The 139,991-nt window shown below is 52.6% G+C and overlaps 3 protein-coding genes, 1 long non-coding RNA gene and 1 pseudogene across 18 annotated transcripts; 2 read left to right on the forward strand and 3 right to left on the reverse strand.

Annotated features, from left to right (window-relative positions):
• Window positions 1-8,169: 8,169 nt before the first annotated feature.
• On the reverse strand, window positions 8,170-9,365 carry LOC118679370 (prothymosin alpha-like). The gene has a single exon (XM_036356031.1). It carries the CDS (start codon window positions 9,182-9,184, stop codon window positions 8,852-8,854), a length of 333 nt encoding a protein of 110 aa, XP_036211924.1. The 5' UTR covers window positions 9,185-9,365; the 3' UTR covers window positions 8,170-8,851.
• Window positions 9,366-23,554: 14,189 nt separating this feature from the next.
• LOC118679312 lies at window positions 23,555-33,267 on the reverse strand (annotated as a pseudogene).
• A 7,150-nt stretch (window positions 33,268-40,417) lies between these two features.
• LOC118679338 lies at window positions 40,418-53,887 on the reverse strand. Its single transcript, XR_004975210.1, has 3 exons — window positions 53,833-53,887; window positions 53,187-53,337; window positions 40,418-40,847 (listed from the first exon to the last, which is right to left on the reverse strand). It is a non-coding gene; the product is annotated as an uncharacterized LOC118679338 (long non-coding RNA).
• Window positions 41,721-51,713, forward strand: OPN4 (opsin 4). Its single transcript, XM_036355964.1, has 10 exons — window positions 41,721-41,843; window positions 42,918-43,063; window positions 44,298-44,431; window positions 44,750-44,950; window positions 45,537-45,708; window positions 46,103-46,267; window positions 46,888-46,995; window positions 47,820-48,000; window positions 49,289-49,432; window positions 51,142-51,713. The coding sequence occupies exons 1-10, from the start codon at window positions 41,721-41,723 to the stop codon at window positions 51,178-51,180; spliced, it is 1,413 nt and encodes a 470-aa protein (XP_036211857.1). The 3' UTR covers window positions 51,181-51,713.
• Window positions 53,888-53,929: 42 nt separating the features above from the next.
• On the forward strand, window positions 53,930-110,027 carry LDB3 (LIM domain binding 3). 15 transcript variants are annotated; one of them, XM_036355952.1, is made up of 16 exons: window positions 53,955-54,079; window positions 54,169-54,284; window positions 62,635-62,786; window positions 63,218-63,293; window positions 68,346-68,368; window positions 69,342-69,545; window positions 71,615-71,629; window positions 74,078-74,247; window positions 74,698-74,734; window positions 85,714-85,896; window positions 88,887-89,029; window positions 95,034-95,499; window positions 96,641-96,821; window positions 97,302-97,422; window positions 104,448-104,563; window positions 109,158-110,024. In XM_036355952.1, the coding sequence occupies exons 2-16, from the start codon at window positions 54,192-54,194 to the stop codon at window positions 109,245-109,247; spliced, it is 2,070 nt and encodes a 689-aa protein (XP_036211845.1). In that variant the 5' UTR covers window positions 53,955-54,079; window positions 54,169-54,191; the 3' UTR covers window positions 109,248-110,024. The 15 variants fall into 15 exon arrangements, with proteins under 15 accessions (XP_036211842.1, XP_036211841.1, XP_036211843.1 ...); XM_036355949.1 differs by lacking the exons at window positions 68,346-68,368; window positions 69,342-69,545; window positions 71,615-71,629 and adding exons at window positions 64,464-64,570; window positions 64,679-64,872 and having other exon boundaries at window positions 53,930-54,079; window positions 109,158-110,026; XM_036355961.1 differs by lacking the exon at window positions 69,342-69,545 and having other exon boundaries at window positions 109,158-110,026.
• The last annotated feature ends 29,964 nt before the right edge of the window (window positions 110,028-139,991 follow it).

A 139,991-nucleotide genomic window follows, 5' to 3' on the forward strand; every position in this document is an offset into this window, starting at 1 on the left:
TGAAAATACTTTCTGCATATTTTCAAGGACTTTGCATGGCAGTCCATCTGGGTGAAGTTAGCTGCCATATTGTTAGGACATTCAGAAAACCTAAGAAGGTGCCCCAGCGAGGAGCAGGGTCTCCAGCCAAAAGCCACAGGAAGTGAGGCCTTCCAGCAACCACCTGAGTGACCTTGGAAATGGTCCCTTTCCATGTGAACCTTCAGATGACTGCAGCCTGCGCTTATATTTTCGCTAAAATCTCATAAGAGACTCTAAGCCAGGACTCATGTTGAGATTCTTTTCCTTTGCGCCTCTGATCAAGTCAGCACACACCTTCTCCAGGGACTTGAGGTTGCGGCTGGTTAGTGTGATTCGAATGTGGTGAATCACCACCTCTGGCTCCATGGGTATCTCCCCAGTACCTTTAACAGCCATGATCTGTGAGAGAGGGGGTCGACCAGATGGCCGGGTCTCTGGCAGGGGCAGGCAACTTCCTGATGAACAGTGGCAACCACTTGCGCTGCAGCAACCACATCTTCCTCAAAGAGCTATGCTTAACTTTTTGAATTGCCAAACTGTTTTCTACAATGGTTGTACCATTCTGTATTTCCACCCAGCAATGAAGAAGAAGAAGAAGAAGAAGAAGAAGGAGGAGGAGGAGGAGGAGGAGGAGGAGGAGGAGGAGGAGGAGGAGGAGGAGAAGAAGAAGAAATAAAAAATCTCTATATATAAAAGCCTAAGCAACCGAACGACCAGTCGACTGGTCGCTATGATGCACACTGACCACCAGGGGGCAGACGCTCAATGCAGGAGCTGCCCCCAGTGGTCAGTGTGCTCCCATAGCCAACTTCACCCAGATGGAGTGACCCAAAAGAGAAAGAGCCCAAGGTGGAAGGCACACTGGTTTATAACCTCCTCTCAGAAGTGACATACCATTAGTTCTGCATATTCCTTCGCCATATTGTGCTAACTCTGGCACAATGAAGGAGATGTCATGAGGGTGTGAACATCAGGCCCAGAAATCATAGGGGCCATTTCAGAGGCTGACTGCCATGTAAAGTTCCAATTCTTCCACATCTTTGCCAACATTTTTAAAAATCTTTATTGTTGAGAGTATTGTAGATGTTTCCCCTTTTACCCCCATTGTCCCCCTCCACCCGGTTCCCAATCCACCCCAGGCCTTTACCCTCCTACTGTCTGTGTTCATAGGTAAGATCTTTGGTTAATCTCTTCCCACCCCTCCCCCGAGCCCCTTCCCTCTCAGATTCATCCGTCTGCTCCATGCCTCCACGTCTCTTATTCTATTTTATTCACCTGTTTATTTTGGTGATTAGATTTCTTGTTTGTTTACTTTGACTTTGAGATTCAATTGTTGATATGTATGTAGTTATTGCCATTTTATTGTTCATACTAAAGGCCCAGTGCATGAATGCATGCACGGGTGGGGTTCCTTGGCCTGGCCAGTGATCAGGGCTGATCGGGGCCATCTCACCCAGTCCTGATTGGGGCCATTGGGGCCAGCTGTGGGGAGGGACCACAGGAGGTTGGCCAGTGGTGGGAAGTTGGCTATGGGAGCACACTGACCACCGGGGGCAGCTCCTGCATTGAGCGTCTGCCCCCTGGTGGTCAGTGTGCATCATAGCGACCAGTCGACTGGTCGGTCGGTCACTTAGGCTTTTATATAGAGAGATTTTTTATTTCTTCTTCTTCTTCTTCTTCTTCTTCTTCTTCTTCTTCTTCTTCTTCTTCAATAATACTCTTCAACATTTCATGTAATACTGGTTTGGTGGTGATGAAGTCCTTTAGTTTCTTCTTGTCTATGAAATTCTTTATTATTATTATTTTTTTAATCTTTTTTTTTTCTGTTCATCAGATTATTTATTCACTTGATTCTTAGATTCACTTGTTGATAGATGCATATTTGTTGTTCATAATTTGTATCTTTACCTTTTTCTTCCTCTTCCTCTTCTTAAAGGATACCTTTCAGCATTTCATATAATCCTGGTTTGGTGGTGATGAACTCCTTTAGCTTTTCCTTATCTGTGAAGCTCTTTATCTGACCTTCAATTCTGAATGATAGCTTTGCTGGATAAAGTAATCTTGGTTGTAGGTTCTTGGTATTCATCACTTTGAATATTTCTTGCCACTCCCTTCTGGCCTGCAAAGTTTCTGTTGAGAAATCAGCTGACAGTCGTATGGGTATTCCCTTGTAGGTAACTGAGTTTCTTTCTCTTGCTGTTTTTAAGATTCTCTCTTTATCTTTTGCTCTTGGCATTTTAATTATGATGTGTCTTGGTGTGGACCTCTTTGGATTCCTTTTGTTTGGGGTTCTCCGCGCTTCTTGGACCTGTAAGTCCATTTCTTTCACCAGGTGGGGGAAGTTTTCTGTCATCATTTCTTCAAATAGGTTTTCAATATCTTGCTCTCTCTCATCTTCTGGCACCCCTATAATTCTGATGTTGGTACGCTTGAAGCTGTCCCAGAGGCTCCTTACACTATCCTCGCATTTTTGGATTCTTTTTTCATTTTGCTTTTCCGGTTGGGTGTTTTTTGCTTCCTCGCATTTCAAATCATTGACTTGATTCTTGCGCTCCTCTGGTCTGCTGTCGGGAGTCTGTATAATATTCGTTATTTCAGTCCGTGTATGCTTAGTTTCTAGTTGGTTCCCCAATATAAGATCGAGGGTCTTATTAGTTTTCTTGTAGATCTCATTAAGTTTATCGGCGGCTTCTAAACAGTTCTTGAGAGACCTTAAAAGTGTGGTTCTGAACTCTATATCTTCCATTGACAATTTTGTCCTGTTTCTTTGTCTCCGCATTTTGTTATGCTTCCTTGGTGCACCCCCTAGTGGTCTTTGTTCGCAGTCTTATAGTTAAATCTTGATTGTTGTAGTTAATTCCAGGGAGGGTTTGACCTCCAGGCCAAGTGGCTATGAGAATCAGCTGTGTCAGCAGTGAGAGAACTTCTGTCCTCTAGGGAGGTGCTAATCTGGTGTTTGCCTGAGGCTATCCGGCAAATGCCTGTGTGCAGGGCTTGGGCGGGGCGGGTCGCACAGGATCAACAGGGTGGGCCGGAGAGAGCAGTTATGGCGGCTCTCAGTCCTGTCCCCAGGGGCTCTGCCTCTCTGAGTCCCAGCACCCGCTGCAAAGCTCAGAGAGAAAGCTGCACTCACTCTGACCGAAGCCAGACAGTCCCGCTTCTCCCGTTTGAGTCTGGGTCCCTAAAGACTCGCCCGGATCTGGAGCTCAGAGTCTGCGACTCCCTCCCGATTGAAAACGCCAACCGCGCCCTCCGCCACCAGCCTGCTCCGCGCACTCCGCACCTCAGAATCTGACTTCAGCACTGTGCCTCCTCTGAGTGTCCGTATGCGTTTCTCTTTCCTCCTAGTTGTAGGACTTCCACTCAGCCAGCGTTCCTGTGGTTCTGGGTGATGTCCCTTCCGTTTTTTGGTTTCACTTTTGAAGTAGTTGTTCAGAGCAGCAAACTCCGGCGTTAACCTATGCCGCCATCTTGGTTCTCTGATCTCTAATCTTTAATTTCTTTATTGGTTAAGGTATTACAAGTGTGTCCTCATCCCCTCCCCCCCATTAACCCCCAACCTCCCCGTCCCCACTCATGCTCTTATCCCCCTGCTGTTCATGTCCATTGGTTTGGCTTATATGCACACATACAAGTCCTTTGATTGATCTCTTCCCCTTACCCCCACCCTCCCCTACTTTCCCTCTGGGGATTGATAGCCTGATCACTGTTTCTCTGTCTTTGGATCTGTCCCTGTTCATCAGTCTATGTTGTTCTCTATATTCCACAAATGAGTGAGATCATTTGGTATTTATCTTTCTCTGACTAGCTTATTTCATTAGCATAATGCTCTCCAGTTCCATCCATGCTGTTGCAAATGGCAAGAGTTCCTTCTTTTTTTACCGCAGCATAGTATTCCATTGTGTAGATGTACCATAGCTTTTTAATCCACTCATCTGCTGATGGGCACTTAGGCTGTTTCCAAATCTTAGCTATGGTGAATTGTGCTGCTATGAACACAGGGGTGTATATATCCTTTCTGATTGGTGTTTCTGGTTTCTTGGGATATATTCCTAGAAGTGGGATCACTGGGTCAAATGGGACTTCCATTTTTAGTTTTGTTTTTTTAATATATTTTATTGATTTTTTACAGAGAGGAAGGCAGAGGACAGAGAGTTAGAAACATCGATGAGAAAGAAACATCGACCAGCTGCCTCCTGCACACCCCCCACTGGGGATGTGCCCGCAACCAAGGTACATGCCCTTGACCAGAATTGAACCTGGGACCCTTGAGTCCGCAGGCCGAAGCTCTATCCACTGAGCCAAACGGGTTAGGGCCATTTTTAGTTTTTTGAGGAAACTCCATACTGTTCTCCACAGTGGCTGCACCAGTCTGCATTCCCACCAGCAGTGCAGAAGGGTTCCTTTTTCTCCACAACCTCTCCAACACTTGTTGTTTGTTGATTTGTTGATGATAGCCATTCTGACAGGTGTGAGATGATACTGCATTATCGTTTTGATTTGCATTAGTGACTTTGAGCATGTTTTCATGTCTTTCGGCCTTCTGTATGTCCTCTTTCGAAAAGTGTCTATCTAGGCCCATTGCCCATTTTTTGATTGGATTGTTTATCTTCCTATTGTTAAGTTGCATGAGTTCTCTGTAAATGTTGGAGATTAAACCCTTATCGGTGATATCATTGGCAAATATGTTCTCCCATGCAGTGTGCCTTCTTGTTGCTTTGTTGATGGTTTCCTTTGCTGTGCAAAAGCTTTTTATTTTGATGTAGTCCCATTTGTTTATTTTCTCTTTAGTTTCCATTGCCCTAGGAGCAGTATCAGAGAAGAAATTCCTTCGGCATATGTTTGCGATTTTGCTGCCTATCGATCCCTCTAGTATTTTTATGGTTTCCCGTCTTACATTTAAGTCTTTTATCCATTTTGAGTTTATTTTTGTGTATGGTGTGAGTTGGTGGTCTAGTTTCATCTTTTTGCATGTATCTGTCCAATTTTCCCAACACCATTTATTGAAGAGACTGTGTTGACTTCATTGTATGCTCTTGCCTCCTTTGTCGAATATTAATTGGGCATAGTGATTTGGGTCGATTTCTGGGTTCTCTATTCTATTCCATTGATCTATATGTCTGTTCTTGTGCCAGTACCAAGCTGTTTTAAGAACAGTGGTTTTGTAGTACAGCTTGATATTTGGAATTGAGATCCCACCTACTTTGTTCTTTCTCAGGATTGCTGCAGCTATTCGAGGTCTTTTTTTATTACAGATGAATTTTTGGAGAGTTCGTTCTAGATCTGTGAGATATGCCGTTGGTAATTTGATGGGGATTGCATTGAATCTATAGATTGCTTTGGGTAGTATGGACATTTTGATGATGTTGATTCTACCAATCCATGAGCACGGTAGGTTCTTCCATCTGTTTATGTCTTCCTCTATCTCTTTTTTCAGTGTCCTGTAGTTTTTCGCATATAAGTCTTTTACCTCCTTAGTTAAGTTTATTCCTAGGTATCTTAATTTTCTTGGTGCAATGGTAAATGGGATTGCTTTTTTAGCCTCACTTTCTGTAAGTTCACTATTGGTGTAAAGAAATACCATAGATTTCTTGGCATTAATTTTGTATCCTGCTATATTTATTAAGTCTAATAATTTTTTTGCTGGAGTCTTTAGGGTTCTCTATGTACAGTATCATGTCATCTGCAAATAAGGACAGTTTTACTTCTTCTTTTCCAATTTGGATGCCTTTTATTTCTTCTTCTTGTCTGATCGCAATGGCTAGTACTTCCAATACTATGTTGAACAGGAGTGGTGAGAGGGGGCATCCCTGTCTTGTTCCTGTTCTTAGGGGAAATGGTTTTAGTTTTTGCCCATTGATTATGATGTTGGCTGTGGGATTGTCATATACGGTTTTTATTATGTTGAGGTATGATCCTTCTATTCCTACCTTGCTGAGAGTTTTTATCAAGAAAGGGTGTTGGATTTTGTCAAATGCTTTTCCTGCATCAATTGATATGACTATGTGGTTTTTATCTTTCAATTTGTTTATGTGATGTATTATGTTTATTGATTTTCAGATATTGTACCATCCTTGCATCCCTGGGATAAAACCTACTTGGTCATGGTGTATAATCTTTCTGATGTACTTCTGGATCCAATTTGCTAGGATTTTGTTGAGGATTTTGGCATCTATGTTCATGAGGGATATTGGCCTGTAATTCTCTTTCATTGTGTTGTCTTTATCTGGTTTTGGTATGAGGGTGATGTTGGCTTCATAGAATGAGCTGGGAAGTGTTCCTTCCTCTTGAATTTTTGGAATAGTCTGAGGAGGATAGGTTTTAGTTCTTCCTTGAATGTTTGGTAAAATTCCCCTGTGAAGCCGTCTGGCCCCAGGCTTTTGTTTGCTGGAAGCTTTTTGATTACTGCTTCAATTTCTTTCATAGTTATTGGCCTATTGAGATTTTTGGATTCCTCCTGATTAAGTTTTGGAAGGTTGTATTTTTCTAGGAATATGTCCATTTCCTCCAGGCTGTCCAGTTTGTTGGAATAGAGTTGTTCATAGTATTTTTTAACAATCCTTTGTATTTCTGTGGGGTCTGTTGTTATTTCTCCTCTTTCACTTCTGATTTTGTTTATTTGGGTCCTCTCTCTTTGTTTCTTGGTGAGCCTGGCTAGAGGTTCATCAATCTTGTTTATCCTTTCAAAGAACCAGCTCTTGGTTTTGTTGATCTTTTGTATTGTGTTTTTGGTCTCTATGTCGTTTATCTCCGCTCTGATTTTTATTATCTCCTTCCTTCTGCTTACACTGGGCTTTTCTTGTTGCTCTCTTTCTAGCTCTTTGAGTTGTAGGGTTAGGTAATTTTTTTAAAAAAATATATTTTATTGATTTTTTACAGAGAGGAAGGGAGAGAGAGAGAGAGTCAGAAACATCCATGAGAGAGAAACATCGATCAGCCGCCTCCTGCACATCTCCTACTGGGGATATGCCCGCAACCCAGGTACATGCCCTTGACCAGAATTGAACCTGGGACCTTTCAGTCCGCAGGCTGACGCTCTATCCACTGAGCCAAACCTGTTTCGGCAGGGTTAGGTAATTTATTATCATTGTTTCTTGTTTTTTGCAGTAGGCTTGTAAAGCTATGAACTTCCCTCTCAAGACTGCTTTTGCTGCATCCCATAGGTTTTGGATTGTTGTGTTTTCATTGTCGTTTGTTGCCATGATGTTTTTTATTTCTTCTTTGATCTCTCTGGTAAACCAGTCATTGTTTAATAGCATGCTATTTAGTCTCCAGGTGTTTGATTTTTTTGGATTGTTTTTATTTTTATTTTTTTAAATATATATTTTATTGATTTTTTACAGAGAGGAAGGGAGAGAGACAGAGAGTTAGAAACATCGATGAGAGAGAAACATCAATCAGCTGCCTCCTGCACATCTCCCACTGGGGATGTGCCCACAACCCAGGGACATGCCCCTGACAGGAATTGAACCTGGGACCCTTCAGTCCACAGTCTGATGCTCTATCCACTGAGCCAAACCAGCTTTGGCGGATTGTTTTTATTGTAGTTGATTTCCAGTTTTATGCCATTGTGATCTGAGAAGATGCTTGATATGATTTCTATCTTCTTGAATCTGAAGAGACTTTGTGACACAATATATGGTCTATCTTTGAAAATGACCCATGTGCACTTGAGAAGAATGTATATTCTGTGGCATTGGGGTGAAATGTTCTGAAGATGTCAATTAATTCCATCTGATCTAGTGAGTCATTTAGGATTGATGTTTCTTTGCTGATTTTTTGTTTAGAGGATTTGTCCAATGGTGATAGTGGGGTGTTAAAGTCCCCTACTATGATTGTATTGCTGTCAATCTCTCCCTTGATCTCCTCCAGAATTTTTCGTATGTATTTGGGTGCTCCTATATTGGGTGCGTATATGTTTACCAGAGTTATTTATTCTTGTTGGATTGCTCCCTTTAGTATTATGAAGTGGCCTGCCTTATCTCTTTTTATGTCCTTCACTTGGAGATCTAATTTGTCAGATATAAGTATTGCTACCCCAGCTTTTTTTTTGTTTCCATTCGCCTGAAAAACCTTTGTCCATCCCTTCACCATCAGTCTGTGTGCGTCTTTTTTTGTTTTGTTTTGTTTTTTTGTTAGAACAACTCAGCAAAATAAAATTCCTGTTTATTGTGGACAACATTGTTTCACACATACATCGAACAGGCCAAAAAAAATAAACAGCAATTTCATAGACAAAAAAAGGGAAAAAAAGAAACCTTTTTATCTTTGGCCTTTTTAACCATCTCATACAAACCAACTACTTATAGTACAGCTAAGTACATACACAAAAAGTTACTGGAATGCTCGGAATAAGATTTTTTGTTGTTGTTGTTTTTGCTTTTTTTACAAGGTTTTTTTTCTCCTTTGAGATTATAATGAACATGGTCACACCACAAGTAAAGTCAGAAGTAGGACAGAGAATGCTCCGAAGGCTGGTTTGGTCATCCCAAGATCATTAAAAATGGCTGACCCCTAACAATATGTACAAAAATATAAAATGTAAATAAAAAATACAAACAAATTTTCCTTTTTAAAGTATTTTTAAGAAAAAAAGCAGAGCAGGGCCTTGGAAGTTTTGGTTCTTTTTTCCTCCCCTGTTGCAAATTCACGTTGTGGTTTTGGTTGGGTGGTGGAGAGTGCGTGTCATCTGCAGGTGGCGCTGCCTGAGGTGGGTGGGTAGGCAGGTAGGTGGGAGTCTCTACTCGAAGGTGACCACGTTTAGATTCTGAGACGGGAAGTGGAGGGTGAATAGGTCACGGAGGCCTTTAACTTTTCCTTTATTTGCTGTCTAGTCATCCTCATTGGTCTTCTGCTTCTTGGTGTCAACATCATCATCCTCATCATCTTCAGCTGCCCGTTTGCCTGTAGCTGCCTCAGCCTCCTCATCTTCATCTCCATCCTCTTCCTCACCATCATCTTCCTTTTCCTCCTCCTCCTCCTCCCCTCCTTCTTCCTCTTCTTCATCTACCTCATTGTCAGCCTCCTGCTCCCCATTTTCCTCATTAGCGTTCCCATTCGCAGGTGCATCTCTTCCATTCTCTGCCTCTTCCACAACTTCCTTCTTCTCCTTTAAGTCCTTGGTGGTGATCTCGGAGCTGGTGTCCACGGCCGTGTCTGACATGGTGGGGCACGCCGGTGATCCTATGCAGCGGATTTTTTTTTAAAAAGCGAGAGTTGGAGGACTCTGGCGAAGAAGCTGCCGGAGTCCGCGGTGGTGGAGGAGGCGCGCGGCTGAGGTGGTTGCAGCGAGCGGAGAGGGAGCCACAGGAACAATGCAAAGATGGCTTTTCAGAGCAGCCAGTGGGGCCTTTTTTTTTTTTTTTTTTTTTTGAGGTAGGTTTCCTGTAGACAGCAGATATATGGGTCATGTTTTCTTATCCACTCAGTTACCCTATGTCTTTTGATTGGGGCATTTAGTCCATTTACATTTAAAGTTATTATTGATCGATACTTGTTTGTCGCCATTTTTATTCTTTACCCCTGTGTTCCTTCTTTGTTTCCTAGTTTTTCTTTTTACAGCAGACCCTTTAGCATTTCTTGCATTGCTGGTTTGGTGCTAATAAACTCCCATAGTCCTTTGTTGTCTGTGAAGCTCCTGATTTCACCCTCAATTTTGATTGATAGCCTTGCTGGGTACAGTATCCTTGGATTCAGACCCTTCCTTTGCATGACTTTGTATATTTCATTCTATTCCCTTCTTGCCTGATGTGTTTCTGTTGAGAAATCAGTCACTAGTTTGATGGGGGATCCTTTGTAGATAACTTTCTGTCTCTCTCTGGCTGCTTTTAAGATTCTTGCTTTGTCGTTGGTGTTTGCCAGTTTAATTATTATGTGCCTTGGTGTCAGTCTTTTCGGGTTCATTTTGTTTGGGACTCTGTGAGCTTCTTGGATTTGTGTGAGTTTTTTCTTTCCTATATCAGGGAAGTTTTCTGTCATTATTTTTTCAAACAGGTTTTCTATTCCTTGCTCAGTTTCCTCTCCTTCTGGCACCCCTATTATGCAGATGTTGTTTCATTTTGTGTTGTCCCAGAGTTCTCTTAGGCTCTCCTCCTGCTTTTTAATTTTTTTTTTTCTAGAAGCTGTTCTGCTTGGGTATTTTTTCCTACCTTGTCTTCTAGCTCACTGATGCAGTCCTCTGCTTCTTCTAGTCTACTGTTGATGCTTTCTATTGAGTTCTTTATAGCAGTGATGTCATTTTTCATTTCTTCTTGGTTCTTCTTCATTTCCTCTTGGTTCTTACACATGTTGTTGAATTTGTCTTCCATTCTTTTCATTCACCTTATGGCCATTTCTCTGAATTCTTTCTCTGACAGGTTGCTTGCCTCCATTGCCTCCATTTCGTTTACTTCCTTTTCTGGTGATGCCTGTTTTTCTTTCATATGCGGGCTGTTTCTTTGTCTCCCCATGATCTCTCTTCTCCAGGTGTTTGGTTATGTAGTTCTCTCTCTGCTGTGTTGATTTAAAGGCACAAAATACAACACAACAAGGCACAATGCACAAGGCACTGAACACAAATGTATTCAAGATACTAATAACCCCAAATAAAGGTGACCACCAGAGCAAAGAGAATTAGGGGATAAGGAAGAAAGAAGAGAAAAAGAAAAAACAGAAAAAGAAAAATAAAGGAGTGCAAAAATGAAATTGGGAAAAGGAAAAAAAGTAAGAGAGAAAAGAAAGGGAAGGAAATAGAAGAGGGGAAGAAACTATTTATACGGGGAGAAAACTCCAATAGAAGAGCCACTAATCCCAACAAATCCTAGCAACAGATCCCTGGAGATGGATGCAATCTACAAACAACAGCTAATATCAAGCGAGGTGAGGGAAAACAGAAGCAAAAAAATAACCAGAAAAAAACCCAACAGACAAATAAAAAGAAAAAGCAAAACAATCTCACAATCAAGCATAAAAAACCCCAATATACTCAACAATCAAGCAAACAACAGCAAAACGACAGAGAGAAAAAAAAATTTGGATAATGAAAAAAGATAAGAGAGAGGTGTATATGGATTTAGAGCAGGGGATTGGAAATTAGATATATAAGTAGGGTGAAATTTTAACGGGGTAAAAAGAAGGAATAGGGAAAATCTAAAGCAGGAATAGAGTAAGAGAAATAGGACAACAAAAGGGGAAAAGTGAGGGAGAGAGTTTTGGGATAAAGGTAAAGTTGAGGTAGAGAAAAATGATGCTAAAAGAAAGATGAAAATAGAATGTAGAACACTAATCCCAAAATAAAATAAAGAGAAAATAAAATGACACTTTTAAAAAAGGTAAAATGGTAGTAGTAATAATACTGGTTAAAAATAAAAATGTAGTAATTAAAAAGGTAAAATCAGGTGATGAAAAAAGAAAAAAATTAGTTTCTTAATTAAAAGGTGAAAAAAAAATGTGCAGTAGTGAAGGTCCTTCACTTCTTCTACTCTTCTGTCTGGCACGCCTTAGTCCTGTCAGGTATTCAGGAGAGTGTTGAAGTTCCCTGTGATACACTGTTCCTCCGCGTTGTAAACCACAGTCCTGATTTTAAAGCAGGCTGTATTTGTTTCGCAGACTGCCTTTATTTGTGTTTACAGAAGAGACAGTTTGTGGTTCAGCCCCTGGGTGGCAGTGTTTCTGGATTGACCTCCAAGGCTATAAGTCCTCTCTAGCCAGTAGACTGATTTGGGAGAGTCAACTGCCTAGAGCTGGTTCTGTGATCATCATTCCCTGCTCTGTTTCCCAGGTTCTGCAAAAACAACTTTTCGCTGTAGTCTCTGTGTGTGACCCCAATTGGGCAATCCTATGTATTGGGTTTAATAATCAAACTCAAAGATTTAAGGGGGAGAGGGGAAAAAAAGAGTTTGAGAAGGTGCGCGAATTCGCAACCCTGCACAGTCCAGCTCTGTGCGCAGTCTCTTCCGCACGTCCTCTCTCCCCTGGCACTAAGCAGCCGGCACACTGGCAAAATCTGAGGCTGCCTTTTTACACCCAGTCCAGCTATGGGCTTATTTTTAGAGTTCCCTTCTGCCAGCAGCCCTGCGGGACCCCTTCCACACTCGCGGATCACGCTGGCCCCACTGGCCCACGGACTTTGTGGGGCACAAACTACCCCCGCGCGCGTTTCTCTCTCCAACCTGAATTGCAAACCGCACCTTTATGTAGGTGAAATCTGACCTTTCCATGAGGAGGAGCAGGGCTCCTCTGAGTCCACATATTTGCGCTGCTTGAGATCCGGTGTTTCTGGGTTAGTAGCTAATCCCTGGATGCCATGGTTGCAGAATTTCTGGATCTATGAAATTCTTTATCTGACCTTTAATTCTAAATGAGAGCTTTGCTGTGTAGAGTAATGTTGGTTGTAGGTCCTTGCTATTTATTACTTTGAATATTTCTTGCCACTCCCTTCTGGTCTTTAAAGTTTCTGTTGAGAAATCAGCTGACAGTCGTATGGGTGCTCCCTTATAGATAACTAACTGCTTTTCTCATGCTGCTTTTAATATTCTCTGTCCTTAGCCCTTGGCATTTTAATTATGATGTGTCTTGGTGTGAGCCTCTTTGGATTCCTCTTGTTTGGGACGCTCTGCGCTTCCTAGACATGTAAGTCTATTTCTTTCACCAGGTAGGGAAATTTTTCTGTCATTATTTCTTTTTTCTTTCTTTCTTTTTTTAGTTAATCCTCACCCAAAGATAATTTTTAGAAAGAGTAGAGGGAAGGAGAGAGACAGAAAGAGTGAAATATTGATGTGAGAGAGACAAATCAATTTATTGCCTCCTGCACATGCCCCTACCAGGGCCAGGGATTGAGCCTGCAACCAAGGTATATGCCCTTTACTGGAATTGAACCAGGACCTTTCCCTCAGAGGGCCAACACTCTATCCACTGAGCCAAACTGGCTAGGGCTGTCATTATTTCTTCAAATAGGTTTTCAATATCTTGCTCTCTCCCATCCCCTCTGGCACCCCCATGATGTGAATGTTGGTACACTTAAAGTTGTCCCAGAGGCTCCTTACACTATCTTCATATTTCTGGATTCTTTTTCCTTTTTTGCTCTTCTATTTGGGTGTTTTTTATTTCCTCATATTCCACATCACTGATTTGATTCTCAGAATAGAATCCTCTACTGTATTGTTGAATCCCTGTGAATTATTCTTTATTTTAGTTAGTGTATGCTTTCTTTCTGACTGGTCCTTTTCCATGTCTTTGACTTTCTCATGAAGATCCTTGAGTAACTTTATAAAAATGGTTTGGGACTCCATCCAAAAGTTTACTTGCTTCCTTTTCTTTCATATGTGACATGCTTCCTTGTCTCCGCATTTTGCTGCTTCCCTGTGTTTGTTTCTACATATTAGTTAGAGCTGCTATGTCTCCTGGAATTGGTAGAGTGGCCTTGTGTAGTAGGTGTCCTTAGGGCTCAGAGTCGGGCAGTCAGGCTGCAACCCAGCGAGCCCTCAGGTTGCTGCGCCTGCGGCCCGGCCCGCTGTGCTGTCACAACCCTGGCCATGAAAATGCAGGAGGCCACTGTGTTGTAAATCTTTCCCTCCACGTCCCACGTGGTTCAGGGTTCAGGATCTGGAGGAGGAGCAGCAGAGAAATGAAAGAGAAAAGACATGAGATAATTTGGGAATATTGGGGGGCCAGGCGGGTAAGTCCAACTCAAAAGGAAAGACTTCCACTGGTGCTCAGGCCTTACCAACCTTTTATAGTCAGAGGTAAACAAGGTAGTGGTTACCATAGTTACACAGTTCTTGTGAGTTTCACTTGTTTTGACCATAATTACACTTCCTGCCCTTCCCTCAGCCCATTAGCTTCCCAGGTAAGATCTGGGGAGTGTTATAAGGTCAAGCCTAATTGTGCTAAGAGGACTGAGCCCTCTAAGCTGGACTTGTTTGTGACTTTGCCAGCAGGTCAGTCTGAGGCTCAACCCTATATCAGTTCCCCACACCACTGTTCCTCTTGGAGACTGGTGCCCCTACCCCAGCCCCGACGTCAGTGTGAGGTTCTGTGCTCCCGGTGAGTGAAGGAGAGACAAGTTCACCTCCTGCGATGCCCGGGAGCCTTCTGCCTTCCATCCCTGTACTGTGATCCTCCCATCAGCCAAGCTTGTCTGCAAGCCAATTGATGCAAAGCACAGGGAGCAAGAGCAGGGGAGTAGGTGGGGCGCGGTCTGGATGGCGAAAGGAAGTGACCTCGCACTAATGGTGGCTGAAATAAGCAAATAACTATTGTACACTATTTAATGCATGTTACTTCTAAAGAGTGAGGATCATATACTAGTACATTGAACAAGTTGCTTTTTCACTTATATTTTACAAAATGATTTAATGTGCTCATGGATCTTCAGGATCAGGTTCCAAGAATCTTGAAACCTGAAAAGAACTTAAAGGTAGATGCCCTCATGGAGGATCCGTTTTGCAGAGCGTTTGGAGGAGGTCTCTGCAGTCTGTGGCCCCTCCTAGCCAGGCCCCTGGTTCTGTCCCTGTGTTCTGACCCTCACACCAGGCCGCCTAGGCCTCCCAGAGCTCTCTTCCACAGACGTGCCAGACCCGAAGTGCCCACGGCCCAGCTCCGTGGAGAAGCCTAGCAATGGCCTGTCTCCCACTTCCCTCTAGGCAGGCCTTTGTGGGGTGGCAGGGAAAAGAAATATATTTTTATTGATTTCAGAGAGGAGAGGGTGAGAGAGATCAATGATGAGAGAGAATCATTGATCGGCTGCCTCCTGCATGCCCCACACGGGATCAAGCCTGCAACCCAGGCATGTGCCCTGACTGGGAATCGAACCGTGATCTCCTGGTTCATAGATCAAAGCTCAACCACTGAGCCACACCGGTTGGGCTCTAAGCAAACTTCATTAAAAAGGAAAGCTGGTAAGGCAGACTAGAAACCAACCACATGGAATAGAGGTGAAATGTCTGAATGTATCATGTGAAAAATATAAACAAAGGTTTTTTTAAACAGGGTATTTAGACTTAAGTATTATGCAGTGATAAAATCAGTCAAAATTTTGTAGAAATCCTTCAATATTATTATAGTATAATACTGTAGTCCACTCTTACAGGTTTAACTAAAACTGCTTTCAAAATTTCAAAACACCATAATGCCTGTTCCAAACCCAGCCAGTGGGAATTAGAGAGGGAACCGTTTCCAAGTACCTTATCTTGCAGGGGGTAAAATTAGACACCGACACTCAGAGCATATGGATGATAGTAAACATCTGCACGGCTTCTGTCTGACAGGCACTTTGAACACATCATTCTGTCTGATTGCAGGGACGCCCACAGACACTGGTATGTTTCCGTCCCCACTAAATTCCTGGCGGGGAGGCCTTCACTTGTTCAAGGTCACAAAGCTAAAAAGTAGCAGAACTAGTGCTGGACTCTGAATCTTCTGATGCTCATCCCTCCTCCTTCCCTTACAAGACAAATCATTCTCTGACAACCAAATGGTTAGAAACACTACACGCCGGGATGCCAAAGAAGGAGCTAAGGGTCAACCAGGTCAAACCTTAAGATGCTGCGAATAGGATGGATTGGAACCCAGTCAAAAAGTGGGGAAGAGATGATCCAGGGCACAGCACCACAGAAAACCGGTGTTCAAGTAGAAAATATTCGTGGTTTTCAATGTAGAGGCTGTAGATTAAAAGAATGATTTTGTTGTTATCCTTCCTATATAATAAAGAGGTAATATTCAAATTAACCCTCACGCCCTCACAAGATGGCTACCTATGACCAGGCCGGCAGGGGGTTTAGTGAGGGACGCCCAAACAACTGAACAGCAGGCTGTGTGGGGCCACCAGGCCAGCAGGGGGGGGGCAGTTAGGGTGACCAGGCAGGCAGGCAGGTGAGCGATTAGGAGCCAGCAGTCCAGGATTGTGAGAGGGATGTCCGGAAACTGGCAGTCGGACATCCTCTGCGGGGTCCTGGATTGGAGAGGGTACAGGCTGGGCTGAGGGGATTCCCCGAATTTTGTGCACTGGGCCTCTAGTTTTACTATAAATGTGTTTGAGAATTTTACTTAATAAACAGGCACTCAGAAAACCAATCTCTCTGGGTACCCCCAGTCCAACGTTATTTTCCTATGTCATGACGTTTACTTCACAAAAAGCTGAATTAGAGAATCGTAATTCAGCACCCATGGCTGTTTAGAGTAAGGGAAGGGAAGACCTCCAATGGGTGGGAGGTGGGATCAGTAGTCAGTGTTTCCTGCCTAGCAGGACACACTGGGGAGGGCAGGATAAAGGCAGTGCCATCAGGGATGGGCCTGCTCCGCCTCCACAGGTGGTGACTGGGGCCTGGAGCGCACAGCGCAGAGGGCAGATAGACCCAGGACAGGGGACTCAAGAGAGTGGTTACAGTTTATCTCAAAGGTGTGTTAACTTAGACGCACAGAAATGGATAGGGCTTAATTAAGGCAAAGATAAGCCTTTTACTAAAATGTTATAAGTCTGTGAGCTGAGAATGGCTTTAACATTCTTTAATTGTTGAAAAAAACAAAAAGAATAATCTTATGACACATGAAAATTATAAGAAATTTAAGTTTCAGTGTTCATAAAGTTTTATTGGAACACAGAGACACCCATTGGTTTACATGTTGTCTGTGACTGCTTTTGTACCACAGTGACAGAGCTGAGTAGTTGCTCAGGAAACCATAAAGCCTAAAACAGTTTCCAGCCGGCTTCTTACAGAACAAGTGGGCTGTAGTTCACCTGCCTCCTGGTGCAGAGTGACCTAGGCGGGCTAGAGCCGCTGGAGCCAGGCAAGGCCTCTCTCGGGCGGTATGGTGCTCTTGCCACATCCTTGCTTTTAGTGCAGCCGTGTGGGCAGTTCCTTCCAAGTCACCAGAATCCCATGTATATGCTGAGGTTTCTCTCTGCTTTTCTACCTCAGAGCTTCCAGTCAGTGGAGAGTCCTCTGGTGAGTTGGTTCTACCAGCTCATGACCTCACACTTTGGTAGCCTGCAACCAAGGTACATGCCCTTGACCCAAATCGAACCTGGGACCCTTTGGTCTGCGGGCCAACACTATCCACTGAGCCAAACCAGCTAGTGCACAGACAACCAATATTGAGAGCTATCATTTTCAAAGACTCTTTCAGAGAAGAGGGAATAATAATATAGTCCTTAAAAGTCAATTTTATGAACCAATGTTACCCCAATAAAATTCATTTAAAAAGTTTTAAAAGTCTCATATAATGAGATATTACTGTAAATTATCTGAGTTTAAAAATTAAAGTTTTACAAATATTTTATTTTAAAGAAATGTGACATGACACATTTCCTTTAATCTATCAAATCTTTTTTTCTAACCTAAGTAGCACTTTTAGATTCTTTGTCTGTAACCTAATCTGTCTTACTTTATTTATTTATTTTTAAATATGTTTTTATTGATTTGAGAGAGGAAGGGGGAGGGAGAAAGAAAAAGAAACATTGATGTGAGAAACATAGATTGGCTGCCTCCTCCTGCATGACTCCTACTGGGGATTGAGCCCACAACCCAGGCATGTACTCTGACAGGGAATTGAACCAGTGACCTCTTTGTGTATGGGAGGGCACTCAACCAACTGAGCCACTTCGGCCAGGGTTGTTTTATTATTTATTTACTAGAGGCCCGATGCACAAAATTTGTGCAAGGGTCTCGGCCCCCACCACCGCAGCCATGGCCACCTCTGCCTCGGGCCCCACCACTGTGGCTTCGTCTGGGAGTATGGATGGCCTATCTAATTAGCATATTACATTTTTGTTATTATAGATTTATTTAAATCCTCTTTTCTTTTCTTTTCTTTTCTTTTCTTTTTTTTTTGTCAATCGTCACCTGAGAATATTTTTTCCATTGATTTTTAGACAGAGTGGAAGAGAGGGGAAGAAACAGAGAGAAAAGTATCCAGGTGAGAGAGAGACATCGATTGGTTGCTTCCCACACTCACCCCCACCAGAGAGCCAGGGATCGAGTCTGCAACCAAGGTACATGCCCTTGACCAGAATTGAACCTGGGACCCTTCAGTCCATGGGCCGATGCTCTAGCAGCTAGGGCTGTTTTATTTTTAATATGGAGGAAGTCATACTTAAAAGTAGAAAGAATAATATAATCGTCCCCCAAGTACACATCACTCAGCTTGACCAATGATAACTTTGGCCAGTCTAGTTTCCTCTTTATTCTCCCCTCCAACACACACTCTGTCTCCTCCCCAACCCCTACTGCTGGGTTATTTTAAAGTAAATTCTAAACACTATGTATTTGTTAGAAAAGGACTCTTTTAACATAAACTCCATACCATTATTTTATTTTATTATTTTTTAAAATATATTTTATTGAGTTTTTTTTACAGAGAGGAAGGGAGAGGGATAAAGAGTTAGAAACATCGATGAGAGAGAAACATCAATCAGCTGCCTCCTGCTCACCCCCTACTGGGGATGTGCCCGCAACCAAGGTACATGCTCTTGACCAGAATCGAACCCGGGACCCCTCAGTTCGCAGGCCAACACTCTATCCACTGAGCCAAACCGGTCAGGGCATTTTATTATTTTTTTAAATTAGCCTCGGATAAACCTCATTGACTACAAAACTACACTCTGCAAAACTACCATGATCTCATTTAAAAAATAAACAATTGTTTCCCCTCCCCCCACGGTTTTGAATCTTTATTTTTGCAAGTATTACAAAGTTTCCCCCCGCCACCCCCCATTGACTTCCAGCCCACCCCGTCCAATGCCCCAGGCCCTCACCACCCCACTGTCTGTGTCCATGGACCATGCATATATGCATACAAGTTCTTTGGTTGATTACCTCCCACCCACCCACCCTCCCTTGCCTTCCCTGAGATTCCACATTCTGATCCATTCTTCCATGTCTCTGGATCCACTCTGTTCATCAGTTTATTTTGTTCATTAGATTCCATATATGAGTGAGATCATATGATACTTGTCTTTTTCTGACTGACTTATTTCACTTAGCACAGCCGTGGGCAAACTACGGCCTGCGGGCCGGATCCAGCCCGTTTGAAATGAATAAAACTAAAAAAAAAAAAAAGACCGTACCCTTTTATGTAATGATGTTTACTTTGAATTTATATTAGTTCACACAAACACTCCATCCATGCTTTTGTTCCGGCCCTCCGGTCCAGTTTAAGAACCCACTGTGGCCCTCGAGTCAAAAAGTTTGCCCACCCCTGACTTAGCATGATATTCTCCAGGTCCCTCCATGCTGTCTCAAAGGGTAAGAGATTCTTCTTTTTTACTGCTGCATAGTATTCCATGGCACAAATGTACGATACATTTTTAATCCACTCATCTACTTGATGGGTACGTGGGCTGTTTCCAGATCTTAGCTATTGTAAATTGTGCTGCTATGAACATAGGGGTGCATACATTGTTTCTGATTGGTGTTTCGGGTTTCTTAGGATATATTCCTAGAAGTGGGATCACTGGGTCAAATGGCAGTTCCATACTTAATTTTTAAAAACATTTTTATTGATTTCAGAGAGGAAGGGAGAGGGAGAGAGAGAGAAACATCAATGATGATAGTGAATCATCGAATGGCTGCCTCTTGCACACCCCCTGCTGAGGATTGAGCCCTCAACCTGGGCATGTGCCCTTGACTGGAATTGAACCCGAATGCTTCAGACCTCAGGCTGACGTTCTATCCACTGAGCCAAACCGGCCAGGGCCATATTTAATTTTTTGAGGAAATTCCATACTGTTTTCCATAATGGCTGCACCAGTCTGCATTCCCACCAGCAGTGCACTAGGGTTCCCTTTTATCCACATTTTCACCAGCACTTGTCTTTTGTTGATTTGTTGATGGCAGCCATTCTGACAGATGTGAAGTGGTACCTCATTGTCGTTTTAATTTGCATCTCTCGGATGATCAGGGACTTTGAGCATTTTTCATATGCCTCTTGGCCATTTGTATGTCCACTTTGGAGAAGTGTCTATTTAGGTCCTTTGGTCATTTTTAAATTGAATTGTTTGTTTTCCTTTTGTTAAGTTGTATGAGTTCCTTATATATTTTCAATATTAACCCTTTAACAGATGTATCATTGATAAATATGTTCTCCCAAACAGTGGGTTCTTTTATCATTTTGTTGATGGTTTCCTTTGCTGTGCAGAAGCTTTTTTTTTTTTTTTTTTTATGTAATTCCATTTGTTTATGTTCTCCTTAGTTTCCTTTGCCCTAGGAGATGTATCCATAAACACATTACTACAAGAGATGTCTGAGATTTTGCTGCCTATGGTTTCTTCTAGGATTTTTATGGTTTCACACTTACATTTAGGTCCATTTTGAGTTTATTTTTGTGTATGGTGTCAGTTGGTGGTCTAGTTTCTTTCTTTCTTTTTTTTTTTTTGCATGTATATGTTCTATTTTCCCAACACCATTTATTAAAGAGACTGTCTTGACTCCATTGTATTCTCTTGCCTCCTTTGTCAAATATTAATAGAGCATAATGGCTTGGGTCATTTTCCGGGATCTCTGTTCTGTTCCATTGATCTATACGTCTGTTCTTTTTTTTTTTAAATAAATCTTTATTGTTCAGATTATTACAGTTGTTCCGCCTCTTCCCCCCATAGCTCCCCTCCACCCAGTTCCCACCCCACCCTCTGCCCTTACCCCCCCACTGTCCTTATCCATAGGTGTACGATTTTTGTTGCTGCGTCAAAGGTCATACACATGGAAATTGTAGCTATTTCCATCCGCGACGTGTCCCTGTGTTCAGAAAGTTCTCTCACCACTTGTTCACGCTCTACTCAGAAAGGGTACGGAGCCACGTAATGGCTTTTTAAAATAATGTGTCCTCTTATGTTTAAAATGAGGATTTCACTACCAAAAGTGAGGAGAAAGCAACACTACAGCTGCTCTCGCCCCTCTCGCCCTTTGGGTGATAGTTGTGTGTGGGGCTGTGCGCTGGTTCTCTATATGTCTGTTCTTGTGCTAGTACTAAGCTGTTTTGATTATGGTGGCTTTGTAGTATAACTTGATATCTGGTATTGTGATTCCTCCAACTTTGTTCTTCTTTCTCAAGATTGCTGCAGCTATTCCGTGTCTTTTTTGGTTCCATATAAATTTTGGAGTATTTGTTCTAGATCTGTGAAATATGCGTTTGGTATTTTAATAGGGATTGCATTGAATCTGTAGATTACCTTGGATAATATGGACATTTTAATGATGTTAATTCTACCAATACACAAACACGGTATATTCTTCCCCTTGTTTATATCTTCCTCTATCTCTTTTATATCTTCCTCTATCTCCTGTAGTTTTCTGAGTACAAGTCTTTTACTTCCTTTGTTAAGTTTATTCCTAAGGATCATAATTTTTTGTTGTTGCAATGGTAAATGGGATTGTTTGTTTAGTTTCTTTTTCTGAGAATTCATTATTGCTGTATAAAAAAGCCATCGATTTTGGGATGTTAATTTTGTATTCTGCTGCATTGCCAAATTCATTTATTAAATCTAGTAGTTTTTTGGTGGAGTCTTTAGGATTTTCTACGTACAATATCATGTCATCTGCAAATAATGAGAGTTTTACTTCCTCCTTTCCAGTTGATGCCTTTTATTTCTTCGTGTCTGGTCGCTCTGGCTAGGACTTCCAGTGCTATGTTGAATAAGAGTGGTGAAAGTGGACATCCCTGTCTTGTTCCTGTTCTTAGGGGAAATGGTTTTAGTTTTTGCTTATGATGTTGGCTGTAGGTTTGTCATATATGACCTTTATCATGTTGAGATATGCTCCCTCTGCTCCCATTTTGCTGAGAGTTTTTATAAAAAATGGGTGTTGGATTTTATCGAATGCTTTTTCTGCATCAATTGATATGATCATGTGATTTTTGTCTTTAAATTTGTTCATGTAGTATCACATTTATTGATTTGTGAATATTGTACCAGCCTTGCATCCCTGGAATAAATCCCACTCCATGCTGTATGATCTTTTCAATGTATTGCTAGGTCTGATTTGCTAGTATTTTGTTGAGGATTTTAGCATCTATGTTCATCAGGGATATTGGCCTGTAATTCTCTTTGTTTGTAGTGTCTTTATCTGGTTTTGAAATGAGGATAATGCTGGCCTCATAAAAAGTTTGGAAGTGTTCCTTCCTTTTGGACTTTTTGGAATAGCTTGAGGAGTATAGGTGTTAGTTCTTCTTTGGATGTTTGGTAAAACTCCCCTGTGAAGCCGTCTGAACCTGGGCTTTTGTTTGCTGGGATTTTTTTTTTTTAATTGTTTCTATTTCAACAGTTGTTGTTGGCCTATTCAGGTTTTCTGATTCTTTTTGATTCAGTTTTGGGAGACTGTTTTTTTCTAGAAATTTGTCCATTTCATCCGCATTGTCCATCTTGTTGGCATATAGTAGTTCATAGTTATTTTCTTACAATCCTTTATATTTCTGTGTTGACAGTGGTTGCTTCTCCACTTTTGTTTTTTATTTTATTTATTTAGGCCCTCTCTCTTTGTTTCTCGATGAGTCTGGTTAATGGTTCATCAATCTTGTTTATCCTTTCAAAGAACAATCTTTTTTAAAAAACACAAAACACCTAATCTCCAGTCAGGGATCAAATTTCCTTGATTGCCTCCAAATGTTGGTTTGAGTCACAGGTTGCATTCTGTTGACATTTCTTTTAATTTATCAAATCTTTTTCTTTAACGTCAGGAGTGCTTTGAGATTCTTTGTCTGTAACCTAATCTGTTGTGACAATGTCACAGGTCAGTCACCGGTCATCTGCTTTTCCCACCCTTTGGTGGAGTGTACTTTGGGTATTCCCTGGGTGTCACACTTGCCTCGCACCTCCAGAGTGGTCAAGTGGGTCCCCATTTCCACCTACGGTAAGTGTATCATCTGAAAACTTATTTCCTTGCGACCTTTTTAATGGTAAGCAGGGAGCTGAAATTTTCAAGGCTTTTTAGTTTTTTTGTTCTAAAAAAAATGAGTTTAAAAAAAAACTGTTGGATGACTCAACAGGAAGCTTCAGGGTGATGAAGACACTGGGGTTGTTTCAGAAAATGTGGAATGAAAAAAAGAAACATTTGTAGATTGAAATATGGCTTTACAAAATATGCCATTTAACTAAATAAAGATGATGAGCACAGACATAACTATTTCTTTTACATATCAAAAGTTTTATATGTTCACAATGAACAAAAGTTGGAAAAAATGAGACAGTCTGATAAGGCATTGTCATCTATTGGATTAAATACAGTGCTTTTCTAGTTGCCGAAGGACAGACTCATTTCCTGAGAAGACGCTGCCCCCCATTGTCCTTCTAGATTTTTCTTTTAATTAAGTGAGGCTTTTTATTGTTGTTTTTCTTCCTTTTTTTTTTTTTTTTTTTAATTAAGGGTCCCTTATCGGTCCTGCTTCCAGCAGTGGCTGAGATCAGGTGGAAAAGGGGAGGGAACCAGGCAGTGTGGGGAGAGGTTATCATCACAATATTCCATTGACTAGTATACACAGAACTAAACAGACAAGCACAGAATTGCTATTACGGTTAGAAGTTGGCAGCATGGGAAAGGGGAGGAACAGGTTGCAAGTAGGGATGTCATTAAAAAAATACAGGCCCTCTCCAAAACTGGGGGCCTGGGGCGGGGGGCACTTGGTCTGTTTCAACCCAAGAGAATCTGAAGATCAGAAGCGATTTCGTAAGGCCAGATGGTCAGGGCTGGAGGGAGAGGAAGGTTCAGGGGGTGGGTGGCTCTTTGACAACTGGGTGAAGGGAATGCCCCCCTGCTGGGATCCCTCTAGCCCTTGGGCCTGGCAGAAGGGGGGCAGCCTGCAACCCCCCACAGGCAGGTCTGGGGCTGCCAGATGCTCCAGGCAGGGTGCTGGAGGGGGCTCAGAAGGCTTGCCCTGCAGGGAGAGGACAGCACTGCCCTCAGCTTCTCTGCCAGAGGGCAGCACCCTTGACCTCGGAGCAGCTTGCTTGTAATTCATGCTTGAGCCTGTAAGCTTCTTGTGGCGTCCCTGGAGCCGGCATAGCTCGTTTTGCTCTTAAGGGGTGCAGACTCAGGGCCCAGAGATAAGCCCAGGTCCCCTGGGCTCCTCGGTCGCATAGGTTGCGTTAGGCAGTCTGTCCCGCAGCATCTTGACGAAGGGGGCGGAGGGGTGGTCTCCTGTCTGGCCCACAGCACCCACCAGGACCTCCTCGCCCTCTTCCCGGACGATGTTCTTGCCTTCACTCGGGCAGGAGAGCACCGCCTTCCTGCCCTTCTTCACCTCTGGAGTTGAGGACTGACGCACCTTCACGTCATTGAACACTTTGGTGACTCCATCAGCGACAGCCACACAGAGGCCATGATTCTGGAGCCAAAGGAGACAGCAGGGAGAGCCTGGAAGGGGACACCTGCCGCTGCTGCTGGGACCGGCGCCAGCTTTTTTTTTTTAACTTTGTGAAGTCACTCCTACTTGCCCTTGACACAAACGTCTGTATATGCTCTGGACTTGGTGCCTGGTAATTGGCCATCCCAGGTACCACCAGCTCTGCCCCCTTCCGTCCGAGTCTCTGCTGGCTTCTCACTGACTCACCTCCTGGCGCTGTCACCCCTTAATGCTAGGCAGGCACAGGACACAAGGCAGGCAACACTCCCTCAACCTCAGGAGTTAGCTTCCTTTTCATTTCCTCCCTTGGCCAGGAGGGCGCTCCAGTGGCTTCTACTTGGTGCCTTCTATTGCATTCTTACAGTGACAGACCCTTTAAGTCAGGGGCAGTTCCTGGACATTTAGGCCCTCTGCTCCATCCATGCATAGACGCTGGGAAAAGACCCTGATGACGGAGGCTTCGTGGGGCATGCTGTTTACTTTGGTTAAAGCTTCAGTAATCACCTGATGCTCTTTCCCCCCAACCTGATGCTCTTAAGGCCCTGATTGGTGGACCAGGTTGGTGGTCTGAGTATTAAGAGATTGGTTTTACCTCAGAGCCAGGGTCAATTGTAACTAACAATTTGGGAGTTCCCTCTTTACCTGGCGTAGTTACTGGGCAAAGTTGCCACAGGTACCTTGGTGGAGACTAGGAGAAATGTGCACAGTGTGGGCTTGTGCTGGTCATGGGCCTCTTAAGTCTGGAAATGGGCTTACAAGGGGCTGCGACTCTAGTAAAGTTGGGCCTCTATTACCAGACCTAGAATATATGCGATTATCTGATTATCTAGTTCACATGCAGTTGGATTATGCTCTGGACCGAATATTTCCTGCTACCCACCTGCAGGGCACCTGGTTGTTTCCCCGCCCCCCTGTGGTTGGGTAGACAAGTACATGACTAGTTCTGGCCAATCAGTTTTGATGTGTGTCACTTCAGGGCCAGAACACCTAATTGCCAATATGTCACTCTCCACAACAACACCTTTGCTTCAGTCCGACATGACTGCTCCATCAGCCTGATCCCTGGAGTGAGAAGGTGTGAAGTGCAGGTGCCCCAGCAACTGGCCACAGACATACAGCATAAGCAAGAAATAAACCTTGTCATTTTATGTCATCAGATTTGGACATAATCTAGCATGCCTTGATCGATGTAGAAATCCACGCTGAGAGTTGGAGTGTGTCTTAACAAAAGCCTGAGTTTCGTGACATTGACTTGAGGCTCACGGGGCAAGAACACTGCTTTACGTTGGTACATTTGTACCAACATTATATCGGTACGTTTGTCAAAATCGTTACCTATAATAACTTAGAAGTTAGATCCTAAACCTAGTAAGCTTGTAGCTCCAGCAGAAGAGGCTAGAAAACAAAACGTTAATAGCATGTGTTGATCACAGTTGGCTGCATATGACAAGATACTTCAAGTAACAGAAGTAGTCAGGAAGTAATGGACTAATTTATTATAAGCAGGAATGGAAGGGAATAGAAAGTATAGAAATTCAGGAAATCGCAGGGTTGGAAGTGGCAAACGTTTCTCATCCTCAACAGGTAAGCTATAAAAGTGAGAACCTGCTAAAAAAAAATGCAGTTAGAACCAAGCCTGTAGGAAAGGAACAATCAAGAGTTTCCTGCCACATCCCTCATGAAAACCCTTTCACTTGGATGGAATTGCTCAGAAAGAAGGGAATAAAGGTGTTGTTCTCTGTGGTAGTTTTCTAGGACTACCATGACAAAGTACCACAGACTGGGTGGTTTGAACAACAAAAATTAATTTTCTCACATTCTAGTGGCTACAGCCCAAGATCAAGGTTTTGGTGGTGTTGGTTTCATCCTGAGGCTTCTCCGCTTGGCTTTTGGATGGACTATCTTCTCCCTGTGTCTTCACGTGGTCTTTTCTGTTCTTATAAGGACACCAGTCATATTGGATTACAGTCCACCCCAATGACCTCAGTTAACCTAAATTACCTCTTTAAAGACCCTATCTCCAGACACAGTCCCATTGAGGTCCTGGGGATTAGAACTCGAACATATGGATTTGGTGGAACGATGCAATTCCGCTCAGAACACTCTCCCAGCAAGCTGGAGGGGCACAAGGTGCCTAGGATTAAGTAGATAGACAGTGGAGATGAGAAGAAAGAACTGGGGCACACTATTGCAAATAAAGTTAATTGAAATAAAATGGTAAAATGCTAATGAATATCCCTCTTTATCTGATATTTTCTTGCTTTAAAGTGCAATTTGTTGGATAATAGTATAGCCATGTCAGCTTTTGTTGTTTTGTGTGTGTGTGATTCCAGGATTCCAGCTGCAGTGCAGCCTCTTTTTAAAATTACACTTTACATTTAACACTGCTTTGTATTAGTTCTAGCTGTATGCCATTATCAGTTTTTAAAGTATGGCCTTAACATTTTGTCTTCAACTTATGTGCAAGCAACAGATACTTATTGCTTTATTATCCAAACTGGTCATCTCTACCTTTTAATATTTTCCTCAGTTTTACTAAGATATAATTGAGATATAACATTGTATTAGATTAAGGTGTACAGCATAATGATTTGATATATGTATATGTTGTGAAATGATTACCACAAGTTTACTTAACATCTATCACCTCACATAGTTATACATTTTTTTGCAATGACAACTTTTAAGATCCACTCTCTTAGCAACTTTCAAATACACAATACAATATTGTTAATTATAGTCATGATTTCCAGAACTTATTAAGCTTATAACGGGAAGTTTGTACCTTTTACAAAAATATTGATTGTAGAGAGGAATGGAGAGACATCAATGATAAGAGTCATTGATCAATTGCCTTCTGCACACCCTATACTGGGGATCGAGCCCAAAACCCAGGCATGTGCCCTGACTGGGAATCAAACCGTGACCTTCTGGTTTATAGGTTGATGCTCAACCACTGAGCTAAGGCAGCTGGGCAAGTTTGTACCTTTTAACCACCTTTGCTCATTTTTGCCATCTCCCATCCTCTGCTTTTTTTTTTTTTAAAAAATATTTTTATTGAGTTCAGAGAGGGAGAGGGAAAGAGAGATTGAAACATCAATGATGAAAGAGATTCAATGATCAGCTGCCTCCAGCACATCCCCTACTGGGGATCGAGCCCGAAATCCGGGCATGTGCCCTTGACCAGAATCGAACCTGGGAACCCTCAGTCCGCAGACTGATGCTCTATCCACTGAGCCAAACCGGCAAGGGCTCCAATATTGTTCGTTTAGTTTAGAATTTGCATTTGGTTTATTTTTTAAATTAATTATTTTTTAAAAGTAAGAGAACATTTATTTGGTTAATCACAGAGGCATAGAAAGTAATTCCTAAAGGAAATGGGCCTAGGAAACGAGTGATGGAGGTGGAGGAAGGGCCTAGGAGCTTGGGGTGAGGAAGCTGACGGTAGGTGGCGCCTCCCGGGGGCAGGACGGCGGGAGAAGGGAAGGGGAATGGCCCGGCTCCCGCAGGTGCCATTTGCAGCCAACTTCTTGCGTTGTAGGCACTGCTGGAGTCATTCCTCTTTCAGTGCGCGCTTAGGAGGGGCTGGGGACTGGCAGGTTGGAGTGAGGTTGGGAGCAGGCAGGTGCGTGGCGCTCTCCAGAGAAGAGGGCAGGGAGGGCTGGGTTCAGGCAGCAAAGTCTCCAACAGGGGTTGGGGGGAGGGTGTCGCCACTGCTCTGAGGCAGCCCGCCTCGCTTGCCCGCAGCCACAGACTCAGAGCCCTGGTCCCGTGGCCTGAGACCCGCGGGCTCTGTCTAGAGTGGCCCCTGCGCCTTGTGGTGGCGACGAGGCCATGTGGCGGTGTGAGGCCGCCCTGCAGGGCTGCCCTTGGATGCAGACAGGGAGGGCAGGGGCTGGCCCAGCAGGACTCCAGGGCGCCCTGGCCTGCAGGTGCCCTCGGGCGTCTGTGCTGTGTGTGTCCTCCACTCAGGAGGGAGGACCCCGCAGCATAAGGGCTGTTGGTGCCAAGGCGGGATCTCTGCGCGCCGGTGCCATGGACTCCAGCCCTGCCAAGTGGCACCCGCTTGAAAGGGGCAGGGGCAGGGGCAGGGGCAGGGTGGGTGCGGTCTGCTGAGCCAGGCCTGCCACACCCAGAGCTGCGGACTGACGGACGCAGAGCCGCTGGAGAGCTCAGCGCTGTGCCTGCTGCCAGCCTCCGGGCAGCCTGCGGGGCTGGGGGCGGCAGGAGGCGGTGGGAGGGCCCCTGGCTTCTGCCTAGTGGCTCGCTGACCCCACAGGCACTGGTACAACGTCCAAGATGTGCACCGTGACCTGGATTCAGCTCTCCTAGCGCCTGTTGGGCTGGGGGTGCCGCGCGGGGGTGCCTGCAGCGGGGAGGCACAGCGAGGCCGCTCGGCACACAGCCTGGGGCGGAGGCTCCGTGGCCTTCTCCCCCTGCCTCCCCACGCCAGGCCTCCTGGCACCTGCCGCTCACACCGACCCTCTGAGGACATCTCACACGCGCCTCTGGGGCCTCCCTGTCTCTCCGCCTGCCTCACCCCGGCTTCCCTGGGACTTCTTCCTCCCAAAGTGTTAGCAGCTAAGCGTTTGGTCAGACGCAGTCTCCCAGGGAACCCAGGCGAAGACAAAGCTCGATCTTCCCACTTTGTGTCACAGCGTCTCTCCCTGTGACATCAGTTCTGCTCCTTCTCTCCCCAGGCACCGGAGTGACCCGGAGCCCTCAGGCTGGAGGGGGCACTGAGGGAGGACAAATATCCCAGATACAGAAACGGGAAAAGCAAATCCTAGCAGCCTCGGGACTTTACGCCCATTGCTGGTGTGGGGCTGAGGGATAAGAAAAGCTCCTTCAAGGTTGTCTCAGCTGGTCCGATCATCAAGTAGACATGAAGCAGATTAGTAAGAGAAAGGGGCTCCATTCACCTACATGCACATATGCACTGGCAGCCACATCACCAGGGGCTCAGACAGGAGGTGAAGCTGAGGTGTGTGTGACATTCAGAGCCAGAGGTGCCGTGGGGTGAGGCGAGGCGCCTCGAGGTCACGCAGAGCACGTGCTGCCCCGCGGGCTTGCCCTGCCATGGAGCTGGGTGAGAAGTCATTCCGGGGGATGCGTCTTGTCATGTGCCAGACCCTTAATTTAAATTCTTCTAGATAGTTGGGGGGAGGGTGGCAGAAATGTATCTTGAGCCCACAGGGTCTCGGTTGCTTTTTGCTCACTGCATGTTGCTGAGGCACATCTTGGGTGGCTCGTTCTGAACCCCAACACTGGTCAGTTCTAAAACCTGTGAGCATGGAGAAGGGAGCAGTGGCTAGAGTCTCTAGAAATTCTTCCTGCAGGTCATCTCTTTCCTGAAAGTCTCTGGGAGTGAGTGGGTGGGGGCTGGAGAGGTGAGGCTAGGGCAGCCGTGGGCAAACTACGGCCCGCGGGCCTGATCCGGCCCGTTTGAAATGAATAAAACTATTGAAAAAAAAGACCGTACCCTTTTATGTAATGATGTTTACTTTGAATTTATATTAGTTCACACAAACACTCCATCCATGCTTTTGTTCCGGCCCTCCGGTCCAGTTTAAGAACCCATTGTGGCCCTCGAGTCAAAAAGTTTGCCCACCCCTGGGCTAGGGTCACAGCAGTCATCGAAGGCTCTCTAGCAGCTGGTGGGTCAGACAGGACCCTGGGGGCGAGAGAGAGGATGGCTAAGTTGGGTGTTAAGCCTTTGCAGAGGAGGGGAGCCTCCTTATCCATGGGGAGAGTGGACAGGAGCTGGGAGTCTGCCCATGAGCACTGTTGACCTTCCTTCCCGTCCTGCAATTCTGTGCCTCACTCGTCTTTGGGAGAATTTTATTCCACTTACTTGCTAAATGCACTGGCATTTTTGGTGCTCTGCCCAGGTCCTGTAGCACCCGTTCCTCAGGCCTGTGCACCTGCTTCTTCTCAGGGCTGTACCTGAGAGTTCCTCTTGGCTCCGGTGATGTGCATTTCCTCCTCCAACATGCCCTGTAGCCACAGATCATTGCTCGTGAAGAAAGCTCAGCTCCCTGCTCTGGGTCTGGATGAGCTCCCACGGGTAATTTACACTCCAGAGTTCCCAGCAGAGGCTGGGACTTTGCCTGAACTGTTACTGGACAGAGTGTGGGCCGGAGTGGGTCTGCCTTGGGCCCACCGGCAGTGTGTGGGTTTTTGACCTCGTGCAGGAAAGCTCTCACAACATGAGTCCAGGTGATTTTGAGAGAATATTTATGGACAGTGAGACAAGGAAGGGTTTAGGCAGAAGCAGCAGCAGGAGAAGTCAGAGAAAAGGGGCCTTGGAGACAGGGTCAGGGGGTGAGCCTGGGTCGAGCTGCCACTGCCCACTGCTCCCCTGGTTGTGAGTCTCCTGGGGTCCCTCAGAGTTTAGGACAGGGTCCTCAACCTTCCTAATGCCATGACCCCCAACCATAACATTATTTTTGTTGCTACTTTATAACTGAAATTTTGCTACTGTTATGAATTGTAATATAAATATCTGATATGCAGGATGTATTTTCATTGTTACAAATTGAACATAATTAAAGCATAGTGATTAATCACAAAAACAATACGTAATTATATATGTGTTTTCTGGTGGTCTTAGGCGACCCCTGTTGAAGGGTCGTTCGACCCCCAAAGGGGTCATGACCCACAGGCTGAGAACCGCTGGTTTAGGAGAAAAACAGCAAAGATGCCAGGTGTGAGTGTGCTCTTGCGAGGATGTGCTGAGCCCCCTTTGTCCTTTCTCTCTCTTTGGATGGAGGAATCTTAGGGGAGGACTTAGGGGAGGGTCTTAACATAATATTTATTAGCTTTTCAGGTGTGTCCTTCAATATGTTGATTCATCAAAATGTGCTTATAGAGGGGTCAGGGGTTATTTTCTGAGCAGTTTCATTTTTAAAGAACATCAAGAAAGTCAGTGACGAGGCACCGGGACCACCTGGAATGTGTAAACCACTTGCTCCTAAGTGTCCTGGGTTAGGGAGGATCAAACATGTAATTCACTAGCTCAGTGGTCGGCAAACTGCGGCTCGCGAGCCACATGCGGCTTGGTGGCCCTTGAGTGTGGCTCTTCCACAAAATACCAGGCGTGGGCGCGCATGTACAGTGCGATGGAAGCTTCGTGGCCAATGCGCAGAAGTCGGTATTTTGTGGAAGAGCCACACTCAAGGGGCCAAAGAGCCGCATGTGGCTCGCGAGCCGCAGTTTGCCGACCACTGCACTAGCTGATTGTAAGTTGCTCAAACATTTGGCCTTGTCGTTATTTTGTCTGTTTCCCTTATTCCACTTGGCAAGGATTTCCTGAGCTTCTTACTGTCAGGCCTCCTGCTGTCCCTTTAGCTGCCTTCTTCCCTGCTCTGCTCTCCTCACCAGGGTCTGGCTGGCCCTTCCCGCCCTGACCCTTCAGCGTTCTTAAAATTGAAGTCCCAGGAATTCTGAATCAAGGGTGGCAGGAGTGCTGTCCAGGTGGGCCCCCGAGGCTGGCCGAGAGTGCCCCCCCTCCCGGGGCTCTGTAGGTGGGGGGAGGCAGGGCCTAGTGATTAATCACAAAAACAATATGTAATTATAGATGTGTTTTCCGATGGTCTTAGGCGACCTCTGTTGAAGGGGGTGAGGACCTACGCAGCACCAGCTCTGGCTCCTCCCCTTAGGAAGCTGCAAGGCAGCCTTTCCTGGGCCTCGCCCTGGTCAGCCGCCCCAAGCAGCGCCACTGAGAGCGCTGGTCAGAGCCAGCTCTGAGCGCAGGACCAGGCAGAGGGGGAGGCAGAGGGTGGGGAGTGGCCGCTCCAGTTCTTGTGTGGCCCTGGGAGGCACACACGGTTCCCATGGTCACCACCCGTCTCAGTGGGCCTGGCCTGGCTCCGGGGAGAGGCTCTGTCATTCCTGACGCCATCTTCCTCTTCCCAGCCTGGCCTGGCAGGGCTCCTGCAGATGTCCGTCTCTGTCCCCAGCAGGTGCGGGGCCCGGTGCTCACGGCCTCTCCCAGGAAACATCACTTCTGTGTAAGGAGCAAAGAACAGAAACCCGAATCCAGGGAACCCCGGTGCAGGGCTGGCCGCTGGGAGAGAGCCGGGGTTTGGGGACAGGGTGGAGGTGAGATGCCAAACACTTTGAGGTTTTTAGGCTCAGGATTTGTAAAATCAAATAATGTTTTTGTTTAAGTCCCCAAATTAAGGCAGTTTGTTCTAACTTGGGCTTTTCCGTTCAGGCAGCCCAGAGGCTGCCTCACAGGGGGTGGCTGTGCTGTGAACCCCCCACATGGAGGAGGAGCGGGGGAGCGGGGGCAGAGGTCCAGGTCCCCACGAAGTGTTATGCCCAGATTTCAAGACCCCCCACAGAACCACCAGGGAGCGCCGAGTCTGATGCAAAAGCATAGAGTCTTTTATTCAAGCCTGGGCTTGGTCCCCCTCTGCCCCATTACTGGATTCGAGAGAGAGCCCCGAGTCCCAAGAGAACAAAGAATTTATAGGGCTTGGGGTTGGGGGGTGGAGGCACTTGGCCGATTCCGGTTGGTTGAGTGAGTTGCTTTCCCATTGGCTGAGATAAGGGCAGGCTGAGTAACTGACACATTCTGTGGCTTTCCTGGGAGAGGAGTTAGAGATACAGCTATCAGTTCCGTTCTGTTCTTTTACTATCAGTTCCGTTCTGTCCTTTTGTTAGGGACACAGCTATCAGTTCCGTTCTGTCCCTTCAGAAGACCCACCCCAAGTCCCACGTCAGGCACTTGGGGCAAATAAGCCTCAAGAAGGACCAGGGCCATGGGCTCCAACAGCCAATCAAACCTCCGTGCAGACACTCTCTCCGTAGCTAACAAAGGAGCTAGAAATCAATCCCAAACCAAGTGTCCTGACCAACTACCCTTTCGGAGGAGAGCAGTACAGAGGTCCTAACAAGGACTCAGTGCCTCACCCAGTCATGCTTCTTGTCCATGCTGCCGCCTCGCAGCCCATTGTAGGTCAGGGCAAGGCCCCCTGGGACTCCTGAGTAAAGAGGCGATGGGCGCATGTGTCTAATTGTGCTATCCCCGAGACTTCCATCAAAGTCAGGGCAAAGGGAAAGCATAAAGGCAGACCGACGGGGAGAGCAGCAGAGCAATCAACACCAACCTGGACTCTAGAAGCAGGTGGGAGAGTGGAAACCGGCTCAGGAGGCCCAACAAAGTCAAATCCTCAACCATCGTGGAGCAACGACCCCCAGGGTCACCGTGAGCAGCAGCGGGGCCTTGGGAGAGTGAGGAGGGCACCAGGGCGGAGTGCATGGCCTCCCCCTCTCCGGGGTGAGCGGGGTGGGGTCTGCACGGGGCCTCAGGCGGAGGGGAGTGAGGAGACTGACCTGGGCAGGAGGTACAGGGGTGCAGACGCCGCTCTCCCTCACCGGCCTTCTTCTCCTCTCAGTCTTCTGGTGGGGGGAGACACTGATTCAGGGGTCCCCCCAACAAAGCCTGTGAAGAAGGGGTAGGGTGCCCCTAGCCTCCAGCTTCATGGGAGGGGAAATGCAGTGCCCATCCCTGTGGGCGCCGCTATAGGGTTGAGCCTCGGACTGACCTGCTGGCAAAGCCACAAACAAGTCCCAGCTTAGAGGGCACAGTCCTCTTAGCATAATTAGGCTTGACCTTATAATGCTCCCGAGATCTTATCTGGGAAGCTAATGGGCTGAGGGAGGTACAGGAAGTGGCCCAAACAAGTGAAATTCACAAGAACAGTGTAACTATGGTAACCACTACCTTGTTTACCTCTGACTATAAAATAAAGGCTCAGCTTGCCTCTGGATCGCTCTCTGTGGCCTCAGCCGTGCACAGGAAAATCCACTGAACGCTGTCTCCGTGTAAATCATTCTTCGGGACTCCGTCCACACCTTTGGGAACCCCTGGCCCGCTGGGGCTGGACCCCGCACATCCCGAAACCTCGGGGCGGTGACGTTCTTTCTAGAATGTGGGCGTGAGCCTCTTGACCTCTCGGGGTTTTAAGCAGCAACAGAAGTCTCTCTCCACAACTTCCTAAACAAGATTCAATGGTGTGAGCCTTTCACTTATAAACGTGAAGAAGTAGCAGGAGGAAGGCTGAAGAGTTGAAGACAGTGGGTTCCAGGAAGTGAAACTGGGAGAAGGAACGGACAGGCACTATTTTTATAATAAGCTTTTTGTATAACTTCCTTTTTAAAGGAAGTGCGGTGTCAATGAGATCACACCAATAAAACCACAAAGCGAACAGGGTCCCCTCGCCCGGCCCAGCCGCAGGGACCTGTGGGGCGGGGAGCCGCTCTTCAGTCCATCATGGGCCCCTTGGGGTCCTCACCCTGCGGCACCCGCGGCACCCACAGCTGAACCCGGAGGGGGCCGGCTGCGACTCAGCTGCTCCCCAGGCTGCTGTGAAATGGTGGGCTCCCTGGTCCTCAGACCCAGGGGAGACGCGGTGAGGCTTCTGCTCTCAGAAGTGGGGTCCGAGCAGCTTTTAGATGAAATGGAAAGGCCGGGGCTCCTGGCCGGGACACAGCCTCTCCAAGTGAAAAGCGCAGAGGCCGTGGGCTGGAGGCCACGTGTGGGCACGAGGCTGGGTCCCCCTTCCCTCTGCGGCCAGCGGCAGGGGCGGGGAGCCACGGCTTGCTCTGCCCCACCCTCCCCGAACCCGGTTGCCCAGGGCCTGGCCCCCCGTCTTTCCAGCGAGGCTGCCCCAGCGGAGTAGACAGAACGGGTCCCATGGCATCGGCGGAGACCAGGTGCAGGAGGAGGCTGAGCCGTGAAGGCGGGTGTTCACATGCAGGTGGGTGGTTCTTGTCTCCGGTCCAAGGGAGGGGTGGCGGGGGGGAGCCTTGCCTCCAACGAGGTTGGCCTCGCTCTCTGCTTTACAGATGAGGAAGGAGGGAGGCGCAGAGGCCAGCGCGAGTGGAGTGGCCCCAGATGGCGCTCTGCAGACTCCGCAGCTCCGGGGCCGGTCCGGGCTGCCCTCCCCTGTTCCCTGTGCCTGGCGCAGGGTGAGGCCCTCGTCCTGTCCTGCAGCGAGGAGCCGTCCCGGGGATGCACGGCTGGTCACTTCCCGGACTGGCAGCAGACGGGCCAAGCTGGACCGCAGCCGAGGCCCTGGACCTGCTGGCTCCTAGGCGGGGATATGCCATGTTCACAGCTTTGGGATTCCGCTGCACAGCCGACTCGTCTACAGTCGCCTCGAAGGACAAAGCCAATGCAAATGCAGGGTTCATTCCGGCCGCACCAGGGCCACTCGGCAGGGCCAGCTAAGTGAGGGTGGCGGTGGTCAGAGAGCGACCCCGACACCTTACATGCCGGCTGCACTCTGCACTGAGAACATGTCTGTGCTCACGGAGGTCCCATCCTTCCCCGTCTGCCTCCCCCCCGCCCCCCGCCCCACCCTCTCTGAGTGGCCAGACGTGGCTCTGGACTGTCATGCACAAAGCAGGACCCTGCTTCCCTCCCCGCCCCATTGGAAGACGCTCCGCTTTGTAGGGAAGGCTCAGGAACGTGGCCAACGTCAACGGAAGCACTTCGAGGAAGAAAATTGCCCCCTGCCCTTCCAGCATGCCACCAAAAGGTGAAGGAGCAGGTATGTCACTCCTGGGCGGTGTCCCAATTACAGGCTCCCTGTGCCAGCTAGGAAATGTCAAAGGGCTTAAGGAATATATTTTGTGCGTTTTTAAAAATTGAGATATAGGCCCTGGCTGGTTAGCTCAGCTGTTTAGAGTGTCGTCCCATATACCAAGGTTGCGGGTTCGACCCCCCCAGTCAGGGCACAGACAAGAATCAATATCTGCCAATGGCACTGGCTGGGTAGCTCAGTTGGTTGGAGCATCGTCCTGTACACCAAGAGGTGGTGGGTTCGACTCCTGATCAGGACACATACCCAGGTAGTGGGTTTGATCCCTACTAGGGGCACATGTGGAAGGCAGATGATCAATGTAAATGCACAAATAAGTGGGACAATGAACCGATGTTTCTCTTTTTCTAAAATTAAATTAAAATTAAGATATAATTCGCCCATCACCCATTGTGCCCACCCTGAGTTTTATTTTTTTAGTCTAGTAGTAAGTCATTGCCTTCGATGGGCTGCAGGTGTGCTCATATGTGAAATACAGGCTGCCCATTTGATGGCTGTTTTTATACATGTATCCCTCTAGGTGTATAATCAGTTTTCAAGTTAAAAGTTTGTTCTTTTGGCCTCACTCATGTTTTCCTTGACTTCCTGTTTCCTAATTGCTCTCCCACACCTGGTAACTGGCCCTGACCCCCTCACAGAAGCCCCCAGATGAGGGGAGGAAGAGGCCACATTCTGGGGGTGACTGTCGTTTTCCTCCTGGTGACAAAGCAAGCTCGCCCCAGGCAGCTGCTGCGACTGAGGCCAGCCAGGCATGGCGTGCTGCCCAAGGGCGATGAGTGCCTGGCGCTGGATGGGCGAGAAGCTGGGGGCCCCGGACTGGACTCACTGAGGAAACACACGTGGACCCGGCAGGAGTGCATCGGAGACCTCGAAGAGCATCCTGGCTCAGGCCCTGGGCCCGGAATGTGGGGCTCCTGCGGACACGGGAGCAGCCCCTCAGTGCTGGGAGACACGGCCACACTTTGCTAGTGTGGGCGGCACAGGAGGGAGCTCAGAGGGAGCCCCTTGGAGTGGGGAGTAAGGATGGGAGAAGCCACAGGAGAGGTGGGCCCCAGGGACCAAAGGACCTCAGCTGCCTCTGAGGACATTAGCAGGACCGCTGGGCACCTGGCGGGCGGGCACTGGTGGGGGCATGGGTGACACCGCTGGGCTCAAGGCAGGTGGGAAGGCGCAGCCCTGCTTGCTGCTCTCTGACGTAAGGCAGCAGGAAAGCAAGGGTTTCTGAGTTTCTGCACGTATGGCCCTGGGAAGGCGCCCTGTTCTGACAGGGTTTGCCTGAAAGCAAGCAGGTGCCAGGTGAGGGAGGGCTCACGTGACTCCTGCTCAGTGCTTGTTGAGACACTTAACAGCTCCCAGGAGATTTCCAGAATCTCTGGGTAACCAGATAGCCCTCGCCAGCTTGGGCTGAGGAAACTGATCCCCTGCTGGGCCGGCTGGAGGGCAGTGTGGAGCCCAGACCCCGGGGCTACAGCCGGGAATGCAGACCTGAGGGCCAGGGCCTCGGCCTCCACGTCGCTTTTCTCACCGGGCTCTCAGGCCGCACCAGGGACAGGGGTTCTGGGCTCAGACAGCTGGGCCGTCAGCGGGGCCCGGGGACAGTGCTCAGACGCTGGTTGGTTCCAGCCCCGCAGCAAGCGGATCAGTCGCCGAGGCCTTGCTGACTGCGTGCAACTCGGGCTTCATCTAACACAACACCCCACTCCGCCACGCCCAGCTGCGCAGACACCCAGGCCCTGGGTGCCCCCGCAGGGAGCTCAGGCCTTGCCCTGGCACCCCTGAGGGGGAGGCCTGGAAGGCTTTTCCCACCTCCAGCCGTGCCAGCGAGGCGCGAAGAGCAGGCGGTGGTCAGTGCAGGGCTGAGCACAGGGCCAGGCCACAGAGCACCCGCTCGGGCCTCCCTGGCGCCCGGGATGGAGGTGGAACAGTGAGTGTGATCTCCCCCGCTCCCGGCAGGCTGAGCAGAAGGATGGCTCAGGCTGGCCCACGGGAACCTGGGAGCTGGCACGGCTGCCCGGCCAGGGCTCGCCCACCCCCCTGAGCAGCCCCTGTGGATAGGAAATGGGGGCGGGGGGTAGGGAGGACTGGGAGGGCTACCCTGTGGCCCGGGAGGGGGCCCCACAGTGCCCACGGGCTACAGTGGCAGGTGGGGATGGGTGGAGGGATGACGGTTCTACTCCGTCACCCTGTCCCACCTGCTCTCGGTCCCAGGAGCCCCATCTCGCAGGCCCGCCTCTGGCTCCCAGGTCGGGTGGCCATTGGGAGGCACCTGCAGGGGACATACCCAGAGAGAGGAGTGGGACTCACCCACGTTCGCTCCCACGCACCCCTGCCGGCAGTCACGCCCCCACCGCGGCTCCAGCTCCCACTCATGAGCGCTGTCCCTCTGGCACCTGCTGGCAGCCCAGCCCCTGGCCCCGCAGCCCCTCCTGTCATCTGCCCACCTGGGCGTGGCAGTGCGTCCTGCGGTTGCTCATCTCTGGTTGCCTGTGTCCCACCACCTGTTCCCTGTCCCTAAGTCTTCTGTGAGTCTCAGCCAGCACCTACCACTGCGTGTGGGACAGTGACCGGTGCAGTCGGTGGGGCACCTATAACAAGCTCCCGGGGTGCTAATGCGGCTGTCCTGCGGCCACACGTTGGGAAGCAGGGACCAGGGAGATTTTTATTTCCCTGAAGCAATGGGTGACAGAGGTCAGACAAATTGCCCTGTTTAGAGAGGGAGACAGACCAACCAGACGACAGCCACTACATGGCACTGCTGGTGCCGGCCCAGAGGATGAGCAGCAGACGGTGGGCCGCTGGCTCTGGGGACAGCTTCCTCGCAGCTCGGCGGGTGGTGTTTGACCTGAGGCCCAGAGAAGGGGCTGGGGACACAGCGACAGTGTGGACTCTGTGGTCTGAGAGGAGGCCAGCCGGGCTAGAGCACAGGGAGGACTCCTGGACTGGGCTTCTCCGAAGCTCAGGTCCCAGGCCCCAAGCTGGCTCCTGCACCCAGCAGGAGGGCCTGCACCTGAACTTGATCCCCTGGGATGCGGCTGCCCTCCCCAGGGCAGGACTAGGCTTCAAGTCAGCTCTCCGGGACCCGGGGCTGGGGCTGCCGACACCTCTCTGCCACCAGCAGCCCCTCCGGAGGCCTGGCCAGGAGGACTCACATGGGAGAGGGCAGCAGCCCCGCAGGACAGCAGGGGCCCAGCCCACAAACACGGAGCTGCAGGCCTCTGCTGCTGACCTGTGCTGTTTCAGTTTCCCCAACAAACCCCCTTCCTAATCCCCACCCCAGGGACACTGCAGTATTCCCTCCCTAACCCCGAATACCAGGGACACTGCAGTATTCCCTTCCTAACCCCGTATACCAGGGACACTGCAGTTTTCCCTCTGCCCGCCTCCCACATTAAGGAATTTCTGTGGTAAGAGCAATGGAAGCTGCATGGGGACTGTGATTCCAACAGACCCCCAGCTGATAGGGGCCGCCGTGTCAAGCATGGGCTGTAAGGGGTGGCGGGGGCGGGGGAGAGCATGGAGAGCGGAGCTGTGTGTGAGTGGCAGCCCTGCTCTCCGCTGGGGGTCCCCAGGAGTATAGCTGTGCCAGGCACCAGTGGTGGCTCTGGGTGCTGAGGCCAGCCTGCCCTGGGCCACTGGTGCTGGGAGGATGGGACCCTGACCTGCGTGGACCCCGACCTGCATGTGAGGGAGTGGCACTAACTGGGGGGGGCGGGCCTTTGAGGATCTGAAGACCCTGCACTGGAATTCTGGATGGAGTGGGGCTCATGGGGCTGTTTTTAAATTTGTTTTAAAATAATGTTTTTCATAAGAGTTTATTTGAGCCAAACTGACAACATGATGGAAAGCAGGGTTGCCAGTGCTGCGTCTCAAGGGGGCGGAGGGGCAGAGGGGCGGGTCCGCAGCCCCAGGAGGTGCTCTGGAGGAGGCCGGAGGAATGCCAGCATCGCTGCTGCGAGGGCAGGGCGCAGCGAGGACACTGTGACAGGCGGGGGTGCCGTTCTCTGAGCCGTTAGCGTTGCATTGAGGCCTGTGGCGCTCTGGGCACGTGGCCCTCCTGGCGGCCCTGAGGAACAGCCTGGCCGCTTCACCTGCGTCCCCCCTGGTGTCAGGTTGGAAAGCGGGCGGGCGTGTTGGCCGGAATTGCTCCCCGCTGACATTGGTAGTTAAGTGCCCACATTGCAAAGCCTGCGGCTGGCAGTCCGCATGGGGCTAAAGGAGAGGAAGGAAAGCCAGCGCCTCAGCCTCATGCGCCACCCGCGGGCCCCACCCTGTGCCCGAGACCTGGAGCTGCAGGGAAAGCACATCTGAGCCGAAGGTGCCCTGTGGGCACAGCCACCCACGCCCAGATTGTGGCTCTAGGAAAACTGTGAAGACCGGGGACCCTGGAAGAGGAGAGGGCATAGCTCTGTGCTGAGCGCAGGACCTGGCTCCCAAGTAGGACGTTTCTGGAAGCAGCAGACCGGGAAGTTGTGTTCAGCGTCCCCCTCTCCAGCTCTGGGCTCCACTCCTGCTGCCTCCGCTAAGCGGGACCGCATGCCACCCGGCTCCCTCCACATTGGACATTCACTTACTTGGGGCAGGACTACAGGCCAGGGGAGCTCCCAGGCCTCTGGCTACTTCCCGTTCTGCTTTACATCGGAACTTCCGTAAAGAAATTTATTAGAAACAACAAGCAAAGATGCCCCATGACCCGATCTCCCCATGCCAGGCCTCTTCGTGTAGATCCTGGCTCATCTCAGCTCCTTCATGCGAATGGTGGCCAGCCTGGTTCCTGCCAGGAGGGGTGAAGATGTGATGGCTCCTGTGGGCTGGGTGCGAGGGCCCGGCACCCTGGGCACAGGCGGAGGCTGGTTCACTTGCCCCCTGGACAGCACTGGGATTTGGGGTGGAGGCTATTGATGAGCTCTGGGAAGAAAGGGAATGGTCAGAGGGGAGGACAGAGCCTCCGGCCCAGTGTCCAGAGCCTAAGCCTGGAATCCCCTGAAACACACACATTCACACTGACACACAACCTCATACACCCTCACACACATGCACATTCACACTGACAATCATACACACACATGCACACATTCACACTGACAGATACCCTCACACACGCACACATTCACACTGACACACATCTTCATACACCTTCACACACATGCACATTCACACTGACAATCATACACACACATGCACACATTCACACTGACACACACCCTCATACACACACATTCACACTGACAGACACCCTCACACACGCACACATTCACACTGACACACATCTTCATACACCCTCACACACGCACATTCACACTAACACAATCACACATTCACACTGACACACAACCTCACACACCCTCACACACATGCACGTTCACACTGACACAATCATACACACACATGCACACATTCACAGACACCCTCATACACACGTACACATTCACATGACACCCTCATACATGCACACACATTCACATGACACCCTCATACACGCGCACACTCACGCTGTCCTCAGCAGGGACCTGTGATGAGGGCGGTCTCACGGAGCAAGTGCGCGTGTGCACTCCCAGCCCCACTGCTTAAAGGTGGGGACAGACCGTGGAGCTGAGTCTCCAGACGGTGACACTCTCCTCCTGTGTGCGTCACTGCACACAGAGCTGCCAGCCCCGCTGGCTGCAGGAGCGGCACCTGGCAGACTGGCAGGAAGGAGCTGGGGAACGTCGGAACATCCTGGGCTCCCGTGCTTTTGACTTTCCTGTCTGTGGGCTCAAGAAAAGACCACCCCACCTTAGGATGGACCCTCCCTCAGGACCAAGAGGCCCCCTGGGCCCAGCCCGGGAGCCTGGCTGCGTGGCCACCCCCGTCTCACCCAGCAGCACCTCCAGCTTGGACCCCCCTCTGCCCACCAGCCCCACGGTAAGCTGGGCGAGCGCCTGTGGGCACACGACCTTCCTCCTCTGTTCTGACCCCTCCTGGGGACACACGGGTGTAGGTAGGAGAGCGGAGAGGCCTGTGCCTTGCTGGGAGTTGTGGGCGTGTCACTGGGCATCTCTGAGCCTGCCCTGCAGAGCGGCCTCTGGAGAGAGAGGGCACCGGCTTTCCTGGAGGAGCGCACCGAGGACGAGAAAGCCTGGCCTGAAGGAAGGGGCTGAAGGGCCACACCTGCCCCTGGCGTCCCCCCTTCCTGAGGAGGGCTGGCTGCCCACGGACCCTCCACAGAAGCAGGCTCACTCTGGGCGACTGGGTTTGTCCAGCGAGGGAGGCAGGCGCTAGGTGTGCTCTGCTGCCCCCATCAATCTAGCCAGAGTCCAGGCCATGCCCACAACTGGGGAGGGCGAGGGTACCCTTCAGACCTGGGATGCGGCCTCAGGCCTGGACAGGAGGGGCTGGCTCCTGTAGCTACAAAGGCCAGAGCAGGGTGGAGACTGGACCAGCCCCGGAAAGGAGTTGGGGGGAGGCGTCTTTAAATCTCTTTGCACCGGCCTCCCTGCAGAGACCCGACACCTCCATCTGTGCCATCTTACCCAGTTATACCCGGGTGCGGGGGGCAAGCCTCTTCTCGGAGGCCCTGGAAAGGGGCTCCGCCTGCTCCACCACCCCCGAGCCGAGGGCCAGGAATACCACTGCTAACTGCTTGTGCACCTGGAGCAGCCTCATACAGCAGAGACGGGCCACCTCAGAGTTGCCTCTGCCTTCTCCCCACGGGAAGGTAGAGGCATCCTAGCCATGTCCTGTTGCCAGGCGTGTGCCAACCTGTCTTTCCAGCCTCCACGGGTGATTGGAGCCCTCCTAGGAGCCTGATGCCCTGTGCCATGTATGGGAGTTTAGGCTTGACTGTAGGGAGACCTGCATTTCCATTTTAGCCAGCCCCTTGCCAGCTGAGTGGGGGAGGGACCCGGCACGGTGAGCTTCCGGAGCCCTAACCCTCTCTTCAGGGCGATTTGAAGATGACAGGATAACGTGATGCCCTGTTTCTCCGACTTTCTCCAGGCAGCCGAGGCTCAGGCTGCGGCCTGGGTCTCCTTCCCCACCGTCGACGTTCCGGCCCACGCCCACTACACCCTGGGCATAGTGATCCTGCTGGTGGGCCTCACAGGGATGCTGGGCAATCTGACAGTCATCTATACCTTCTGCAGGTGACTGGCTGGTGGGGTTGGGGCCTGGCCACTGAGGGTAGCCTGCCACGCAGAGAAGGGCAGCACACGCAGCATTGCTGGTGCTGACTCTGCCAGGGCACGGTTGAGCTTGGACAGTGAGGCCAGGGCTAGCCCCTCAATGGTCTCAGGCTCAGGCCTCAATCTTTAAGCTCAGGGAAGGGCCCAGAAGTAGTCCAGGCAGCTCAGTGGCACGTGCCACTTGGCCCCCGGGCACACCCTCTGCATAGGTGACTGCCCCAGGACACTCAGTCCCTGCCCATTCTGCCCTGCCGTCAGCTCACCTCTACCATCCCTTGCCCCAGTGGGCATCCTCCTTCTGCCTCAAAGAACAGCCCTGGCACCAGGGCCCTGAGCCCTCCAGCCCCTCGGCAACCCCTCTTCCTTCCACACCTGCCCTATTCACAGGCCAAATGGCCAAGCCAGGCAGGCAGAGAAGCGGAGCCCTACCTCCAGGCCTCCTAGCTGAGGTGCCTGTGGGCGAGGCATCTCTGAGCCACACGTCTCGCCTGCAGAGAGGAGCTGTGCTTTCCCGCACAGTCAATGCAGTGTCGCAGCCCAGCAGGTCTGCTTGACTCCTGCTGTGCCGCTGGCTGCGTGTTGTGATCTGGAGGGAGCCACATCGCCAGTGGCAGCCTTGGTGTTCTCGTCTGGAAAATGGGGGTGGGGAGAGGAGGGCCTGCCTGTGGAGCACAGCGCAGCTCCGTTGCCCCCGGAGGGGAGGAATGCAGACGCAGCGGCAGGGGTGCTGAGCAGGGCCCGGCCCTGAGACCGGATGAAGGGGGTGAGGAGGGTGCCTGCAGAAGAAGGATGCACAGCTGGGCACAGGGGAAGAGAGAACTTGGCCGGGAGGGGCTCCAAGGAATGAGTGTGTCTGAGGAGAGTGTGGGGTCAGGCGCAGGGAGTGTGGAGGGTGAGAAGTGGACACCGCAGCCTGCTCCGAGGCCGAGCAGCAGCTCGGGGGCCTGCTCTCCGCTTCACTCTGCACGAGCCGCCCTCGGAGGCAAGGCTCTCACTTCTCAGCCGGCACTCTGGGCACCAAAACTGCTTGCTAGGCAGCCGGCTGGCCCAGCGGCTTGTCTCTATAGTGCACACGTGTGCGTGTGTGTGCCTCTCATGTGTGCACAGGTGCGTGTGTGCATGTACTTGTGTGTGTGCACCCGTAGTGGAGGGGAGCTCCCCAGCAGAAGTGCCTCTGACAGTGTTGCCCTCACAGGAGCAGAGGCCTCAGGACACCCGCCAACATGTTCATCATCAACCTCGCGGTCAGTGACTTCCTCATGTGCTTCACCCAGGCCCCCGTGGTCTTCGCCAGCAGCCTCTACAAGCGGTGGCTCTTCGGGGAGGCAGGTGGGCACGCGGGCTCCTTCTGCGGGAGGGGAAGGCTGTGGCCAGGGTTCCCAGTGCAGGGTGCCCAGGTGAGGAGGTGACTTCCTCTTTCTTGGCAGAGAGTGAGTTGCTGCCCTCAGATAGCAACAGGGAAGGCTCAGGCTCCAGTCCTGAGGCCTCTGCCAGCCTCTGCCAGTGCTACAGGGAGGCAGGGCGGAGAGGGCTCAGCCTGCACTGCTTGAGAGGTGAGGACAGGAGCCAAGCACCTCTGCCCCAGACCCTCACTCCCCTGCTTCTGCTGGGCTCCCTGCCAAGGCTGAGACGGAGCTGTGTCCACAGGCTGTGAGTTCTATGCCTTCTGTGGGGCTCTCTTTGGCATCACCTCCATGATCACCCTGACGGCCATTGCCCTGGACCGCTACCTGGTGATCACGCGCCCGCTGGCCATCGGGGTGGTGTCCAAAAGGCGGGCGGCGCTCGTCCTGCTGGGCGTCTGGCTCTACGCCCTGGCCTGGAGTCTTCCGCCCTTCTTTGGCTGGAGTAAGTGGGCTGTGGGAACTGGGGGTGGGGGGAGGTAGTCTGGGAGGGGCGTATTCAAGGGCAGGTCGGTGGAGTTGGGTTGGCCAGCTGGCAGAAAGGGTCCAGGCGGCTTCCTGGGCCTCGAGGCAGATGAGCCTCAGGAGGCCTGACGAACAGCAGGGAAACTGGGGCTGCATCGTCAGCTATCAGAGATGACCTGGCTCCCCTCCCTGGGCACAGGGGGAGCCCATGTGGTTCCTGGGTGCGAGGAGGGATGCTGAGTTGGCAGTGAGTCAGACAGGCAGGGCTGGGTGTGAGGCCTCAGCAGCAGGAGGGTTAGCAGCAAAGGCAATGGCCTTTCTGGGGCAGGACCAGAAAGCGGGCTGAAGCCGGGAGGAGTAGGACCCTGGGGCTCTGGTGAGGCCTCTGCTCCACACTGGCAAGGATGGGCAGCCGTGGGCTTTGCCAGTTGGCTCTCACTGCACTGGGCCAGCTGGGCTTTGGCCAATGTTCCGGGACCCCGGGCCCCACATCCAAAGCCCCTGCTTGGTGGGGAGCCTGCATTTGCACTGCCCAGATGCTGAGAGCTGCCTGCCCGGCCTCCCAGGTGCCTATGTGCCCGAGGGCCTGCTGACCTCCTGCTCCTGGGACTACATGAGCTTCACACCAGCGGTCCGCGCCTACACCATGCTGCTCTTCTGCTTCGTGTTCTTCCTCCCCCTGCTTGTCATCATCTACTGCTACGTCTTCATCTTTAGGGCCATTCGGGAGACAGGCCAGTAAGAGCTGGGCTTGGAGGAGGGGTTGGAGGGGAGGGGGCCATGCTCCTTCGCTAGAGGCTCCCATCTGCACCCACCCCTGGGGCACCCAGCTCCAGATTGGCAAAGACAAGCTGAGCACCGGTGCTTGTGGGGCAGGTGCCTAGGGACCAGCACAGCCTGACGCCCAGAGAAGTCTCAGGAGATGGGGTCTTCTGAGGGGGGCTATTAGGCATGTCAGGAGGTCTGGGGGCGGGGAGGGGGCAGAGAAGACACCGCAGGTGGAACCCAAGGAGGCAGCTTAGCTGGATGCAATGGAGAACTTTTGGGGTGTCAGGGCTGCCTGCACAGGCCAGGACCCTGGCACCCACTGCAACCCAAGTGGGGTCAGACCCGGACTCTGCATCCTTCCCAGGGCTCTCCAGACTTTCGGAGCCTGTGAGGGCCGCAGTGAATTGCCCCAACAACGGCAGGGGCTGCAGAATGAGTGGAAAATGGCCAAGATTGTACTGCTGGTCATTCTTCTCTTCGTGCTCTCCTGGGCCCCCTACTCCACTGTGGCCCTGATGGCCTTTGCTGGGTGAGCAACAGCGAAGGGCTGCGGGGCGTGAAGGGGTGAGGGGATGAAGGGGCTCTGGGGCAGGTTCTCCCTCCCTAGTGCAAGCGCAAGCCAGCTGTGCTTACCCTGGAAGTCTGGCCCCAGCCTTCTCCCCCTGCTGTGAGATGCTCCCCTGCTGGGCCTGCCTGGTTCCTGGAGGCGCTGGGACATGCTGGGTTGGGCCTGAGTGCCTGTGAGGGCTGCAGGTGCTGCAGGAGCCCTCTGAGCCAGGACGGCTGTGGGCATCAGGGCTGGGGTGCGGTGTGGGAAGAGCTGAGCAGGGACCAGCGTCACTGGGGGTGAAGAGGGTTTATTGCTGGCAGCACAGGCTCCGAGGGACAGTGAACCACCCCCTCCCCCCCGGCACAGCTTCCTCCCAGACGCCCTCTCACTGCTCTCCGGGTGCCCCTCACCTCAGATCAGAACTCGTCCTGGCATTGCAGTCCCACCCCTGGGACTGACTGGGCCCAGCTAGTTTGGGCCGGGCTGGGCTGTGCCCGTGGCAGGGCCTGGCCTAGAGGAAGAAGATCCCTGAGAGGGTAGGTGGGCGGGGAGTCTCCAGGGAGGAGCGTGGCAGGGAGACCCCAGCTTCTCTCTCCTAGGTATGCTCATGTCCTGACGCCCTACATGAACTCAGTGCCAGCTGTCATCGCCAAGGCCTCTGCCATCCACAACCCCATCATTTACGCCATCACCCACCCCAAGTACAGGTGCAGCCCCAGGCTCCCAGGCCCACCCTCATGGGCATGGAGGGCCTGCGAAGGGGGTGTCTTTCCTGTCTCTGTGTATGTATTGGAGGGGCTCCAGCAGCTGGGACCAGCCAGTGACAGTGGGTGGGCCTGAGCACCTGGGGCCGGTGTGACCTGCTGCCGCTCCACCTTCCCAGGAGGCTCCCTTGGCAACGTCTCATCCTAATGGGGGCGTTTTGGAGCTGAGGCCAAAGGCAGCCAGATGGCTGATCGGCAGTGCTGCCCCTGCAAGGAAATCCCCCCAGACAGCGACACCTGGAGAGACCCCAGCAGGGGAGCTCAGCTCCGAGGGCCCTAGCGGCGGGCATGGTGCTGGCCCGGAGTGCTCTCTGCTGACGGGATCCCAGCGCACTGGCCTCTCCCACAGGAAGGCCGTCAGTGCTTCCTTTTGCCTGGTGGTGTCAGTAACTCACCACCTGCTGGGCCATTGGCAGAGATGTGGCTGCTGGAACGGGGCCCCTGGCTGAACCTGCTACCCTAAGGCTCTCCCTCCATGCCCTTGGCCCCAGTATCTGTCTGTCTGTCCCCAGTCCTGTGAGTCTGTCGGTATCTTTCACCTCAGCATCTGTCTGTCCTTTGTCATCACTTTTCATGACTCCCAGTTTCTTTCTGTCCGTTCCCAAGACCTCGTCTTTTGTGCTCAGGACCCCAATGTCTGAAGTCCCCATTCTCCAGGGATTCTCTTCCCACTCCCCTTAGCCTTGTATCAGTCTGTCCACCCACCCCTTTCTCCTTGTGTCTGTCTGTCTGTACCCTCTGCTTTAACCAGATGTGCCTCCCTGCAGAATGGCCATAGCCCAGCATCTGCCCTGCCTGGGCCTGCTGCTGGGTGTGTCAGGGCAGCGCACCGGCCCTTACGCCAGCTACCGCTCCACCCACCGCTCCACGCTGAGCAGCCAGGCCTCGGACCTCAGCTGGGTCTCCAGACGGAGACGCCAGGAGTCCCTGGGCTCTGAAAGTGAGATGGTAAGAATGCCGGGCCCTCTATGACTGGCCATCCCTTCCTCAACCAGGCCAGCCTCAGGCCTCTGGGCGGAGCTGCCGCTGAAACTCAAGAACCCCCAGGACACTGGGACACTGGCAGGGAGAGCCCCTCCCATCCTCCCCCTCCCACAGCTTTTTCAGGCATCATCCTCCCTGATAGGTAGGGGCATTGGGGCCAGAGAGGCAACAGGCTGGCCCAAGGTCACCCAGCAGCAAGGCCAGGGCTGAGCAGGGGTCTTCCCACTCCAGGCCGTGTCTGCTCCAGGCTGGCACTACCCCTTAAGCCACAGATGGAAAAGACTAGCATCTCTGGTCCCAGATGAGCCTCCAGAGAGACAGACAGGAATTAGCTCAGGGCCCTGTTCTCAGCATGGAGCCCGTCCTCCTGGGAGCCCTGAGAGCCCGCAGGTGCAGAGGAAGGAGCACCGCCCTGGTGCAAGCCTCAGCTCCATCACGTGCTGACTGTGAGCCTGGCTCACCCTCTCTGACCCTCTGTGTCCTTCCCTGAAACAGTTGCCTCTACGTCCACGACTGGCTGGGGTGCCATGGGTGGATACAAACCCTAGAGCAGGGGTGGGCAAACTTTTTGACTCGAGGGCCACAATGGGTTCTTAAACTGGACCGGAGGGCCGGAACAAAAGCATGGATGGAGTGTTTGTGTGAACTAATATAAATTCAAAGTAAACACCATTACAGAAAAGGGTACGGTCTTTTTTTTTTTAGTTTTATTCATTTCAAACGGGCCGGATCAGGCCCGTGGGCCGTAGTTTGCCCACGGCTGGGCTAGGGCGCCATGGGTGGATACAGACCCCCAAGCCTGCCGCCCTCCTTGGGGTCTGGAGCTGTGATGCTCCCTGAGGTCCCCAGGAGAGCTCCCTGGTCGTGGGCCCCTGTCTCCAGCCACACCTGAGCTCTTCCGCACTGTGCCTGCAGGGTCCCTCCACCCCTTCCTCCCACTGCCCGCTTCCAGAGGGCTCTCAGCTGGGGGCTGAGGGAGGAGCTGTCAGGGTCCCTTCCCTGAACCGCTGCTGTGGGAGACATCGAGGAGGGAATCTTATTTAACAGAGGTCCAGACCCCCTGAAGACACACCCATCACCCTGTGTTAGAAGGTGTGCGCACACCCCTGGCGCACACACTTACAGTTTGCAGGGATTTGGCGACCAGCGCCCCGCCAACAGTGTCATGGGCCTCACCCGAGTAAATGTGGGGAGGATGGAGCAAGGCCTGGGGGAGGGGCAGGAGCAAAACTGTCTCACTCTCACCTCACAGGGCTGGACAGACACGGAGGCAGCCGCCACGTGGGGGGCTGCCCGGCAAGTGAGTGGCCCGCTGCCCTGCAGTCAGGGCCTGGAGGAAGTGGAGACCAAGGCCCCGCCCAAGTCCCAGGGACGTGAAGCAGAGGATCCAGGGAAGGTGACCGGAGACACGGGGCACGGAGCCCAGGGGGTGGCCAGGAGAGCGGGGTTGTCCTGGGTCCCCCCAGCTTTCCCTTGCCCGCCTGGGGGGCCTGGGAGTCTAAGAATGCCAGAGGCTCTGAGCAGGCCTGAGGGCGCCTGTGACTGTGATTGACACACAGAGGCGGTGGCCTCTGTGCTGGGACAGATGCACACAGGAGCGCTCGTGTGTGCGACCTGTGCTCGCACACGCTGTCCCTGCGACCCACAGGAGCAGAGCTCCCTGATGCGTCTCTCTAAGCTCTGCGTGTCACCAGTGTGGGTGGTGCGCACCTCTGTGTAGCTGGAGGCTGGGCGTACCTGGGTGGGGGTGCATGCCGTGTGTGTGCTCGCTGCCAGTGCCCTGCCACCAGGGTGTCGCCCAGAATACTGTGGCTATTAAAAGAAAGCCAGCTGTCGCCCAAGTGCCTATGGAACGGAATGCCGATGGCGATTAGAGAAGGCCATATTCTGGAACATGGAAATGCCACGCGCACAGGCCCTGAGGCTGCCCTCCCCCACCCCTGTCCTTCACTCCCACTCACACAGCACTCCCAGCTTCTGGGCTTTCTTGAGCTTCCCTAGCAAGGCCAAGACCACAGGCACTTTTCTGCTGTCCTTCTCCAACGCTCCTCCTGCATGTCCCAGAGAGGGGAGCCCGGGGCTGCCCCTACAGTTGGAGCCTCTGCTCCCTCCGACTTCAGTGTCTCAGGGAGCACCGCTCCCCCATGCTCAGCCCCACGAGGACTCACTCCCCAGCCCTGAGTCCCCTGCATTGTGCACAGGCGTAGGGGCCGGACAGAAGCATGGCTGCGCCCCGGCTTGGGGGGCGATGATAAAAGGCACAGTGCCTGGCCTGGGGGCACACCTGGCTGGGAAAAGAGGGATGGCTCATCGGCAGGCTCCTAACCGGTGCCAAGCACTGCCACTGAGGATCAGCACATAGGGTGTGGGAGCAGAGGCCAGGCCCCAAGGGTCCCCAGGGAGGCGGAGGTGCAGGGGGGGTTGCCAGGCAGAGTGGAGGAGCAAGGGACCAGGCTGAGGGAACAGCTGTGCGAATGAGAGGGCCCAGGGGCACTCGGGATCCTGGGACAGAATGTTGCCCTGTGACCTCAGAAGCAGCCAAAGGGCCCTGGGAGCTGGGGGGAGGGGGAGGAGAGGGCAGGAGCCTTGGGAAAGCCACTCAAGTGCTGGCCAGAGGGCTCTCCAGGCCGGGTGCTGCGGGCGGACCCTGGGAGGATGTTGCCCTGCCGGCCTCTGTGTGGCCCGCAAGGACAGGTTGGATGAGGGAGCTGCGGCAGAGCCCCGGAGGAAGCGGTGCTGTAGGGCAGCAGGACTGAGGTGTGGGGGAGCGGCGGGGGGGCGGGGGGGAGCAGGAGGGGTGGAGGTGCCCCAGCACAGGGAGAGAAATGAGGACAGTGGTGAAATGGACAGTGGGGTGGAGGGACCTCAGTCCAGACCTAGGAGCCCGGGGACCTGGGGGCCCCTGCAGGCACCTAGACACTCTGGCTCCATCTCTCAGGCCACGTGCCTTGTCCCAGAGTAGGCCCACCCTGACCCAGGACAGCCTGCCCTCAGGCACTGTCCCTCACTGCAGAGGGCCACTGGAGGCTGCTCCCACGGGCGGGGGAGGGTGGTGGGGGAGGGAGACAGTCCTGGGCTAACAGATGTGTGCGGCTTGTTTTTCAGACCAAGGGGCTGCTCCCTAGCCCGGACCCCAGGATGTAGGGCCCCCTTGGCTCTCCTTTTCCTCTGGGACACGTCCAGCCCCTCGAGGCCCCTCACACAGACCCAGGATCAGCCCATGAACTGTGAGCTTTGGAGTGGCCCTGTCACCATGGTGTGCTGGATTCACATCCTAAAACACAGAACTTCTGCCACGCCAAGTGGTCTGCACCCACTTCTCATCTGGGCAGCCTGCTCCCCAGGCTCAGCCTGAGGAGTGGGGCCAGGCCTCCTGCTTCCAGGAGTGTGTGATTGTCCTGTCCGAGCAACAGCCGTGGCGATGCTCCACGGGGCTCACCGTGGCTGCCCCTGCCTGGCACGCGCCCCCCTCCACCGCGGAGCCTGTTCCTCGCCTCGGCCTCTCCCTGCAGCGCTGCCTGCACTGCGCCCACGCCCCTGCGCACGCTCCTTGTCGGGCACATACCCGCATGCACTGAGCACGTGTGCGCACGCACTGCGCCTGTGATTTATTTTGCTCGTAAATCAGTGGCCTTCATCCCAGGCTGTGCCGCGCAGACAGGGTAGAGGGAAATAAAAAGCAGCAGTCTCGACAAACTTGGTCTCTGTCTGTTGATGCCAAAATGGGAGGGAAACTGCAGGCCTGAAGAGTGTGGGCCCACAGCAGTTTCTCTTCCTCCCTCCCCTTTTCCCCACCTTGTGACTCTCACCCGAGGCTCCTGTCTCAAACTATGAGGGGACGAGTGGAGAAGGGACAAAGATCAGGCTTGCCCTCACCCCACTACCCAGCGAGCTGCTGTTACCAGAAGCGGCTCCCACCCAGCCTGAGGGTGCCATCTGCTCAATGGCTGTCTTGGGTCTCCCAGGGGAGGCAGATGGGGGGGAGGGGCTGGCCTTTACCTTTAAGAGCATCCTTCCTACTAGCCCTCCCTTTCCCCAGGGCAGCATCAGGCAGGTCCCCAAGTCCAGAGAAGAGCCTGTAACTCCAGGTACAGCCTAGCCCGTGGCTCCCCCTCCTCCCCTTCCTGCCTCATCCCACACTGTTCACGCTGCTGGTCCTCTCCGTCCTGGAAGGGCAGGCCTCCCTAGGAAAGGGGATAGGGCTGGGGTCAGGATGGAGGGAGGGGCGTGGGGAAGGGCAGGGGCTGGTATGGGGGAGGGGAGGGGCGCTCCGAGCTGCTGGCCTCCTGCAGGCGCAGCAGGGAGAACAGGCACATGGCACAGGGCAGAGGAGGTGGAACGCGGAGGAAGGAACACAGTCCCTCCTTGGCTTCTTCCGAGTGGCCGTTTTGTGATCTTGGGCCAGCTGCCAAATGCTGCTGTGATATGGGGACTCCTTGCACCGGCACGTTGTCTGCGCCAGGCCCAAGGCCCGAGGCGGGTGCTGGCAACGGGGAATCACTTGCTCACACCCAGGCCTGCACTCAATGCTTGGGCCCAGCCCAGGCCAGAGCCCTGTGGGAAGGCCAGGGCACAGCTAAGCCAGTTGCCTTCCCCGAGCCTCAGTTTCCCCAGCCAGGGGCCAGGGTGAGTTTTGATCTCTCTCCAGACAACCCAGGGGTAAGGCTTCTGAAGGTTTCCTGGCAGGAGTCCCGAGGGTCCTAGGCCCTCCCAGAACATGCTGTCTCGGGGTTGTGGGCTGAACACACTGAACACGCTGCCCTCCCTGCCCCCCTGGCCCCATGGCCCAGCAGCTGAGCAAATGGCATCTCTCCTCCTCCCTGCCCCCTGCCATTCCAGCGCAAAGGGCACAGGCCTGACGTGCCTGCTGGCAGCTGAAGCTTTCCATACTGCTGTCAGGTTTTCCAGCGCAAGTGAGCCAGGAGGGCCAGGAATAACCCCTGGCCCCGAGGGTCTGGGGGGTGTGAGCCTGCCCGGGGCCTGCGTTCAGGCCCTGTGCCCAGGGGTGCAGGCAAGACCTCCCCCCCGCGCCCCACCCCCAATCTGGGCATTGGGAGGCACCTGTGGCTACTGGGAGCTCGTTTCTGGCCCGAGTCCCGTGGGAATTAGCCCAGGCTCCAGGGCGGCGTGACCTTGGGACAGGCACTCACCTCTCGGAGCCGGGCTCCGGCTGAGGCGCCGCCTCTCGGGTCTGAGGGGATGAGCTTGTGAAGGACCTGGAGCTGAGCTCAGCCATGCCCACAGCTGCTGCTGTTAGGATGAGCTTTTGTTGTTAATCCTCACCCAAGGGTATTTTTTACACTGATTTTTAGAGAGAGTAGAAGGGGGAGGGGGGAGAAAGAGAAAAACGTCAATTGTCTATCTCCCACATGTGCCCTGACCAACTGGGGCCAGTGGTTGAACCTATAACCCAGACACGTGCCCTTGACCAGGAATCAAACCCGAGACCCTCTGGTGTGGGCTGACACTAAGCACTGAGCCACGCAGGCTAGCATGACGATCGCTGCTGGGCCGGCACCACCTGGGGCCAGTGACGGGCCTCCAGAGATGAGGCTCCGTGCAGGCCAGCTGGAGGCTCACCTGCCCTGAGGACCACCAGGGCTCCAGGCCACACAAGGTACAGCCTTCACCAGAGAGCACAAGGCAGCATAACCAGAGCCCCAGAGCGCTGCCCAAGGGGCTCAGCTATTGTCTTCCGGGCCAGGGGTGGTGCAGCTGGGGAGAGAGCGTGCGTCCTGCTCTCCAGGTAGAGGGAGCAAGGAGGGGAGAGAGGGAGGCGAGAGCATTGTCACTGACCTGGCCAGTCCCCGTCCTGCCCCCGGGGTGCTGGGTGCTGGACACCCCTCCCCAGGGGCTATATTAGCCGTATGAGTCACGGTGGACTGCTTGGGAGGCCTGGACGGGCGGGCACAGTGTAGGGTTACAGTCCATTTATGGGCGCAGCAGAGGGCAGATATCAGTGTCGATGGCATTTGTTCCCAGCTATTCTTAGGAGCCTCTCAGAAGCGCCACACAGCCCAGCCAACAGCCAGGGACAGAGCAGGCACGGCTGGGTCGGGGTTGGGGATCAGGGCAGAGGCCTGGGCTGGGGAGGGTGTGCGAGGGCCTCTCACTCCACTCCTCCGTCCACAGAGGCTGCCGCTGTCCGCACCAGCATGTCTTACAGCGTGACCCTGGCGGGGCCTGGGCCCTGGGGCTTCCGTCTGCAAGGGGGCAAGGACTTCAACATGCCGCTCACCATCTCCCGGGTGAGTGCACTGCCGCAGCCTGGTGCCGCAGGGGTTGGCATGTTCAGAGAACGGTGTGTCTGTCCATCTGTCTGTCTTCCTCAAGGCTCTTGAAAATCAGAGCACACCCCACCCGCAGTTGGGGGCTGGGATTGGCGCCAACTGAATGTTGCCGGCCATAGCCCCCTGGTCTCTGTCGCAGCTGTTTGCCTGCCAAAGTGGCCAGCCTGCGAAATGTGGAATGTAATGGGCAAGCTGAGGGTGCTTTAAGCCGAGAGGGGCTGGCAGACAAGGGAAGGGAGGATAGCCCTTCCTCGGCAGGGTGGGCTCAGGGTGCCCCCAGGCCGGGAGTGTCTCCCTGGAAGTGGGCTTTGGGGAGAGAGCACCCACAGGGTGGAGCGGGCAGGTAACGGGGGCGGATAGGTAGATGGGCCGACTGCCCACCTTGCTGTCAGGGCTCAGGGCTGGATTCGGCTGGTTACTGGGCTCCAGCACCCATTCCATCTCAGACCCAAGATAACAGTCCCCTCCAAGGACCTGGCACTGGCTGGCCTCCTGAGGTTGGGCCTTCCTCCCTCACCTGCCTAAGCCCCTGCCCATTCACCAGGGCTGCTTACCTGCCTGTCTCACATCTTATTCCCATGCTCACCCGCCCGCCAGGGAACATGACCCTGTCCTGCCGGGTCTGCTTGCGATCAGGAATGGCACTGCCCGAGGGCAGCTCACAGACTGCTGACTGCTGGGGCACTGACACCCAGCGAGAGGAGCAGCTAGATCTGCTGAGAGAACCTTGTCTTAACCACTGCTGAGTCCCCAGGACCCACACCAGAGCCTAGAGCATAGATGCTCAGGCAACATTTGTCAAGCAAAGGGACTCTGCGAGTCTTGCAGAGCTGGGGCTGAAGGCCCTGGGTCCCGGGGTGGACTGTGAGGTATGTGAGACCTAGAGCAGCCCCCAGCAGTCCTGGTGTGGGCACGAGGGAGCCGGCAGAGGCCCCGGGCTGCCGCGGGAGGGTAATGGGTGGGCAGGAGTGTCTGGTTGCTGCCCACCTGGAAGATAGCTTTTTCTCAGGACAGGGAAGCACCGAGGTGGGCAGCTGGGGAAGGCCTGACAGCTGCTTGGCAGGGTGGTGGGAAGCCAACACCCCCATTGGAGGAGGAGTCCTGGTTGTGGAACTTGACGTGGGCCCTTGGAGGGACCCCAAGGAAATCCCCTCAGGGTGCTAGGGAGGCTGCATTTCTCGGGGGTGGGGTGCTGGCCCGGGAAACGACCTTAGCCTCCCTCGTCCTGGAGAGCTGGCTCATTCCAACTTGAGCCCGCACCCTCCAGACTACGGGCTGGGAGCCGGGGGCCATACTCAGAAGACAGCCAGGGCTTGCACACCCTGCCTCAGGGTGTGGTGACACGGGCCTCTGAGCCCAGGACACCCTGCACGTCCCCATCCCATGGCTGCAGTCTCCTCCCTGTCCACTCTCACTCTCATAGGTCCCCTGGCCACCCCACCTGGGACTGAGCCCAACCCTGCCCCAGCCCCAGCCCCACCATCCTCAAGGCCTCCTTCTGGGGCCCCCTGCCCCATCCCTGGGGTGGAGATCAGCCTCCTGGCTCAGTGACGCCAGGATGGCCATGGCCTCACCAGGGACTATGTGCCACCTGGCCTGGCCAGCGAGGCTGGATGCAGCACAGAGGCCTGAAGCTAGGCAGGAGGAAGCATGTCCTCACTGCAGGCACCAGGTGTATTGGGATGTGCTGGAGCCATGACTAGGGGGACTTTTAAGAATAGAACCCGAAGCCCAGACAAGGCATCAGGGCAGGGCACATGGCCTCCCTGCTTCCTACAGGGGCACCCCCCAAGTTACCAAGGCCATGGAGCAAGCTGGACGGGGCACCGGGCCTCCCCGGGGCTTGGAGTCTCTTGGTAAGCTGCTCTGGTAGCTGCTGATCCCCGGACTGGGGTGCCCCAGGCTCTGTGTTGCAGGCCTGCCCGAGCCCCCAGCCCTGCCCTCCCCCAGAGCTGTGGTTCTGCCTGCTGGGCTTCTCCAGGCCCTTCTGCACCAGGAACTTCTCCCCCATGGGGGTGCAGGGCCACTCCAGCTGCAGTTCACTTCCCACAGGGACTGGGGGCATATTGCAGAGGGGGGTTCCCAGGGGCAGGGTCTGCCCCTTCTCAGCAGGAGCCTCCCTCACGACCACCTGCACTGAATCCAGAGCAGGTGGTCAGCCAGGCAGGGTCAGAGCCAAGCAAACAGGCTTGAATTTGCACAGGAGCTCCTGTGGCGATCCCTGCCCCCGCGCCTGACCCTTCCCCCCTCCAGCTGGGGCTGGTAGAGGAGCACTGGGTGGGGCCAGGCACCTGTCAGCTGTAGCTCCTCCTGTGGAAAGGCTGCCGCCTGCCACCTGCAGGCTGGTGGGAGCTCAACCCACCCCATCCTGCCCACAGGCCCCTCAGCATCTCCCCTGGGACAGCAGCAGCCCGTCCGGCCTCCTTTCTGTGGGTCTCAGCCTGAGGAGCCATAGAGAAGGGGGTTCAGAAGGGAGACTCAGAGGGTAGAGGGAAGGGCCTTATTTATCCGGGACAGGTGCTGGGCCTGCAACTGGAGCTGCCCTCTCCCCGCCTTCCCCACCCCAGCAGTTCTCCAGGAAGTGGGGGAGGGGTGGGAGCAGCAACAAAGGCCCGCCCACCTGTGCCAGCCTGTGCCAGCCCCGCCGGCCACTGGCCCAGAGTCTGGGCCTGCTTTGGGCCTTGCCCCTGGGTGTACACTGGGTCCTCCCCTTAATGGGAGAGGCGTGTGCTGTTGTCCAGCTCTGCTCCTCCCAGCTTGTCACCTTGGAGAGGTGGGTTCACCCTGTAAAAGGAAGACAGTGCCTTTGTGAGATGCTATGGAACCAACGGGCACCTGTGGAGTCCTTGGCACCTGCTGTCCCTGGGCACTAGTTGTGAGAATGGCGGGGAGAGGGCCTCTGCCTGGGCGGGCAGGCCAGGGACCGGCCCTGTGGACCAGCTGGCAGTCTTCAGCTCCAGTATTTGTCAGACTCTGCCAGCTACAATGGGGACCAGAGCACAGAGGGTCCCCAGGGAGGGGAAGGCCAAGACTATTCTGGGGCAGCTGTGCCGGCAATTCCTGGAATCCAGAGCTGCTGGAGCTGCTGCTTGGGCAGCGCCTCCAAGTGCTGACAGGCCGAGCTGTTTATAGCCTTTAAGGTCAGGCAAGCCTCCCAGGCGCCCCCACCCAGGAGCAAACTGGAGAGCCCACAGGCCCTCCACGGGAATGCGTCTTAGCGGCCCCCAGCAGGCCCTCCCTGGCAGATCTCCCTGCCCTGTGACGCCCAAAGGCAGTGGGCACGAGGCTGGCTGGGGTCCTAGAGACCAGAACCTCCAAGGCCCTGGGCCGACTTCATGGACCGCCCCAGGCTCCAGGGCAGCGGCAGCAAGCATGAGGAGGCCCCTGGGCCCTGCTGGGCGGCCCTCCAGGCTGGGAGAGCTCTGTCCCTCTCTACACAGGCCCCTCCCGTCCAGGTCAGAGTCTATCGTTGCAAAGGCCCCTAGGACCACGCCTCCCCTCTCCCCAGGAAGCGTCTTAAGAGGGTTGGAGGGACTTTGCCGTGTCCCAGTACTCTGCAGGCCCGCCGGGAGGGATGTGCCCCCGGGAGCATTCTGCAGGTGACCTCCCGGACACAGACGGAGCTGTGGGCCTGGACTGGAGGAGGAGCGCTCTCGAGAGACCCTTGGAGGGCCAGGGAAGGGGATGGTGTGGTCAGCTGGAGAAGAACCAGGGACCCCTGGCTTTTGGGCGCAGGGAGGTCGTTGTCCTGTGTGGAGTGTAGGGGCCAGAGCGAGATGGCTGGTGTGAGCCACTGGGAGGTGGCGGAGGCAGGGCCTGCTGTCCCTTCCTGAGGAAGCCTGAGGTGAGGAGGGAGGGGAACGTGCCAGGAGGCGCTGGAGTAGGTCAGGCAGCGGGGAGAGACTTTATCTTTAGACTATTTTCTTAGAGCAGTTTCAGGTTCACAGTAAAATTGAGGGGAACGTACAGAGATTTTCCGTCACCCCCCCCCCCCCCCGGCCCTGCGTATGCACAGCCTCCCATTGTCAGCCTCTCCCACCGGAGCGGTGCAGTTGTTACAGCTGATGAGCCTACATGGACACATCACCACCCGTTCATTAGGGCTCACTCCTGTTGTTATACGTTCTGTGGTTTTGGACAAATGTTCGATGACATGCGTTTGCCATCCAGTGTACAGTGGTTTCCCTGCCCTAGAACCCTCTGTGCAAGGAGACGCTTTTTAAGCTTAGATAAGACTCTGCCTTGCTTATTGGCCAGGCTGGGGTTGGAAATGGGGCCATGGGGAGACAGACGTTTCCAGTAGGAGGGTGGGGGATGGAGCAAGGCCCCAGGGGAGTCCAGATGGGACTCTAAGAGCGTGGCAGGCAGTAATCTAATCGCACAATGTTAGATGCACTTAGGGCTCCACGGGAAATCCCCCGGGAAGGGTGGGGAGGAGATGCTGGAAGCGACACCATCCCAGCATCCACCGGCTGCCCTCGCTCCACTCCCCCCCACCCCGCACCCCTCCCATCACCCTGATGTGGACAAATCTGGAGTGGGAGGCAGGCAGGGCCTGTCTGCTTTTGAGCATGGGGAGAGATGGCTGGGGACTTCCTCGGGGAGCGCAGCTGCCCTCCAGCTTCCCTCCGCTGCCAGCGGCCTGGGAACTGAGGAGACAGGAGCCAGTGGCATGGGTGCCCTTGAGCCCCACCGGCGCCTTGCTTCCCCAGCAGCCTGGACAGAGTATCTCTCCCCGGTGGGTGCGAGGCCCTCCAGGGGCGGCATGTGGCTGAGGCTGCTCAGCCAGGGAAGCCCTGTGCACCCCACTCTGCCGGCTCTGGCTCTCGTTCTGGAGCCAGGGGTGCAGCCTCCCAGCCCCACCCTGCTGGCTCCTCCAGGGGGAGGAGCTGGGGCAGCACTTGGCTCCTTAGTTGGGAGCTTCCTTGAAACTCCCTCAGCTCTCTGCCCGCCTTACACAATTCCCTGTTAACAGTGCAATGCTCGCTGCCCTGGGACCAGGGTGTCCTTCTCTCCACACGCACAGGGCATGGGGCTGGCACTGCAACCTCAGGTCTGGCTCAGACCAAAGTCCATGCTTGTCCCTTCACTTCCTCCCCACGGGCTCCTGCAGGTGGTGGGGCCACAGCTGCTCGCTGGCATCGTTAGCCCTGTGTCCCTCTGGGGCCCCTGAAGACCCGGCTCAGCAGGTGGAAGGACTCCTGGTGGCAATGTTGGCCCCAAGCACTTTGAGCCCATCTGCGGGAACCTGTGAGCCGAGACACAGGCCTGGAGCTCTGCCAGGACTGGTTCCCAGCTGGTGACAGGAGAGGCGGAAAGTGCAGTGGGATGAAGTAACGATTACAAAGAGCCCTTCAAATGCTTAAGAGGAGAAAAACTAAAGAAAAGAAAACCCCCAAGGATTTGGCTGCTTTGGGTCCTTCCTGGGGTGAGGAAAGCAGAGAGGGCTAGAGTCCAACAAGAGACCCATGTGTGTCTTATGCCTGGACCGCACTCTTCACAGCGCGGGGCTCCGGGCAAGAGCGCAGGGTGCCCACCCTTCTGTGGGCCCACCTCCCCTGCAGTGGGGAGGGATGGGATGACCCTTGGGCCCAGCTGGAGATCCCAGCCTGCACCCGCCTCTCTGTGGAAAGCTGGCAGAACTGAAGAGCACTCCCTGCAGGAGGGTGGCAGCCAGGGTCCTGGATCTGCTCAGTGGCCAAAGGCCAGGCAGTTGAGCCAGGATGGGCAGACACAGGTGCAGGGAGAGAGGCGCCAGGGGCAGAGGAGCCTGGTCCTGACCAGGCCTCAGGGAGGCTGAGCTCTACCCTGGGGACAAGGACCACCCATGGGTACCTGAGGCTGCCGGGAGCAAGGCAGGGCCTGGCAAGGGGAAGTTTGGTGTGAGCCAGCCTGTGCCCAGAGGGGCTCCAAGCGCAGGACGTTCCATATTCCCCAACCCCACCCCCACCCCCTTCCTGAGTTGATCTGGCCCAGCCTCTCTTGGATGTCATTCTGGTGTCCTTGCTCACACTGTCAGCCACCATGTTCTGGACATGGCTCTGGGCCTGTCTGGCAGTTATCACTTCTGTAGGCAGCAGGCCTGCCCTGCTGTCTGGGGTCTGTGTGGACAGCACCCCCTCACCTGGGAGCTCCCTGCCGCAGGGTGATGGGCCTTCTCTGTGGTTCCTTAGAAGCATCTGGGGAGCCCTGGTGTGGGGGAGTGGGCTGGGGGGCCCTGGGGGCAGTCCACGGGAGGGCAGTGGCCTGCTCACTTCATCCCAATGGGAGCCCCGGGGCTGTGCTTTCTCTGGCGAAGCTGGCCTGGTGGGTGGAGGGAGGGACCGGCACGTGGAGCAGCAAGTTGAGTGAAATGTCACCGTCGATTAGAGCCTTGGTGGTGGGTATTTGGGTGTTCAGAGTAAGTCTGTTCCACTTTTGTAGACAATGTCTGTATAAGATGCTGGGAGAGCACAGGCCGGAAGAAGCCAGGAGGAGAGAGCGGCTCCTGCCTCAGGAGTCCCTTCTCAGCCTGCGGTGTTTTGTGTTCCTTTGCTGTTGCTTTTGGGCCCTGTTTAGCGCCTGTGTTGGTGGAGGCTCCTGGGCCTGGGCCGGCAGGAGGGTGGTGTGCAGTGTGAGAGGCGGGCTGAGAGGTAGCTCGGAAGTCCTGGGGAGCAGGCTGGACTGCAGGCCCACTGCCAACCGCGTCCTGGGTTCGTTTTTTTCCTGTCCTCATGGTCTCAGCAGACCCAGGGCGGGAGGCTGCTCTGGGCAGAGGTGGCTGTGCAAGCAGGTAGCACTCTTGCTGTGGTCACGGGGTCATCCGCTCAGTTCGGGCCGACCTGCCGAGCGCACCTGGGCACAGGCTGGCGGGCAGTGGCCGCAGGGCTCTGGCTTAGGGGAGAGTCCTGCCGGGCCAAAGCCCTGTGAGGCTTGACACCCAAGGACAGGCGACTGTCCCCGCGTCCTCTCTGGCTCCTTCTAAGATGGTCCCGAGGCCCTGGCCAGAAAAGAACGTCTGCCAGCATCAGGAGCCGGCCTCGTCCCTGGGCCCAGCCAGGACGGTGGAGCCATGTGCCCAGAGAACCAGGAAGGCTGGCTGGTGGGCAGTTGGGGAGGCAAAGCCAGGCTCCTCTTCCCAGCGCCACTCAGGGTGGGGCCTGCCTGGCCTTCCACACGTTGTGGTCACTCCAGTGATGCACAGCGCCACCTGGCGTGTCCTCAGGCGTCTTTAGAGGTGAGGCTTCATCACATTCCCCGGAATGTCCCCACAGCGGCCACCAGACTATTTCAGGTGACGTCACGAGGCCTCCAGAGTCTCCCGTGATGGCCCTGCTGGCCGGGTCTCCACAGCCCCAGGCTCTGTGGCGGGAGCCAGGTGTGTAGAGCGGGGCACTGCCCATGATGTCAGTGGGGTCGGAGCCAGAGTCCCACATAATGTTCCTGGGGTGTGGCCTTCCTGGCATTGTGTGGGGTGCTCCAGGTGGTGCAGGCCTGGCATTCTGTGATGCGGGGGGAGGGGGGGCAGACTCTAACATTCTGTGTTGTCATTAGGGTGCAGGGTTTGGGAACTGGCTCCCACCAGCACACCTCCCCTTCGGGCAGGATGAAGGCCTCAGAGCACCAAGCCCTGCCCCGTGTGCCAGCCTGCTCACCCGGCAGGGTTGACAGCGCCCAGCCTGCTGGGCTCCCTCGCATGGCAGCTCTAGGCACTCACACGAGGATGCTCTGTGAGGGGCTTCATCCTACCTGTGACCTGGCAGCATCTCTGTGGTGGTGCTGAGCCTGCTCCTGCCTATCGCCTCCCTCCGGGAGCTGGGAGGTGCTTCGTGGGTTCTAAGGTGCAGGTGGTGCAGTCAGCAAACTGGTAGCAAGAGCCCGTGTAGCCCAATGGCTCGGCACAGGGAAAGTTCATTTCTCACTCATGCAGCATCCAGTGCAGCGCACTGTGGTCATTCTCCTCCAAGTGCGGCCCCAGGGCTCAGGTCTCTTCTGCTAGTAGCTCAGCTGTCCTCTGGGTCCTCTGCATGCAGTCAGCCGGCGAGAAGAGAGAGTGCAGGGTGCAGGGTACGAGACCGACTGCTGGGGACAGGCTGGGGGTGTGTGCACCACCTCCCCCCACATCCACCAGCCACACGCAGACACAGGCACTAGGAGATGTGACGGCTGCGTGCCAGCAGGAGGGATCGGCTGGGGATCCGCGGTGCCAGCCACAGTGTAAGACAAAATGGCAGGCCTCTACCCATGACTCCAGGTGACGCTTCCCCGAAGCCTGACCCAACCTCAGGCCCACCCTCCTGATGCTCATCCCCCATCTGCGCCCTCTCAGATCACTCCAGGCAGCAAGGCGGCACAGTCCCAGCTCAGCCAGGGGGACCTCGTGGTAGCCATCGACGGCGTGAACACAGACACCATGACCCACCTGGAGGCCCAGAACAAGATCAAGTCTGCCAGCTACAACCTGAGCCTCACCCTGCAGAAGTAGGTGGAGCCCTCCAGACGGGGAGGCTGGGGGTGGGCCCAGCCCTGTGCCCAAGGTCTCGCAGGGCAGCTGGGCCAGAGGAGGACCAGGCCCAAGTCATCGTCAAGCACCTCCACGTCTGTGCTTCACTAGACAGACGAGGCTGGGAGGGTGGGTCTGGTGCTGCCAGGCGTGGGCCGTCAGGCCTGGAAGCCAGGCCTCCCTGCTTTCTCTCCTCCAGGCAGCCCCCCAAGGCCCCAGCAGAGGCCCGTGGCTGCCCAGTGCCCAAGGCCATGCTTTCCCCCCCCGGTTAGACGAGCGATTTCCTGGAGCCACCCGCCTGCCGGTGGGCAGTGGGTCTCGGGCTCTCTGACCGGCCTCCATGGCTCTCCGCGGAGCTCCTGGCCCAGACGTGACTGTCTTCACGTGGCCTCATTTCTGGTTTCTCCAGGTCGAAGCGACCCATTCCCATCTCCACGGCAGCGCCCCCGATCCAGTCTCCTCTGCCAGTGATCCCCCACCAGAAGGTAGGTGCTGACTTGGTGGCCAACTCCACTCCCAGACGCGGCTCCTGGGGTGCAGTCCCATGGCAAGGGGTCAGTCCTGCCCCCCGCTGCCCGCCGTCGCTGACCCTGGTCCTGGGGTGCAGTCCCATGGCAAGGGGTCAGTCCTGCCCCACCACTGCCTGCCGTCGCTGACCCGGGAAGGGGGCCAGCCCTGGGAGAGGAGAGCCTGCCTGGGTGCCACCTGCCAGGGCCTCATGGCTAGGCCCACGTGCCAGCAGCTTAGGCCGCGTCCTCACAGCCGGGGGCACAGTGTCCAGGGCTCTGACCCTCCCCTTCCTGAGGCCGGGGACAGGGGACTGTGGCAGGAGAGCTGGAGGCCCAGCTTGAACGGGCATCCTGGAGGAGCCCCTGGGTGTGGAGGGGCCTGGGTTTTCTCCTCTGATCTAGGCTTTCTTCCTCCGATTTCCATTCCTCCTCCCAACTGCATCGCCATAGAGCCCAGCCCCAAACGCTGGTGGTGACCAGGAGGCAGGAGAGAAGGTGGAGCCCTGGCCACAGACCTCGCCCTGTGCCCCAGGCTCCTTCCCAGCTTCCTCTAAGCAGCTCAGCCCTGTGGGCCCCAGGCCTGGGAGGTCCACCCCACCTCCCCTCCCGACATGAGCTTATGCTGATCCCTGTTTCTTCAGTGAGGCAGAGTGGGCACGGGACAGGATGAGGGGAGAGGAAGGCTGACGGGCTTGGAGGGTGGCAGATTGGGACATAGGCAGAGGCTGCTCAGGGGAAGTTGCAGAGGTGAGCCCAGGGGCCAAATGTCAGCCCCTGTTTCCTCGGTTTCCCCTCCTGCACCTCCGCTCTGCCTGCCCACTGCCAGCTGGGCCTTCACTGGCCATGTGGGGGCATCAGTGTGGGGTCAGAACAGGAGGCTGGGCTCTGCCCACCAGGGCTCCTTACTCAGGAGAAGGAGAAGCAGACATGGAGTGGAGGTGGGTGCCCCCACCCACCCAGAGTCCCTTGCTCCAGCCTCCTCTACCCCCCAGGCAGGTGGCTTGGCTTTCTGTCCAGGGGGTGCCAGCCCTGGGCCAGAGCTTTGTGCCCCCTGCTCTTCCTGACAAACGCCCTCTTCCAGGTGTGCCGTCTGCCCCCTGAGCCCAGAGCAGCAGCTGCGCGGCCGGCACTAACCCTCTGTTTCAGGTCCACACAGAAGCGCTGGATGCGTGTGGCCTCTCACTGCTCTCTTCTCTCTCCCCTGCATGGCGGCCACCCTGTGCCAGGACCCTGCTCTGGACACCAACCCCGAGGTGCGGGCCGGCCCGGGCACGGAGGTCAGGCAGACCTTAGGCGCCTCCTTCTCCCAGACCTCCGCCTTCTCCTCCCACATGGAGGCCTCTGACCCTGGTCCTCCTCAGGGCAGCCCGGGGGCCAAGACCAGCTCGGAGGGAGCCCTGCACTCGCTCAGCCCGAAAGCGCCCCAGGGCTCGAGCCAGCCCAGGCAGTATAACAACCCCATTGGCCTGTACTCGGCGGAGACGCTGAGGGAGATGGCTCAGCTGTATCAGATGAGCCTCCGAGGAAAGGCCTCAGGTGCTGGACTCCCAGGAGGGTAGGTAACGGACACAGCTCTCCAAGGTGGTCCGGGGCCACCTGGGTCCTCAGTGCTCAGACAGCCTGGTCAGGTGATCAGAGTGAGGAGCTGGCCTCCATCGCCAGCCCCAACCCCAGGAGGACCTGCAGGCTGAGAGTGGGAGCAGCTGCTGCTGGCGTCGGCGTGGGCCACGCGCATTGCTTTGCACAACTACCTGGGGGACGGGTTGGATTTGCAGAGGGAAAAACAGACTTGGGGAGGGTTAAGTCAAAGTCCAGCTGTCCAGCAACTAAATGGCCGAGCTGGGCTTGAATGCAAGAGACTCTGACACCCAAAACTGTCACACACACACACACACACACACACACACACACACACACCCAGGACAGGACAAAGCCTGCTGCCCCCAGGAGCTCCAGGGCAGGGGACAGGCTCATCTCTACCCTTCCGGGGGCCTGGAGGCAGGGGCAAGGAGGAATTAGAGAGGTGGGAAGGCAGCTCTCTAAGGCTAACTGGTCTGGGAAGGCTGCCTGGAGGGGGAAGTATCTCAGCTGGGTTCAGAGAGGCTTGGCAGCGCTGTGAAGGGTGTGGGCTTGCAGTACTGATCCTGCTGGGGTGGGGCCGCAAGGAAGCAGGACCCCAAGGAGAGGGGGGCTGTGCATAATAGCAGCCCACCCTGCCTGCTGAGGTCTGGCTGGTAGGACCCTGTGAGCACAGGAATGAAAAACCCAGAGCCGGCGCGTTGGGGGTGTGGGGGTGGGGGTGTGGAAGGAGCCTCAAGCAGAGCCTGCGGCAGTCCCTGAGTGCTTCCTGCTTGTTAACCTCATTCTAATTCTCCGTGGCCCGTGCAGTCTGCCTAGTGCTCCCTAATAATTGCGTGCTCGGAGCAGAGCAGGCTGAGTGGAGGCGTGTGGTCCAGTGGTTAGGAGGGCAGCTGGGAGGACTGAGGGCGACAGCCCGCACAGCGCTGAGCTCTGTTCTGGCGGCTCAGTACGTACTACCCGCCACTCCCTGGGGGTGCACAGCTGGTACACCAAGAGCCAGAATTACAACCCAGATCAGTCTGACCCAAGCCCATGCCACAGAAAGAACCAGGTGCCCCACAGTTCGCTACTCCCCCAGAAAACCCCCTCCCCAGGGCCCCAGCTCTCTCAGATCCTGAGTGAAGCTGGCCTCGGCACTTCCCTGGGCCGAGGTGGCAGAGCCATATACCCCTGGCTCTTTCCCCAGCAGCTTCTGCCAGAAAACTCCAGCAACACAGCATAGAAATGGCCCCTCCTCTGCCCTGGAGGGGCTGGTAACTCTTCTTGGTCCCCGGCCTGCATGAGGCCCGCCGTACTGAGCCTCAGTCTGGTCAGGGCCCTACAACAGCAAGCACTTCTCTCTTAGCACCTTCAGAGACAGCATCATTCCCGCCCCCCACTCCCCACCCCGTACCGCTGAGACTAGACGCCCAGAGAGAGTGAGTCATTCGCCCCAGGTCACACAGCTAATGAGTGGCAGGTAGGACTGGCACCTGGGTCGACTTGACTCCTCCCCTGCATGGCCACAGGGACCCACCTACCTGTCCCGGGAAGTCAAGGCCAGCCCCACCCCCTTTTCCCATGACTCCCAAGGTGCCCTCCTCTGGGCACAGGGACTTCTGGGAACCTGACAAGTACTACAGTATAACTTGGCACCACTCAGCACCAGAGGCCAGCGTGTCCTCCAAGGGAAGCGGCTGGGGAGGGAGGGCTTCCTCCAGAGGAAGGCCAGCGCTGCTGCCGGCAGGGCCACAGGCAGGGCGGAGCCTGCGAGCTGCCAGCCTGGGCAGCCTCTGCTGGGCCGAGGCGCTGCCTTCCTAAGTGTGCAGATGCTCCGAGTCCGCCCACTGGACACGGAGCCCACCCAAGGCTCTCCTCTCGGTGTTCCGTTCAGTCTGCACAGCCGTCTGTGAGGCAGGCGCTGCCACCTCCCTTTCACAAAGGGAGGCAGGTGACTTGCCCAGTCAGTGCTGGGAAGAGGCAGGGCCAAGATTTGGACTCTGTCCAGTCTGGCTTTAAAAGGAAGTTCCTTCCCCAACTCTCTCTCCTTCTCTCTCTCTGAGCAGTTTGCAGTGTGTTTTCCTGGCAGCGTCTATCCTGGGAGGCGTGAGAAGACGAATGGGGTACAGGGACAGTGGGCCTGAGCATCCCTGCACCCCTTCTTGTTCTCTCTGGGGCTGGACTGGAGGCAGTGCCCGCCAGGCCACCCTGCTGTGAGGGCCCTGTGCAGGTCTTTCAGCTCTGGGGCCTCTGAGTTATGTCTGTTGCAGGCCTCCCAGCCCCCAGGTCTGCAGACGGGAGCTAAGCAGGGGGCAGGAATCAATGCCCAAGAAGGAGCTGGCTGCCCAGGCAGGGCAGAGGCAGCCCCAGAGGTCAAGGCTGCCCTTTGCAGGGGGCACACTGGTCAGGGCAAGAGCTGACCCTGCAGCTGTCAGCACTGGCCAAAGATGGAGAGGGGATGGGAGCTCTGTGCTGGCCTCTCCTAATATAGCGCCACTGGCAGCTATTTTGAGACTGGGAGGACAGAGGACATTTTATCAGCTCTGACACATGGGCTTGAGGCTGAGCAGGGGCCCTGGCTCTGCCTGGATCCCCAGGGTCTGGGCCAAAGGATGAGCAGAGCCAGGCCAGCTGGGGCCCAGGCTCCCCTGTCAGAGCCCACCGTGGTCACATCTGAGACGCTGGCTGAGTTTGGGGCAAGGAGGCTACATGCACTCTTCCGCCCTCACCCCTCCAGGCCTCAGATAGCGGCAGGATCTGCTGGGGCAAGGAATTTGTGCTCAAAGGGATGAATGCAGGCAATGCTTGCCCAAGGAGAGGGTGCTCCGGAGGCTCACTCAGAGGAGAGGGCCGAGGGCCTCTGTGGTACCCGAGACGGGCTGCCTGCCTGAGGCTTTCCTGCCATCAGCCTTGGAGCCAGACTTCTGAGCCTCCTTGCTCCTCGTTCTGCCTGTTGCCCATCCAGGGCCTGTAGGAGCCGTAATTGGAGCCCGCACAGACCCCACCCCTGTGCCCAGGAGGAGTGGCCACGGCTGCCTGCCCCTCACCTGAGAGGGAGGGCAGGTCCCTGGGGCTGTGGGTCACCCCACCTCACATACACCCTAGCACCATGCAACTCCTGCCCAGGGAGCAGAGCTCCCAGAGCCCCCACTGTACAAGGGCACGTCCAAAGCTGCTGTCTGGCCAGGAGGTGCCTGGGCCTTGGCAGCGGCAGCTAAGGGTCTCCTCCAGGCTGTGTGGGGATTGCATGTACATGTGCCCTTAAAGATGGACCATAACCCTTCTTGGCAAAGCTTTGGGTACTAGGGACCCACTGAGGAAAGCCGCTGTGGACTCAGCTCTGCACCCCTCTCGGCACTCTCTGCGGCTCTGCCCTGCCGTGGGCCCTGGCCCTGGCCCTGGCCCTGGCCGAGCCTCCTGGCCCAGCCTCCCTGACAGCCCTCTTCCCTGCTCTTTCTCTCCTCCCAGGTGATAGCCAACTCTCCAGCCAAGTTAGTATCGAAGGAAAGCATGCGTGTGCTCTTGCGTGCATATCCCAGCATGCGTCGGTCTGGACCACGTGTGCCTGTGCCAGCATGTGTCCGTGTGTGTGCATGCGTGCGAGGGGGTGCATTTGTCTCAAGTGCGCCTGCATGCGTGAAGCCGCGAGTGTGGAGGGAAGCGCAGGGAGGGGTGCTAGGGCTCGGCCTGACGCCCTGCGTGCAGTTCTCCATCTCGGGCAGCTGCCCAAGGCCAGCAGGCGGCTCTGGGGCGGCGGGGGAGCGCCGCCTGACCTGGGCTCTTCCTGAGCCTGAAGATCTCTGTCCTGGTGGGACCCTCAGCGGGCTGCCCCTGACCTTGTGTTTGCCTGGGGAGCACCTGCCTGTCAAGGGGAGAGCCCTGTTGGGTAGACTGGTGGCCACACAGCAGGCGGGACTTGAGGGGGCCTGAGCAGAGCCCTGCTCTGAGGAAGAAGCTCGCCCGAAGCATCCAGAGGAGCAGAACGCTGGCCACCAGGGGGCGGCTGGCAGGATGAGGTCCGCGGCAGAGGAACGAGGCCACCATCTCCATGGTTGCCCAGCGGGGCTGCTTTTCGCCTTTGGCCGTCCTGGACTCTGCTTGGGCTGCTGCTGCCTGGCCCCGTGGCCCAGCGCCTGTGCCACACTCCCAAGCCCCTCTCCCCAACCCATTTTGTCTCTGCTTCCCGGCTGGTGTGGTGAGAGCTTCCAACGCCTGGCGCCCCCTGCTGGCCCTGGGCGATGGCTCGCCTGAGCGGGGACCTCCAGGGATGGGGAAGCCCAGACGGGCAAGAGCAGCCTCTGCAGGGGGCTGTGGGGAGGTGCGAGGATTTCCGACCTGGCCCGGGGATCAGACTTTGGGTGGTCTCTCTTGACACCTCCACAGCCCTCCCTGGATGGCCCAGGTAACTCCACCTGTTGCCCTTCTCTCCTCCCACCTCCCCCCTGCACCCCCTGCTCCCCCTAGTGCGGACTACCAGGAGCGCTTCAACCCCAATGCCCTGAAGGACTCGGCCCTGTCCACCCACAAGCCCATCGAGGTGAAGGGGCTGGGCGGCAAGGCCACCATCATCCACGCACAGTACAACACGCCCATCAGCATGTACTCCCAGGACGCCATCATGGACGCCATTGCTGGGCAGGCCCAGGCCCAGGGCAGTGACTTCAGTGGGTAAGCGCCCTCCCTCCGCAGTGGCTCACGGCTCACCACCTCAGCCGCTGGCTGGGCCTCATCCCGCGAGGCTGAGGGTGCCAGGCTGCCGGCACCCGCAGAGACCTTAGGCATCAAGACCGGCTCTCCTCCTTGGCCTTGGCTTCCCGGCACAGCCCAGGGGCCCAGCACAGGGTGTCCTCTCCTCAGAACTAATCTCTGGGCCAGCTGTAGGAGAAAGGGAGAGACGCAGAGTATGGCGACTCCTCCACATGCTGCCACAGCCTCTGCCTTTCCCGGGCCCCGTGGGGCTGGGTTGGGAAGAGACCTCTGGAATCTCGTTAACCTGAGTCACACTCTCGTTCTGGATACCCCGGTCTTCCCTCACTGAGCCTTTCTGTGGAGAGAGGTTGCTGCATTCTTCCAGAGATGAGAGCGATTCCAATGTGTGACTGGCTTCTTGTCTAGGAAGGGCTGTGGAGCCTGGAGCCCCAGGCTGGGCTGCTGCTCCTCCTGCCTGCCCCAGGCAGCCTGACCCCAGGTCCGAGGGACTGAGGGCGTCGGGGTCCCTGGAATTTGCCTGTTCTCCACTTGAGGGCTAAATAGGGAAGAGTTGGCTGAAAATCATTTGTGGATGAAACTGCTAATAGTGCAAACATTAATGGGGACCTCTTCCTCTTTTGTTAAAAAAAATATTTTTATTGATTTCAGAGAGGAAGGGAGAGGGACAGAGAGAGACATTAATGATGAGAAAGGATCATTGATCAGCTGCCTCCTGCACACCCCTACTGGGGATCGAGCCTGCAACTCCAGCATGTGCCCTTGACTGGGAATTGAACCGTGACCTCCTGGTTCACAGGTCGAGGCTCTACCACTGAGCCACACTGGCTGGGTGGGACCTCTTCCTCTTTTTGTGTTTCTGTCTCCCTTGGTTTCTCTTTCTCTTCCTTTTTCTGTGTGTGCTTCTGCCTCTTTCATTCTCTGTTCTCTGCCTCTCTCTGTCTTTCTCTTGTCTCACACGTGCGCACACACACACAGAGCGACTGTTTTCTGCTTGGGAATGACATGAGTGTTGATTTTCAGAGCTGACTGACTATCTCTTTGGCCAACATCTTATCCCTGACTCAGTATCTCCAGCAACTCAAGGCAAAAAAAAAGTCTTAAAATGATGTACTTTTTTCTGAAACTAAGAAAAACAATGTTGTAAGAGGGATCAAGGGGTTAAAAAGTCCCAGAAAACTCCAATAGTGTTTGACCTTTGCAGAACGCCACTGTGCTCTGAGTGCAGGCTTCGGGGCAGAGGGGGGAGCCTAGCCAAGGAGGCGGTGCTTCCTGGGGCCACCAGCGGGCGGGAGCTGCTCGCCCTGGAGCTGTGGGTCTCAAACTGGCCTGGCTCAGGCGGAACTCTAGACAGTGTTGATTTCATTCCATGGCTCGAAGCAGAAACCATGACAATGCAATTTTAAAAACACAACCTTTATCTCATGTGAACCCAGAAAAAAGCGGCCTGGCTAAGCCGAAGAGATAACAGGGATTTCCTGCTCACACTTGTTTGCCCCAGAATGTGGCAGGTGTGTCCTTGGTGTGCTCCTAAGGGTGGCCACCATTGCCAAGGGGAAGCTCAGTGGCAGATAATGGAAGAACGACTCTGCAAAAGAACTTGACTTTCTGCGCTTGGGAAAAGGATGCTATTGTTTGGTCTTTTTAACATGATGCACCGTTAACCTTATCTGGTCTTCTGGAAGGACTGTTCCCATCTCCCTGCTACCTCTCCCAGCCCCACCCTGCCCTGCCCTGCCCTGTGTGCCTGGGAAGCACCATGCACTCCCCTCCTCCTAACGCAGCCCTGCGGGGCTGGTGCGCGTGGTAAGAGCTGCCCTCGGCCCGGTGCCTAAGGTGCTCCGTTTCTGCTGTGAATTTCCATGATGCCTTCCTCACTGACAGTTTTCTTTTTGTCTCTCTCTTCCTCCTTTATCCATCCCACTCCCATAACTCATTTCTGATCCCAACCCTGCTCCCCTGTGTGTGCGCCGCCCCTGCCATCCCCTGATGGACACACACTCACTGCTGGGCTTTCCTCTGCTTGGCAGGGCGTCGCCACTGGCGTAAGTAGACTCCAGTGTCTGTTCCATCGTCCGTCTGTCTGGTTGTGGGGCGGTGTGTGGGTTTGGTGGGCTGTGCCTGAGGACAGTGCCTCTGTCTGTGTTCTCCTCACGCCTACCTCACAGCCACATGACATGCCCCGCGGCCTGTACAGGCTTGTCTTTGAGGGTTTGCCCCCGAATAATGTCACTATGGACACAGATGAGAGTTAAAACCACTCATGCTGGCCCCAGGCTGGGGTCTCTGTGTTCTCCTTGCCATGCTTCGCGGGGCTCCCCCGGCCTTTTCTGCTGCACTGGGAGATTGTAGACCTGCCGTTCAGCATCCACGCCGGCCATTACTCAGGGCAGAGGGTGGTAAGGGGGCCTCTTAGAGGCCCCTCCCCAGACCCCAGAACCTGGACCTGAAGGAGCCAGCGCTTGCCAAGGCCACCCAAGGGGGCCAACGACGAGTCAGGCTTGAGGGCAGTGTGAGTGGGGTCAATGCCCCAGGGTGACCCTAACTTGTGGTCTCTGGAGTGTTTTTGGTGGCAAGAAGGTCGTGCTGGGAGGAGCTCCAGCCTCAGACCCAGGGTCCCAGGACGTGGGGCCTGTTCTGCTCTCTGCGTCTATTATTCAGAGTGCCCTCGCGGGCTCCCGGCTCTGCTGCAGGCTCACCCGTCTCCGCGCAGGTGGTAGGAAGGGGCCGAGGACGGAAGCCCCAGCGACACATTCCCAGCAGCCTGGAGCCCTGGGAGCTCAGGGAGGACGGGGAGCACCTCAGGGCACGTTCTGGGGAGACTGCAGCAAAGGCGTCCGGCTGCTTCCTGGCACAGAGTTCAGTGTGGGCAGGCTCACAGGAGAGGCCTGGCCTGGGCCTGCACTCCGGCCCACAGCACAGTCCAGACTTCCTCCCGGCAGAACAGGGCGCCCTGATTGTGCCTTCCCATCGCCCGCCTCACCAAAGACAGTAGGCCCAGCCTCTGCTTTGAGACCCTTGGGACATCTGCCTGTGCTGGAAATGGCACCCCCAGTGAGACCCCACCCTCCTCTGTTCCTGATCCAAAGGGCTCCTCCCTGCCTGGACCCCGAGGGATTCACTGGTCTTCCCCATGGACCCCAACCTGTAGCTCCCTGGCCAGGGCACAGCCTTCAGGCAAGGAGGCAGCTCCGCCCGTTTCTGCCTCCTGTTGTCACCTGTCTTTACCTGCAGCTGTAGCCCACCCTGACCCAGACACAGGGTGCCAAGCCCAGAGACTCATGGGAGACAAGATCAGTGCTGGAGGGCTCCTTGTCCAGAGGGTAGAAGATGTGGGAACTGAGGAGGCCCTGGGGGTGCAGGGAGAGGCAGCCTGAGAGGCAGGCAGGGGTTGCCGACAGGGCCGGTGTCTGGGCTGGGCCTTTTCTAGGCATAGAGCGTCTGCGGTGTCTGAGGCCCAGTGCACAGAAGTGGCCTTCCAAGCCCTGTCACTGTGAGTCTGACGGAAAGACACTGGGCTGGGAGCCGGGAAGCCTGGCCCTGACTCTGTTGGGCCCCTACACGCTGTAACCGGGAGCTGGTCTTCTGGTCTCGCTGGAGCTGTTTCAGCATCAGCACGTGCCTGGCTGGGCCGCTGGCCGGGGAGGCAGGCGGCAGTGCTGTGAGCTCCCCCTGAGTCACGCAGGCTGGGCAGGGTGCGTGGGCACCCAGAAAGCTTTGGATCTACCCTGCCCGCAGTCTGGGAGGCACTGAACCCAAGCGGCTCTGGGTTGGGATTGGCTCCGATATGGGATTAATTTATCCAGCTACATTGTGAGCACTACTATGTGCCGGGTCCTGGGAGTCTAAGGCAAGGGAAGGCCACCAGGTCGCCCTCAATAGGCGGGGGCAGAGACCAGGAACCCGCCTGCAGCTCCACTCCCAGCACCCCCAGGGCAGAGCCTGCTATCTGCAGGTGATACCCCCCACATGGCCTCGTTGCTGTGTTTCTCATCCCCACCCCACCCCACCCCACCCTATTGTGCCTGCCTGTGTGTAGCCAAGTCACAGCCTTCAGTCCTCTCCTAAGGCGGTCACGGCACTGGGGGGAGGGTCCCGATTGACCCGTCCTCACTTAGCCCCAAACTCAGGGCCTGCTCAGGGCGCTGGAAATTACTTCTAGAAGATGTCTCCTGCCTCCTCTCTCCTTAAAGGTGGGATGTCCTCAGGTCTGTGCCTGCAACTTGCAAGTTGGGGTGGGGGGGTGCTGGCTGGAGGACCTGCGCCTCTGACCCCCTGTGAGAGGAATCACTGTCTAATTGTGACCACCCTGAGCACTGAGCACCCAGCTGACCCCTGCCCCAGGCTCTCAGGTGGCAGTGGGGAAAGGGCATGGTGGGTTCAGACAAGTAGGGGCCACCGCGGGGGGTGCCCGGGAGTCAGTGTGGGGGAGGGGAGGAGGTAGGGAGCAGGCTCCAGCCCAGCCCTCGCCCACCGGTCGCTCTGCATCGCAGGAGCCTTCCGGTTAAAGACCTCGCGGTGGACAGCGCCTCTCCCGTGTACCAGGCTGTGATTAAGAACCAGAACAAGCCGGAAGATGAGGCTGATGAGTGGGCCCGCCGCTCCTCCAACCTTCAGTCTCGCTCCTTCCGCATCCTGGCCCAGATGACAGGAACTGAGTACAGTGAGTGGGGCCGGGGGCGGGCAGAAAGGCAAGGTGCTGCGGGACCACGAGGGTCCTGGGTCCCACTCCGCAGTCCACAGAAGCCAGGGAGTTGAGCCCCTGACCCCTGACCCCCTGAAGCTGAGCTGGCCTTGAGATGAACAGCGGCCCTTGGAGCCCTTCTGGACCCTGGGGCAGGCAAGTGACAGAGCCTTCTGCTCAGCGCCCTGACCAAACAACGGGCAGCAGGCTTGCATGGTGTTTCCAGGCAAAATGACTGCCCAGAGCTGCCCACGCCTCTGACCACCCGCACCCAGCGGCCCTCTGCCCAGCACACAGCTCTCCCTTCCTCGTTCATAGGCCGGGGAGGCCCTGTCCAGTCCTGGGCAGGGCCTCTGTCCTCAGAGCTCAGGTAGCTTTTCTCTCCTGGGCTCCCGATTCGCCTCCTGACCAGCGGCTTTCTCCCCACAGTGCAAGACCCTGATGAGGAAGCTTTGCGAAGGTCAAGGTAAGCGCCCGGACTCAGGCTCTGGCCTTGCCCCTCCTAATCCCACCCCTCCCGGCAGCCCCCAGGTCACAGGACTTATGGAAGGCACCTCTCACGTTCATGTATTTGGAAACACCTGGCCCCTAAGGGGCTTCAGCAGATGCAGGGGCCTTTGCCCAGGTCAGTGAGGTGGGTGCCTGCAGCTGAGTCTCTGTCCCCTGGGCCCAGGTGTGAGGACTTGGGCTCTCCTGGCCTGTCCAGGGCCGGGGGCAGGGCTGCTTTGGCCTTTGCTAGGCTGTTGAGAACGAGGGCATCTCTCCCTGTGGGGCACCGAGCCAGCTGCCGTGCCTGCACACCCTGTGAGTCTGGAGGCTAGGCGCAGGAAGCAGGCACCAGGAGGGCTGTGCTGGGCATGGGCGCTGAGCCCTGGGCTCACTTGTCCAGACCGTGAGGTATCAGTTCTGTAAATTGCTCAAAATACAGCAGCTGCTGTAAGGAAGGACAAGCCCTGGGCATGAGGAGGAGCTTGTGCAGGACTAGGTGTCTCAAGGTCAAGATATGGTTCTGAAACACTGGCAGGCCTGAGGCCACAGCCACTAACCTGCCACCTGTGGTCTGTCAGGTGCTCATGGACCATGGCATGAGGGGGCACACTGCCCAGGCACCCACTGGAACCCACTAGGGTCTTCCATGATGGGCATCGAGCCCAGTGTGACTGTGCTGTACTGTACTTTGGATGCAAATGTCACCTGCATGTTCTTCCTGAGAGAATCCGCCCTGGAAGTGCACCCTGCGTGGCTTCTGTGGGAGGCTGGGGCTCAGAGCCGCCTTCCGCTCTGGGCCAAGCTCTCTGTCCTCGCTAACCTGCTGGCGTGGCCACAGGGTGTGCGGGCGTGGAACTCGGGCTGCTGGAGTTGGTGTGGACTTGCTTTCTGAACCGGTTGCTGCTGCTCCGAATGCTCCCACTCTTTGGCTGGGCTTCCGGGCCTAAAGGTCCCTCTAGGCTGCTGACACAGCGTGCAGCTCCCAAGGCGGGTCCCGCCTGTCAGTGCCTGCGATGTGCCATCTGCGCCTGGAATGAGATGATGTTTGATTTAGCTCAAGAGTTAGTATCTAGCTGTATTTTTCAATTTTTTATTTATTGGGTTGAGGCACGGGGGGTGGGGAGGTGGATGTTGTTCCACTTACTTAAATGCATTCATCTGTTGATTCTTGTATGTGCCCTGACTGGGGATTGAACCCACAACCCTGGGGTATGGGGATGATGCTCAAACCAGCTGAGCGACCCGGCCAGGACCAGTATCCAGCTGTTTTAAGTGTGACTGAGCTGTCAGCTCACCCTGTCCTATGTCCCTGCTCCTGTGTGCTGTTTCTGTTCGTCCCACCTCCCCTTTGAAGCCACCCACATACTAGTAGATGCGGGCGCTTAGCCTTACCTGAGACTTGATAAGCGCTTCACAGCACCACCCCCCCCCCCCATACACACACACACAAAACAAACAGCTTCAAAGTCCCCAGGTTCCTTCCAACAAGAAGCTGGCAGGGGGGCCTGCTCTCCCTCCCATGAGGCAGCCCTGCCTCTGGCCCCTGCCCCCTCTGGTGTACTTCTGGCCACTCGCCGCTCCTCCCGCAGGCCACTCTCCGCTTGTACCGCATTAACTGGACGCCATTCAGGAGGCAGGAGGGTACTGGTGGCGGCAGATTACAGGGACTCCTGTCTTTTGTCTTTCCCTGGGATATTTGTAGACACTGAGAAGTTATTGAGTGAGGAGACACAACAGGCAGTATTTAGGGTGGCCCCAGGCCTCATTGTTGGCCCCATCCTGGCTTTCAGGAGTACCTGCTAAAGCTGGTCCTGCCTGGTTCTGTAGACAGCCTGCTCAGCCCCAGCAGCAGGCAGGCACCTCCCTGCAGGCGGGCAGTGCCGGGCGCCCAGCGCCTCTGGGAGAGCAGCACCAACGGGCCTCCACCCAGAAGCCAAACCTCTAACCTCAGAGAAGTTGCCAGCCTCTCTGGGACCGTAGGAGGCAGGTCCCTGCGAGGCAGCCCTGATGGGGCTTCATCCAGGCAGGGCCGGAATTGTGAGGAATTGGGATTCCTCTGGCGTAGAGATCCCTATGTGTAGAGATCCCTGGTCCCCACCTGGTGGCACAACTATCTCCAAGTCTCTGTGCTCACCTAATGCTCCCTGTAAAGGGCCTTCCTCGCCAAGGCCCCCAGGTGAAGGAATCAGGCTGATTGTAGTGATGAGCTCACAGGAGGTGAAGGGGAGGGTTGCCTTGCACACCCCTCCACAAGCAACGTGACCTCCCCCAATCCCTTCTCCAAGCCCATTCGGGGTTCCTTTTCCTCTCCTCGCCTGGCCCTCCCAATAGCCCAGGACTCCAAAGTGTCCTCCCTCCCCACAGGGTCCTCCCTCCCTGGGAGCACTCAGCTCCTCCGTGTACACCTGGCCCACTCCGGTGCCACCTGGCTCAGGGCCCTCGCTCAAAGGGAGCCCCCGTGAGGAGCAGTGGGCAGCTATTGGCAACGAAATTACCTGCATTTTGTGGACATGTTGGTCCTTGGTGCTCTGCCAGCCTAGCACGTTTGAAAGCCACAGCTGGAGAGACCAGGACAGCCTCCATGTCCCCTGAGCAGCCCTTATGGGCGTCTGGGACCTCTCTCCCTTCCTTTCTCCCTCCCCTCTCCTTTTCCTTCTCTCCCCACTCCTGTCTGGCTGCCTGTGGATTTCCAAACAGCTCCAACCAGAACAGGCTCCCTAGACTCAGGCGCTCCCTGGCTCCCTGCGCTGTGCCTGAGCTGATGCAGCGGCCGCAGGCCTGACTGGTCAGGGCGGCCGGCTGGGCAGTGCAGCTAGCTGGGCAGTGGAGCTGGCTGGGCAGTGTGGCTTGCTGGGCAGTGCGGCTGGCTGGGCAGGGTGGCTGGCTGGGCAGTGGAGCTGGCTGGGCAGTGGAGCTGGCTGGGCAGTGTGGCTTGCTGGGCAGTGCGGCTGGCTGGGCAGGGCGACTGGCTGGGCAGTGGAGCTGGCTGGGCAGGGCGGCTGGCTGGGCAGTGGAGCTGGCTGGGCAGGGCGGCTGGCTGGGCAGTGGAGCTGGCTAGGGCGTCTGGCTGGGCAGTGGAACTGGCTGGGCAGGGCGGCTGGCTGGGCAGTGGAGCTGGCTGGGCAGTGGAGCTGGCTGGGCAGGGTGTCTGGCTGGGCAGTGCGGCTGGCTGTGCAGGGCGGCTGGCTGGGCTGTGCGGCTGTCTGTGCAGTGCGGCTGTCTGTGCAGTGCGGCTGGCTGGGCAGTGGAGCTGGCTGGGCAGGGTGTCTGGCTGGGCAGTGCGGCTGTCTGTGCAGTGGAGCTGGCTGGTCAGTGCGGCTGGCTGGGCAGGGCGGCTGGCTGGGCAGGGCGGCTGGCTGTGCTGCGACTGCAGCCTGGGTGGCTCTCCGGGTGGTCTCTGGTGCTGTTGGCAGGCTGTGTGGCCTGGCGGCGGGGCCTCTGCCCATGCTGTCTTACCCCTTCTCTTGACCTCGGAGAGGCTGGCGCGTGGAGGGCGTCCGATGCTGAGTCTCCAGGTGGCTCAGGCCATTCACGATGCCTCTGGGCCTAGGCTCCTCTGGGCATTAGGGTGCTTTCACCTATGTGAGCAGTGGGCCCCTTCTGTCCAGCAGAATCTTACAGAGACCAAATATGCAGGACTCAAGGTGTGGGGCGTCCACCAGGTAACGCCGATAGGGGCAGGTGCCAAGTGTAAATGTGGGGACGTGGGACTGTTACACGGAGACATGTAGGACGAGCCTCCTCTGGTTTTTAAAGACCTAACCCTGACCTTCCTGATTTTTATAGCTGCAATTCACTTATTGAGCCATTTATTTTGAGATAATTGCAGATTGACATGTAGTTGTAGGAAATAATACAGAGAGCACCCTTTACCCCAATGGTAATGGCACAGCTGGGTGTGGCCGCTGGCGGTCGGGTGCAGAACCCTTCCACCCCAAGCCTTCCCTGCTGTTGCCTTTTTATCGCGACACCACCACACCCCCTCCCCACCCTGTGGCACGGCAACCGCTAAGCGGTGATCTTTTCTCCATTTCTATAACTTTGTCATTTAGAGAATGTTGTATAAGTAGGATCATAAAGCCTCCGGCCTGTGGGACTGGATTCTCTGTTGGCCTAATTCACTCCCTCTCCTCATACACATCTCTTCTCCCACCCCCTCCCCCAAAGCCTCTGGATTCCGGACTCTTCCCAGCCCCCGGCCAGTGTCTCTCCCAAAGAAGCACCCACTCTCACTTTTCACTCGAGGGTTCCTCTGCTTCTTGGCAGCTAAGATCTGCCTTCAAACCAACACCGTCGCCCTCTAAAAGCCCTCCCGCAACTGCCCGATCCACCTGCCGCGGCTCCTCATGCCCTCCTCGCATTTCCCCGTGCCCACTGAGCACACCTATGGCTCGCTCGTGTCTTTTTGTTGCTGAGTAGTAGTCCATGGCCTGCGTGAGCAGTTCCATGTGGCTGACTGTGACCCTGGGCCACCAGGTGCGCCTCTGGCCTGAAGGCGTGAGAGGCCCTTGCAGCCCCGGCAGGGGTCAGGATTCCGGCATCCATGTCAACGGCCTTTCCCAGAGTCTCCTCCCCTCCATTTCTGTGTTTCTGGCTGTTCATTACCTAGTTTTCTTGTGCCCTCAGCCGAGGGGCTGTGGGTTGAGCCCAGAGCCCTGCTGGTGGGAAGTGGAGGAAGTCCTGGCCCTGTATGTGTGCCGGCAGTCTTGTGAGTACGTGTGCACGTGTGTGCTGGCGTGCTCAGGCCCGGAAGGGCAGGGCCAGGCATGGTGTCGGAAGGCTTCTCTCTGGGGACAGACAAGGGTTGGCAGAGAGTGGGCAGCACAGCGAGGTGGCAGGCCTGCTCGCCCAGCCTCACCACAGGGACAGGTGTTTCTCCTCCTTCATGCCCAGTGAGGGCTCTGGGGCCAGGAGAGGCCCCCGCCTATGTGTTCAGCCTCGAGATCCCACAGCCAAAGCAGCCCTGCCCAGGCCTCACCACGAGGCCACGCTGTCCTCAGGCTTCCAGCCAGGCTTCTCCATGCCGCCCACTCACTCAGGTCCAGGCTTCAGTCCCTCCAAACTGGTCCTTGGGACTCTGGTCTTGACCCAAACCAGGCCTGACCATGTAGAAAGTTCCCGGGAAGGCAAAGCCTCTCCAAGCCAAACCCCCGCTCCCATGACCTCTGCCCACCCCCCACCCCCAGACAAGAGACTGGCGGACACATCCCCTAACCCCTTTCTTTCCCTTTTCTCTCTTCTCTCTGTTTCTCTGTCTCTGGGTCTGTGTCTGTCTGTCTCTTTCTCTCTCTTTCTCTCTCTCTCTCTCTCTCTGCCACAGGGAAAGGTTTGAAACGGAACGTAACAGCCCACGTTTTGCCAAATTGCGCAACTGGCACCATGGCCTTTCAGCCCAAATCCTTAACGTTAAAAGCTAAAAGACTGCCTGGAGCCCCCGCCTGCCACTCCCCCCACAGATCTGGCGTGTGAGCCCCACGGCGATGCTTGAATATGTAGAGCTGTGCTGGCACCTTCGTAGTCAGGGCGGCACTGCACCCACGCACCCCCTCAGTGCAACCCTCACCGCCCAGACAGCCTGTGCCTCCGCTTCCCCGCCCAGGGCCATACCCAGGGCCGTAGCCGTAGTTCAGAGAGGATGTGATGGGGTTTGCTGGCCTAACACCCCAGAACCAAGGGAGGCAGCTCGCCCCTAGTGGATTCCCTGCCACCCTCAGTGGCTGGGAGAGTAGCCCTGCCCAGTGCCGTCTGGGAGGAGTCGCCCATAGAGCAGGGTCCTGGGAGGAGGCGACTCCCTGCCCCATTCCCTCCCTTGCTGCCTCTGAGCTGGAGCCCTGGAGGAGCGGGAGCCTAGGTAGAGGCGGCAGGCCCTCCGCCTGTGGTGAGGCTGGCATGTGCTCTCCCTCCGTGCCATGTGTGCTAGCTGCCCAGCCCTCTCTCCGGTACAGATATGCATGCTCATTCTGAAATAAAGAGGATTTGAAATAACAAACCAGCCTCGGTCCTGCTGTGCTGTGTGCATCCTCCAGAGGCGCAGGTCTGAGCCAGGGAGGGACAGGCGCCCCAGGGGCTCTGCCCTCCGCTGGTTTCCCCCACAAGGGCCCTGTCTGGGCTGTGAGCTCAGGCCAGAGAATGCACGTGGGAGTCTGTGCTGTGCCAGGTGGGCAGCCCCAGGGTCCCCCAGGGCAGTGTATATTGGTGGGTGCACAGAGGCCCCTGCCCACCCCTAGCTGTAGCTAGGAAGGCACTGCCCCTGCTTGGCCCTGTGCCGGGGACAGGGAGGGCTCAGGAGGGCACGCCTGCACTAAGGGGCAGGGCACAGGGGAGAGGAGGTGGAAAATGTGCCCGGTGGAGTCCTGCTGGGTCAGGGAGGTGCGGAGGACCTCCAGCTGGCCTGCTGGCCCCACCCACCCACCTGGGGCCTGTCCTCATCCAGAGCATTTGGGAAGGGCCAGGCTGGCGGGCTCACCTCCTTCCCACCCTTCTGTCAACCCATCAGCCTGGTTCCTGAAAGCAAAACCACTGGCTGAGAACATGACACCAACTGCACTTAGCAAACAGAGGCGGACGCCAAGGCCCCCATCAGGACGCCCCTGCCGCCGTGTCAGGATTGGCCAGAGCCTTGCTCCGCTCCTGCCGCCTGGGCACAGGCTTCCTCTCTGCCTCCAAGGACCTTGGCAATCCCATCTGGAAGGGCTGGCCAGGGCGGCTGCTCTATCCCGCCCACATCCCAGACGCTCTCCAAACCCCTGCCAGCGGCTCCATTCGGGCCTCCTATCTCTTCCCATTTCTAGCCTCTGCTCCGGGCCAGGCAGGGCCAGTGTGCTGAGGGATCAGCCAGGAGATGGAGCGTGCTCCTGCCTGCACCGAGGCATCCTGGAGCGCACGCACATGTTTAGCTGAGGCCCCGGGGTGGGTTGTGGGGCTCGAGGCTGCCAGAGAGAGGCCCAGGCAGTGAGTGTCCTGGGCTGACAGAGGACCCGAGCCCGTCAGAACTGGTGGCCTCACATTTCCCTGTCCTGACCCCGGGGTGTGGAAGCCCTCCTGGTGCTCTGGAAGGTTCCCAGGGATGCCCACCAGCCCCTGCAGGCAGCCCTCTGTGCAGGGCTGTCCTCACACAGCAGCCCGTGTACGCCTGGCTGCTGTGGGTGCCAGAGAAACGAGAAAGCGCTGATGTGGCCGTGGCTGACCATGAGGCAAGGTTGTTGGCGTGAGGTCTAGAGACAGGGCAAGCCCCTCGACTGGGTGTCAGAGCAGGCTCCCTGGGAGAAGGGCCTGGGCCCTGGTCCTCAAGAGCAGTTAGGATCGCTGTGTAGGTAGGGACGGCTGGACGAGGAGGAGAAGGGGGGTCCCGGAACCCCGGGTTAGCCACGGTGGCTGGGGTAGAGGCAGTGCAGAGGGCGTTTGGTCAGGAGTGGTCGGAGTGGAGTGAGGGCTGTGGGGTTTTGACTGTGCCTGGAGCTAGTGAATGTCGCCGGGTGCTGCGGCCTGTGGGGATCGCGGGCCCGATCTCGAGGGTGTCATTTGCACAGACTGCAGTGTCCATGGGCCCTGGAGGTGACCGTGCGGAGTGACGTGGTCAGGGCGCCCCGAGCCACAGCCAGTCTTCAGGCTGCAAGATGAAACGCTGACCAGGCGGATGGCAGCGTGAACATTTAGCCTGACTGGGTTCTGTGATCCAGTCAGTAGAGATGTTCATGTTCCATTCTCTGAACTAATACAATGAGCACTGTCACCCCGACAATAGCACCCCCAGCACCATCAACCACAACACCTCCACCTCCCCAGCAGGTCAGCCTGAGCCCAGCAACCACAGAGCCCAAGCCCAGCACCTCCCCAATCCGTCCATAATGCGTCCATAATGTCCTTTCCGTACCTAATACCCTTGGCATCAGGAAGAGCATCAACCAAAGGCCAGCACCACAGAGCAGGCATAAGGTTGGCGTGTTCCCCCTTGATGCCAGCTGGGTCGAGGGACGAGATGGCCTGCCAAGGGGCCCGGGGCCAGCCTGTCTCTCCTCTCGCCACACCCCCTCCTGAAGCCTTGAGTAGTTGAGTACAGTTGGTTTGGTTTGGTTCTTGTTAGATGTTTGAAGTGAATTATGACCAGGGCAAGAGGCAGGTAGACTCCTACGCCTGGCTGGGGGATTGCGTGGCTTTCCTCGCAGTTGGGGCCACGTAAGTGCTCTGCTTGCTCCCTGGGACACCTTCTTCGGCGTTTGGGGCTAATGAAACTTCGGGCAGGAAACAGCCCGGACAAGACCCTGGGCACATGCTGCCCCTCTCCTGGGGCCTGCTGCTTGGCATCTGCAGACAGTGCTGCTCGGTAGGATGCCACTCGTAGGCCCCAGCGGCGGCCTGTCCCTGGCCCTGGCCCTGCGGTAGAGCATGGACTCTCCTGGGGCCCACCTCGCCCCTGGAGCCCAGGGGTCGTTTGGAGCTATGCCTGGGACACACCACGTAAGCTGGTCTGACTAGCAATTGGAGTGAAGGGGACAAAATCAATGTTCGGTTTGTCTGTACAGTCCTGTCTCCCCCAGACATCGTCATCCCTCCTGTCCTGAGCAGCGGCCTCGGCTCCCAGAAGCCCCTGGAAACCTGGGCCAGGGTCAGGGAGAAGCAGACAGGGAAGCTGGGTGTTCTCTGAGGCCTGGCGGCCCATGGCATGAGGAGGGCCTGGCGGCTGGCTGGGCAGTATGGCTCCAGGAACTGCAGCTGCTTCCCAGAGAAGCTGTGAGCAGCCAGGTTCCTCCATGAGGACGGGTGAGCAGCTTCCTGGGAGGGCGGGGCCGGCATGCTGCAGGCCCCAGCAGGGCTGTCCGAGGCCTCCTTTCTGAACTAAAGCTGGCGGGGGGGGGGCTGGTCAGGACATGGCCCTTGCCCTGGTCCGTCGGGGTTCACTCCCTCCTGTGGGAGGCATTCTCCAGCCCGCTCCCCAGCCTTTCCAGGGCTCCGTGGCTCCCTCTGCCAACCCTACACCTCACTGGGGGAGGAGAGCAGTTCAGTGATGCCTGGTAAACAGCTCGTGACCTCTGCCCTGGGACAGTCTGGGCAGTGCCTGGCTACTCCCAGGGCAGTCCTCGGACCAGCGTCACCTGGGGCCCCACCCAACCTCCCGAATCAGAAGCTGCATTTGAGCAAGATCCCCAGGCCATTCACTGCATGTTCGACCTGAGGCGGCAGGAGTGAGGCAGCGGGCAGCGGGGAGGGTTTACCAGCAGTGCCGGCCTCTGGAATCAGGCTCCTCTCCTGGAAAATGAGGGTCTTGATACCAATGGCCCAGCAGGTGGAGGGGATCAGAGGAGTGATGCTCACCACCACCACCACCCCTCCCCGCCCTCCCGTCAGCACAGCTGGTGCGTGGCAAACCCACTCCCCACCCTGTCCAATAGGAGAGTGCCTTTTGTGGGGAAGGACCCTACTTGCCTGACTCGAAGAAGCGTCTTCCTCCCTCCCTGAGGGACTTGGGGTACTGGGGGAGGCTTCAAGCCCAAGTGTCCCTCCGCCAGATCCCGCCGTCACTACCTGTTCCAGGAGCTTGAAATCTGTGTCTCCATCCCCTGTCTACGGAACAGAGTTGCTAATACCCATGTCAGAGGGTGACGGTGAGGACTACAGACAGAGGCCAGGCACACGGGGCCAGGTCAAGAACAAACTCCGTGCAGGGCCACCCGCGACGGGAGCCAGCTCCTGCTCTGTGGCAGCAAGTCCCCGTCTCAGGCTCGAGGCCGGGGGGCAGAGAATGCATTTCTTTGCTCTCCTGTAACTTGGCTTGTCTCTCTGCCCAGTTTCCCAGGTGGCAGAAATCCAGCCCATCAGCCCAGGCTCTGGTGCCCCCTCTTCCTGGGAGAGGTTTGGGGAAGAGATGCTCACTGAACAGCAAGGCAGGCAGGGTGGGCACCTGGGCACCTGGCCCTGGTCCGTCTCCCTGTGCTGGCACCTGCCGGGATATCCCTTCCCATCTGGTCACACTGGTCACACTGGTCTACACTGGCACTGCAGTCCCCCCCTTGTTCCCAGCCACTGGTCTTTCAGACATGCAGGCACTCAGGGCCACAGCACATCACCTTGGGCATGTGAGAAACCCTCTGGCCGCCAGGCCACACGAGGGCCTGGGCACCTCAGGATGGTCTTGAATCCGTCTGCTCCTTCACCACGGGTACGGGAGACCCTGAGATCCTGCCACCTCTCTGGTTTATCCGGGAAAGGGGCACCGTTGCCTCTATTTCTGAATCCCCCACGCCACGTTAACCCTTTCTGGTCCAGATAACCTTGATCAGCCTGGCATGGCAGCTTTCATCCATCTTCCGAACGCGCTGTCACTGCCTGAGTCCTCCACCGCCTAAGAGCCCAGGCTCTCGCCACTCTAGAGCCTAAGCCGTTGACCCTCAAATGTCTACCTCTGCTTTTCTCAAAGGCCGTGTGCCTGCGACTAAATGCAGAAGGGAGGAAAGCAGGATGGGGTTTTCCATCACACTGTGTTTTTGTACTCAGAAAAACCAGGAAGCACAAAAATGGGGGGTTCTTGCTCTGCCAGAGCGTCAACCTATGAACCAGGAGGTCACAGTTCGATTCCAAGTCAGGGCACATGCCCAGATTTCAGGCTCAATCCCAGTGTGGGGCATGCAGGAGGCAGCCAATCAATGATTCTCTCTCATCATTGATGTTTCTCTCTCTCCCTCTCCCTTCCTCTCTGAAATCAATTATATATATATTAAAATGGGGTGTTCTTACCAGGCTTGAGAATAATTTTGATGTTACTGTGATCCTCCTTGTGGGCTGAGCCCTTCCCTCTTGGGGTCCTGAGGGCCTCTTTCTCTGAAGCTGGGAACAGGCTTCTGGAAGATCCTACTCCGCAGTATGAACGGTGCCTTCTGCCCAACGTGCCTCTGCTGCAGACACCACCGCCATGCAGAGGGCCCCCTTGACCTGTTGTCTTTCTTGGTCCCGCCTCATCAGCACCCCTACTGAGCATGCTCCAGTGTGCACCAGCCAGGCCACCACCCCGCTGCTGCCCGCTTCTGCCCAGCCGCCTACTGCTGCCTCTCCCAGCGCAGCCTCGCCACCCCTGGCTGCAACCGCTGCCCATGCTGCCACTGCCTCTGCCTCGGCCCCTGCTTCAAGCCCTGCGGACAGTCCCAGGTAACTGCCCCACAGGTGCCACCCCGGCTGTGGGGAAGGGAGGCAGGAGTGGCCTCACCCTGGCTCCATGTGTGGGCAGCTGTGTCTCACCCTCAGAAAGGCCCACCCCAGGTGGTTAGGAGCCCAGGGCCCAGGAGGCCAAGGCTAGCACTGCCTGCTGCAGAGAGTGCAGGGGAGTGTGAGTGTGGCTGAAGACAGGAGGGGATGTGGGCCCCTAACCTCTCCTTGGGCAAGAGAGGGATCTCTCTCTCTCTCTCTCTCTCTCTCTCTCTCTCTCACTCACGCGCGCGCGCGCACACACACACACACACACACACACACACACAGTAAGACAGCAAATGGAGACTGGAAAGTCTGTTTCTGGAACTGAAATTAGGGGAATGGAAGTTGTCGCCTGGGTTGGGGAAGCTGAGGAAAGCTCCTTGGAGGGAGGAGCATTGACCTGGTCACAGGAGACAGGCCAGATATTTAGCAACTGACGTGCCCTTGGCCCTTAGCCTCTGCTCTCTGGGCGGAGAAGCAAGAGGCACCTGGTGCAGTGTGGCTTCCACCTCTCCTCCGCCACTTCCTGTCTGTAATCTCCAGAAAGTTACTGAATCTGAACGTCAGTTTCCTCATCTGCTAAGACGTTTAATGCAACGTTGATTTGTAGGGTTGGGACAGGAAAAGTGTGCCTAAGCCACCTCGCACACAAAGTGGTCTCCAGTGTTGCAGCATACTGCTCCCCACCCGTTCTCCTGGCGCCCAGCAACGGGGCTGGGTGGAGAGCACCTGGGGAGGTGGGGGCAGGCTGGCAGGTGGTCTGGCACAGCCAGGCAGCAAGCAGGCCTCCAGACCCAGCTCTCTACAGGCTGCATGGAGTGTCCACCTGGTGTTAGGGTCAGAGCCAGCTCTCAGTCTCCTGCCCTCCCCACCTCCCTCATCCCCCCCCCCCCCCCGCCCCCGGTTTTGTGGAAAGGACATGCCTCTCTGCGTCGGGTGCACAAGTCCCTGGTGCAACCTGAGGAGGATGGCGAGGGGCAGATTAGCCACAGGCCTGCAGTCTGTACCCCTAGCCCTGGGCTGTACAATGACCCAGGTGGTGCAGAGCTGGCCTTTCCACAGCCCAACTCAAGCCTCAGGGTGAGCCCACCCCTCCCTCTGCGCACCAGAATGGCTCCGGTGAGAGCCAAAGAAGGCAGAGGAGGGTTGAAATGTCCCTGCTGCGGAGTGGAAAGATGCCCCCCCCCCCCCCAGTTTGGATTGGGGAGCTGTAGATGTGGGCCCTGCTCAGGCTCCAGGCCTCTATCCTGGGCCCTCAGGGCTCCTTCAACAGGGCAAACCCTTCCTTCACTTTGTTTTGCAAAGAGAGTGATGCCTGGGTGGAGGCTGGGGAGGAGCCTGGAGAGCTCCCACGTGGGCTGGAGCAGAAGGGAGCAGGAGACCACCTCCGGGCCCAGCTCCCTCCCTTCTGACACAGGGGCTGGGATGGAGGTAGAGGGAGCAAGTGGGAGGCAAATGGCCACCCAAACTGTCCTGGAGCCTGGCCTCAGAATTCTTGCTGGATATCGGAAGCCTCGGCCTCCTCCTCCAACAGCACCCTCTGACCAGGACCGCTGCTCCTGGGATGTGGGGAAAGCGTCCTCCACGGGGGAGAAAGACTGGCTGACACCCACTACCTTGGCCTCCTCCCACCAATGGAAGCAGGGCACCCCATGGACACTGCCTCCTCCTCTTCCCTGGAGGCCCCTACTCCACTGGTCTCGACAGGTCGGTCAGAGAAGGGCAGGCCCAGGAAGGGGAGACGATGGCCTCCCTCAACCGGCAGCGTGGCAGTGTGGCAGGGCAAGCTGCCTCCACCGGGCCCAGGACGAGGGTTGGAGGCTTGGCCACTGGCACTGTCTGCACCTCCCACCGTCTGAGGCAGCTCGAGGTTCTAGTTCAGGGCCACGCCCTCCAGAGCAGGAGAGACAAGGCAGGCCCTGCTCCTGTGGCTCCGCCCAGCGTGATGCACGAGGGGGTGGGGGAGGGGCATTCAGGCCAGGTGGAAGGAAGGCAGGAAGCCATGGGCTGGGGAGGACAGCATGTTTCCAGGGGCTCATGTCTCTAGCACCCCATTTCCACTGGGTGTGGTCACGTGGTCCCTGTGGGATCTGGAAAAGGTAGGGAGAGACAAGGGCGTGTTCTGTAAGATATTCATTAGTTTTAAATGAGAAAAGAAAAGGAGGGGCAGGGTTCACAGACAAATGAAATTGGGGCACACTGGATCAGCCACAGTAAAACAAGCTGCTCCACTCCAGGGATTCTTGGAGCAGACAGGCCACACAGCACTTCCTGAGGGCAGTGCACGGAGTCACTGTTTCCATTCTCTTTGGTCCGATGATACCTGGGTCACAGCAGAAAAAGGCTGCTCTCAGCCTCTTGGGGGAACGCAGTGGGAGAGGCCAGAGAACCATATGGAAGAGAACCGTGTTTGGGGTGAGGGTCTCCCTGCTGGAGCCCAGAAACCCGAGACTTTACTGCTCCTTCCGGCAACAGGAGAAAGGGGAGGGGAGGAGGCCAGGGGCCTAAGGCTGTGAAGTGCCCCAAGATCAGAAGGTGGAGGGAGCGGGCAGCTCTGACTACCTCCATCTCTCCTCTCTCCAGCCTCTGTCCCTCCAGCGCCAGACCGTGCCTGGCAGCCTCTCCCCAGCGGGTGGAGAACCTCCTGTGCCCCCTCCTGCCCAGCTGGCAGGTTGGCCTCCTCCCTCCGCAAGGCGGTGACAGCAGCAATGGGCTCCATTTCTTGAGGTGTCTTTGCTGCTTTAACGAAACTCACCAAAACTCCTCACCTAAGGAGCAGCTTCCGCTGCCCACAACCTCGTGGTCTTTCCTTGCAGCCTCGGGCAGCTCCAGACCACCCGTCAGATGTCCTCTCTCCAGAGGCTCCCGAGGATGCAGAACAACCTGCCGGCTGCCAGCACAAGGCCGGGCTGTCCTTCCGGCTGCTAACTCTGCCCCCTTGGTTCCAGGCCCCAGGCTTCTGCTCACGGTGCGGCCCCGGCGACCTCTCCGGCACCTGCTGCCCACCCGTACACGGAAGCCCCAGCAGCTGCTGCGCCCAGGCCTCGGGTTGTCACCACGGCCAGCATCCGGCCTTCTGTCTACCAGCCAGGTGAGAGTGGGCGGGGCCTGGCGGGCTGGGTGTGGGCTGCGGCGGTCAACTCCCAGAAGGATGGTGGTCAGTGAGGTCCTGCTACTGAGTTCAGTTGTGGGCCCGATTCCTATGGAGCCTGCCTCTGGCACTGAAGAGACAGGTGGGCAGTGCCAGGCAGGGACGAGCCTCCCAGCTCTTAGGGAGAGGACACTCCTGCTGGGGACTTTCAGGCTCAAGGTGAGGGAAGAGGGTTTGGGGGGAGCTGTTCCTCCAGCAGTCTGGTTCTGGCTCAAGCCAGAGGATGGGCAGCTACACCAACAATGCCAGGGGCTTGGGACAGCCCCACTGCCTCGCAGTGGCCCTGGGCAAGCTGCTCAGCCCGTCTGGTCTTTGGTTTCTCTGCTGAGGCAGGGGAAGCACAGGTGAGGCAGCAGAGCGGCCAGCACCGGGCCTGACAGTGGCTGAGCCACGGACGCTCCCTGCCTTCACACTGGTCCCCATTCTTTTCACTCCCTAGGACTCCCTTGCAGGAATGAGGGCTCAGCCCATGACCCCCTCTTTCCTAGCTAAAGCTGGGCCTGCTCCCCAGAGCCCAGGGCAGCTCTCAGGCTGGCCTGTTCCTGCTCAGAAGCTCAGGGCTCTTAGCAGGTGCCGCCCCTGCTGGGGAAGGCCCCCGGTGTCCTGGTCTGCAGGATGTGCCCACAGGAGGGCTCCTGGCACCTAGGCCCTGAGTGCTGATAGCACTGCTTGGCCCCTCATCCCGCTGGACTTGGGCTGGGAACTCCAGGAGGCAGGGCTAGGGAGGGCTGTCTCCACAGCACCAGAGACTCAGCTCTGGCCCCGAGGAGCTACTCAGCAAGGAAGTGAACAGGAACGAATGAACGAATGAATGCTGGTGAGAATTGTGTGTCCCCCCACTGGCAGTGGGGAGTGGGGAATGGGGAGTGGGAGGAGAAGGGGCTGTGAGCTGCATGGTCTGGTGGCTGAACACCAGGGATAATGGATGACAAGGGTTTCCAGAGAGATAGCCTGGGCCGGATAGGATATTGGCAGGCAGACACTTTTTATTCAAAGCATTATGCTTTCTTTTTTAAAAAATTGTTGTTGTTGATTTTTAGAGTCAGGGGGAGAGCAATAGAAACACCAATAGGCTGCCTCCTGCACGACCCCTACTGGGCATGGAGCCTGGGCATGTGCTCTGACCAGAAGGGAACCAGGAACCTTTTGGTCCATGGGGCCAGGCTCAATCCACTGAGCCACACCGGCTGGGCTTAAAGCATTCTACTTTTAACATATTTATTCTTACGACCATCTTGAACTTACGGAAAAAGTATTAACAATTTTCCTCTTGCAGCAGTAATACAAACTGTCTCCCCCCGCCCCCACATTATTGCACACATCCCATTTTTACATATGGTAAAGCTGACATATGGTAGAAAGTGAGGCGGTTACTCTCTTGTTTGGGAAAGAATGAGGCAGCGAGTTCTAAGGGGCAGGGAGGGGGCTGCTGGGCGTCCGGCAGGAGGAAAGCTAGGTAGCAGTGTGGGGGACAGAGGAAGAGAGATGTCTGGGCTCGGGGTACGTCTGGTTAAGTTTTCTCACTGCGGCTGGGGAGCAGGGGAGACAGAGATATTGAGTCCAGCAGGGCCTGGCTGCCAGCCTCGCAAGAGTGCCAGCCCTGTATGTGGGCTCCCTGCCAGGGCCTGGTGCTCAGGGGGCTTCCCCAGGGCCTGGTGCTCAGGGGGCTCCCCCAGGGCCTGGTACTCAGGGGGCTCCCTGCCAGGGCCTGATGCTCAGGGGGCTCCCTGCCAGGGCCTGGTGCTCAGGGGGCTCCCCCAGGGCCTGGTGCTCAGGGGGCTCCCTGCCAGGGCCTGGTGCTCAGGGGGCTCCCCCAGGGCCTGGTGCTCAGGGGGGGCTCCCCCAGGGCCTGGTGCTCAGGGGGGGCCCCCTGCAGGGCCTGGTGCTCAGGGGGCTCCCCCAGGGCCTGGTGCTCAGGGGGCTCCCTGCAGGGCCCGCCAAGTTGCCATCCATGGAAAAATACCTCATTGCCTGGGTGAGGTCTCCTTTGAAAATGGTCCTGAGACTGGGTACTCCCTGTGTTCTGGGGTGAAGGGAGGCTCCTCGCGCAGCGCTGGGCACACTGGCGGTGCCCTCTGTGCCTTGAGAGGCAGGGGCACAGGGTTCGGAGTTAAAATCCCGTGACAAGTGTCAGGTGGCGGTGGACACGGGCACTGGGAGCGGGAGGTCCTCCCAGGCGCTAGGAAGGCAGACCGGCCGCGGTCGGGCTCTCTGGGCGGGCCTGGCAGGGCACCTTCCAGGGCAGCCCCGGCTTCGGCTCCCCTCCGGCTTCGGCCCAGACGTTAACTCACTCCTGCGGGGAGGGAGGGCTGGTCTGGGGAGAGGCGGGGACCCGGCGCTGCGACCCTCCTCCCTCCTCTGCCGGCAGGGCCTCCGCAGCTCCCGTGGGGCTCCTGGCGGGGCGCGGGGTGGCGGGGGGTGGGGCGGGTAGGGGAGGTGGGGGGGGTGGCGGGGGGCGAGGTGTGCGGCCGGGATGGCTGGGGGTGGGGGTGACGGGTAGCTGGGGTGGCGGGGTGGTCGGGGTGGTCGGGGTGGCTGGTGGTCGGGTTGTGGCGATGGGGGTGTGGCCGGGGTGGCAGGGGGTGGGGGTGACGGGTAGCTGGGGTGGCTGGGTGGTCGGGGTGGTCGGGGTGGCTGGTGGTCGGGTTGTGGCGATGGGGGTGTGGCCGGGGTGGCAGGGGGTGGGAGTGACGGGTAGCTGGGGTGGCTGGGTGGCTGGGTGGTCGGGGTGGCTGGTGGTCGGGTTGTGGCGATGGGGGTGTGGCCGGGGTGGCAGGGGGTGGGAGTGACGGGTAGCTGGGGTGGCTGGGTGGCTGGGTGGTCGGGGTGGCTGGTGGTCGGGTTGTGGCGATGGGGGTGTGGCCGGGGTGGCAGGGGGGTGGGAGGTGACGGTGGCCTCGCAGCGCCCTCTGGTGGCCGGCACCTGGCGCGGCCGCGGGCGGGCGGGAGGCGGAGCTGCGGGGAGCGCGATCCCGCCGCCGGCTGCACAGTCCCGCCTGCGAGGCGGTGGGGCCTTTCGAACTTGCCAATCGGGATGGAACGTCACCTTCTCATCGGGACGGACAGCCGCCCCGTGGGTGCCAGGTCCTCCCTCCCTGGCCCGCGGGGCGGCGCCGGGAGCGGGGAGCGGGGGAGGGGCTGCGGGCCGCCCGGGAGGGAGGGAGGGAGGTCCCAGCGCTGGGGCGAGCCCCGCCCAGGAAGCGGCCTCCGACGCCGACCCGCAGTCTGGGCTGAGAGAGCGGGTTGGCGGGGGAGTGCGGCCCGGGGGAGGGGATGGGGAGGAGGCGCGGAGGGGCAGGCAGGTGGGCGAGGGCCGTGGGCAGGGCGGCTTTGCTGTCTCGGGAGTGGGCAGCTGGGACCCATTCTGAGACGCTGCTCTGGCACTTGGGAGACATGCAGGGCTGTTAGGAGGGTGGCAGCACCTGGAGTTTGGACCTCACGTCACAGGGGCGGTCCCCCCCCCCCCCCCCCCCCCCGCGTCCCTGCCGGTGAGGCAGGCCGGTGCCATGAACCCACCATGGGGAGCACTCGGTCTAGGATCTAGGTGCTCTGACTTAGGGTGTCAGTCTCCCACTCCAGCCCCCACACCAAGTCCGTGTGGGCTGGGCTCCCTCAGGCGACCAGGCTGTGAGACAAGCTGACTGTCATGCTGAGCTGAGACCCAGGAGTCACTAATTTAGTGACACACTAACAGTGCCAGCTACTTAACCCTCATCACGACGCTGTAAGGCACTAACAATCATATTGCCATTCTTAGACAAGGACATTCAGGCCCAGAGATGTTAAGGACTTTGCCCAAGGACACACAGCCTGGACCTAGTAGGGCTGTGCTCCCGGCCAGCTCAATGCCGAGGATGGGGCCTCCTCCCTGTTGACAGTTGCTCCTCAATCACATAGTACACCAAGATTTTATGGAAATTGGACTTGGGTTCTTATTTTTTAAATTTTATCTTATTGTTGAAACTATTACGGATGTTCCTCTTTCCCCCACTCCTCCCCACTCCCACCCCCTACCCAGGCCTTCACCCCACTATTGTCTGTGTCCATGGGTTATGCATATATGCATATAAGTTCTTTGGTTAATCTCTTCCCGCCCCACCCTTCTCTCTGAGAATTCTGTCTGTTGCATGCTTCTATGTCTCTGGATCTATTTTGTTTGTCAGTTTCTTTCTTTTAAAAATATATATTTTTATTGATTTCAGAGAGGAAGGGAGGGGGATAGAGAGATAGAAACATCAGTGATGAGAATCATTGATCAGCTGCCTCCTGCACGCCCCACACTGGGGATTGAGCCTGCAACCCAGGCATGTGCCCTCACTGGGAATCGAATCATGACCTCTGGGTTCATAGGTCTACACTCAGCCACTGAGCCGCGCTGGCTGGGCATACCACAGCTTTTTATCCACTCATCTACATGGGCACTTGGGCCGTTTCCAAATCTTAGCTAGTGCATGGACTTGTGTTCTTTACAGGGGCAGCTTGGGGTGATAGAAAGAATAGTTTTGGAGACTTGCTTTTCATTTACTGGCTCTGTCTGAGCCTCGGTGACCTCAACTGTAAACAGGACTAACAAGGATGATCTGTTATGTGCCGTCTGCCTCCTCAGTGAGTGGGAAGAAGATTCCTTGTGGATGAAGCCAGCGTAGCTCCCAGGAGGCTCCAGGGCAGGGCTGTGGAGGGTTTACCCCGCAGCTTTCCATAACACAGCCCAGCCTCCCCATCCCCATGGCAGGGTTTCCATGATGCCCAGCTCCGAGGAGCCAGTCATCTGGGAGTAGGAGGGACAGAGTTGGACAGCAGACCACAGGCCACCCGCGGTGGTCCAGGGCAACCAGGTGGGAGAGTCTGAGGCCAGGTCAGGGCCTTTAGCCTTGAGAAAGGCCTTACTTTCTAGGCTGGACCCTGGTGGAGGGGAGGGAAGGGCGCAGTGCCCCTCAGCACAGTCCACAGGCCAGGCTCAGAAATGGGGAGGAGACGGCCCTGGCTGGCTTCCCAGGGCGGGAGAAGGAGGCCTCTTTCCATAAGAGCAGACTGAGTTGAGGGAAGGCATCTGGAACCTTCCTCACTGGGTGAGGGTGCTGGCTGGCTGGATGGTGCACAGGTCTGCCCAGCGGTCCACAGTGGAGGCACAGAGCGCTGAGACCTGGGTTTTGAAAGCCCAGGCCTCAGAGAGCTCTGGGCAAGTAACTGCAATGCTCCTTTGCGCTGTCACCCCAAAAAGGTTTTAGCTTTCAGTGAACTGGAGGGGGGTCCCGAGGTGCGGCCGTGCATTCTCTCACTGCCTCCCGGGTGACCTCTCCAGTCCCTGGCACCCACTCTTTCTACCAAAGATGGAGAGCACAGGTGCCCAGGCAGCCGGACCTGGGCTGCGGCTCCTCAGCATCTCCACCCCAGGCTCCCTGAGCGACTCCTTCCAGACCCTTACCCCACACCCTAATCACACCAAGATGGAGGTCCCCCAATACAATTCAAGCCAAGATGCTTTTCAGGAAAACAATTGTAGCTCGTCCTGAACCCGAACTGAAAACCCTACTGCCCTGGCTGCCATCTGCTTTGTCCCAAAGCCTGGACTAGGTCCAGATTCCGCGAACGCATGCAGCTAGGCATTTCGGACGTCAAATCACCGGCCAGAGCGCACCGGAAGCACCTTCCAGTCGAGGCCAAGATGACCCCCTGCCCTCTCCCTGGAGAGGGAGAGGATCCCCGCGCCCACCCTGGCAGCTGCAGATATTTATAGCGCCTGGGGCCCTGCTCCAAAGGCTCCCCATCTCCCTTAGTTCCGCTGCCAATTCAAACCTGGGCCCCAAGAAGCCCAGGACTGTGTCTCTGGTTAAAATGGAATTGTCCTGCTCCGATATTAAAGCCCCTTTCCTGGAGGGAGTGGGACAGGACGTGGGGGAAATGAATCCCTGACACACTTTCTTTGGATCTTTTTGGCTTGCAGTGCCTGCAAATACCTACAGCCCATCTCCGGGGGCCAATTACAGCCCAACTCCCTACACCCCCTCGCCTGCCCCCGCCTACACCCCCTCGCCTGCCCCCACCTACACCCCCTCCCCTGCCCCTGCCAATACCCCCTCGCCTGCCCCCACCTACTCCCCCTCCCCAGCACCAGCCTACACCCCCTCGCCTGCCCCGAGCTATGAGCCTGCACCCTCAGTGGCCCACAGCAGGGGTCCTGCTGAACCTTCCAGCCGCCCCCCTTGGGCCACAGACGACAGCTTCTCTCAGAAGTTTGCTCCTGGCAAGAGCACCACTTCTATCAGCAAGCAGCCCCTGCCTGGAGGGACCTCTGCCTACACCCCAGGTTCCCAGGTGTCCCCCCTCGCCAGGGGCACCTTCCAGAGGGCTGAGCGCTTCCCAGCCAGCAGCCGGACTCCGCTCTGTGGCCACTGCAACAACGTCATCAGGTATGACCGGCTGTGGCCCTGCGCTGGGGTGCTGGGGGTGCGGCAGGCGCCGCTGAGCCCTGTGGTGGGCGGGGGAACGGGAGGGCAGGTATAGGGAGACTCCAGGCCCGCGGGGCAGCCTCAGGTCCCTCGGGGTCAGCGTCAGGTCTGACCTTCTCTGAGCTGTGGCTTCCATCCCTGGTGACACCCGCTTCCCTGAGGAGCTGGAGGGTGCAGTGAGGTAAGTGGGTGAAGCCCCCAGCGGTGCCTGTGCGGGGACCACCCCCTTGGGCTCAGGCCAGTCCTTGCAGCAGCAGTTGTGGGTGGGGAGGTTGGGGCCTGCTGGCTGCACGCTTGCTGGCAGTGCAGGCTGGGAGCCAGCTCTCCTTTAGGGGAGCTTTGGGGCCGTCCACGGACAGGCCTGTGTGCTCAGGGCATCGGGGCACCTGCCACTCTAAGAGACAAGTCATTTCAAGCCTAGAAGCCGGGTGATGGGTGGTGCTGGTTTGAATATAGTATGTCTACAGTATTGGTGTGTGTTTGGCAGGCGCTGAGGGTGGCATATTTACGTATATATGAAAAATACACTTTTATTTAAAAGTAAGGTAACACATCCTCAGAGGAGAATTAGAAAAATCAGAATGAAAATATAAAACATTTCCTCAGCGTCCCACTCTTCTAACTACTAAAGTGGAGCTAGACTCCCAGGTTTGTGTGCTGGGCCCACCCGACCAGCCACTGGCCTGGAGCAACGGCACCTCTCCACGCCCCGGGGCCCTTACCCAAAGCAGGCCTGATAGCAGAGCCGACTTGACTTCGTAGGATTGCTGGGGGATGGAGTTAACAAATACAGGTTCCTCTCGACTGGTGCCTGACTGGTGCCTGGCAGAGAGGAAGGCCTTGGTAAGTGTATGGCGTCAGCACCTCGTTGCTCTTGCCAGCGGAATGGCTGTCCCCGTGTGAGCCGCCCCTGCTGCAGGTGTGGGAGTGGCTTCCAGGTCCCTGGGGAAGGGGTGCAACAGGAACACCCTTCAAGGAGCTTCGTGTGAATTTTCCATGACTTCATTAGAACAGTCACAAGTCGGGGTTGTTGGGGGGACTCAAAGGATCTGGCCTCAAGCTTTTGGGGCTTCCTTAGTAGGTGCTGTTCTCTGCTTCCCAGGGGCCCCTTCCTGGTAGCCATGGGCCGCTCCTGGCACCCAGAGGAGTTCAACTGCGCTTACTGCAAGTCCTCCCTGGCCGACGTGTGCTTCCTGGAGGAGCAGGGCGCCGTGTACTGCGAGCGGTGTTACGAGCAGTTCTTTGCCCCGATCTGTGCCAAGTGCAACACCAAGATCATGGGGGTAAGTGGGCAGAGCCTTCCCTTTGGCCTTGTCTTTTCCCCAAGCGACCTCTTCCCTCCTCCGAGAAAGCCGAGAAGTGGCTGCTCACAGCGAGGGCAGCTCCACTCTGGTTCTGGAAGGAAGTTGGTTTGCCACCAACGAACTAGGGAGCCAGTGAACCTGAGGCGAGAGATGAGCACCTCCCTGGGCCACAGCTCCCAGTGGCAGTGGAGCTTCTGCAAAGCAAGTTATGTCTTCACCCCCGACCTTCCCTGCACCCACACGTGGCCGTGACCCTGGGCCCCCCTTTGGGAAAAGGGCTGCCACAAGCAGCACCTCCTCCAGTGAAGCCTCACAGTGACGTGAGCACGGGCAGCCCGGCCCAGCCAGCACTGCGGGAGAGGAGCCCGCTGCAGGCCTTTCCGTGGGCGGGGCCTGCTGTTTTGGGGGTGGGGGGGCGCTCCCCACCGGCTCCTGGCCTGAAGGAGCTTCTTCCCGCAGGAGGTGATGCACGCCCTGAGGCAGACGTGGCACACCAGCTGCTTCATCTGCGCAGCCTGCAAGAAGCCCTTCGGGAACAGCCTCTTCCACATGGAAGACGGGGAGCCCTACTGTGAGAAAGGTAGGCTGCTGTGCTGGGACCCCCCCACCCCCCTCCCCCCCATCCCCCCATCCCGGAGAAAGGGGCAGCACAGGGACCGCCTGCAGAGGTCCAGTGGATGGAACCACCCGGAGGCTCCAAGTGGCAGCTTCTGCCACTACTACACAAAGGCCGTTTACTGCACTGTTTCCCCTGCCCCCTGGGCTGCAGCTTTCCTTGGGTGGGGGTGAGGGGTGGGGGCTGCGGGGCAAGGTAGGGGCTTGTTTTATACACATTCAACCTCTGCCCCCTTCCCTGCACCAATTACGTGGATCACAAGTTGGCATCTTGTAGCAGCGTGGGAAACCCTTCAGATGATTTTGAGTTGGAGACGAAAAAGTCTAGTCTGAAAAGGCTTTGGCTCTGGACTTTATGCTGGGTTCTGTTCCAAGCTCCACCTCAGGCTGACTGTCCAACCCTGAGTGAGTTACTGAACTCCTCAGAGCCTCACTTTTCCCATCTGTAAAATGGGGGAACTAAGTACCTGCCTCGCGTCATTGCGTGAGGATTAAACAGAGAACCTGTGTAAAGCAAATCCGTGGTAGTCCGTCTCCCTGCTCCTAGTGTTCCTCCCGCCTGAACGCAGAGTTTCTCTGCTTCCCAAAGGCCAGGATGTTATCTTGGAACTTGGAGTACCGTATCATCAATTCTGAAGACAAAGCACTGCATCAGAGAGGAGGGGGTCGGGCTAACTGGCCATTCACTCACTCACTCACTCGCTCACTCACTCACTCGCTCACTCATTTATTCACAGCCTGCCTCTTTCAGAAAAGGGTTTGAGGCAGATTCCAACAAAGGCAACATAGACATGAATAAGACACTAGGAATAGAAAGTCAGTTCTAAGTAGAAGAGGGAAGAGAAGCGGGCTGGTTACGAAGAGGAACGGAGCCGCAGTGGCTGGGGGCACATTCGAGGGAAAAGGAGAAACACAGTAAGTCATTTACGTTATTTTTAAAAAATATATTTTTATTGATTTCAGAGAGGAAAGGAGAGGGAGAGAGAGAGAGAAACATCAATGATGAGAGAGAGTCACGGATCGCCTGCCTCCTGCACGCCCGCCCCCGCCCCCGCCCCCGCCCCCGCCCCGCCCTGGGGATCGAACCCGCAGCACGGGCATGTGCCCCGACCTCCTGGCTCGGAGGCCCACACGCAACCACTGAGCCGCGGCAAGTTAGTTTACTTTAAGTGAGAAAGGGAAACGGTCCAGCCCCTCACGGGGAAAAGCAAAACAAAATGAAACTTGCCCCTCTGTCAATAAATTATAAAATAATTTCTTGGGTTCATACATACTGGTAAATTCTCTTTCCAGCTCTGAAGTTAATTGAATGACTTAGTTACTTAATAAGTAATACTCTGTGTCTCATTTTCCATATCTGTGAAAGGGCGAAGATAACATGCGTTTTTCCTCCTTATGAACATATGGTGATTCCTGGTAATTAAGTATTATTGTTCCAAATGTGTGTTGCTCTTCTTAGTCACCTAAGAGCATTGCAACTTTAATAATTTGTGATGAATCACACTTTGTGTCTCAGGTTTTCGAAAAGAATGATGGATTTCCACCCTCGCCCCTGCCCCTCTCCATGACGAGGGGCCCTGGGCTGCTTTCCCTTTTGACTCTCGGAGCACAGGTGTGCACATGGCCCCTCAGGATCCTGCTCTCAGTTCTGTTGGGTCTGCGCCCAGAGGACTTGCTGGGTCATGTGATGGTCCTGTTTTTTCACTTTTTGAGGAACCTTCATGCTGTTTCCCATAGTAGTTGCTCCATTTTACTAGTATATCCCACCAACAGCACACAGGGTTACAATTTCTCTACATTTTTGCCCACAGTTATTTTCTGATTTTTAAAATATTTTGCCGGCAACCATCCTGATGAGTGTGATGTGATGTCTCATTGTGGCACTTTGTCATAGTTTTTATTAACAACTTGGAAGAAGGTACAGAGCGATAGGACTCGGACGCAGACAGATTTCAGTTGGCTGAAACAATGAGCTGACACTCTGTGCAACAGCTTGCACGTAAGTGAGACGGGTGTGAGGTCAGGCCCTCCCGGGCTGGCCTGCACCTGAGCACTGCCCAGGCCTGGCAGGGCTTAGTCACCTGGGGACTTTTAAAGAGATAGAGAAAATAAATTCCCAAACCTCCAGAAGCCGAACTCGTGGGGTGCCCTCCCGACCAGGTGATTTTAAATGCAGTTAGGTCTGGGGATCCAAGTGCAGTCCCACCAGCAACTTGAACATCACCGGAACCTTTTAGAAACGCGGGCTCCAGCCCCACCTCAACACTGTGGAAGCAGAAGCTCTGAGGGGTGGGGCCAGCAATGTGTGCGGGTCGCTTGCCTCCTGGGTTAAGTCATTCCTAGTATCTTAACTGTGTTGCTGCAGTGGTAAATGGGATTGATTTTAGTTTCTGTGAGTTCACTATTGGTGTATAAAAATGCCATTGATTTCTGGGTGTTAATTTTTTATCCTGCTATATTGCCAAATTGATTTATTAAATCTAATAGTTTTTTTGGTGGTCCTTAGGGTTTTCTGTGTACAATATCATGTTATCTGCAAATAATGAGTTTTACATCCTCCTTTCCAATTTGGATGCCTTTTATTTCTTTTTCTTGTCTGATTGTTGTGGCTAGGACTTCCAGTGCTATCTATACTAATAAAAGGGTAATATGCTAATTAGACCAGATCAACCAGACACCTTCCCAAAGTCTGACTTCCTTCTGGACAAAGCCACGGTGGCAGGGGCCAAGGCAGGGGCTGTTAGGGGCAATCAGGCCGGCAAGGGAGCAAGCAGTTAGGGGCAAGATTAGGCTGGTGCTGGGGAGCAAGCAGTTAGGCGGCAATCAGGCCGGCATGGGAGTGGTTAGGGGAGGATCAGGACAGCAGGGGAATGGTTAGGAGCCAGAAGTCCAGGATTATGTGGGGGATGTCCCCAGAGGGGTCCCAGATTGGAGAGGGTAAAGGCCGGGCTGAGGGATACACCCCCCCCCCATGCACGAATTTCATGCACTGGGCCTCTAGTGTTGAATAAGAGTGGTGAAAGCAGACATCCTGTTCTTAGGGGAAATGCTTTTAGTTTTTTCCCATTGAGTATGATGTTGGTTGTAGGTTTGTCATATATGATCTTTATTATGTTGAGGTATGCTCCCTCTATTCCAAGTTTGCTGAGAGCTTTTATCAAAAATGGGTGTTGGATTTTGTCAAATGCTTTTTCTGTGTCTATTGATATAATCATGTGATTTTTCTCTTTCAGTTTGTGTATGTGATGTATCACGTTTTTTGATTTGCAAATATTGTACCAGCCTTGCATCCCTGGAATAAATCCCACTTGGTCATGGTGTATGATCTTTTTAATATATTGCTGGAAGCAATTTGTTATTATTTTGTTGAGGATTTTAGCATCTATGTTCATTAGGAATATTGGCCTGTAATTCTCTTTCTTTGTAGTGTCTTTGCCTGGTTTTGGAATTAGGACAAAGAGATCTTGGAAATGTTCCTTCCTCTTGAATTTTTTGTAATGGTTTGAGGAGTATTGGTGTTAGTTCTCCTTTAAATGTTTGGTAAAACTCCCCTGTGAAGCCATCCGGACCTGGGCTTTTGTTTGCTGGGAGTTTTTTGATTACTGCTTTAATTTCATCAATAGTTATCAGCCTACTCAAGTTTTCTGATTCTTCCTGATTCAGTTTTACAAAATTGTATTTTCTAGGAGTTTGTCCATTTCAACCAGGTTGTCCAGCTTGTCAGCATATAGTTGTTCATAGTATTTTCTTATAGTCCTTGGCAGTCTGTGCTTTAATGAACCTCCAGATGATTCTGACGTGTGAGAACCATTGTCTGATAAAGCACTGAACCATTTTTCAACTCAGAGCATGTGATTTGATGGATGGAAATCCTTTTACAAGAGCAATAAACCCATTAAATACAGGGTATGAATTCAGTTTGGGGCAAATGACAGTCAAAGAACATTGTAACAACCTAATAAATGAGGAACTAGATTATGCTTCTGGGGGGAGGCCCATGTACAAGCTAATTCATTATGGATTATGTTCTCCTTTTGTAGTATAAATGAGGAAAATATCAGCTTTTTAAAAAATGTATTAGGGTCAGATCTGTGCTATAATGTTTTAAAAAATATTTTTTTATTGATTTTTTTTTTTTTTTTTTTTTTTTTTTTAGAGAGAGAGGAAAGGAGAGGGGAGAGATAGAAACATTGATGAGAGTGAAACATCATCAATCAGCTGTCTCCTACACACCCCTCAGAAGGGATTGAGCCCACAACCTGGGCCTGTGCCCTGACCTGGAATCGAACTGGTGGCCTCTTGGTTCCTGGGTCGATGCTCAACCACTGAGCTACACCGGCTAGGCAAGTGCTACCAAATTTTAAAGCAAATTAGCAGTTCTCAAGGTCATATAGAATTAAGTTAAAAACAGAAAAATCAATCCATAGTATCCAGGGGTGGGCAAACTTTTTGACTCGAGGGCCACAATGGGTTCTTAAACTGGACCGGAGGCCGGAACAAAAGCATGGATGGAGTGTTTGTGTGAACTAATATAAATTCAAAGTAAACATCATTACATAAAAGGGTACGGTCTTTTTTTTTTTTTTTTTAGTTTTATTCATTTCAAACGGGCCGGATTCGGCCCGCGGGCCGTAGTTTGCCCACGGCTGGTATAGACTAAACACCCCCAAAATAAAATCAAGCCATTTTAAGAGATTAATCTATGAAAAATCATTGGTTTCACAAGAGAAGGAATTACTATTTAATATGGTTTTTTTGAACCATTTATCCATCAAATGTGTGCCAGTTCCTGTGCAAAATGCTGAGCATGGGGTGGGGGAGTTCTGCGCTCAAACACCTCAAGAAGACATCACCTATGAGATGCCAACACATCAGTGGACAGTTAAGAGATGAATGAATGAATGAATGAATGAATGAATGAATGAATGAGTGAGTGAATAGGAAGGGAAGTCCAGGAGAAGCCTCCAGAAGGCCATCTCATATTTCTTGGTGGGTTTGGGGATGACGACTCCCCAGAAGGAAGGCATGGCCCAAAGAATGTCAGGGGTCCAGGCAGACAAAGTGAGGCGGGTGTTCCAAGCCTGGTCCTGGTCCATGCAGAGGCGTGGAGGTGGAGGACAGAGCCCAGGGCATCTGGAGACCAACAGGGAGTAAGTTAGGAGTGGGTGCAGGGTTTGGAGATGGTGGCCTATAGCCCTGTTTCTCATCCCACATTGATAATTTCCTACAGTGCAGAGAGTGAACCATAACCTGCTGTGTTCCTGAAGGAAGCAGAATAATGTTTTCCTAGTTCTGGTGTGGTGATAGATTTCTGTCTACTGAACAAATTAAATGTTTGGTCAGAAACAAGGTTGACAGACTGCAATATATGTAAAAGCATTTGCATGTCAAACTAAATTAAACCCCAAAAGGGAAACTGTACATTGGAAAATATGCAAGAGATGGAACTTGCCAAAGCTCAGTGGCAGATAGTCGCTGGAGGCAGCCGGCAGTCATGGGACGGGGTCAGTCCACCGCGCTCCTCCACTGTGTGACGGAACCTCTGCAGCCAAACTCCTGGTCTTTAACATGGGAATCATGCTTGTTCTCAGAGCTGCTGTGAAGATCAAACAAGACACGCAGAGAAGCACTAACAGCAGACTAATAGCGGGACCAGTTCCCTCCCCTCCTCTCATCACTCACAAAGACACTCAAAATTAGAGCCAACATTTTGAGGCTTTGTGCCAAGTCCTTCACATACATGATCTTACTTATTCTTATAACAACGCCACAAGTTAGGTGCTGTAGTTATTCCCACTATATAGATGAGAAAGTAGAGGCACTGAGAGGTCAGGCAACTTACCTCAGGTTTGAACAATTCCTTAATAAAGCTGGGATTTGAACCCGGCTCACTCTTTCTTCAGAACTCAAAGTCATAACCCCCATGGCTACTGTCCCCAGGCTACTGTCCAGAAAGCTGCCGAAAGGAAAAGCCACGGGGCAGCGCTGTGGAGACAGCTCTGGGGAAACGAAGGCTTCGTAGCAGTCGTCAGGGTTTTCTAGAGAACCTGGGAGAGTGCCCCAGTGCGCAGTGGGTCTGCTGCCCCGGTCCCAGAGCCTGGCTCCTGTGGCCGAGGTGCACAGGGCCTGGCCCTGGGGTCTCAGCCGTGGACTCTGGCGAGGCCCTTCCCTCTTTGATCCCGTTTGCTCAGCCACAAAGTCAAACCAAACCAAACAGAAAAACAATGATAGTTCAGTCTTTGAGGGATTTCACAAAGGTTAACTTCATTCATTGATTTATTGATTCATTGATTCATCCATTCACTCATTCATTCAACACATATGTGTACCAGGCACTGAGCTGGGAGTACAAAGACTTTGACACTGAGATATCAGTAAATAGTGTCATCTACTGAGAATGCTTGGTAAACTATAAAGCATTATACAAATAATATTTGTTATTATCTTCTTGGCGGAGGCGGGGGGCAGAGGAGCGGGGAGGGGTCTGGTGGGGAAAAGGGTACATGCCCCAACAAAGTAGCTCAATTATTGTTTCCAGTAGTGAAAATTTGCTATTAAAACAAATGCCCAATAACAGAAGAATGACCAAGCAAAGAACAGTCTATAGCTATTAAAAATGTTAAGGGCTCTCATTCTTCCGAAATAAGCAAAGTTGCTGGGAAATTTTTTCCTTTTTCTGTGACTGTCTGCCTGGCTCTAAGGGGACAGAGATGGAGGAGAAGCTCAGCTGCAGAAAGTGAATGAGAGTTTGAGAAAGTGCTCGCAAGTCAAATAGGCCTAGGGTGCTAACTAAGCCTCAGCCTGCACGATTCCAGTTCTTAATAGAAAAGGAAAAAACAAATCTTGTAACTGAGTGTTTCGTCTGCAAGATGACAAGTAACCCGTTGGGTTTCCCCCACTGCCCTGGCCCTGGCCGGGGGTTGGCCGGCACTGGCCGGGACACTCCTCCTCGCGGCTGGCTGCTGGTCCTCACTCTGCCTTTCGTTTCAGACTACATCACTCTGTTCAGCACCAAGTGCCACGGCTGCGATTTCCCTGTGGAGGCTGGTGACAAGTTCATCGAAGCCCTGGGTCATACCTGGCACGACACCTGCTTCATTTGTGCAGTATGTTTTTAGCATGGGGTTCTGGCTTTCTGAGAAGGGGCAGGAGGGACCTAGAGGGCCAGACCCACACTCTACATCCTTCCAACTCTGGCCTTCTAATATTCTGATTGTTTATAAAAGCTGGCAAATACCATGATGCCTTGATATTTCACAGTTGAACAAAGTTTTATTACTAGTAATTTTTATTAACCAGGATGGCTTTGTTACTCTCCATTTCATTAGGGACAACAGAGAGCCCAGGACCTGCCTCACCAGCGTTGCTCTTAGTAGGTGAGAGCAGTGACTTACGCTGAGATTTAAAGGAGGCAGATGCTTCCTATAGTTGTAAGTTGTTTCAGATATGATGAAGTGATTCAAGAGTTTCCCCCCCCCCTAAATTTTCATTAGGATCGATAGATTGGAGCTTATTGACTAATCCTATAAAAAGTTGAGATAAAGTTTCTTTTGATACAACCTTTAGAAAGTAGGATTGAATATAATTTCATTTTCCTAAATGGTCTTCTTCTTGATGTGTAGTTGCCAGGAGATAAGCCCTACATTAACTATTAACCATGTGTGATGTATTTCTGCTAGACAGCCCGATCATTTTGATCAGGGAGATTGGCATTTTCTTCCCGCGGGCTTTGGGTTGGGGAGGGGACTCGGCAATGAGCCTGCTGACATTTACATCCTGACATTTAAAGTAGGGGAATAGCCAACTTAATTTGGGAAAGTTAATGTGCTACTACTATTTTTTTCTTTTTACCAGAGCCGATCAAGGTAAATTTCGGGGATGTGTGAAAGATCTGTGTAGTTTAAACTTGAAGCGTTTTTATAAACTTATGACATAGGACAACCTAAGTCATAAAGTTTACTGCTATACATCAGGTTTTACAATTCATTTCTACACTGCCCCCTCAAAGTAGTGGGGTGCACTGTATCCCCTCTGTGTAGCAGTCTGGTAGGCCTGCCATAACAAAGTACCATAAACTAATGCCTCAACCAACAGAAACGTATTCGCTCACAGTGCTGGGAGCTAGAAGTCCAAATTCAAGGTGTCAGCAGGGCTGTGCTCTCTCCCCTGGGTTCTGCCTGCAGTCCTCGCTGTTTCTTGGCCTCTAACTGCGTAACTCTAGTCTTCGACTCCATCGTCACATGACTGTTTGCCCTCCGTGTGCCTGTCTTCACATGGCTTTCTCCTCTGTGTGTGTGGCTCCTCTGAAAAGGACACTGGCCGCATTGGAGTGAGGGCCCACCTCACTCCAGTGTGCCCCCTTCTTAACTTCCATCTTCATCACATCTGCAAAGACCGTTTCCACCAAGATCCCTGCTGGGTCCCTACGCCGGGTGAGCTGGGGGTTGAGACTTCAACAAATGAAATGGGGGGTGCGGGGTGGGGGAGACACTGATTTTCCAGATCTTTGAACACATTCTCTAGTTGCCTTTTATAGTCTTTTAAATACATCAGGGCCTGCACTCCAAAGAGAAGAGGGACAATGATATAAATATGCTGACTTTGGGGTTGTCCCCAGTTCAGCAAGGCACAGAATATGGCTCTCTGACCCTTACACTCCAGCTGTGGCTTGTCTGATCCTAAGATGCTGCCTACATGTCTGATTACCCAACTTCTGCAAGAACCCAGGAGACTTGGAGAAGGTCCAGAGAGACAGTGGCACAGAGGCCTCTCCTAGGCAGGCTGAGGAGAGGTCTGCGTTGCATGGAGAGGGAGCTGTGGCAAACGTGAGCGGGGTCTGCTCCCTTGAGCTCGCTGTGTTTGGCTGAGAGGCATGATCACAAGCACAAGTCCCAGAGGGAGAACCAAAGAAGCAGCAAAGCTTAGGGCTGTTCAGACTGAGATTACAGCTAAGCTCTGGTCAAGTGTGAGAGATCCATAGCTCTGCCCAAAGGATCCGCCCAAAGGAACCAGGCAGATCCCATCCTGTGGAGAATCACCATGTCCTCCCCGCAACAAGCCCTGTGTGGCACTCCCTGTCCTGTTAGGGTTTATCAAAATGGAACATGGCTTGAATTTTTGGAAAACAATCGTTCAATTGGAAAACTTTGAGGGTTTTCTTGGTTCTCTTTCCAAATCACTTTTAATGAGCATATATTTTTCTTTTAACTTAAAAAAAAAAACAAAAAAACTGTAAGAAAGGAAGACCAGGACTAGCTCCCCCAGTTGACGGTGTTTCCTGCAGTCATATCTCAGGAGAGCACATCCTTCAGACTAATTCCAATGACCAAGTCTGGGAGCGCAAGAGCATTCCAGAAGTTCCCCCTCAGGGAATTTAGAATCTTGAAGGAAAGCAAAGCAGCACATACCAGCAATTCACAGCAGCACAGACAGCATTGCTGAAATCCCACGCACATAGAACGAAGGCTCAGAAAAGGCAGTGTGGGTCAAGGGAAGGGCTCAGCTCCTGTCTGCCTTTGGCACTTGAGTTCCAGGGAAAGAATTTGGGTCCTACCTTCCTGGGGGAAGGATGTCTTCCTGGCCCCTCGTTTCCTCCAAGTTTAGTGGGTTTCTGGCCCTTCCTCACCAGCGTGGGTAACAGGAGGGGACGCTGGTGGCATAACTTCTGTGGGCAGTGCTGAGGCTGCTGCACCCGGCCTATTTCATCGCCTTCCACTCTGTAGCCAGCACTGTTCATGGCCACCACTCCTTCCCAGCCAGGCCCGATGCTCCTAGACCCCGGACCTGGGGAGGCGGCCATCCCGGCTGTGCCGGTGCTGAGTAGGCTGGAGACCCCCTCCACCACGAAGCCACCATGCATCCTGCCTGCAGCCTCCTGGCCCAAGACACTGAGCACAACCTTGTTATGACAAATCCTGTTCTCAGTCTCATCTCATAAGGGAGCCTCCTCTGAGGTTCTAGCCCTGCCTCATCTTTGGTCTTCAGTCCCCCCAACTCCTTGTCCAGCCTGACTCATCCCAGAGTTCTCACCAGCGGCCAGCACTGTCGCAGACCAGGCAGGGTTGGCAGGCATCTCCTGGCCAACTCACTCCAGAGAGGTCTTTCTGTCTCCATGAAACCTATCTCCAGTTGGATCTTGAGTGCCACCTTCTTGGACTTGGCTCCAAACTGTCATCAGCAGCTTGAGGCCACCACAGGAGCCTGGTTACGCTCAATATGACTGTATCTGCCTGGGAAGTTTTCAGACACTTTCAGGTCATGTCTTCCAGAGCCCCCTGGCAAGTCTGTGGGACCCTACGGGTGACATCAGGGCTTTGCACACGGGCCCTCATGATGCCGCTTTTCTTGCCAACTCTCTTGGCGTGGACACACGCTCACTGACCCCGTGGGGTGATTGCCCCATCCTCATGCCTCCCCATATGTGGGAACTCCACCTGCATTTCTTTACCCAATGTTAGTGTCCTGGTTGTGGCCCCAGTTCTACTCCCCGTTAGGGACCCTCAGCGCCCTCTCTGAGGCTGGGCCAATCCCAGCCAATGTGGCTTCCCATCTGACTCTGACTCATTGGCATTATCGCTCACCCAGGGCCAGCCTACACATTGGTAGTCTAAAAGCTGGGAGGGCTGGAAGCATTTTTCCAAGCCTGTTGAGATCTTGCTTCCAGTTGTATCTTCTGTTTGGCTCAAATACATTTTTATAAAGCTTCTCTCAGGTTTGGACATTCTTACATCTATAACACGAGGCGGGCGCTTTGCCAAACAATGTGCATAAATCTCTCAATCATCCGGCCTTCATGGTATAACGCACACAGAACCCGACTCGGTGCCATCCCTTCCCTTCCTCTAAGAGTTCTTCTCTCAGGTACACCTGCCACACGGAGGCAGGGTCCCATAGGGCAGTGCGGACTTTTTTTGTCTGTTTTGTTTTTGTTTTTTGTTAATCCTCGCCCGAGGATATTTTCCCATTGATTTTTCGGGAGAGTGGAAGAGAGAGGGAAAGACAGAAACACCGATGTGAGAGAAACACATGGATTGGTTGCCTCCTGCATGAGCCCTGATCAGGGCCCAGGCCAGGGAGCCTGCAACCAAGGTACATGCCCTTGACCGGAATCGAACCCGGGACCTTTTGGTCCACAGGCTGACGCTCTATCCACTGAGCCACACTGGCCAGGGCAGCGGTGCAGACTCTTACTTTCTTTCACTCTGGCTAGAGGTATGTAAGCTTAGAGGTGACAAGCTACTGAGGGCTTTGTTTGGTTTTTTATTTTACTAAAGTGAGAGTTCTCTAGTGGTGTTTGTGGAGCTTTTCTTATTTCATTGCGAGTGAGGATAATTTTCTGGCGTGTTTGCTAGTTTACTAACGGTATTTTTTTAGATGTTAACCATCTCTGTGGATATTGACTAGTATTGGTTCCTTGTTAATTTTTGGATAGTGCCAACGGGTCTTCAGCATGCATATTTCTCTACTCCATTAATTTAATTTAATTTGAGTTTTACTCCATGTTCCTCTCAGGAAGTCTTCAGTTCATACAGTTTAACCCAGCGAGTCTGCTTCCGCAGTTAAGGCTTGGAGGTGGGAGAAAGGGCTGCTGCCCCCTCTGCCCGGGACAGCGCTTTCCCTAAAGGGGTGACAAACCTTTGGCGGGTGCTCCCCCTCGGGCCTGCACGCGGCCTGTGTCACCCGGTCTGTTTTCTGTCCCAGGTCTGCCATGTGAATCTGGAGGGGCAGCCGTTCTACTCCAAGAAGGACAAACCCCTGTGCAAGAAGCACGCGCACGCCATCAACGTGTAGGGAGCCCGGGCGGGGCAGGCGGGCCGCTGCCGCTGCCGCTGCCGGAGGAACGGAGACCCTGACGGATGGAGAGGGAAGCACCGAGCGCTCCTGAGTGTAACTTAGTCCTTCTCTGCACAGACTGTGCATTTGCCTAGTTCAGACTAGAAGCCAAATGGAGGTTCCTAAGCCAAAGTAGTAATTAACCCCAGACTGGAATTGCACCTCGGACGTTTAGGACCGCATCCTGGGAACTCAAAAGTGAAAAACAAAAAGTAACTTTAACTTTCCCCAGCGATGCACGTCCCGGGCCACCAGCGCCAGGCGAGCGGGCGGAGGAGGCTCCAAGGCCGGGCTCCGGGCTCCGGGCTCCGGGCTCCGGGTAGGCAGCGCCACGTGCCGACGGGGCGGGTGTCCTCACGGGGCGGGGGTCCGCCGAGCCCAGGGGGCGCGGGGAGGCCTCCCTGCGGGGAGGAGGTGGCGTCCTGGCTGGTGCGGCTCGGACCTCAGGCCTCAGACCTGGAAGGAGCGCGGTCAGGGAGCCCCGCCTCGCAGGGCCAGGTCCTCCCCTCCCCGCTCCCCCAATCCCCCTCCCCCCCTCGCCCCCACCCTCCCAGCCAGAGGCGGTTCTGCAGCTCCGCTCTCAGTCGGAGGCCGCGATGTCCCAGACGCTTAGCTCCTTTACAAGTCGCGACGGGAAAGTGACTGCGGGTTTTCCCGGCTTCGCTTTACCGCGCGGGAGAGACTGAAAGCCTCCCCGTTCGGTCTGGCCTTGTGTGTGTGCGGCTGGGGCCCGCCCCCCCGCCCTGCAGCCCCCCCGCCCTGCAGCCCCCCCGCCCTGCAGCCCCCTGCAACCCCTAAGCCCCGCCCCTGCAGCCCGGCCCCCGAAGCCCCGCCCCCTGCAGCCCCGAAGCCCCGCCCCTGCAGCCCCGCCCCCGGCGGCCCCGAAGCCCCGCCCCCGGCGGCCCCGAAGCCCGGCGGCCCGGCCAGCGGGAAGGAGGGAGGCGGCGATGGAACTGGGTGGCGGATGGGCGGGGGGCTGCCCACACTCGGGGCAGCGGGAGGCCCCCTCTGCCAGCGTCAGTCGGAAGGCAGGCCTCCCACCAGCACCGGCCCGCGCGCTGGTGCTGGAAGGAAGAGGGACTGACACTCATCATGGCCACTGGGGCTCAGGTTTTGAAAATGTTTGAGCTGGGTTGATCAAGCAATTGTTTATAAATATTTATTAAAATAGACTTGGGCCTTTAAACTTCTTTAAAATAGCAGTAATAGCTAGCGTTGAGCAGGCATCTGGGAGCTTGTGCTGAGTTGGAACCGGTACCTGGTCTCCCCTCTGGGCAGCGACCCGCGCGGTTGGAGTGGAGGCTTCTCTTGTGTGCAGCTAGGTGTGTCCCTCGCAGGAAGCCCATGTCTCATTCCCAGGGTAACCCCCAGCCCCCAGGGAGCACCAGGAGGGGCATGAGTGAGCTCCCTCCAGGCCCTGTTCAGCGAGGGGCTGCGAGAGAGCCAGGCGCAGGAGAGCCTGCAGGTTCTGCAGGAGCTGCAAAGTGCCTTGGACATTCTGTTATTTTTGGAAAGTTCAAAGGCACAGGGACAAGGAGGTTGCAGACTGTACAGAAAGGCTCTAGGCAGCTTTCTCTAAAACAAAACAAAGCAAAATAAAACAAAACAATTAAATTATCAGGGACTGGTCATGAGGAAAGGAAAAAGTTCCCTAGAATTGTTCTCAAAAATATCTTTTAAAATGGTGCACACACACACACACCGCACGGGTGATGATCAAAAAGTGTGTGATCACTGAAAAGTGAAATATCTCAAAGGAGAACGTCATAGTCCTGTATTGGGTCGGTGTTTCTACAGCTCAGAGCTAGTGGAGATTCTGAGGAACTCTTTTATTTATCAGAGCCCAAAACAAAATGTTTTTTAGGGCAGCAGGGAAAGGAGTAGCTTTGAACAGGGTTTCTTCGTGTTTGTAAGTTTGCATCGCCTCAGTGTGAAGGCCGTATCTATTTCAGGTTAACTTCATGGATGGCCTACAACACCAAACACAATTTTTAATAGTTCATGGTGTAGAGTACACTTTGGATCTGCAGTTTCTGTCCCCGTATTGTTCACATTTATTTAACATTTATAAACATTGACTCTTTGCAACAGAGTGACTTGGGCTTGCAGTGTTGGGGTTAGGAACCTAGCTTTTCTAATGTTAACTTTTCAACACAGATACTTTTGCTTTGGGATTTCTTTTTTAATTTTAAGATTTCAGAAGTGGAATGTAGTGTGTTAGAAGTGTGCACAAAACTATTTGGCATGGTTTTTGTTTTGATTTTTCTTGCCATGTGAATTCTACTTTTTAGCAAAATAAAACTCCCAAAAGACCGCAAAAACAGTTTTCTGTGTAAAGTGTTTCATGAGACACTGAAAGCAGGGTTTTCTATATGGCCACCAAAGAAGCTGGACGATGCGAAAGGCCAGGCCGCTGTGCTGGCCCGTGGCCCGAGGCCCGAGGCGCCTCCCAGTGAGGAGCACACACGCTCGCAAAGCGGTTTCCAGGTAAATGAAGCCCAGCCTGGCCTTTCTTTTGGAAAGGTTTATTTATCTAGCTACTTGGTGGTTAAATATTTCATATTTATTTTTATTCTGCTCTACATGGCTTCATATCTTAAAAAGTTGCTATATTTTCTTCCATATCTTTAGTTTTGAAATAAGCTCAGAGAAAAATCCTCTCATGACATTAAGAACAAAAAGACCTTTCTGAGGGTCCTGTGCTTAACAAAACCAAATCTTTTCCAAGGTACTCTGTTTCTAGGCATTACTTGAAAAGAAAGGACATTTTTTGTAATTTACTTTTGAGTATCTAAATCATATTTTGAAAGAGCTATGCAATTACAAGTAGAAAGAAAATCTCTTTATTTTAGTACTTTTTAAAGCTATAGCAGTTCTTAAAATCTGTGAGGGAGGCATTGAAATTTGGGGAAGGACCTCAGATCACCTGGACATCCTCCAGATGGGACGGGTGGGGTGAGGAAGGGCTGAGGCCCAGAAGAGAACGGTTTCCCAGGATACACCAGCCAGGGATGAGTGGGAGCAAGAGAAGAAACATGGACTTGGACATGGTAAACCAGGCTTATAGCAAGGGTGAGCTAATCCTACCCACGTGACACTGGGAGAACCTCTCCAAGCCTGCCTCTTCACCTGGAAATGAGGCATTAACACCTGCCTCACAGTGACAGTTGGCAACCACCTGCAATAACTTTTGGAAGAAAACTGCAATACAAATGTTAGTTATTATCACCGATAAAATGGGGTCGGAACCCAAGCCTTCACTCCTGCTTCGTTTTCTTTTAAAATATATTTTATTGATCTTTTGCAGAGAGGAAGGGAGAGGGACAGAGAGTCAGAAACATCGATGAGAGAGAAACATCGATCAGCTGCCTCCGGCACTCCCCCCCAACTGGGGATGTGCCCGCAACCAAGGTCCAAGCCCTTGACGGGAATCGAACCAGGGACCCTTCAGTCCGCAGGCCGACGCTCTGTCCACTGAGCCAAACCAGTTAGGGCACTCCTGCTTCATTTTCTTAATTCCTCCAACTTCTCCATCCAGAAAAAAAGTCCGTTGGGAAAACCAGCAGTGAGAATAAATATGACACAAATAGCCCAGAAGTATGAACCACGTAGATCAGAATTTGGTTTTCAGTAGTTTCCCTTATCTATGGGGAATATGTTCCAAGACCCCCAGTGGATGCCTGTATATACTGAACCTTATACATACTTTGGTTTTTTTTCTATGTATACATATTTGTGATAAAGCTTAATTTATAAATTAAGCAGAATAAGAAATTAGCAATAAAAAATGGAGCAATTATAACAATATACCATGATAAATGTTATGTGAATGTGATCTGTCTCTCTCTCTCACAGTATCTTATTGTACTGTACCTACAGTGTAGATATGCGAACAAAAGGAGGAGGATTCACAGCTCAGGTGAGATTCTATCATGCAGCTCATGCAATTTAAAACTTACGAGTTGTTTATTTTTGGAATTTTCCATTTCATATTCTCAGACCACAGCTGACTGTGGGTAACTGAAACCACAGACAGTGAAACCATGGATAAAGGGGGGCTACTCACCTTGTACCAACCTTTCTGTCCTCTTCACTGAGGACTTATGATCAGAATAAAAATTGTTTATTCATTTGCTCACTTACTCATTCTTGTAACAAATATTTATTGAGCATTTACTGTGTGTCAAGCACTGCTCTGAACACTGGGAACATGAGAGTGAATAAAAGACAAAATACACTCTTTTCATGGAACTTAGATTCTAGTAATTTAGAATCAGCCAACCAAATAAGTAACTAAATTATGCTGGATTAGTTCTGAGGAGAAACATTTTCAAAATTGAAAGCTTCTCTACAGGGTAACACCAGCACTGAGCTGGACTCAGACTCGCTAATAATAAAGACATGGCGTGAGGGATGGGTTTTGGATCCAATGTCAGAAACAGATACATATGCGGTTCCCCTGAGACTCGGCGTAGGCAGGTGAGCTGGAGGAGCACTAGGTCCCTCAACCAAGAACCTGCTTAACTTGTCTGAGCACAGAACATAGAACTCCAATTCGGAGCACACTGCCTAATGCCTGAGCTCAGTCTTCCCTGAACTCTAGCTTTCCCAGAACAACCCCAATATCAAATCACCTTTCTTGATGTTCCACTTACACGTTTGAACCGTTTCCACAACTTGGGCTTTATTTTTAGAGCTGCTTTAAGTTCACAGTGTAATTGAGCAGCAGGCACACACATTTCCCATGTACCCTTTGACCCCACTCATGTATAGTCTCTCTCGTTACCAGCATCCCCACCAGATCAGTGCATTTATTACAATCAATGAACCTACATTGACACATCATTATCACCCAGAGCCCATGGTTTACATTAGGGTTCACTCTTGGTGTTGCACAGTCTATAGGTTTGAAAAATCTATTATGACATGTGTCCATTGTTATCATACAGAATTGGCCTAAGAATCCTCTGTTCTGCTTACTCATGCCCACCTCCCTCTTAACCCTGGCAACCACTGATCTTTTTACTGTCTCCAGAGTTTGGCCTTTTCCAAGGTGTCATATAGCAGGAATCACACAGTGTGTGGCCTTTTCAGACTGGCTTCTGTCATTACAATATGCACCTAACTTTTCTCCAGGCCTTTTCATGGAGTGAGAGCTAATTTCTTTTTAGTGCTGGGTAATATTCCAGTGCAGTGGCCGACCCTTTCTTCTCTGACGTCCCGAGGTTTAGTTTTGTCGCAGGGATGGAGGATGATAGTGCAGAGCAGCCTCTGCTCCCACGAAGCGCACACTTTAACGGGAAGAGATAACCATGAACATGTAATACATACTCAGTCCGAGATAGTGAGTGCTATGGAGAAATGAGCAGGGTGGTGTGCTGAGGGCTGGCGTAGCTGCTTTTGGTCGGGCGGTCAGGGAAGAACTTGCTGGGGAGGGGACGTTTGGGCTGAGGTGAATGGTGAGAAGAATGTAGAGTGTCCCAGACAGAGGGGCGCTAAGTGGGAAAGCTTTAAGACACTTGGGCATGGGGAAGGCACAGGGCTTGAGAGCAGAGGGAAGGAGAGGGCAGCAGCAGGAGGGTGGCGAGCACAGAGGGCCTGGCCAGCCATGGTCAGACATGCAGGTAATGACTTCAAATGCCTGCCAATGCAGAGAGAGAATATTTGACTATCAGAACCTCACTTTTGTTGTTGTTAATCCTCACCCAAGGGTATTTTTCCCCATTGATTTCAGACAGAGTGGAAGGGAGGGGGAGAGACAGAGAGAGAAACATCGATGTGAGAGAGACACATTGATTGGTTGCCTCCCACATGCGCCCAGAAAGGGGCTGGGATTGAAACTGCAACCAAGATATGTGCCCTTGACCAGAATCAAACCAGGATTCTTCAGTCTGAAGTTCGACACTCTAGCCACTGAGCCAAACGGGCTAGGAGCAAGAGCCTCACGTTTGATAGAAGAATGGAGTTTATTTTTCCTATGAGACTTTCACTTGAAAAAAATGTCTAAGTTGTTCATCAGGTAGTTCTGGATGAAGATGGCAAAACTGTCCCGGTTGTTAAAGTCGGAAAGCCCAGGTCTGTGTGGGCACGGCACACCCCGGTTTTCCCACCTCTGGGACACAGGGACCTATGCTGAATGCTGTGCACACACTATTTTACTTCATTGGAATCACACTGTACATACTATTTGGAGATGTGCTGTCTTTTAAAAACAATTTATTTGGGGGGGGGATCACTTTGTAAGTTATATAAATGTCTGTTATAGCCAGTTAGACAGACATGAGCAGAGCAAGGACGATGGACCAGGTACAGACCTCACCAGGGCAGAAAGCCTGGTGCCGAGCAAGGGGCAAAACTGGAAGACCAAGAACCTCACCGCCAGGGTAACCTGTCCTCCCCTAGCACATCGCTGGGCATGCGGCTTGGACCCCCTGACCTTTTCCTCCCTAAAGATAACATCTAGGCCTCAGGTGTACTGCAGCACAACCAGACAAGGGACACTGAGACTGCCTCAGGACCAGCTGCATTGAGTAATGACCCCGCCCCAGCGCCAACTAATCAGTGGAGATCATGACCCTGAAAGAGCACCCCTGAAAGCTGATGAATATTCTACTGACACCCTCCCCTGAGACCTCCCCTAAGATTCCCACCTGCAAGAGATAAATACGCTCAGGACAAAAGACCCAGCTCATGCTCTCCCCCAGGGAGCACACCCACACCATTCCCTTCCCCCCTTCTTCCATCTAAGGGACCCCAGGAGACTTGCAACCAGGGGAGCAGTGGGCAGTGGCCTGTCTTCAAGGCCCCCTTTTCTCTGACTTCTCAGTGGGCAAAGCAGCCCAGCCCCAGCTCTCCTGTTGCTTCTTCTAATCTTACATTTATATAACTTACTGCCAATAACAGACATTTATATAACTTCCCTGTTTCACTGTCCTGTGTTTTGCTGCAGTCAATAAATTCTTGCTTGCTTTGCTGCACTTTGTCTCTTGATTAAAATTTTCCTTCAAGAGGACTAGAACCAAGGTCTCATCACCTTGCTGGTAATAGTACCACTGTGCTGTACATCTGAAACTAATATAATATTGAATGTCAATTGTAATTGAAAATATTTTAATTCATTTTTAAATATATTTTTTATTGTTGATAGTATTACAGATATCTCCCATTCCCCCCCCCCCACTTTCCCCTCCTCCTCCCAGCCCCTACTCACCCACCCAGGTCTCCACTGCCTTCCTGCCCGTGTCCATGGGCTATGCATATCTTATATAATAAAAGCCTAATATGCAAATTGTCCCCTCGATCAGTTCGACCGCTCGCTATGACATGCACTAACCACCAGGGGGCAGCATGGAATATAGCAGGTGTCGGCAACGCAGCGCTGGCAGCAGGTGGCAGTGGAGGCTCTGCTGGCCCTGAGGCCCTGGCGAAAGCGGGACCACAGCGGGATGGTGGAGCAGTGCCAGGCCAAGGCAGGTGTGAGCAGGGCCCGATATCCCTGCTGATCACCCTGCAGACAGTGACCAGCAGCCGTGGCGGGGTTGGGGCTGCCGCCCGGCTCCCAAGTGCTAAGGCAGCTGGGCGGGGGCCCGATGACTCAGGTGGAGGGGGGTGCATGGGAGCCCAGGGGCTCAGGTGCTGCCCAGGGCCCAGAGGTCCGCTGGGACCTGCCCTTCCAAGCCAAACGCTTGTGCTTAGATGGTCAACCAGGCCTAGGGACCACATCTGTGCACAAATTTCATGTACTGGGCCTCTAGTAAGTATATAAGGTCTTTGGTTTATCACTTCTCATCCCCCCAAAGCCCGCATCGAGGTATGTGAGTCTGTTCCATGCCTCCCTGCTTCAGGTCTTATATTGTTGGGCAATTCATTTTGCTCATTAGATTCCACAAATAAGTGAGATCATGCGATATTTGTCTTTCTCAGTTTGGCTTATTTCACTTAGCATAATATTTTCCAGGTCCCTCCATGCTGTCCCAAAGGGTAAGAGATCCCTCTTTTTTACAGCTGCATAGTATTCCATAGTGTAAATGTCCCACAGCTTTTTTATTCATTCATCTCCTGATGGGCACTTGGGCTGTTTCCAAATATTATCTACTGTAAATAACACTGCTATGAGCATAGGGGTGCATATGTTCTTTCTGATTGGTTTATTGGGGTTTTGGGGATATAGTCCCAGAAGTGGGATTGCTGGGTCAAACAGAAGTTCCATTTTTAATTTTTTGATGAAACTCCAAACTGTTTTCGACAGTGTCTGCACCAATCTGCATTCCCACCAGCAGTGCACTAGGGTTCCTTTTTCTCCACCAGCCCTTGTTTGTTGATTTGTTGATGATAGCCATTCTGACAGGTGTCAGGTGCTATCTCATTGTGGATTTAATATGCATTTCTCTGATGCTCGGTGACTTTGAGCATTTCTTCATGTGTCTTTTGGCCATTTGTATGTCCTCTTTGGAGAAATGTCTATTCAGGTCTTTGGCCCATTTTTTAATTGAATTGTTTGTCTTCCTTTTGTTAAGTTGTATGAGCACTTTATATATTCTGGATATTAACTCCTTATCAGATGTATCATTGACAAATATGTTCTCCCATACAGCAGGTTCACTTTTTAGTTTGATGGTGATTTCTTTAGCTGTGCAAAAGCTTTTATTTTGATGTAGTCCCATTTGTTTATTTTCTCCTTAGTTTCCTTTGCCCTAGGAGATGTATCCGTAAACATATACGTGAGATGTCTGAGATTTTACTGCCAATGTTCTCCTTTAAGATTTTTTTAAAATATATTTTATTGATTTTTTACAGATAGGAAGGGAGAGGGATAGAAAGTTAGAAACATGGATGAGAGAGAAACATTGATCAGCTGCCTCCTGCATACCCTCCACTGGAGATGTGCCTGCAACCAAGGTACATGCCCTTGACTGGAATCGAACCTGGGACCCTTCAGTCTGCAGGCCGACGCTCTATCCACTGAGCCGAACCTGTCAGGGCTCCTATAAGATTTTTATGGTTTTACTAGAGGCCCAGTGCATGGATTCGTGTACATTGAGAGGAAATTAATTAGAAGGTGGCCAGTGGGGTGGGACTGGGTGAGACTGGCCAGACATGCCCTGGAGCCAACCTCCCATGCTCCCTCCCCAGCCAGCCACACCTGGGGCAGCACTGGGGCTCGAAGGGTGTCTGCAGAGTGAGCAGGGTCCTTCTAGCAGATGGGGTCTCTCAGCCTGGCCTGCGGGTATTGGGCCAAAACTGACAGTCCAACATCCCCGAGGGGTCCCGGAGTGTGAGAGGGCACTCTGCAAAGGTGCTGTCACTTGGCAGCTCCTGCATTGAGGGTCTGCTCCCGGTGGTCAGTGCACGTTGGCCGGCAGGCTGGCCAGCCAGTTGCTTAGCCTTTTATATATAGAGAGGCCCAGTGCATGAAAATTCATGCACTGGAGGGGGATCCCTCAGCCTGGCCTGCCCCCTCTCACAGTCCGGGAGCCCTCAGGGGCGGGAGGCGACCCAGCGATCAGGGGAAGGCGACACCCCCATCACACCTCTGCTGCTGCCACTGCCAGCAGTGCAAGCCTCGGGCGGCCCTGGTTACCTGAGCCTTGGGCAGCCCTGGGCAGCTGGGGGGCTGGGGGCACTGGGGGACTCCAGAGGCAGATGCTCGGGGCTGAGGGGACTGGGCACTGTCATCTTGTGGCTATGGGCACCGCCATCTTTGAGGGCGTGGCAGTCAATTAGCATATACCCTCCTTACTGGCTGTGGGCACTGCCATCTTTGAGGGAGGGGCAGTCAATTACCACATTCCCTCCTTATTGGCTGTGGGAACTGCCATCTTTGAGGGTGTGGCAGTCAATTAGCATATTCCCTCCTTATTGGCTGGGGGTACCGCCATCTTTGAGGGCGGGGCAGTCAATTAGCATATTCCCTCCTTATTGGTTGTGGGCGCCGCCATCATTGCGATGGCATGAGAGTCAACTAGCATATTCCCTCTTTGTTAAATAGGTTGCCTTACATTTAAGTCTTTTATCCACCCTGAGTTTATTCTTGTGCATGGTGTAAGATGGTGGTCTAGTTTCATCTTTTTGCATGAGTCTGTCCAGTTTTCCCAGGACCATTTGTTGAAGAGATTGTCTTTACTCCATTATATGTTCTTGCCTCCTTTGTCAAATGCCTGGGTATTTCTCAGCATCTAGAAGGGTTTAGGAATCTGGAGAAGGGCTGCATGTAAATTAATAAAGAGACTAGACATGAAATATAAATTTGGAAGGCATTTTGGGGAGCCAGAGGAGACCTAGCTTCAGTAACCACGTTCTCTGAATCTCTGGACCCCTCGATCTTTATTAACACAAATTGCCCTAAAGCAAAGCAGATATACATATCAAAAGGTAAGGTTTTGATACAGTAGGCATTGTCAGTTAGGGGGGAACTGCTTTCCGCTGTCTCAGTAGCAGGCAAAAATATATGCAAATCTTTAGGTTTGGGGAAATGCTTTTGGCTACTCCAGCAGGCAATAGTATGTATCTTCAGCCCTGCTGAAGCCTCAAGGTTCCATCAACCTTTTCATGAACTTCTTGCATTTATGACATGCTGGAATTAGCCTCCAGCAGTCAAATATTAGTTGACCATAATGGTGTGGGTCAATTTCTGGGGTCTTTGTTCTGATCCATTGGTCTATATGCCTGTCCTTGTGCCAGTACCAGGTGTTTTGGTTATAATGGCTTTGTAGTATAGTTAGATATCTGGTATTGTGATCCCTTTTAGTTCATTCTTCTTTCTCTAGATTGCTGCAGCTATTTGGGGTCTTTTATGGCTCCATATCAATTTTTGAAGTATTTGTTCTAGCTTTGTGATATTTGCCATTGGTATTTTAATAGGGAATGCATTGAATATATAGATTTATATAGATTACTTTGGGTAGTATAGACATTTTAATGATGCTAATTCTTCCAATCCATGAACATGGCATATGCTTCCATTTGTTTGTATCTTCCTCTATTCCGTTTTTCAATGTCCTATAGTTTTCCAAGTACAGGTCTTTTACCTCTTTGGTTAAGTTTATTCCTAGGTATCTTATTTTTGTTGTTGTTGTTGCCATGGGATTGCTTTTTTCTTTTCTCTGAGAATTCATTATTGGTGTATAAAAATGCCATTGATTTGTGGATGTTAATTTTTGTATCCTGCTACCTTGCTGAATTAATTTATTAAGCCTAGTAGTTTCCTGGTAGAGCCTTTAGGGTTTTCTATGTACAATATAATGTCATCTGTGAGTAATGACAGTTTTACTTCTCCTTTCCAATTTGGATGCCTTTTATCTCTTTTTTTTGTCTGATAGCTGTGGCTAGGACTCCCAGTACTATCCTATCTAATATGCTAATTGACCACCACACCCTCAAAGATGGCGGTGCCCACAGCCACAAGATGGCGGCACTCAGTCCCCTCAGCCCCGCGCGCCTGCCTTTAGTGTCCCCCAGTCCCCTCAGCCCCACAGCCACCCAGGGCCGACCTGAGGCACAGGCAAGCCTCTGATGGCAGCTGCCCAGCCACCCAGGGCTGCCCAAGGCTCAGGTAACCAGGGCCGGCTGAGGCTTGTGCTGCTGGCAGTGGCAGCAGCAGAGGTGTGATGGGGGCGTTGCCTTCCCCTGATCACCGGGTCGCCTCCCCACCCTGAGGGCTCCCTAAAGGTGAGAGGGGGCAGGCCGGGCTGAGGGCCCCCCCCCCTCCAGTGCATGAATTTTCATGCACTGGGCCTCTAGTGTTGAATAAGAGTGGTGAAAGTGGACATCCCTGTCTTGTTCCTGTTCTTAAGGGAAACGCTTTCAGTTTTTGCCCATTGAGTATTATGTTGGCTGTAGGTTTGTCATAAATGCCTTTATTATGTTGTGGTATGATCCCTTTATTCCCACTTTTAACAAAAAAGGGTGCTGGATTTTGTCAAATGCTTTTTCTGCATCTATTGATATGATCATGTGGTTTTTATCTTTCAATCTTTTTTGTGTGGTGTATCACATTAACTTGACAATATTGTACCAGCCTTGCATCTCTGGAATAAATACCACTTGGTCATGGTATCTGATCTTTTTAATGTATTGTTGGATTCAATTTGCTAATATTTTGTTGAGGATTTTAGCATCTGTGTCCATCAGGGATATTGGCCTATAATTTTCTTTCTTTGTAGTGTATTTATTTAGTTTTGGAATTAGGATAATGCTGGCTTTGTAAAAAGAGCTTGGAAGTGTTCCTTCCTCTTGAATTTTTTTTGGAATAGTTTGAAGAGGATAGGTGTTAGTTCTTTTTTGAATGTTTGGTAAAATTTACCTGTAAAGCCATCTGGTCCAGGACTTTTGTTTGCTGCAAGTTTAATTACTGCTTCAATTTTATCCATTGTTATTGGCTTACTCAGGTTTTCTGATTCTTCCTGAGTTTTGGAAGATTGTATGTTTCTATGAATTTGTCCATTTCACTAGGTTGTCCTGTTTGTTGGCATTTAGTGTTCATAGTATTTGCTTACAATCCTTTGTATTTCTGTGGTGTCCACTGTTATATCACCTCTTTCATATCTGATTTTATATATTTGGATCCTCTCTCTTTGTTTCTTGATGAGTCTGGCTAGGGGTTCATCAGTCTTGTTTATCTTTTCAAAGAACTAGCCCTTGGAAATATTGATCTTTTGTACTGTTTGGGGTTTTTTGTGTGTTGTTTTTTTTCTTCTCTATGTCATTTATTTCCACTCTGATCTTTATTTATTTCCTTCCTTCTACTTCCTCTGGGATTTTCTTGCTGTTCTCTTTCTAACTCATTTAGTTATAGGGTTAGTTTATTAGTCCTCTTTCTTCTTTCTTGAGATAGACCTGTAGTGCTATGAACTTCCCTCTCAGGACTGCTTTTGCCCTGTCCCATAGGTTTTGGGTGGTGTGTGTTCATTTTCATTTGTTTCCAGGAAGTTTTTAATTTCTTGATTGATCTCATTGGTAACCCACTCATTGTTTAATAACATGCTATTTAGCCTCCCTGTATTTAAGTGTTTTTGAGGTTGTTCTTTTTTTCCTGTAGTTGATTTCTAACTTCATGCCATTGTGACCCAAGAAGATGTTTGGTATTATATCAATCTTCTTGAATTTGTATAGACTTGTTTTGTGCCCTAATATGTGGTCTATCTTTGGGAATGGTCCATGTGCACTTGAGAAGAATATACATTCTGTTGTTTGGGGCGAAATGTTCTGTAAATATTGGTTAGATCCATCTGATCTAGTGTGTCATTTTAAGGCCTCTGTTTCCTTAATTTTCTATCTATCCAGTGATGTCAGTGGGGTGTTAAAGTCCTCCACTATGACTGTATTGCTGTCAATATCTCCCTTAAAGTCCATCAAGAGTTTTTTAATGTACTTGGGTGCTCCTATATTGGGTGCATATATGTTTACAAGTGTTATATTTTCTTGTTGAATCATCCCCTTTAGTATTATGAAGTGGCCTTCTTTATTATGGCCTTTTTTTGAAGTCTATTTTGTTTGATATGAGTATTGCTACTCCATTTTTTTTCCTTTCCATTTCCATGGAATATATTTTTCCATTCCTTCACCCTCAGTCTATGTATATCTTTTGTTCTGAGATAGGTCTCTTGTAGACAACATATATAGGCAATGTTTTCTTTTTTTTTTTTTAATATATTTTATTGATTTTTTACAGAGAGAAGGGAGAGAGATAGAGAGTTAGAAACATCGATGAGAGAGAAACATCGATCAGCTGCCTCCTGCACATCCCCCACCGGGGAAGTGCCCGCAACCCAGGTACATGCTCCTGACCGGAATCGAACCTGGGACCCTTCAGTCCGCAGGCCGACGCTCTATCCACTGAGCCAAACCGGTTTTGGCAAGGCAATGTTTTCTTATCCATTCGGTCACCCTATGTCTTTGGAGCACTTAATCCATTTATGTTTAAGGGTATTATTGATAGGTATTTATTTATTGCCATTTTTATTTTCTTTATGCCTATGATCCTCTCTCTCATTTTCTTCTTCTGAAAGCAGTCCCCTTAACATTTCTTGCATTGCTGGTTTGGTAGTAATGTACTTCTTTAACCTTTTGTCTGGAAAGCTTTTTATTTCCCCTTCAATTTTAAATGATAGCTTTGCTGAATACAGTAGTTTCAGATTTAGGCCCTTGTTTTTCATTACTTTGAGTACTTCATGCCACTCCCTTCTGGCCTGAAGTGTTTGTTTCTCTTGAGAAGTCAGTTGAAATTCTAATGGGAACTCCTTTGTAGCTAATTTTCTGTCTCTCTCTTGCTGCCTTTAAAATTCTTTAACATTTTCCATTTTAATTATAATGTGTCTAGATGTGGGTCTCTTTGGGGTCCTCTTGATTGGGAGTCTCTGTGCTTCCTGAACTTGTGTGACATTTTCCTTCACCAGGTTAAAGTATTTTTCTGTCATTATTTCTTTAAACAGGTCCTCTGTTTCTTGTTCATCTGTTCCTTCCCTTCTGGTATTCCTGTAATGCGGATGTTGTTATGTTTCATTAAGCTATCTCCCTGCTTTTTAATTCTTTTTTCTATTGGCTGCTCTAATTGGGTATTTATTTCTACCTTATCTTCCAAATCACTGATTTGGTCCTCTGCTTCATCCAATCTACTTTTAATACCTTCCAGTTGTTCTTCATGTCAGATATAACATTCTTCATTTCTGTCTGGTTCTTGTTCATGGCCTCTCTTTTCATGCTGTTGTAATTTTCAGTAAGTTCCTTAAGCACCTTTATAATCATTGCTTTGAACTCTATGTCTGATAGGTTGCTTGCCTCAATCTCATTTAGTTCTTTTTTCTGGAGGTTTCTTCTTTTCTCTCATTTGTGAGTTCTTTGTCTCCCCATGTTGGCTGCCTCTTTGTGTTTGTTTCTATGTATTGGGTGAATCTGCTATGACTCACACACTGCCTGTGGCCTGCCCTGGTCATCCTGTTTGGAGCTACCAGCGTTCCAGTTTGTGGCTGCCTCTGCTGGGCATGGATGCACTCAGGAAGGAGTAAGCTGCTCACCAGTGCTAGCTTTTAACAGCATAAGGCCCAGGAGCAGGTCAGAAATAGTACAACGCACCCCGAGATCTGCCTCTACCTGAGTCCGTCTGCCAGTTGCTTGTTAGGCTCAGTCACTGGAAGAGCCTCTGGCTGTCCTCCTCAGCTGGGCATAATCTCCACAGGGTGAGGTGAAAAGGAGTCTAGAGGGTGGGGCTACTGCTTTCCCCCAGGCCAATGCCACACAGAGGGGAGTGCTCCACCTAAGAAAGATGATGACTGCGGCATTGGAGAATGACTCAGCACAGGGATCCTGATGGGTGGCCCTCAAGCTCTCTCTCCTCAGAGCCACAAACCCCAGACTCTCCTCATGGGATTCTAGTCTGCTTTCCCTCCCTCCACTGGAGCCCAGGGTGAGTGACTGTGATTAAAATTTTGTGCTTTGGCCTTTTAAGAGGGTGCCTGTGTCTCTAGCCATTTTTCTAGAGGACAGAACCCCGCTGCTTTTCAAAGCCAGATGTTATGTGGGCAGCTCTTCCCAGCTTTGGTACTCTGGACTGGGGAGCCTGCCTTGGGGTTTATTTCTATTTTATTATTTTTAAATAATTGCTTCAGCTTTTCTCTTTTTTAAAATGTTTTATTGATCTTTAGAGAGAAAGGAAAGGAGGAGCAAGAGAGATAGAAATATCGATGAGAGAGAAACATCAAAATTGATCAGCCGCCACCTGCAAGCCCCCTGCTGGGGATCAAGCCTGCAACTCAGGCATATGCCCTGACTGGGGATTGAACTGATGACCTCTTGGTGCATGGGTCGACACTCAACCACTAAGCCATACCAGCCATGCTGCCTTGGGGTTTAGACCCTACACTTCTCAGGCGGAACCTTAGCAGATATTCCTCCGGAACCTTAGCCACAGCCTTTGGGAGCAGGTTTTTCCCTTTTCATATCTTCGCCCTTCCTACCAGTCTCTATGTGGCTCCTTCAGTAAGTCCTTGGTAATAAGACTTCTCTTCAGCTAGTCTTCAGTTGGTTATTCAGGATGGTTGTTCTATAATTCAGGTGTAATTTCAATTTGGTTCTAGAACAAGATGAGTGTAGCTTTCACCTATTCTGTTGCCATCTTGGATCTTATCCCATTATTCATTTGCTTTAGAAATTAACAGGATGTCCTATTCCTTTCAAATGCCATCTTTCCTTGAAAAATTAGTCCAAATTGTATGAATATTAAAAGTTTTATACACAGAATAATCTGATCATTAATTTAATGGGAAGTAATTTGAAAAACTATTTGATAGGATTACAGCAAAAACAAAATATTTCTAATTCTACTCTATTACAAATAGTAATCATAGGATTCTGTCCACACCCCAATACTACTGGGTTTTCTTTTTCTTTTGCCCTAATTTATTCCTAGTTATAAAACTACCTCATTCTTTTAAATAGCTGCACCATTTCCCACAGTATGAAGTCTCACAACCTTTTACATCTTGAGGGACATTTATTTACTTTTATTTGTCTTTTTATGTTATAAACAATACAACAAACAGTAAGTAGGGGGGAGGAATGGAATGAGGTAGAAAATGAAGTGATAACAGAAACCTGGAGAAGGTTAGGGTAAGAGAAAAAAAAATACAACATGATTGTAAAAATAATTCCTAATATATAAATTGTAACAAATATAGACAATAAAAAATTTCCTAAAAAGAAAAGAACTTTCTGAGCACTTACTATGTGCCAGGTTTTCAGGGCATAGAAATAAACAAGCCAAAGTCTTCTAGAGCGACATTCTTGGGGGAATGTAAGAATATTGATAAATATTTCTGGGAATAAATTACATGATTCAGTGAAAAATAAGAAATATCTTACATCTCTCCCTCTTTATTTTTTAAATATAATTTTTATTGATTTCAGAGAGGATGGTAGAGGGAGAGAGATGTAGAAAAATCAATGATGAGAGAGAATCATTGATTGGCTACCTCCTGCACACCTCCTACTGGGGATTGAGCCTGCAACCCGGGCATGTGCCCTGACCAAGAATCGAACCATGACCTCCTAATTCATGGGTCAATGCTCAACCACTGAGCCACACCAGCCCGGTCCTCCTTCTTTAAAAGTAAGTTCATCTTCTTTAGTACCTCCATAGGCAAATAACATTCTACAATATTCCATAGCTAAAAAAATGTACAAATAATGTAAATTATATGAATTAATTCTTTCAATAAATACTTATTAAGCCTTTTTTTTAACTCTTATTTTGTCCAAAGAATTGTACTCTAGGAGCTATTAAAATGAATTTAATAATTTCTGACAATACTATATGTTGAATTAAATAACAATTTCATTAATCATTCATTTAAATAGTTACTAAGTGCCTACTATGTTCTAGGCTCAATTCTGACTGTGGTGGGGAGGGGTTGGGAAATCGATGAACAAAGCATATTAAAATCCTTAACCTTGTGGTGCTTATATATCTGTCAGGATTTAATACTCTGATCAAGTAGTACAGTGTTTGAAAATGTCTTAAACAAATCTAATAATATATTTGAGCATGTTTCATTCCTACTCTGAAAATTTTATTCAAAAACTTTAATGTCACCTTCAGTGACTGTTTATGTTACCTCTACCTTTTGAGTTCTGGGTCCTCGTGACTGTGTGGTAAGGGCCTTGATAGAGAAGGATGGCGTCACTATTTTAAGTTGGAATAAAGGCGATACTGTTGAACAGATTGCACTTGCAGTTCCACAGCTTTCCCTGCGGCACTCAGAGACAGGTTGGTAATCTGACTGACAACCCTCCCTGAGGAAGATCTAAATCTCAGAAGGGACTTAAATGATAGCTCAGAACTTCTAACTTTTAAGACTCCCTAGTTTAAGGATAATAAATACTTTGATACCCATAATACAGTACTCTAATTTTAGAACCTCTACAATAAATAATAATAGCATTTAAAAACTTACTATGGACTAATCCTGAGTAAGCACTTCACATAGATTGTAACTTCATCTGCAGAACACTGTGTAAAGCAGGCACTATCATCTACTCCTTTACAGATTAGGAATCAGTCACATAACCTGCCCACATAACCATAAATTAGTAGCAAAACCCAGATTTAAACCTAGAAACTATGACTCCGAAAGTGGGCTCTTCATCAACATCACTCAAGCTCCTTACAAGACAGAGAAGAAAAGAGAGCCTTAATACTGCATTGCTGCTATAGATGAAACATTTAGGTAATGTTATAACCCCTATTCTAACTACGATCTAGTAGACAATTTCCACTGTAATTTACTATAATTAAGTCCTTCATCATCTTATACTAGTATTTCCTTGCGTCCTCTCCCCAGAAATAACACTATATTTGACATTAGAATTCCTTAGTTAAAAATCTGAACATACTGCTAACTTGCCTATCTTGGTGTGTTCTGTTTAACTTTGATGATAGTCACTCTAATTTTTCCCAATTCTAACCACCCTATCTTCCAAACCGGTGTCGCCTATAAGCATAGCAAATGTACTCCCTACTTTCTCTCTCTTTTTAAAAAAATATTTTTATTGATTTCTGAGAAGAAGGGAGAGGGAGAGAGAGAGAAACATCAATGATGAGAGAGAATCATTTATTGGCTGCCTCCTGCACGCCCCCACTGGGGATTGAGCCCACAACCCTGCAACCTGGGCATGTGCCTGGTTCACTGGTCGATGCTCAACCCCTGAGCCACGCTGGCCTACTTTCTCAATTCCTAGGTCAGTGGTGAAAGCAAGCCTCCCAAGGCCATCATGTAGGGTGACCCTGAGGCTGCTCTCACTCTTAACAGCTCTGGAGTAGTGGGCATTATAACTGGCAATTGAAAGTGACTAGCGCGGGCGCTGATGCATCTGTCTAAGCCAGGGGTGGGCAAACTTTTTGACTCGAGGGCCACAATGGTTCTTAAACTGGACCGGAGGGCCGGAACAAAAGCATGGATGGAGTGTTTGTGTGAACTAATATAAATTTAAAGTAAACATCATTACATAAAAGGGTACGGTCTTTTTTTTTTTTTTGGTTTTATTCATTTCAAACGGGCCGGATCCGGCCCGTGGGCCGTAGTTTGCCCACGGCTGGGCTAAACGCACCCATGTGTGCTCTTAAGGTGGATGTGTGTCACTGTGTGCATCTGACCTCAAATGTAAAAAAACATGGTGGCATGGAAATCACAAGTTACAGGAAAACACAGACTGTGTAACAAGAAAGTCAAAAGCAATGTGTATTTTCTATTAGGGACAGTCACTGAGACAGAAGGGACAGAGAAGCCCCGCAGGGTCCTGTCACTGAAGAAGGCTCCCTTGTCAGGCCAAGGTCAGGCCTCCATGCGTTCCCAGGTGGACGCCCCTCCCATTCCATGTTGCCCAAAGTGGGCCATTGTGATTGATTCTTAACCCTGCCCACGCAGCGATTCCCAGACCCTTGGCATGGTTGTGCCACGGCGCTGTATACTTTTGGTGTAGTGGACCAGGTTGGTCTGATGACCTCATGATGACCTCCTGGTTTGGTGGCTTTTGCTCTGGCTTAGGCCATTCCTTGGGGCAAGTGGGTGGCAATGTGGCTTCTTTCACAGGCCACATCTCTAACTTCACATAAGATGTGCCCATGAAGGGAACCAAAAGCAGGAAGAGTCACCTGATTCTACGAGAATGGAGGTTGGAGCCACAAAGACACCTTAAGGTCAAAGATTGAGAGACTTAAACTCTTTGTAGTGACCTAGAACAGAAGTATGAGACATCAGAGCTTCGAATAAAGCAGCAAACTGCTGCTTACTGACATCAACTACAACAGAAAGACTGAGAACCTGAGGTTCAGAAAGGGAGATGGCGCTAAAGAACAAGTTGCCAAAGCTGCACCTGGCCACTCAGTCAGGAAACTCTGGGCTGGCCATGTCCCATCTCCCACTGCATCACCTTCACTGGTTTACACAGCAACCATCAGCGTCAGCCTGCAACGGAGATGACATGAATTTGGCTGACCGCATTTTATCACAACAGGAAATAAACAGACTTTCGAATAAACCTCTAAGACTTGAGGCTGAAGTGAGCCTTTGGAGGCGTTTTGCTCAGACTTCCACAGCATATGGCTTTGATCACAATGAAATCCACAAATTGCAAAATACCATCAAGAAACTTAGAAGTGAAACAAGGAAATTGATGGCCATCAACTTGTAAGGCAGTATTGCAGAGTGCTCATCAACAGAACTGGCAGAAGTCATAGGCATCAAGATAAAATAAGTTAATATGAAGAAAGAAGTGAAGAAAAGGAAAAGCTGTTATAGCAGGGTGTCTTGGGAATTCAGAGTCACTGATGGCTCTAACATTTGTGATATGCAAAAAAAATCTTTTAAGTTCTACAAACTGAAAAAGAGTTTACCAAGAAGATTGAAGAACTTGCCCTGACTGGTTTGGCTCAGTGGATAGAGCGTCGGCTTGTGGACTGCAAGGTCCCAGGTTCGATTCCAGTCAAGGGCATGTACCTTGGTTATGGGCACATCTCCAGTGGGGAGTGTGCAGGAGGCAGCTGATCGATGTTCCTCTCTCATTGATGTTCCTAACTCTCTATCCCTCTCCCTTCCTCTCTGTAAAAAATCAATAAAATATATTAAAAAAAAAGATTGAAGAACTTGAGGTTACAATTAAAATATCAATAAAGAAGTATCTTTTGGCCTTGGCCTGGTGGCTCAGTTGGTTGGAGTATTGTCTGGTGCATCAAAAGGTTGTGGGTTCGATTCTCAATCAGGGCACATTCCTAGGTTGCTGGTTCTGTCCCCAGTCAGGGCATGTATGGGAGGCAACCGGTAGATGTTTCTCTCTCACATCAATGTTTCTCCTTTTCTCTCTCCCTCCCCCGCTTTCTAAAATCAATAAAAATGTCCTCAGGTGAGGATTTAAAAAAAAATTATCTTCTGAAAGAAATGAGAGAGATGTTTCCAGGAGAGAACAAGACCAGATAAATGAGAAAAGGAAAGAAACAATTGCAGAAAGTGAATTGAAATCTTATATTAGGAAGCAAAGTGATACCGTGACAGAAAAGGACAGTTCTTCACAGAGGACACCGTGGAAGAGCTCAGAGTGCAGCAGCGCTGTCTGATGCTGAAAATGAAATGAGATGAGGAACTTAAACAGGCGACAATCTCATTGACGACAGCCTGACACTTAAAGGAGGAGTTCAGGTTTTAGAAAATGAAAATTCATGATTAAGTCCAGAAAAGGAAGATCTTCAACTACCATTTTAAAACTGAACGAGTGTGAAGGAATTTAAAAGTATAGCTACAGAGACATGAATTCAGATTCAGAAGTAAATCATCCTATCTAATAATAGACAAACATGGTAATTGACCATACCTTCGCTACGCCTCCCATTGGCTAACCAGCGAGATATGCAAATTAACCACCAACAAAGATGGCAGTTAATTTGCATACATAGGCACGAAGCAGCAGAGTAAAGACTGAAGGCGGCTCTGGCTGGAGCAGCAAAGGCTTGAAGGCGGCTCTGGCCAGAGCAAAGGCCTGGGTCCCAGGTGCCGGAGGAAAACCGGTGCTGGCAGCCAGGGGAAGGGAAGGCCTATTGCACGAATCTTTTCGTGCAACAGGACTCTAGTCTCTCTATATAAAAGAGAAACATGCAAATTAACTGTCCCTCTGCAACGCCCACAAGCCACATCCACCAGCCAATGAGGGGTGAGTATGCAAATTAATCCAACAAAGATGGCGGATTAATTTGCATACACAGGCACCGGGCAGCCGGGGGTGGGGCAGGTACCTCCCCTGTGTTGCCATGGCGATACTGGCAAAGTTCTGGCCCTGCGGCTGCTTGCATGGGCGCCAGGGAGCTGGGGGTGGGGCAGTGCACGCAGACGCTGGGGAAGCTCCTGCCCAGCTGGCCCGCGTGCACAGGCGCCAGGGAGCGGGGGCGGGGCGGCATGCGTGAAAGCCGGGGGCGGGGCCTAGAGTGCGTACGTACGCGGGTGCTGGCAGAGGTTCTGGCTCTGTGGCTGCCTGCGCGCGCGCTGGTGCCAAAAGGCCTGTGTCCCCAGGACAGGCGTCCTCCGGAGCCAGACCACCCCAAGCCTGTAGGCCTGTGCCTAGGCCCGGAGCGGCCGGGGTCCCGGAATGTGACAGAGGGCACGTGGGGCTGAGGGGACTCCCCTCCTGCTCCCCGTGCATGAATTTCATACACCAGGCCCCTAGTTTAAAATGTGACTTGAAGGCCTCGGATCAAAAACTCAACCAGATAATAGCTGAGTTAGGAGAGCTAGCTCAACAGAAACAAAAGCCTGCAAAGCATACATTTTCATGAAAGATCAGCTGTCAAAACGCCAAAACGAAGGTGAGAGCATTATCAGAAAAGTAAAACAAGCTCTGGATGATGAAAAAAAGAGCGTTCATCAACTTGAAGATGATAAAGTGAACATCACTGAAAAGTCAGGCCTGCAGGAAGAACAGTTAATCCAAAGCGAATTGGCTATTAATGATTTGTATGTAACCAAGGAGAGGCTTGAGGATAAAATAGAGGATTTAGTAATCAGCTAAATCAGTCATAAAAATATAATTTAAACATCCAGAAGAACTTTGAGTTTAAGTAACATATGAAACAAAATGAAAAGGAGCTTTCTGGAGTCCAAAATTTGGAGAAGAGATTAGCACAAATTCAGCTCAGCATAGGGCAGCTTTGCAATGCTAAGGCTGCTCCTTTAGGTAAATTCGAGCTATTTCACCACCGCTCTCCACAGGACCAATTACTTCAGAACCTATAGAGTCTCTTAAGGCAATTAAATCCGATGGACTCATCCTAGCCGGTTTGGCTCAGTGGATACAGTGTCGGCCTGTGGACTAAAAGGTCCTGGGTTTGATTCTGGTCAAGGGCACATGCCAGGGTTGTGGGCTCGATCCCCAGTAAAGGGTGTGTAGGAGGCAGCCTATCAATGATTCTCTCTCATCATTGATGTTTCTCTCTCTCTCTCTCTCTCTCTCTTTCTCTCTCTCTCTCTCTCTCTCTCTCTCCCTACCTCTCTGAAATCAATACAAATATATTTAAAAAAATGAATCTGATGAACTCAGTGAGTTTTCTAAGTTGCTCCAAGAAGAGGTACAAGAGCTGAGAAAATCAACACAGGAAAAAAGAAAGAATGAGAACACTCAAGAAAAATAATCAAAGATTGTCTGATTCAATTGCTGCCACCTCTAAACTAGAAAGAAAATAACATGAATAAACTTATTCAGAAATTAAGCAGCTAAAGGAGAAATAAGATGTTTTACAAAACTTAAAAACTCTTAATCAAAGCAAAAAGTAAGGACTTTTCTTTAAATGAAAATTTCACTAATGAAGTGAGCAAAAATAAACTTTTGAGGCAGGCAGTACCCAACCTGAAGGAGAGACTTATTGAAGTTTGAGTGCACAGGTGGAAACTTAAACAGGAGAATGAAAAAATAGTAGAAATATCTAGGGAAAAGAAAACAGAAAAGCAAACACTACAAGAGGCAAATATGCAACTTTCTATGCTGAGGAAAAAAGAGAAAGAATTGGAATATGTTGCAATGAAGAAGGCTCTTGGTGTAGAGCAACTATTGAAAGAAAAAGAACAGGGCAAGATGTGGGAATTAAATCAACTTCTAAATGCAGTTCCATCAATGCAGGAGAAGACAGCTATGTTTCAATAGGAGAGAAATGAAGTCATGTTGTCACTGAAACAGAAACAAATGGAAAACTGTACCTTAGAGAAGGAGGTTCAACATTTACATGCCAAAGAATTACGCTTAAACCAGGAGCTGGTGAGATGGCTTAACCATGCTTTAGAACCCGAGGATCCTCCTTTGCCAGTGGTTGGTCTGCAGAAGATAGGGTGGCTAAACTAAGAAGGGAAGCCACAGTACTGGAGGAAAAGCTATGTTCACCCTCTAATGCAATGGAAGAGGCAAGCCATCGAGCCAGTCATTGCAGAAACCACTGAATGTTGTCACCAAGGAGAGAGATGAAAGCGCACTACAGCTTTCTGTCTCCCGGGAACAAGAAAAGCAGTCTGCTCGAGCACTAGCTAACCTGGAGTTGGCACTAGCTGGGTGGGTGGAGGAGACAGAGGTCTAGCAGGAAAACTGGTGGTGTTACAGGGACATCTGCAGCAAGAAAATGCTGGCTTGGCTCTGAAGGAAGGACAAACAGAAGAATCTGAAAAACATAATGAGGTCCAACAGGGTGTACAAAAGAAACTGATGCACTTACTAAGTAGCACGGAAGGAAAAGTCGCAGAAACTTACGAGAAACCTCTTTATGGGATACTTTAACACCAAAGCGTGAATGCCATGAAGCGTTACAATAAATGGAAAGTACTTTAGGTATCAAAAGTGAAGAAACGGAGCAGCTCTTCAATGAAGATCAAGATGGTGTTACCAGATGGACAACTGGGGGCCTGGATCACAGTGTTCCTAACACACTTCTGAGACCAAGGCAGCGGCCCATGCATAAGGGTTCTTTTTCAGAACTTTGTTAAAAATCTCGGAGCAGAATCTCATTCAGCTTCCCACCCGCAAAGCACTCTGCTTGTGAAACCCTGTTCCACAGCTGTGTCTCTTATTAACCCACTCAGACCTGGTCCTGGTGGGTCTGGGCATCTTCTTTTAAAGGCTATTATTATTATTTTTTTTAATGGTGGAGAAAGTTTTATTTTTAGGCTTGAAAAATGGCGGGAACCGCGTCCTTTTTTCCTAAAGGCTATTATTAATGATTTGCCCACATACACACCTTTGCCACAGTCACCTGACCAGAGAGCTCGTTTCACTGAGAGACCTTTCCCAGCAAGTAGATGATTCTCAGGCCAGAGAGAAGAGCACTCGAAAGCAGTGAACTTTTGGAAAAGTCACATATTTGTTTGCAGTTTTACTTTATTTAATAAAAATATTACTACTTTAAAAAAGAGTTTTATAGTTTCTTTTCTTTTCCCTGCAACTTAAACACTAATGGACCAACACTTTCTAGAAGGAAAAGGAAAAGTAACTAAAATTAATTTTGTTGACTCTATGCAAACTGTTTCCCACATATTCTCAGTTAACTTTCATATCTGTCTCATTTGAGTGATATTATGTATCCCTATTTTATAGGTGAAGAAACTGGGACTCAGATAGGTTGACAAACTCTAGTTAGGAAGTTCAGACAGAATTCTGACTGGAGTTGGTGCTCTTCCCACCACATTGTGTTGTTTCAGAAGTGTCTCTCTACAGGGTGGGTGCAGTACCAGTCAAGAAAACAGAGGATTGGCTTCACCTTTCAAAGGTGAAAGAAAAGAAAAACAGCTTTCTCTGTGCTCTTTGGCCACCTCCTTTGGTCATGGGAAGTCTGGAAAGGGACTTCCAGGACACTCCTCTGCTGGCACTGCAGCACCCTACCTCACCAAGCCAGATCTGCTGACCCTGGATTTGGAGAAGGGTTCATGGGACACCCTTTGGGAGTGTCCACTGTGGTCTGCTTTATACAGTTCATAATTTGCTATAAACAGATCGTTGTTCCTAATTAAACCTGTATGGTCATGCCTGAGCTTTTAGGAAAAGAGTACTTCTTTTTATGGTTCTCCCCTCAGAGGTAAACTAGAGCCCTCTTCATCTCCATGATCCTCGTTAGCCTATTGAGCCTTGATTTCAAGACTCTGGACTATCATCTAGAAATGTGTGGATCCTGGCAAAATGCCCGACAAGTGCCTGGTGAGAGGACTGCTAGTGCTTACGAAGATGTTATGTGATTCTATTTAGTGGGGCTCTAGGGCACCCAAATGCAGGCTCTTTGATGCTTTCATGCTAAGATAGAAGGGAATACAGATTTCTCAATTAAATGATGTTGGCTAAGAGTAGTTTTCAAAGAAACAGTTGCTCAAAATGACTCCTTCCTCCCTTAGAGACAGGGGCTATTTAAAACCACTTTAGTTTGAAATTAGTGATAAAAAAGAATGGGTTTAAGGATTTTAAATGTAATTTTTATTAATTAAGAAAGCTTACTGAATAAAATCTGAAAAACACATGTAAATGGAAGAAGAAAAAAGTAATCATAGTTCTACCACCTGGACACTCGTGGTAGACTAGACCTCCTCCATCCACTATTAGACTTTTGGCCAACTTTCTACCACTTAACAATTTTATTGTATGTGGTAAGAACACTTACATGACTGTAACTTGATACCTGTTGAACAGCAATCCCCCATTTCTGAGACTCTACATCAGGGTGGGGAACCTTTTTTCTGCCAAGGGCCATTTGGATATTTATAAAGTCATTCACAGGCCATTCAAAATTATCAACTTAAAAATTAGCCTACTATATTTGGTCAAACATTTAATTAACTCACCCCTAATGCCTTGGCAGGGCCAGCTCAATTGATCCTGTGAGCCTTATATGGCCGCAGGCTGGACGGTCCCCACCCCTGCTCTACATGCTCAGACAGACTACTCTAGTAACAAACGCTAGGCATGATCCCAGAGAGTCCTAATCTTCCCACCATTTGTTTTAAATCAGCGGTTCTCAACCTGTGGGTCGCGACCCCCTTGGCGGTCGAATGACCCTTTCACAGGGGTCGCCTAAGACCATCCTGCATATCAGATATTCACATGACGATTCATAACAGTAGCAACATTACAGTTATGAAGTAGAAACGAAAATAATTTTATGATTGGGTCACAACATGAGGAACTGTTTTAAAGGGCCAGAAGGTTGAGAACCACTGTTTTAAATGGTAAGAATGGAAACACCAACTCAGGAGAAGGGCTGACTTGAGCAGGTCACAATCTATACCAACACTGTCCAACAGAAATTTCTGTGACAATGGAAGTGTTCTATTTCTTCACTCTTCCAATATGGTAGCCACTAACCTCTTGTGGCTATGGAACACTTAATAGGCTTAGACAGAAATTTAATTTTAATTTTATTTACTTTTAACTAATTTAAAATTTATATAAGCACACATAGCAAGTGGCTAGCATATTGGACAATGAAGGTCTATACAGAGGATTTATAAGAGTCCCCTGATGGTCTCAAGGTGTAGGGTGGACAGGGATCGAAAGTTGGCATCAGAAATGCCACATCTGTAATTTCAAATTATGACAGAACTCAGACTATTTCTCAACAATGAGAAAGGCCACTCCAAGAAAAAGTATAGAGATGAGCTCACAGTTAGTCTTTGAAGAGGAAGTCAGTCATTAGCTACCTTCTGACATCCTAGCAATTAACCAGTCCTGGGAGAAGAGCAGGTAAGTCCAGAGAGGTCCAACTACAGAGGAGATAAGAGAATATAAAAGTGAAAAGCCTCTCAGGCTTTCATCACAGGATAATCCAAGGCCTGTGAATTAATGGCAAAAGACTCAATAATAGCCTTTGTGAGGAAATAGGAGTGTAGCAGGATATCCTTTTTCCGCACTAAAGCACCCAATATTATATACAGCGGAAGCAATTAATTGTACCAGAAAGAAATCCACAGCTGGCTTTTCCTGATGGCCCCATAAGCAACAAGCACTATTGTTCAGCTTCCGGGACAGATGCAAAGTCATTCCACTGCACTGCCGAGATTTTTCTGATTGTTTAGTTTCACTCTTCCAAAGATAAAAGCATGTGCAACATCTAAAATTCAGTTCTTGTCCTCACACATTTTCAGGATAAGCAGCTGTCAGAAAGTTAATTTTTGTTTGTAATATAATCCAAGCACAGGACTTGGTGCTAGTATTTCTTCTAAACTTTATATGACTGAATCACAAGTTATTCACTTTTGTTTGTTTTATGTGTTTATATGCACTTAAACTGTCCTGTCTCTGCTTTTGTGGTTAACATTCATAGTGTGGCTATTCAAGGATTGTGAATAACTAACAAATAAGATTATAGGTCAAAAACCTAGAAACTCAACATTTCAAGCTATTGGCCTGTATGGCATTGTTTTGCTTTTTAGATGCATTAAAACACACGGTATTTCATTATTTCCTAGATCAGTGATGGCGAACCTATGACACGCGTGTCAGAGGTGACACGCGAACTCATTTTTTTGGTTGATTTTTCTTTGTTAAATGGCATTTAAGTATATAAAATAAATATCAAAAATATAAATCTTTGTTTTACTATGGTTGCAAATATAAAAACATTTCTATATGTGAGACGGCACCAGAGTTAAGTTAGGGTTTTTCAAAATGCTGACACGCCGAGCTCAAAAGGTTCGCCATCACTGTCCTAGATACACAGTTTTTTGACATTCTGTCATCCTGAAATTAGGATATCTTATAACTGGTGATGTGCCCTAGTTTCATTGGTTTTTCCTTCCTAGTTTTACATAAAATAATGATGCTTCTTATAATCAATCATATCTTAGTTTTGATGAAATATGGTTACATAGCATCAAAATTAATTAGTAAAATGTATAACTGCAAGTATAACAATAGAATAACTTTCATTAAAAATGTGCACATATGGGACTCTAATGGACTTAATTTTGATAAATATGCATCTAGCCACTTTTATTTCCCCAAAATGCCCTGAAAAGTACATGGCATTTGTAAAGTAATGCAATGTAGTGCAATATAAAGGGTGTCCCAAAATTCACGCAAGAAGTAATTTTGGGGAGAACCAAGATGGCGGCATAGGTTAACGACGGAGTTTGCTGCCTTGAACAACTACTTCAAAAGTGAAACTAAACGACGGAATGGACATCACCCAGAACCACAGGAACGCTGGCTGAGTGGAAGTCCTACAACTAGGAGGAAAGAGAAACGCATATGGACACTCAGAGGAGGCACAGTGCTAAAGTCAAATTCTGAGGTGTGGAGTGCGCGGAGCGGGCTGGCGGCGGAGGGCGCGGTTGACGTTTTCAATTGGGAGGGAGTCGCAGACTCTGAGCTCCAGATCCGGGCGAGTCTTTAGGGACCCAGACTCAAACGGGAGAAGCGGGACTGTCTGGCTTCGGTCAGAGCGAGTGCAGCTTTCTCTCCGAGGTTTGCAGCGGTTGCTGGGACTCAGAGAGGCAGAGCCCCTGGGGACAGGACTGAGAGCAGCCATAACTGCTCTCTCCGGCCCACCCTGTTGATCCTGTGTGACCCGCCCCACCCAAGCCCTGCACAGAGGCATTTGCCTGATAGCCTCAGGCAAAGGCTAGATTAGCACCTCCCTAGAGGACAGAAGTTCTCTCACTGCAGACACAGCTGATTCTCACAGCCACTTGGCCTGGAGGTCAAACCCTTCCTGGTATTAGCTACAACAATCAAGGCTTAACTATAAGACTGCGCACAAAGACCACTAGGGGATGCACCAAGAAAGCATAACAAAATGCAGAGACAAAGAAACAGGACAAAATTGTCAATGGAAGATATAGAGTTCAGAACCACACTTTTAAGGTCTCTCAAGAACTGTTTAGAAGCCGCCGATAAACTTAATGAGATCTACAAGAAAACTAATGAGACCCTCAATGTTATGTTGGGGAACCAACTAGAAATTAAGCATACACGGACTGAAATAACGAATATTATACAGACTCCCGACAGCAGACCAGAGGAGCGCAAGAATCAAGTCAATGATTTGAAATGCGAGGAAGCAAAAAACACCCAACCAGAGGGGCGGAATGAAAAAAGAATCCAAAAATGCAAGGATAGTGTAAGGAGCCTCTGGGACAGCTTCAAGCGTACCAACATCAGAATTATAGGGGTGCCAGAAGATGAGAGAGAGCAAGATATTGAAAACCTATTTGAAGAAATAATGACAGAAAACTTCCCCCACCTGGTGAAAGAAATGGACTTACAGGTCCAAGAAGCGCGGAGAACCCCAAACAAAAGGAATCCAAAGAGGTCCACACCAAGACACATCATAATTAAAATGCCAAGAGCAAAAGATAAAGAGAGAATCTTAAAAACAGCAAGAGAAAGAAACTCAGTTACCTACAAGGGAATACCCATACGACTGTCAGCTGATTTCTCAACAGAAATTTTGCAGGCCAGAAGGGAGTGGCAAGAAACATTCAAAGTGATGAATACCAAGAACCTACAACCAAGATTACTTTATCCAGCAAAGCTATCATTCAGAATTGAAGGTCAGATAAAGAGCTTCAGAGATAAGGAAAAGCTAAAGGAGTTCATCACCACCAAACCAGGATTATATGAAATGCTGAAAGGTATCCTTAAGAAGAGGAAGAGGAAGAAAAAGGTAAAGATACAAATTATGAACAACAAATATGCATCTATCAACAAGTGAATCTAAGAATCAAGTGAATAAATAATCTGATGAACAGAATGAACTGGTGATTATAATAGAATCAGGGACATAGAAAGGGAATGGACTGACTATTCTTGCGGGGGAAAGGGGTGTGGGAGATGTGGGAAGAGACTGGACAAAAATCGTGCACCTATGGATGAGGACAGTGGGTAGGGAGTGAGGAAGGAGGGTGGGGCGGGAACTGGGAGGAGGGGAGTTATGGGGGGTAAAAAAGAGGAACAAATGTAATAATCTGAACAATAAAGATTTAATTAAAAAAAAGAAGTAGTTTTGATAGAAAACACAGGTTTATACTTAAAAATTGTAATTTTTTTATTGATTCATAAAGTATACAGTATAGGGTTATGTATGGAATAACATATCGGGTAAATGGCCTCCACAGCTTTGCTGGCACATATGCACTCTTTTGTTGAAATTTTCCATGACCGTTTTGCATAAATGTGGCTGAATTTTGATGAGGCTCATTTTCATCTTGA

Source organism: Myotis myotis, unplaced genomic scaffold (assembly GCF_014108235.1).
Source record: "Myotis myotis isolate mMyoMyo1 unplaced genomic scaffold, mMyoMyo1.p scaffold_m19_p_24, whole genome shotgun sequence".
Lineage (NCBI taxonomy): Eukaryota > Metazoa > Chordata > Mammalia > Chiroptera > Vespertilionidae > Myotis > Myotis myotis.

Excerpts from the sequence above, each read along its gene's own strand:
- OPN4 (XM_036355964.1), top strand. The coding sequence starts at position 41,721 with ATGGACCCTCCCTCAGGACCAAGAGGCCCCCTGGGCCCAGCCCGGGAG. Across the intron at positions 44,432-44,749 it reads GTGGCTCTTCGGGGAGGCAG|GCTGTGAGTTCTATGCCTTC; the intron begins GTGGGCACGCGG and ends CTGTGTCCACAG. Across the intron at positions 46,268-46,887 it reads GCCCTGATGGCCTTTGCTGG|GTATGCTCATGTCCTGACGC; the intron begins GTGAGCAACAGC and ends TCTCTCTCCTAG.
- LOC118679370 (XM_036356031.1), bottom strand. The coding sequence starts at position 9,184 with ATGTCAGACACGGCCGTGGACACCAGCTCCGAGATCACCACCAAGGAC.
- LDB3 (XM_036355948.1), top strand. The coding sequence starts at position 53,970 with ATGGGCGCAGCAGAGGGCAGATATCAGTGTCGATGGCATTTGTTCCCA. Across the intron at positions 62,787-63,217 it reads CTGAGCCTCACCCTGCAGAA|GTCGAAGCGACCCATTCCCA; the intron begins GTAGGTGGAGCC and ends TGGTTTCTCCAG. Across the intron at positions 95,500-96,640 it reads CACTGCAACAACGTCATCAG|GGGCCCCTTCCTGGTAGCCA; the intron begins GTATGACCGGCT and ends TCTGCTTCCCAG.